This window comes from Talpa europaea (genome assembly GCF_964194135.1).
Source record: "Talpa europaea genome assembly, chromosome: 14".
In the NCBI taxonomy this organism is placed as follows: Eukaryota; Metazoa; Chordata; class Mammalia; order Eulipotyphla; family Talpidae; genus Talpa; species Talpa europaea.
Window position 1 is genome coordinate 91,934,000 of NC_140082.1, and position 136,977 is coordinate 92,070,976.

General features: G+C 62.6%; 3 protein-coding genes across 3 annotated transcripts; all 3 read left to right on the top strand.

The window, feature by feature from the left end:
• Positions 1-20,837: 20,837 nt before the first annotated feature.
• ZNF592 (zinc finger protein 592) lies at positions 20,838-33,651 on the top strand (the record flags this gene model as incomplete). Its single annotated transcript, XM_084253743.1, has 8 exons — positions 20,838-23,060; positions 26,739-26,917; positions 30,537-30,713; positions 30,973-31,132; positions 31,236-31,523; positions 31,663-31,775; positions 32,238-32,373; positions 33,154-33,651. 8 exons carry the CDS (start codon positions 20,838-20,840, stop codon positions 33,649-33,651), a joined length of 3,774 nt encoding a protein of 1,257 aa, XP_084109869.1.
• Positions 33,652-41,010: 7,359 nt separating this feature from the next.
• ALPK3 (alpha kinase 3) lies at positions 41,011-72,006 on the top strand (the record flags this gene model as incomplete). Its single annotated transcript, XM_084254112.1, has 16 exons — positions 41,011-41,144; positions 44,857-44,895; positions 46,836-46,957; positions 54,795-54,912; positions 55,405-56,186; positions 56,496-56,902; positions 57,446-57,628; positions 64,602-66,561; positions 66,944-67,091; positions 67,285-67,412; positions 67,495-67,530; positions 67,965-68,245; positions 68,700-68,788; positions 69,311-69,534; positions 71,237-71,285; positions 71,661-72,006. 16 exons carry the CDS (start codon positions 41,011-41,013, stop codon positions 72,004-72,006), a joined length of 5,046 nt encoding a protein of 1,681 aa, XP_084110238.1.
• A 10,175-nt stretch (positions 72,007-82,181) lies between these two features.
• SLC28A1 (solute carrier family 28 member 1) lies at positions 82,182-105,642 on the top strand (the record flags this gene model as incomplete). Its single annotated transcript, XM_084253744.1, has 17 exons — positions 82,182-82,473; positions 83,174-83,259; positions 84,081-84,172; positions 86,186-86,369; positions 89,854-89,995; positions 90,510-90,623; positions 91,608-91,685; positions 95,022-95,102; positions 96,587-96,667; positions 98,102-98,227; positions 101,593-101,723; positions 102,082-102,250; positions 102,349-102,546; positions 104,299-104,380; positions 105,033-105,131; positions 105,262-105,373; positions 105,570-105,642. Exons 1-17 carry the CDS (start codon positions 82,378-82,380, stop codon positions 105,640-105,642), a joined length of 1,944 nt encoding a protein of 647 aa, XP_084109870.1. The 5' UTR covers positions 82,182-82,377.
• Between the last annotated feature and the right edge of the window lie 31,335 nt (positions 105,643-136,977).

The following is a 136,977-nucleotide window of genomic DNA, read 5'->3' on the forward strand; positions in this document are numbered from 1 at the left end:
ATTTGGAGATTATGACCCTCGACCTTCATCCAGGTGGGTTTACTTGGGGCTCCGGGGTGCGCGGGGCGCAGTCCAGTGGGTGCTCAGGGCTCCTGCTGCCCGTGCTGTTCCTGTGCCTCTGCCCTGGACGTGGTACTGCTGTGTGGTCTGTCGTGTCAATGAGAGCAAGGACGCGCGTTCTGTTCCCACCCCAACCCCCAGGGCCTAACGGTTCCTGGCACCTGCTGGGGACTAAACAACTATTTGCTGAGGCCATGAAGTTTGCTGGGAAGTAGCGACACAGGGCGCCAGCCAACGGGGAGGAATTTTGCCAGCTCGGGACCAACTTACCAGGCCTCCCGTCGGCCTCTTCCAGAGCAGACTCCGTCCAGCGTTTCACCAAACAGTAAGACGTTCCCTCTCTGGCCCTCAAGCCGCCCCCCAGGAGCTCGGTCCTTCCTGAGTATGGGGCTCTGGTCTCCGCCCCGCCCCAGCTGCCTCCACAAGAGACTTTCCCGGGTTTTCCAGGCTCCGGCCGAATGCTTGGGCAGGGCTCACCTCAGACACCTGCTCAGTTCTGCCTCAGTTCCTCCAGGTCTACTCTCTGGCCTCCTTTAGAGGCCGGCCTTGATGGAGGGTGTCCTGTGGGCTCCCCTGCTTCCTCTGGGTTCAGCCAGTGGGGAGAACCGGGAGATTGGAGGACAGGAGACAGGGCAGGGCTGTACTGCTGAGCCCTCAGCCGCTGCTTTCACACGGTGTTGGGCCACGTCTGGCCTGAGGGTGACAGCGGCATCTTAGCAGATGCTGGCCCTGGGGGCTCTGCTATTCCCTTGTGGGTTCCCTGCAGCCACAGCTCCGCACAGCATTTCTGCAAGAACTCTCCGCAGCTCACCTCTTGGCAGGCCCTTGGTCCTGTCCGTACAAAAGCAAAAACAAGAAATTTTCTCAACCAAATGGTGACAGTTCATGGAATTCACAGTCAGAGGCCTTGGTCTCCTCTGAGGGAGCCCATTGTATCTTTTTTCACTTATATGTAATCAACTGTTTGGCAAGTTACCTTTGTGGTTGCTACCAGGACAGGAAGTAACTAACCTGAGAGTGAAGACTTAGTTACCATCCAGAACCACCCCTGCAGTGCAGACAGCCCTGGCAGTTCTTTCCCTGGAGGGTGACTTCTCCAGGAGAAATTTCCAGGAGTGGCATGGAGTCAAGTGAGTCAGGTTGTTCAGAAAGATGAATGTCAAGTTGTTTTTTCTTTTTAAGATTCATTTTTATTTATTTATGCATACAAGAACTGGGGTGCAGGACAGAGGTGGGGGGTGGTGAGAGGATTTCCCCAGCGACAGAACAGGGAGCAGAACAGGTGGATCTACTGAAATGCACGGTTGAGGGGAGCAGCCGGGAGACAGGAGAGGTCCGCTGCACCTTGTGGGTAGCTCCCTGGCCAAGGATCGGACTCAGGCTGCAGAGGCAATAGCATGATAGTGCTGAGACTTAACCCCTGTGCCACCAGGGAGGCCCTCAAGTCTCTTTTTGAAAGGACCACCCCACTCACGTTGCCTCAGCCTCTGTGGATGTCCCAGCTGTGCCACCGTGAGCACTGGGATGAGAAACACTGCTCCCATCTGGCGTGTGGGTCGGCTCCCTGGCCTGCCAGGGATTGAACTTTTGCTGCTCTACAGAGGCTGCAGATAGCTTCATAGTGCTGCGACAACCCCTTCTGCCACCAGGGAGGCCCCTCCCCAACATTCCTTCTCACACAGCCTCTTTATCCTGTTTACAGGTCAGTTTCCTCTACTTCTGCTGGCTTCTTCAAGTCCCCATCCCGAACATCAACAAGCATTCGTAGACTGTGAGTTGGGGGAGAAGCCTCCGGGCCTGTGCAGACCGGGGCGTGCCAGCCTGTGTGTTCATGGTGTCCTATTCCCTCTAAACAAACAGGCTGTGGACCAGTGAGTCCATCTTGGGGGTACCTGCCAGCGGGGAGGCGCCAACCAGGGTCGGTGGGGTGCAGCCCCAGCCCTGCCTCACTGCGCTGCAGGAGTGCAGCGTAGCGCAAAGTGACACAAACTGACGGGACATAGCGTGAAAAGTTGCTTCTCTGTAACGCCAGCCGTAGGTGGTGGCAGCATTAGCTAGAGCAGCTGGAAATTACTGTCAGACCAGATGTGGGAAGATCATTATAAAGGATTTTTCTCATTCCCTGAAGAAGGAGCCTCTGCTTCTATTGCCTTGTCAGAAGCGGTGAGTCCTCCATCCTCTTTAAAGACGTGTGTTAGAAAGCACCGAGGACAGCCATGGGTCGGGCCTGCCTGAGAGAGCCGCTCCAGGACGCTGGTCAGTGCTGCTGCGGGGGGGGGACAGGTCCGCCCTCACACAGGCGGGTCAGCAACTGGGCGTTTTGTACAGGTCTGAAGTTCAGATGAAGTGGTAAAGTGTATGTTTGCCTTTTTTTAAAAAAAAAAAGATTTATTTATTTATGCATACAAGAGCTGGGGCACAGGCCAGAGATGAGGGGGCGGGTGAGAAGACTCACCAGAGACAGAGCAGGGAGCAGAGCAGGCAGACTCATGAAATCCACTGCTGAGGGGAGCAGCGGGGAGACAGGAGAGGTCTGCTGCGCCATGTGGGTTGCTCCCTGGCTGGGGATTGAACTCGAGTTGCAGAGGCTGCTTCATAGTGCGGTGCTTAACCCCTTGCTCCACCAGGGAGGACCTAGTTTTCAACATCTTTTAAAACATGTTGGGAGCCTGTATTGGGTCATAAAAATTAATGTGGTAGGTCCTGAGCTGTATTTGAAAAGAAGTGAAAATAAAGTTGAAGTCTCAGCCTGTATTGCATAAAAGAAGGGTAATATTCTGAGGCCTTTGATTCAGCGGTGTGTGTATTTGTGCATACATGCGTGTTCTAGCTGGAGATGAGGACTATGTTTCTTATGGAGGGTCACAATCAAAGAAAGATTTACAAAGAACATTATTCAGTTATAAACGAGAAGAAAATCCTGCCATTAACAACAACATGAATGGACCCCGTGGGCATCGTGTTAAGGGAACTAAGTCAGAACAGAGAAAGAGAGGGCCTCCCTGGTGGTGCAGGCAGTGAAGCGCCGCACCGTGAAGCTGTCCACAGCCTCGTCAGCGCGGGCTCCTTCCCGGCCGGCTGTGGAGCTACCCACATGGCGCAGCAGACCTCTCCTGTCTCCCCGCTGCTCCCCTCAGCAGTGTGTTTCAGTCAATCTGCCTGTTGTGCTCCCCACTCTGTCTGTGGTGAGTCCTCTCACCCTCCCACGCATCTGGCCTGTACCCTGGTTCTTGTATAAATAAATAAATCTTTAAAAAAATAAAGCAAGAAAAAAAGAACAGAAATACTGTATGATCTCACTATCTGTAGGCTCTTAAAATGCCAAACTCAAAGAAAGTTGCAGGAAATATTTGCAAAGCCCCGGTTGATGGTGTCCATTTCTTTTTCTTTCACTTTCGACCTTTGCCACTTTGTTCTGACACTCTGCTGCGTTCAGAATGAATATTCTAGCAACTAATAAGCAGAGAAGCAAGGGCCAATTCTCACTCTGCTTACAGCTAGAAGGTAAAAACTGAGGCCTACCTCATTGCTCTGAGTCAACCAAGTGTCCAAGTCTCCCGAAGGAAGGGCTGAGACCTGGAGCCTCATGAAGAGGGAAACTTAGTCTGAAATGCACCCTTCAGGGGCTCTTCCTGGCCTGCGACTTACAAAGGGTTCAGCCTGGCCTTCGGGACCATTGTCCTGTCTTCTCTCTCCAGATGGGCTCAGCAGCCCTCTGGCCACAGGGGTGGTGCTCCTGGGAAACTCAGGCAGTGGCGCTCCCTCGCCTGGGCAGCCTCCCCACCTAGCCCCTCTGCTTGCCCAGGCCCCTCTGTCCCCCTGTTAGGGGGAAAAGGATGTCCCAAAGCAAATTCCATACAGGCTTTGTGGACTCCACCCCCACCCCAGGTCAAAGCCAAAGACACTGGGAACTCCAAATCCCATCACCACCCAAGGGAAGGTGGCTGGGACCTGAGGGTGGGGTGAAGCAGCCAGGTGGATACAAAAGGCAGACACGTGGGCTTTGGGGACCCCCCATTTTGGCTCTCGGCCAGCTCGCAGCCGTCCGGCCAGCTCTGAGAGTGACTTTGGGTTTCCAGATCGGCGGATCGGGTAGGACGCATGAAAGACTTTATTTTCCTATTTTCTCCCTGAGTTGTGCATTTTCCTTATTTCTTTTTCTCTTGTAAATAAACCTTTTATGAACCTTTTGCGTGTGTCTGTAGTGGAGTATTCATAAGTCCCTTTAAAGCGCGGGTGAGGACCCACAGCCAGGAACCCGTTTAACATCGGGGTTGCTCTATAACACCCCAAAGACCCATTTCCAGTCTCCCGATTCTCAACCTTTCTTTTGAATGCAATAAATATCTGCTTTAAAAAATACCTTCCTTAAAATCACTTTAAAATACCCCTTTCCTTGATCTCAAGGGAAATATTCATGTCCCGTAAAAATAAGAAAACACAGAGCTCACAGAAAGCAAGTTTTTGACGGACGCATGACGGCTACTCATGCACGTTTACGTGTTAAAAGCCGGTATTTCCTCATCCAATGATGCACTTTGTGATCACATGTATTTTCCAATGTTATTCACCCTCTGCATCATTATTCTTAATGATTACAAAACAACTCGTTTAATCACCCATCGCACTCGGCGTTCTGCTTGTTTTCCCACAGGGTTCGGGATTCGGGGGAGCAGAAGCGGGGTGGGGGCCGGGCCGGGGCCCCACTCCCGAGAGGGCACGACGCGCGCCTTCTGGGAGCAGGAACCGGGGCCGGAGACGACTGGGAGAAAAGTTGGGGCACCCGCGGCTCCGGGGGCGCTGAGGGGTGCGGGGCTTGGGCTTGGGCGGGCGCGCTCGCACTGGCTTAGAAGCGGGGCCCGGGGCAGGCGCGGGGCGCCGGCGGGGTCGGGGCGCCCGCCTCCCACCTCAGAGCCGGGCTCGGGCCGCGCGCGCTGCCACGAGGAAAGAAAAGCCCCCTGGGGCGCCCCGGACACCCCGAGGAGCGGCGCCCCTTGGAGCTCGCCTCCCGCCCCCGCGCTCCCCTGCGAGGCCGCGCCCCGCCACTGCCCCGCCGCCCCCCCGCGCCCCCCCGCGCCCGGCGTCCAGGTGGGTGGGCCGCGCCCCGGCTCCCGCCTCGCGGGGTCACGCGCCCGGGACGCCCCGCGGCTCCCCACCCGCCGCGCTGCCCCGCGCAGGCCCCGGCCCGGCCCCGCCGCGCCCGGGGATCCCCAAACCCCGCGCCCCGGGGCGCCCCGCGCCCGCCTCCTCCCGGGCGCCCCGGGCTCGCGCGCCGAGGGCCGGCTGGACGGGCGCGGGCGGGCGGGGCGGGCGGGCGCGCGGGGGCGGGGGCGGGGGTGCGCGGGGGCCGCCCCGGGCCGCCCAGGCCCCGCCGCCTTCCGCCGCCGCCGCCGCCCGCCCCGCCCCCGAGCCGGCCCCGCCCGCCGCCGCCGCCGCCATGTTGGGGCTCCCGCCGCCGGCGCTGGGGACGCGCGCGGCCCGGCCCAGGCCCCGCCGCCGCCGCCGCCAGGTAAGCGCCCCGCGGCCGGCCGGACCCCCGCGGGGCCGCCCCGCCCGCCCGCCCGGGCCCCCGGCCCGCGCCCCCGGCCCCCGCGCCCGCCCCGGCGCCGCCGGCCCCGCCGCCCCCCGCCCGCGCCCCCCGCGCGGCCGCCGCCCCCGCCCCGCCCGGCGCCGCCCCGCGCCCCGCGCCCGCCCCCCGCGCCCCGGATAACGGTGCCGCGCGCCCCGCCGCCCCGGGAGCCGGCGCCGGCCTGGGCGGACCCCGGCGCCCCGCGCGCCGCCCCCCGGGCCCTGCGGGCCGCCCGGGGTCGGGCCGGGGCCGGGGCCGGGCCCGCGGGCGCCCCCGCCGCCCCCCGCCGCCCCCGCCGCCCCCCGCCCCCCGCCGCCCCGGGTGGCCGCGGCCCGGGCCCGACCGGGGCCTCCGGCGCGCCGCGCGCACGTGGGGGAGGGGCCGGGCCGCGCCGCGGGCGCCCCGGAACCCCGAGGCGGAGGGGCCGCCCCCCGCTCCCAACTTTCTTCCTTTTTCTCGGGCGGCGGCCGCGCTGGCCCAGCCCCGCCGGGGGCGCCCCGGGGCCGTCGGGGACGGGCGGGAGCCGCCTCTGCTCCGCGGCTCGGGCCGGGCCGGGCGGGCCGGGGCTCGGGGCGGGGGCGCGGGCCGGCCGGGGGGCGGGGGCGGGGGCGCGCAGGTCCCCCCGCGGGCCGCGTCCGCTTCTCCCGCCGCTGGCGGCGCCGCGTCCCGGGCGAAGTTCTCCCGGGGGCCGGGGCCGGGGCGGGAAGGCGGCGCCCCCGACGGGCACGCGCGCCCGAGAGCCCGTGCGGCAGCGAACGCTGCAGCCGGGGCCGGCCGGGGTCCCCGAGCTCCCCGGGCAGCGCGCCCCGCGGACGGGAGCGGGAGGGGGCCCGGGCCGGGCCGGCGTCTCCTGAACCGGCGCTGAGGGGAGTGGGGGGCGCGTCGCTTCCAGCTGCCGAGCGCCGGGAGGGCCGGGGGACCCGCGCCCCCCGAGAGCCGAGGCCGGCCCGGGCCAGACCAGCGGGCGCCCGAGGAAGTGGGCGGCCCCCCGAGGGGAGCGGGCGGGGCGCGGGGGGCCCGCGCGGGTCCCCAAGGCCTCCCGGCCGTCTGGACTGTGCCCCGCGGCCCGTCCCGTCGGGACCGGGAGGCGGCCCTGCCGCGGAGGAGCCGGCGGCGTTGGCGTTTCCAGAGGCTCCGGCCTCGGGGATGGACTTTGAGATGAGCGGGTTGGGCCCCGCCGCTCCGAGGGGCCTAACCAGGGCCCTCGGCGGGCGGGTTAGCGCGGGGCGGGCGGGCGGCGGCCTTGGGGCCGGGCGGGCATCCCCGAGGCTCCCCGAGAGCAGCCGCGCCCCTTGGCCGCGCGGGAGCCCAGCGGGCAGGTGACTCCCACGCCCCGCGCCCCCGCGCCCGCCCCCGCGCCCCGCCTGGAGGCTCCGGGCTTCTCTGCCTCCCTTGCGCCTCGGTGTCCTGTTTGGAAGAGCCTCACCTGTCCCGGTGTCGGTGGAGACTGGAAAACACCTGCCGCCGGGTTCCCAGCTCCCCGCGCCCTCCTGCTCCCCGCCACGGGCGGTCATTTCGCGCGAGATGAAGTAGAAGATTTGATTCTTGAATTTTGTGAGCCTCTTTCCCGCGCCCGTGTCCGCCCAGCAGCCCGATGCCCCGGCCCGGAGGCGCGTCGCTCGCCCTGGTCCCCTCGTGAGGCTGCGCCGGGACTGGGTACGAAGCCGTGTGTCGGGGCGGGTGTCCAGGAGCCGGCGCTGCGTGTGCTTAGGCGCAGCTCGAGAAGTAAGAGCTAAATGCCTGGGGGGGTTCCTCAAGGGGGGACTTGGTTCCCTTTTTTTTTTTTTTTTTTTGTGGGACCCTCGCCGGCGGCCGGGATCGAACCGGCGCTGCAGAGGCTGCGGGCAGCTTCGCAGCCCAGCGCTCGACCGCTGCGCCCCGGGGAGGCCCAAGGAGGTGACTTTTGCACTGGGCTTTGGAGAAAGCACAGGAGTTGTCCCGGCGCCGGGCCTGAGCAGGGGATGCTCTAGCGGAGCCTGCGGGAAGGCTTGGGGTCCCGAGAGGCGCGGCCGTGGGGTGGAGGCTGGCAGGCCGAGCTGGAGCTCTGGAAGGCAGGTCAAGAAGCTGAGATCTTAGCCTGTAAGCCACAGGGAACTGTCGTGGTTGTCATCTCTTTTTTTAATATTACGTTCAGCATTGCTTCCCAGCACCATTTTAGGGGCCCGGGTTCACGCTTTTACCCCACCTCCCGGGATCAGACACGACGAATACCTCTCCTGGTGGGTGCGGCGCGGCGGGTCGAGTGGAGACAGATGTCGTCCTGCAGCACCGCCAGGCTTCAGGATCTGGCTCTGTGTCCCAGACCCCAGATTCAGTTCTTCTGCAGTGTGCTCAGGGCTGGTTGGGTTCAGGTAGCCACAGGCACTAAGCAGACTGGGGAGGGGCTGTGCCTGACCTCGGGATCCTAACTACTCCCCATGGGAGGTGAAAGTGCAGGATGACGGAACTACCTTCTCCCCCACCCCTTCCAGCCCTGTCTTCGTCCCCTCCCTGCTTAGAACTGGGACCAACCAGCGACTTGCTCCTCAATTCCTGTTTGTTTGGTTTTTTTTTTTAAGATTTATTTATTTATGCACACAAGAGCTGGGGCACAGGCCAGAGGTGCGGAGGGTGAGAGGATTCACCGGAGACAGAGCAGGGGACAGAACAGGCCGATGGACTGAAATCCACTGCTGAGGGGAGCAGCGGGGAGACAGGAGAGGTCTGCCGTGCCATGTGGGTACCTCCCTGGTGGGGGATTGAGCTGATGCTGCAGTGGCTGCTGGTAGCTTCACAGTGCTGAGACTTAATCCCTTGCGCCACGAGGGAGGCCCCAATTCCTGTTTGTTTTTCTGAGGCTTTGTGACAGAAAAGCCTCCTCCTTCCCTCCTTACTTTTAATAGTGTTTCCTCAAACTGTGCAGTGAGGTCAGCAGTGACTACTGATTGATAGAATGAGTTGTTCTTTGGGTGGGATTCTGTATTGGTGAAACCTAAGAAGAGAAATAATTTTCAGAAACAGGATATTGCAAAGGGGTGTTCCCGGAGCTGGGCTGCTGGAGAGGTTTGCAGATGGCAGAGGTCGGTGTGGGTCACTCTGTGGCTAAGGGGTGGTGTGAGTGGATCACTGGGCATTGTTCTGGGAGCAGAGAGCTGGGGAGCCGTGGTTGCACTTGAAGGAGAGAGGGTTGAGGATCTTGTCCTTCCTGCCCTCCGCAGACAGGAGAGAGACGATGTCCACCCTGCCTGCTGCTCTGCGGGACCTGGAGCTGCTGGGGTCTTGGGGAGGCCCAAGTCCCGTCTGCACTCTGCTCGTACAGTCCTGGGGAGGGGTGGACTCGCTCAAGTGTTTGAAGGAGTGATGCTCGCGTAGGTTAGCCTGGATGAACTGTGGGCTCACTATTTTCTTTTGAAAACTAACAAGAATTATACAAGCATGTTCATATAGAACATTCAGGAAACACAGACAAGGACACTGAGGAAACAGAGCTCGTGAGTCCCACAACCTAAAGTGACGTCTTGACTAGACCTGTATCGCCAGCTCTGTGCTGTGAGTTTGTTTCCTCTGCTTTCCTGGACACGGGGGAGCTGGGGGGAGCCGGGGAGAGCTGGGTGCAGCCCCAGGGGCTGCTCAGCTCGCTCTTGGGGCTGGTCAGCCTCCCCCTGCAGCTCTGGGCGGGCAGCCGGGCCAGCCACTAGCTGGCTGCCTCGCAGGAGTGTCCTCGGGGACTCCGCATCCCTTCAGCCGACCACATGCTGCTCGTTGACAGAGGGACACGTGTGAGAGTGCGGGTACGTGTGTGACACAGCCGATCCCTAGTGGGATTCCTCGCAAAGCGAGTGCTCACCCTTTGCGTTGAGGTGAACAGAGTCGCGGCCCCAGCAGCGTGGTGGGCTCCCCGCTGTGGACTCTGAGACTTTGGGTAAGTCCTTGACTGTCTCTGTTTTGGGTTCCTAAGGGGTCGTGTCTAATGAGGCCTGCGGGCCCCTCCTGCCGCCCAGGTGGGTCCGCTGAACGGACGAGCCCCTGGCTGCCTTGTGCTGGGGTGTGCGTGGGGCAGACTTGCTGGAGCCCCCCCCCCCCCAAGAAATGTTCGGGTAGTTTAGAGGTGACATTAAGGGTCTGTCTTAAAAGTAAACCCACACAGGCTCCGAGAAGCCAGGCTCCCCCTTGGGGCAGACGGCCCTCGGCGCTTCCCCAGGATTTCCTCCCCTTTGCCTGGGGGGGGGGGGGGTGCGGGGGCTTCTTTTGCCGTATCTTCCCCTGTCTTTAGAGTATCCTATAGGTTCATGTATCTGCTCTGCAAAAGCACACAGATAACAGGTAAATCTAGTTTCATTTTGGAGATAAGCATCCGCAGCCTAATGCGAGACCTCACACTGCCCGGAGCAGCCCTGTCACTCTGGGCACAGGCTGGTGTGGGAGCCGGCGGCCCCCCAGCTGCTCTTGGGGCCCTGCCACAGGTCAAGGCGACTGGACTCCCGGCTGGGCTGGGCCCTGGTCTGGAGCCCGGGCTGCACCCAGGGAGCCGATGGCGGCATGTGTCTGGTCTCTGGCTTCATGGCGGTACTTCATGGTGCGCTCCTCGGGCGTGGCCTGGCACAGCGCCCCTGTGTGCCCCCTCTGCCTCCCTGGGACTGTCCCCTTCCTGGGGGCCGGGGGCCTACTCCTTCCCCATGTTCACCTGGGCACGGGCGTGATCTGCCCTGGCAGCAGGGGCCGCGCTGACCCGGCGGATGGGCTTGGGCGCCACCTCCACCCCCAGTTTGCTGCAGCTCCCAGCTTTCTGCTCTTTTCTGCCAATTCCGTTTCTGAAGTTGGTGCTTTTCCTTCAGACGGCCCTGGGCAGAGGTGAACAGAGAGGCTCCGCAAGGTGCCCCAGGTAACTGAGTCTGCAGGGGCCGCCAGGGCCTACCCCAGTGGCTGCAGCCTCCGGCCTTTCCAGAGGAGGAGGGAGCCCAGGGTGGGCAGCGGGCCGGGCGGGAGGTGCTGCTGGGGCCTGGTCCAGCCGGGGCCCTGGTCCTTGTGGGCAGGGGCCGCTCTGCTTCAGCCTGTTGGACTCCAGACCAGAAGCAACTGGCTGCGGCAGGAGGCACGGCTTCCCCCTCACACCTCGGCGGCCTGCTGGCTGTCACCAGGGCCGGTCAGCCTGCCTGGCCGTCACCGCAACACTCCCCGCATGTCTGACCGTCTGTCAGCCGGGCAGTCTTTGATGAGCCCCCCACGGTTGCTGGGGAGAGGCCGCCCCTGTGCCCCACCCGGGTGGGTGCTCCGAGGGGCCAGAAGGGATCAGAGAGCTGAGCCTGGCCCTGAACAGGCCCCGTGAAAGCAATTAGGGAGCAGTTGCTTCCAGACCAGAAGTGTCTTGGGGCCTTTCTGGGGTGGCGGCTCCTTCACGCGGGTCACCCCTCTGAGGTGGCTGGGGTTACCTCTGGGGAGCATTCTCTGGTACCCGACCTGGATTGAATGGCCGTGTGGGAGGAGGGAGGGGTCTCATCTTTCACGGCTCTGCTGTCTCCCGCGCCCCGCCTGGAGGCTCCCGCAGCTTCCCTGGGAAGTGGCCGCCTGTCTCCAGTGGGCACCCGTGGCCTCGGTCCACCGCTGCCACGCCCGTCCTCGAGTCTGAGGCTTCCGCACTTGCACGTAGAGGCCCCTTCTACACTGTTCTCCCCCCGAGAGGCCGACTCCTGTTCATCACCAAGAGTAGCTTTAATTACCGGGCATTCATCAGGCCAAGCGGAAGGCTGGGACCCACAGGCGCTTGGGGGAAGGTGTCCGAAGGGTCCTCTCCTGCACGGGTGAGAGGGCGCCGCCCCTCCTCGCTGCCCGGGGCTGCCCTGTGGTCCTGCTGGCTGCAGCCAGGGGCGTCGCGGGTCAGGACTGGGCGAGGGGTCTTCGTGGCTGAGGTGGCATTTGAGCTGTGTCTTAAGTGGTTGGGAAGATTGTTCTTTGCTTCACTTAAAATATAATAGGGGGCCTCCCCGGGGCGCAGCGGGTTGAGCGCCGCGCTGTGAAGCTGTCCCAGCCTCTGCAGCCAGGGTTCGATTCCCGGCCGGCCGGCCGGGGATGAACCCAAGTGGCGCGCAGACTCTCCTGCCTCGCCCGCTGCTCCCCTCAGCAGTGTTTTCGGTCCGTCTGCCTGTTCTGCTCCCCGCTGTGTCTCTGGTGAATCCTCTCACCCTCCCGCGCCTCTGACCTGTACCCCAGTTCTTGTATGAATAAATAAAATCTTTAAAATATAATAAACAGTCAGTTTAGAAAGTGTTGGAACATTCAAGAGGAAAACAAGTCCCTCATGACAGGGCCGAAGTGTCTGGAGAGGGAAGTCCCCTCCAAGGGAGAGTCAGCCGAGCCTCTGCCCAGCCCTTCCACCTGCGAGGAGTCGGCCCCTATCTCCGGCAACCCCCTGCTCTGGCTTGGGCTTCTCGAATGCACCTTCCTGCTTCTGCACCTTCGTTGTGCAGAAGGACCTGCCACCCTTCTTCCCCACGCGCAGCAGGAGCTCTGGCTTTGGAAGGGGGATGCGCGCGCCCGCGCTCTGCTTCAGCTCAGGCCCTGCAGAAGGGCGGTGTGAGCCCGCGGGCTTGGGTCTGGCATCCCCTGGCGGGACCGTTGAGCTCCGTGGGGCAGGGCCTGGTCTGTTCGGGTCCGGTGGTGCCCATAGTGGCCAGTTCAGGCCTTGCACACAGCAGGCGCCCAGCTACTACTGCAGGGCGGTGGGCTTGTGCGTGTGGGCTGGGGAGGGACAGGGTGGTCAGAGGCCCCAGGGCAGGAGGGTGGACGAGGTGGGGAGGAGGGCGGGAGGCTCTCAGCAGGGGCGGGCCCTGGGCACATGGCTCAGGCTGCTCTGGCCTCCCCTCCCCGCAGTGCTGGTGCTTGGAAGCAGGGAAAGGGGCGGCTGTATCGGGACAGAAAATGTGCCGATTGCCCGGCCTGGAGCCCACGGCCTCTCCCTACCGTGGCGGGGGTGGGCACGAGGTGGCAGCTGGAGGCGCCCGGCACTCAGCGGTGAGTGGTGTGGCGAGGTGGTGTTGGGAGATGGGTCTCAGGTGACCATGTGGGGAGAGGTGGCGGCACCTCAGGAAGGGCACGCATGGGGGAGCAGAAGGGGTGTCAGTGGCTTCAAGTGAGCCTTGGAAGCGGGTCCAGGTAGGAGAAAGGGGAGGAAGGAGCCCCTGAGGCTTGTGGGGGGCCTGCCCTCCTCTGCGCCCGCCGGGTCAGCGTCCAGAAGCCGCATCATGCACCTTTCAGCTTCGTCTGTCCCCCCAGTCCATTTTATTTTATTTTTTTGTGCCCCCCAGTTTTATCTGTGGCTCGGTACAAACCGTCCGACTCACAAACCCATTTGGATTGGACGAGTTGACTGCAAATACTTATTTCTAAAAGGTTTCTGTTTCATTAAACTTCTAGCGTGTTTTTAAAAAGGCTTTGCCAAGATTAGATCAGCGGAGAAGCGATTCTGGTATAATCAGCTTCTTATGACTTCTTGGTACAGTTGGGTATTGAGGCTGGCGGTGCCGGCGTAGCCGTTAATTCCTAGAAAAATATTTGGGAGCCTGTGATGTGCCAACCACTGTTGGTACAGGGGACAAAATAAGCGGAGACCCCCCTCCATGGCTCACTCTCTAGCTGGTGGCCGCGGAGCAGGGGTAGGGGGGCTGGGGAGTGCCAGGCGGGAGAACGGGCGAGGCCTGGGGCGAGGGGTCCGGCGGGGAGGCCGACTTTCTCCTAAATGCAGAGCTCGAGACGGGAGCAGAGCCGGAAGGGGGGGCTGCGGCGCTGGGAGGGTCCAGCGGGGTAGGGCCGACGTCAGAGCCTCATGTTTCCAGGCGTCTGGGCTCCGGGCCCTGACAGCCCTGGTCTCGCGGCGGCTCGAGCAGGGTCTCCGCCAGGGCTCCCGGGCTCGTCTGAAAGCGCCTGTGGCTGCCCCTGACTTGTGTTGGGGCCTCCGACCCGGCGTGGGACCTGGCCCATCCCGCTCGGGGAGTGTGAGGAGTGGGCGCCGGAGGCAGGGCCCGGGCGGAGGCCTGGGCAGGGACGCTGCTGCTCGCTCTGTCCCCGAGGCCCGCAGAACTGGCACTGGCGTGGCCCTGACACCTGGGCCCGATGGAAGCCCCAGCCCGGGGCCCCGCGGCGTGGTCCTTGGGGACGGCGCGGTCTGCCCGTTGCGCCGCGCTGGAGGCGTGGAGGCGAGGAAGGGCTGCCGGAAGCAGTTCCCCTTCCTCCTGGGGGCCGGGCTGGGGGGCCCCTCCCTCCCCTTCCCTGCGTGCCCGCGCACGGGCTTCTCTGCCGAGCGCCCAGGCCAGATGCTGCTCCTCAGAGGCGGGACAGAGTGAGGTCCGAGGGGGCGGGCGAGGGTGAGCGAGAGGCGCGGGGCCCACACCCAGGCACGCCCCTGAGCGCGGGCGCTGGGGAGCCCGGGCCAGGCCTTCAGCAATTCCAGAGCGCCTGGGGTGGCGCTGGTGTCCTGCTGGGGCTCAGGACCCCCGCGCTCCAAACATGGGTCCTGCCACCTCCCCCGCCCCCCCCCCTCCTCTCCTGCCCCGCCCCGCCCGGGGCCTGCCCTTCCCTGCCTCTCCCCACCAGTGACTCTCCCCTGCTTGCCCGCCCTCGGCCCCTGGCCCCTGCCCGGGCCTCCTGGCACAGGGTGGGTGAGCAGTGGGCAGGGGTCACCGCCCTTCCACGCCTCGTCTCCGTCCGGGCCTCCACGCTGCCTGCCCTCGTGGGCTCAGCACTCCAGGGTGCTCTGGGCGCCCCCGGTGAGGCCTGGTAGCCGCGTGTGGGCACCTAAGGCAGGGTGGTAGGCGCGTCGCCGCCATCAGCTCAGGCCCATCACAGCCCCAGGCGCGGGGGAGCCCAGGCTTGGGTGCAGGTGCGGGAGGCTGCGGGGCGCTCTGACGCAGCAGACCTGGGGTGTGAGCGCAGCCTGCGGCGGGGGAGGGGGGGAGGCCCTGCTTTGACTCACCCGGGGATTGTTCTCGGGCTGGCCCACCCCGGCTGCTGCCATCATCGTCCTAACTCGCGCAGACCCGGTGACCTTGTCCGCTCTCTCTCCCCCAGGTGGTGTTTGGAGACTAGACCATGGGCCTGGGCAGCCGCCGCCTCCCGCACAGCCCTCCGCCCACAGCGGCTCGCCCCCCGCCCTTGTGCTGAGACCCTCCCTGAGGTAGGATGTCTGGGGGTCCCGCTGGTCCCGAAGAGCTGAGAGTTGGGGCACCACGAACTTCTTAATGTTCTCGATGGTAACTTGTGTTAGAAGATCCATAACAGGGGCCTCCCCGGTGGCGCAGCGGCTGAGCGCTGGGCTGCAAAGCTGCCCGCGGCCTCTGCGGCGCCGGTTCGATCCCCGGCTGCTCCCCGGCCACCGGAGGAGGGTCCCACATGGCGCTCAGACCTCTCCTGCCGCCCGCTGCTCCCCTCAGCAGTGTCCTTCGGTCCTTCTGCCTGCTCTGCTCCCCGCTCTGGCTCTATTGGGTTCTCTCACCCTCCCGCGCTTCTGACTGTGCCCAGCGCTTGTGTAAACAAACAAACAAATAAATAAATAAAAATGCATGCCTCTTTAAAAAAAAAAATTAGATGAGATTGAACTTAAAAAAACACCATAACAAAATTGTCCGTTTCAGCCATTTTTAAGCCCGCGTGGCTCGCTGCCGGCAGCACGTTCACAGTCGACGGCCACCCCGCCGCCCCCCTCGGGGCCTCTGCCTTCCCAGGCTGCCTCCCTGTCCCGGGAAAGGACAGCCCCAGCCCCAGCCGCCCACCCTGCGTGGCTCCGCCTCGGGGTCCCGCGGTGCGCGGGGTCAGACCGCTGTCCCTGCTTCGGGCGGCCCGGCGTGCTCGTCCATTCGCTCTCCCTGGTGGGCGCTTGGGGTGCTCCGCCTTGGGGGCGCACGCTGCTCGGGGCTCGCTGTCGGCTGTCCGCGTCCCCGCTTCACTGCCTGGGGTGCCCCTGAGTGGAGCTGCAGGGCGGTTGGCAGTTCTGTTGGGGTTTTGAGGAGCCCCTGTTCTCTGAGGTCCTCTCAGGGTGGGGTCCGGCCGCACGGCTCCCCTGGCTGTGGGCGCTGCGGTCTGGGGCGGGCGGCGCGGGGCTGTTCATCGACCGCTGCCCCCAAGGGCCGCGACGGGGAGCCCCAGGGTGACGCCCACGCCCCTGCTGGGCAGGTGGAGCTGCTCCTGCCCCTCCCCCGGTTCCCCCTGCTCCTCCTGCTCCTCCCGCGAGCTTGGCTCTGCTCTCACGTGCTGGTTTGGGGTGGCTTTGAGGCCACGTGCCGTGTTGACGGGAGCACGAGTGTCCACCGCGTGGGGCTGGGGGAGGTGGAGGCTTCTCCCCAGCCAGGGCCTCTGCGGGTCACTGACTCCCCGGGCAGTGGCATGCGAGGCCTCCTTTGCAGCTCGGGTTCTCCTCCAGTAGTGGTTTTTTTGCATGTGGGTGTGAAGTGGCGCCCCCTGTGGGCAGGGGCTGCCTTCCCGGCTCTGTTCGGAGCCCTCAGGTCCAGTCCAGGACTCGCCGGTGGTTGTAAACTCCGACAGTGACAAGCACAGGCGCCCACCTGTACATTCTCCCGAGTTTTGTGGAATTCAGCCTTTAATGGCTGTCTGGTGGGGTGTGGGGGCTCTTCGCTGGCTCGTCTGCCATGGCCAGGGAGCTGTTACCCTGCTGACCAGGCGTGAGGGCCCTTCCGATCGTGGTGTCCCTGCCCTCGCCCGGCTGGTGTGTGTTTAAGTGTTTGGCCAAGCATCTGGGCGACTAGAGTAAAAGATGGGCATTTATAGCCCCTTTTTCTGGTTCTCAGACCTTCTGCAAATAGAAGTTTACCCCTGCCATCCTGCGTGTGGTGGCCTGGCTGCCCTGCTCCCCTGGCAGGGAAACCAGACCGAGGCCACGGGCAGCCTTCTGCGTGCAGCCCAGGCTCTCCGGCCCTGGCCGAGCCCTCAGGCCGGTCTTGCACCTGCCCTGTGGGCTGCTGGGCCTCTGGGATTGGTCTTTGTGGACACGATGCAGGCCCAGGTGGGGGGCCGCTGTCTGGCTCCCCGGCCCAGCTGTGCCAGCTGCCTGCTGCAGGTTGCCGACACTGGGTTTTTATTTTGACGACACCTTTTATTTCAAGTTACTCTGCTGCTTTTCTAGCTGCTGTGTCCGTGGAGCGATGCCAAGGCTGCCGGGAGTTAGTGTGACTGATGCGCGGAGTCCTCTGTAAGAGGCGCCTCAGATTTCTTGGCCTGCCTAATTTCTTCTTTTGTACACTAAGAGTATAATTTAGCCCAATTATATAAACAACACAATTTGAAGTTAAGCACTTGAAAAGATGATTTGAAAATGCGGATAAACAAAATAAAATAATTTCAGCTGTTGAAGTATTTTTTAACATTTTAGAGTATTACTCTATCCTTTTTGGGTAAAACTATATATTCAGAACTTTTTCAATAAATTGTGCTGTATGTACACTTAAGTCTCCACTCTTCCTCGTTTTATATCAGGAGCATGTATCATAGCCTCAGGTGCTGACTTAGAACGCACCTCGTATTGAATCGTGTCGCTAGACCACTCATCTGTTGGTGGGACTTTATGTTGTGTCTCGGTTTTTTAATTACTAAATAATTGGCGGTAAATCCATGATGACTATCTTTGTCGCGCACCTCTCTCCCCCTGGGGTGCATTTCTGCAGGTGAAATTATGAGGCTGTTATGTATGCATTGCTAGGTCACTCTTTCAGTGGGCTCTATCAGTAAATGCTGCCTTTGAAATCTTACTTTGTCACATCTCTCTTTTTTTAAAGATTTATTTAGTTTTGCATACAAGAGCTAGGGTGTAAGCCGGAGGTGCGGGGGGGGGGGGGGTTGGTGAGAGACTCACCAGAGAGAGTGGGGAGCCGAACTGGTGGATCTGCTGTTAACACGCTGCTGAGGGGAGCCGCGGGGAGACGGGAGAGGCCTGCTGCGCCATGTGGGCCACCTCCCTGGCCGGGGATCGAACTAACGCTGCGGTGGCTGGCGATAGCTTGATAGCGCTGTCTTTAACCCCTGGGCCATCAGGGAGGCCCCTTGGCACATCTCTTTCAACAGTAGTGATTATTCTTTTTTGAAAACTGGCCACTTTGATAAGCCAAAAATGGTTTCTTGTTATTTTAGTTTGTATTTCTCTTTTGAGATTGCAACTGTTGAAAACATATTATCCTTTCGTGTTTCTTCTTTGTAATTGCCTGGCTAGTTACCTTTATTTGTTCCTCTATTGGGCCGATTACCTTTCCTTATGCCGGGGAAGGGCTCCGAGGGAGCATCCTCCCGGCAAGATCGGGCCTGTCCCGTCACACGTGCCTCTGTTTCCTCGTTTGCCTTTTAGTTTTGTTGCGGTGGATTTTGATGAATGCAACTTTTTTCTTGAAGGTCTTTTTCTTTACAGTTTCTTCTTGTGCTTTTCTAACGGTACATTTTGATTACTTTGTATTTTGTGCTGATACACTGTGAGATGCTTCCTTTAGAGCAAGGTTTAAAGAAACACACACGCGAGTCCTTCACTCACTGGTCACGCTCAGGCTGTTTTTATTTTACTTACCAGGATTGAATAGAAATCAGGGCTTGATCTTTGGCTTTTAAAATCCTCGACTTTGGCATTTAAACTCCCAAGGCTGTACGGGTCTTTGCTGCCATACCATTCCTTAGCTCTCTTTCTCCCAGCAGAGCTGTCTTGCCTTAACCCTGGCTGTCCTCAGCCAATCCCTGGGATTTCTGGGGCCTGGGGGGAGAACACGACTTCTGGCACCGTCTCATTCTGCTTCAGGCCCCTGGGACCCCAGCAGTGGCCCCTGCCCATCTTTGCGCGCGGCGCCCACTCCCTCGCCACACCTTCCCCCTCACTGAAGGGCCGGTCTCTTCTGCCCTGCTCCCCTAATCTTTTTTCTGCCTCTTAGACAGTGAAAAAAAAAGAAAAAAGTGGTGGCGGGGTGAGTAGGATAAACTCAGAGAGCAAACCCAGGTGTCTCCTCCTGGCAGGGACCCGTCTGCGCTCTTGCCTTGGTGTTGGGGGGCTCCGTGTGCTCTCTGCCACCTCGTGTAGCCCCTTCTCGGGGGCCCTGACACTTCCTATTCCAGGAGACAAGTGTTTGCTGTCCAGAAATTCCGCCTTATGTCCGGGGTGGGGGGGCAGCTGCCCCCCGCTCACCTGGTGACCCGCGGCTCGTGCGGTCACTGACCGCCATGCTGACACAGCTTCCCAGCGGCGGCTGTTTTTCATTTTCTGTAGTGGGCAGATGTGTTTGGCTGGGGTGCGGGGGGTGGGCAAGAAACCAAAGCTGCAAGCCTGTTGGCCCCGCGGGGTGTAACGGATACGCCTCTGCCACGCCACCCGCTCCCTCGCGGCTTGAAGTGGTTTTCCCTTTATGTGCTCTTTCAAAATGATAAAAACGGTCTGTCAACACTCGAGTTTTGGAAGACTAAGCCGCGAGTCCACCCCAGCACGCTGCGCGGGTCTGCTGCTTTCGGTCTCCAGCGCACGCGAGGCTCGCGTCACACCCCAGTCAGACGACGTTGTGTTCTTTTAAAAAAACAACTCAGCGCGGAAAGTAGCTTCTCGTGTTGCCGTGTGGCCGCCGGGAGAGGGAGAGGGAGAGGGAGAGGGAGAGGGCTTTCACGGCCGGCGGCACGCCCTGCTGTCGTTTACCCCCTCCCCGGCCGTGGACATTCAGAGTCCTTCTGTGTGGGTGTGGCTTGCTTTTGTGCTGTTTTATTCATGCCCCGTGTCCTTCTGTGTAGGTTTTGTCCTTTGGGTGTCTCTCTGGCTCCAGGGAGCCCCCTGGCCTGGTTCTGTGCCGCTGCTGCATCTCTGATGTCTGCGCTCAGAGAGGACCAGGGTCAGCGGAGCAAGGGCCGGGCTGGCCGGCTTTGCCTCCTTTGAGAAGCCCCTTTCTGGGTTTTCCCCCTGTCACACTGGTTCTATAGCTCTGCTTCTCCAGATCAGGGAGGAAACAGGTGCATTTTCTTTTCTTTGTGTATTGAGTTAAAATAACATTTAGGGCTTCCCCTAAATTAACCTTCAGAGTACTGCTTTTGCCAAAAGAGTAATGCTTTAAAGGTGAAAACTAAGGAATCAAATAGATGCTGGCTAGGGAAAACGTGCATGTCTCTCGAGTTTACTTATGAGGTAGTGAGCCTCTGTCCTGGTTGCAGCAAATCACTTTGGATTTGATTGAATTCCTGTAGTAAAGGAAGCAGTACAGAAAGTTAGTGATCGGGCCTCCCTGGTGGCGCAGGGGTTAGTTGGAGACAGCGCTGTCAAGCTACTGCCAGCCTCTGGAGCACGAGTTCAACTCCCGGCTGGCCAGGGAGCTACCCACATGGTGCAGCAGACCTCTCCTCACTCTCTGCTGCTCCCCGCAGCAGTGGATTTCAGTGGACCTGCCTGTTCTGTTCTCTGCTCTGTCTCTGGTGAGTCCTCTCACCCCCCCGCACCTCTGGCCTTTGTCCCAGTTCTTGTAGGCACAAATAAATATATCTTAAAAAAAAAAAAAAGAAAGTTAATGATTAATTACTAGGAGTAAATTACTGCAAGTTTCCACCATGAACTTGAAGTTTTCTTTTCTTTTTTCTTTTTAAGGATTTATTTATGCATACAAGAACTGGGGTGTAGACCAGAGGTGCGGCGGGTGGGACTCACCAGAGACAGAGCGGGGAGCAGAAAAGGCAGATCCACTGAAACACACTGCTGAGGGGAGCAGCGGGGAGACAGGAGAGGTCTGCTTTGCCCTGTGGGGAGCTCCCTGGCTGGGCATCGCAGTGGCTGGCGATAGCTTGAGAGCACTGTCTCTAACCCCTGTGCCACCAGGGAGGCCCCGAACCTGAAGTTTTCTAAAGGAAGGAGGAGCTGGGCCACACGTTCCTTCTTCTCTAGGGCCAGGTGGCTTGTAGCCATGTGCCCCGGGATGGCGTTCAGAGGTGCTGAGGTCTTGGAGCGAGTGCGCCTTCTCTCTGCTGTGCAGCCAGCATGAGTCTCTGGGTTCTGAGGCCCAGGGCCTGCGGGCACGCTCACCACATGAACTTCTCCCTCCACCCCTGCCCCGAAGCCCCCAGCATGGTGGAGACCAGTTGGGGTAAAACTTGGGCGCGTGCCTCCCCGCCGTGGGGGTGTCAGCGCCAGCACGCAGGCTGCCTGTGCCGGGGTGGGCCTGGGCTTCCGCGGGGCCGGCGTCTCTGACTCTCTTCCTTCTTTCTCTTCAGCCCTTGCCAGCGCCCAGCCATGGGGGATATGAAAACTCCAGATTTCGATGACCTTCTGGCTGCCTTTGACATCCCCGACCCCACCAGTCTAGATGCCAAGGAGGCCATCCAGGCCCCCAGTGAGGAGAACGAGGGCCCGCTCAAGCCCCCAGGCATGTGCGTGGACGAGGGCGTGTCCTTGTCCCACGCGGGCGCGGGCAGCGACGTGCCGGCCGTGAGCGTCATCGTCAAGAACACCAGCCGCCAGGAGCCGTTCGAGGCGGAGAAGGGCCACGTGTCTCCCAGCCTCCTCCACAATGGGTTCCGGGGCCCGGACCTGCCTCCGGAGCCTCACGGCCTCGGCCACGGCTGCGGCAAGGTGGACTCCGCCTTCATGAACGGGGACCGCGCCCGCAGCTTCCCCGGCAAGCTGGAGCCGCCCAGGGCCGCGCCGCTGCACACCTTCAGCCAGTTCAGCCCCATCTCCAGCCCCGAGTCCGAGGAGGCCATCAAGGACCATGGGTTTGGGGTGAAGCCCAAGCCCTCGGACAGTTACTTCTCCCCCCCTCCCGGGGGGGGCTCCGTGCTGGAAGCGCTGGCCAAGTTCCCGGAGCTGCACATGTTCGATCACTTCTGCAAGCGAGAGCCCAAGCCAGAGCCCGGGCTGCGGGGGAGCCCCCCAGAGCGCGAGCAGGCCCGGCAGAAGGTGGCCGAGCCCCCCGAGGAGCTGGATGCCAGTCGGTTCTTCGGAGACGCTTTGGAGTTCGGCAGCCACCCCGGCAATAGTGTCGGGGAGCCCCGGGGGCCGGCCCCGGAGCTCGCTTCCTGCTCGGCGGTGCCCCCCAGGCAGCGGCTCAAGCCAGCTCACTCCAGACTGTCCTCTTGTGTGGCGGCCTTGGTGGCCCTGCAGGCCAAGAGAGTGGCCGGTGTCACTAAGGAGGAGCAGCCTGGCCACACCAAGGACCCCTCGGGGCCCCCGAAAGAGGGCTCCAAGGGCAGCCCCAAAACGCCTAAGTCACCAAAGAGTCCCCGGAGCCCTCTGGAGGCCACGAGGAAGAGTACCAAGCCACCGGACAGCCCCCGGAGCGTCTGCAGCGACAGCAGCAGCAGGGGCTCCCCCTCCGTGGCCGCCAGCTCCCCGCCAGCCATTCCCAAAGTCAGAATCAAAACCATTAAGACATCGTCAGGGGAAATCAAACGGACCGTCACCCGGATCCTGCCGGACCCCGATGACCCCAGCAGGTCCCCCGTCGGGTCTCCTCTGGGGAGCACTGCTGCCGAGGCCCCCAGCGAGGGGCCAGGGGACGAGCCCCCCGCCCCACCCGTGGCTGAGCCGGCTCCTGAGGCGGCCACACACTCAGGGAGCCCCCAGGGCGACAGGAGGGCCGACGAGAGGGCCAAGAAAGCCTGCGAGGTGGCCTCCTCGCCCGGCGGGGGTGCTGGGGGGCAGGGCTCCCGGGGGGCCGGCCCGGGGGCCCAGGCAGGCAAGAAGCCGCCCCCGGGCCCACAGGCGTCCCCCCTGGCCCCTGCCAACCTGCTGCCCAAGGCCGTGCACCTGGCCAACCTGAACCTCGTGCCCCACAGTGTCGCCGCCTCGGTCACGGCCAAGTCCTCCGCGCAGAGGCGGGGCCAGCCGCCGCCCCCGCAGATGTCCGTGCCCCTGGTGCACCAGGTGAAGAAGGCCGCGCCCCCGGCTGTGGAGGTCTTCCACAAGGTCCTGCACAGCTCCAACCCTGTGCCCCGCTACGCCCCCAACCTCAGCCCGCCCGCCGACAGCAGCATCCGCGTGCCGGCCAGCGGCTACTGCTGCATGGAGTGCGGCGACGCCTTCGCGCTGGAGAAGAGCCTCAGCCAGCACTACGGCCGGCGCAGCGTCCACATCGAGGTGCTGTGCACGCTCTGCGCCCAGACGCTGCTCTTCTTCAACAAGTGCAGCCTGCTGCGCCACGCCCGCGACCACAAGAGCCGCGGCCTGGCCATGCAGTGCTCCCAGCTGCTGGTCAAGCCCATCTCCGCCGACCAGATGTTCGCGGCGGCCCCCGCCGGCTCCCCCACCCCGGCGCCCCCCGCCGCCCCCTCCCCACCCCAGCAGAGCCTCCCCGCGGGCAGCGCCAGCCTCCCTCTGCCGGCCCTGCCGCTCTACCCTGACCCCGTCAGGCTCATCCGGCACGGGGTCAAGTGTCTGGAGTGTCACAGGCAGATGCGCGACTACGTGGCCATGGCGGCGCACTTCCAGAGGACCGCGGAGGACACGGAGGGGCTGGTGAGTGGGCGTCCCTGGGGGTGTTGGGCGCCCTGACCTGGTGATGGGGGAGCCTGGAGAGAAGCTCGTCTCGGGACCGTGGTGGCAGCTGGGAGCCGGAGCCCCGGGGCTGCGCGCTGGTCTGTGCCCACCTGGGCTCGCGGTGCTGCCCCACGAGGGTGCCTGCCTCAGCTCCTGCCCACCACTACCCTGGCTGTCGGGGCCTCGCGGCCAGGCCTGGCCAGCTCTTGGGGTGCTGCCCTGGGGCCGTGGCTGCCCACAGCCCGCCACATGCCGCAGAACTCTGGGCACAGGTGGGGAGTCGCCACCTGCATGTGCTCCGTGCCCCGAGAAGCACGCCGTGCAGAGCTGTGCCGGCCTGCGTGGCTGAGCAGGGCCCCCGGGCTGCGGGAGGAAGGGTGCGCCCGTGTGAGCCCCACGTCCTCGCCCCTGCAGGAAAGCTGCTCCACCTGCCGCTGGCCAGACTGGCTCGTGCCCCATGGAGCTGGTGGTAGCTGTTCTTTAAAGGCTTCGCGTGTGGACAGGGCCCCTGGCGGAGGCTACTGGGCCATGGCCCTCGGGCCCCGGGGCTCTCCCTCCTCCCCAGGTGGTGCCGGAGACTTGGCCAGGCCCGTCCCGCTCTGAGCAGCCCGCGCCACGCCCGGTGGCAGCAGGTCCCGGTCCCCATTAGTGGCTGACGGGCTTTGCTCCTGGGCCCCTCACCCCACTGTGCATGGGGGTGCATGGAGGCCCCCAGGCGCGGCAGCCCCCAAGCACAGGGCTGGCCACCTAAGAGCGGCCTTGGGAGGAGAGGGGGTGGCTCAGAGGGCTCTGCGGCTCTCTGTGAGGCCGGGGTGGAGGACGCTGCATGGACTGGGCAGCTCAGGTGTCCAGGCAAGGGCAAGTTTGGGGAGGGGAGAACGGAGGAGCAGGGCTGCCGAGTGGGGCCGGCCTCAGGCGTGTTGGTGATGGGCCGGCCTGTGGGGCTTTTGCAGCCCTCAGAGGGTGCCAGGGGAGCGCGGCTTCTCCTCCCCACTGGTTGTGGTCCAGGAGTCCGGTGGAGGGTGGCCGCTGGGCCTGACCTGGGGGCTTAGGTGTCCCTTCTAGCCAGCACCCTCCTGGTCCTGCTGTGGGCCTGGCGGCCATCCCGCTGCACTGCCCTGGCTGTGCTCTCCCAAGGCTGAGCGGGCGGAACCTGGTGGCGTCCTGCTCAGACTGTGTCTTCTCTGCTGGGAGCTCGCAGATGAGGGCTCCCCTGAGTCCCGGGACAGAGAGGCCGGAGCCTGGGCCCTGCCGCTGGCCCAGGCCACGCGGGGACGGTATGGGTGGGTGGGGTGCAGTGGCCCCCCAGAAAGCCTCTCCCTCCGGGAGTGCTTCCCGGGACAGGTCTCCCTCGGGCCTCCCCTTTGATGTGAAGTTGCCCCTTTGGGGCATGGTGTCTGCCCAGAGACCGATTTTTCTCGTTTTTAGCTTTCTTTCAACTCAGACGGCGTGGCCACGCCCAGTACTGTCATGCCAAAGCCTGGGTCCTGCCCGGCACGAGCCACGCCAGGCTTTGCCACCCAGCAGCTGTCTGCAGCGGGGCTTGCTGAGCGGGGTCCGGGAAGCCTCCCACCAGCTGGGGCCACACCTTTTCCCTGTCTCTCTGGGGCCAGTGTCCTGGGTTTCCTCGGCGGTTCTGGCCGCGCCAGCCACCACCTTGTGCCGCTCACTCGCTGCAGGGCTGCTGTCCGAGGCGGCCGAGGGGGTGGGGGGGGGTAGGCGCCGGGATCCCCAACCCCAGGGCGCAGGAGCGCAGCATTCTCGTGGCCAGGCTTGGCCGGTTCCGACGATGCTGTGAGGGGTGCGTGCCGCCTGCGCTCGCCTGAGGATGGGTGTGCCCGCAGCCGCGCGCTTTCTTGCGTGGCTTCTCCACTCACCAGCCCTAGTTCTCAGGAGGCGCCCCCCTCCTCTGGCGAACCCCTCGCTTGCCCTGAAACACTTTCTCTTGAACACGGGGCGACCGCTCGTCCCCTTCAGCCGCGGTTTTCACGGCGGTGAGTCAGTGTCTTCGTGACCATAGCTCGTGCCCCACCCCGGCAGCCCATTCCCGCCTCTGCGCAGCCCGCGGCTCGGGCACCCGGGGCACGGTCCAGCCAGCCCGACCTGCCTCCAGCATCCTCGTGGCCGCGGCGCAGGGGACAGGCTGCTGCGGGCACACGCTCGACTGCCCCCCCGCCCCGGCGGACACTGGGCGCGCCTGCCTCTGGGGGAGCCATTCTGTGCCCTTGTGGCTCACGGCTCCGTGCCACTGTGTTTGCAGGCGTGTGCGTGCGCACGCGAGCATGTGTCATGAGCGCACGTGTGAGTGTGTATGGGGTATGTGTGTGGCCTCTTCCCCCATTGCTCCCCCAGAAGAAGGCAGCAGCTTGTTTACTGTCCTGCACCTGATGTGATGCTTTGGGGCCTCCCTGGCCGCACAGGGGTGAAGCCTCAGCACTGTGAAGCCGTCCGTCCCCAGCCACTGCGGCCTGAGTTTGAGTTTGATTCCCCGCCAGGGAGCTACCCGCAGGGCGCAGCAGGCCTCTCCCGCCTCCCCTCCCCTCAGCAGTGCATTTCAGTGGATCCACCTGCTCTGCTCCCCACTCTGTCTCTGAATCCTCTCACTCCCACACCTGGCTGCGCCCCAGCTCTTGTATGCATAAATAAATGACATAAATCTTAAAAATAATTGAAAGCCCGCTCTCTGCGTGGCGCCCCAAGCGCACATGGGCAGGCAGGGCAGCGCGTGTCTGGGGCGGGCACCGCCGCAGCCCGGCTGTGCTTTCTTCCTGTTTCGTGCATTTCCTCACCCCCTCCCCCCGCCCCGCCATGGCTTAAATCCCAGCCCAGCACGTCCCAGGGGCTCAGAGGTGTTTCCTCAGAGAGCAGACAGAGTCTCTCGACACCGCGCCGCCCGCGTGGCTTCGTGCTGCGGGTCTGCCTGGCTTGCCCCGCGTCTCTGCTCCGTCTCTGACCGGCCCACCTTTCCACACCCGGCGCGCTGGTGGGCCCTCGTGGGCGGCCTCGCTTCAGTCTCTGCCGGCCTTTAAGTTTCCGTCCCTCTCTTGTGTTTTATTTGCGGTTTATTTGTTGTTTGCCCCGGAGGTGCCGCACCGCTGGGGGTTGCTGATTAAAGCAGAGGCCTTCCTTGTCCCCCAGGCCGGGGCCCCTCAGTACGTGGCACAGTCGCGCCCTTTTTATTAAGAAGGGCCTGACCAGGCACCCGGACTCAGGCTGCCATGGGGCCTGTTTGGGCTCTGCCCGAGGCCTCTGTCTGGCCCCGTAGGACTCGTTTCTCCCCGTTCTCTCCAGGCCTGGGCACAGGGAGCCATTGCACTGTCTCCTGTGGGTGTATTTAGTCACCTGTGGCTCAGGGCACCCCGGCAGAGGGCGTGGAAACTGGCCAGGCCCCTCGGTTGGTCCAGGGACTTCTGAGTAGCAGTGAGGGGAGCTCAGGCTGCAACTGTGCCAGGGCGGGCAGAGGCCAGCAGGCGTGGCATGCAGCGAGGCCCGACAGTGGAGACAGTCGTGCCTCAGGTTCCCAAGAGGGACGCTGACCCCCGGCCGGGGGTCCTGGCGCGGGTCTGAGCGGCGTGGCTCCGTGGAGCCTGCTGGGGCTGGGGTGCCCAGGAGAGCCGGGCCGGCGTGCGTGACCTGCTCTCTGGTGTTCTCTCCCAGACTTGCCAGGTGTGCCAGATGCTGCTGCCCAACCAGTGCAGTTTCTGTGCCCACCAACGGATCCACGCCCACAAGTCCCCCTACTGCTGCCCAGAGTGTGGGGTCCTCTGTCGCTCTGCCTACTTCCAGACCCACGTCAAGGAGAACTGCCTACACTACGCCCGCAAGGTGGGCTACAGGTGGGTGCTCTGCCCGCACAGCGGGCTGCGCTGCAGGAGGCTGCCGCCCGGCTGGCTGGAGCTCGCCCGGCAGCCAGGCCTTTCCTGAGCCAGGACTTGCTTCAGACCAAGCTGCGTCTTAAGAGGCCTCCAGCCCAACAGGGCAAGGATGTCCCTGCGGACCCGTAGCTGCTTTGTAGTGAACAGCAAGAGCCGAGGACAGAGAGTTAGGCGTTGGAGACAAATCAGACGGTGGGAACAGCCCAGAGGGAGGGTTGTGGAGGCCGGGGCGTCCGTCGTCTGTGGCCCTGTTGGGCGTCCGTGTTGCCACTCGTCCAGACGCCCTCGCCCTCGCCGGCAACAAGGCTGCAGGGGCTCCACGGCGACTGACCCGTCAGTTTGTGAGAATGGCAAGACCTGAGGCGGGAAGGGGCCGGCCGCCAAGACCAGGAAACTCTCCTGCAGGCTGAGTCTCCCCGTGTCAGACGCACACGCACAAGAGCTTGTTTAAAGGGAAAAGATCGAATTGGGGCAGAAAACGCCCCCAAGATGCGCCGGCCCTTCCCCCTCTCCATTTGGGAGTTTCTGCATCTTCTGGTAGTTTCCCTTCTTGTGCTTCTGGAAATTATCATCGCCCCAATCTAGCAAGGTGTTTTTCTCTGTGGTTTCCTAAAGATGTCCTGCCTTAGTTCCTCTGGTGACTGGAGCCCTCGCCATGGCTGGCAGGTCTGTGCCCGGTGCCACAGGAGGAGGGGAGGCCTGGCATGTGCCGACAGCGATCAGTGTCCGGGTGGCCAGCCCCAGGGCGAGGCGGGCAGCAGCACGCCCGAGGAGATGCCGGGAGGCAGGGCTGGTGGCCACAGGCAGGGGCCAGCACAGCAGGGCTGGGAGTGGGGCGGTGAGGGCAGGCAGGGCCAGGTGGCCGGTCCCCGAGCTCCATGGCAGGCGCGGGGACACTGTGGGGACCGTGGGAGCAGCAGAGGTGAGCGTCGGGGGTGCTGTTTGTCCGGCTGGGAGGGGGCCAGTTGCTGGGGAAGCTGTGTGGGGCCAGGTCGCGCTGAGCGAGGGCAGAAGTGGCGTTGTAGGGTCAGGAGGCTGCCGTGGGGGTGAGGAGGGGGTCGTGTAACCCCCAGGTTCCGACCAGGGACAGCGCTCCCGAGACTCCAGCGTGAGACTCAGGCCAGACCCGGCATCACGGCCGCGCCGGCAGGCTGCGAGAGGACACTGCCTGGCGGGGCCCTGCTGTGCTTCTAAATTAAATACTTAGATGAGTTTCTGCAACACTTGATCCAGTGCCGTCAGAACCTGCCTTCGTAACTTTGCTGCTTGTACCGAGATCGAATCCAACCCAGGGGCAGCTCGAGCCACGTTAACTTGGCATTGTCTGTCTTTAATCCAAGAAGATGTCGGGAGTACAGGGGGATTGATGGCGGCTTTCTCTTTTTAAAAATAGTTTACTCTCTTCTGTAAGAGCGAAAAGCTGAGCGTCTCCAAAGCCATTCAGTTTATCAGGCCTTTTTCTAAGAATGTCAGACAGGGTTCAACCAGGGCGACCCCCCGAGCTCCAGGTCTGTGCTGGACTCAGCCCCCACTCTGCCGTCCGGCCCTCATCGCGCCGCGGCTGCAGCTGCTGGTGCCTCTCACAGGTCCAGCGCGGCCTCGGGGTCAGCGCCTACAGCTCAGCTGTTCTCAGCTGTGCGCCGGTTGCCATGGCAACCTCGGGCTGCTTCGTGGCAGTGCGGCCCCCCTCTGTCTGTTTACTCTCTGTCTCCCAGACGCACCTCTTTGAACCTTTCACAGACATGAACCTTTCACACAGGTGTGTGTTCTTGGCGTGGGTCCTCGGGAGTCGCCGCGCGATGGCCATCAGCCTCTCGTCCCTTCCCAGGCCTGAGGGTGCCCTGCAGCTGGCACATCCCTTCAGGTGGACATTGGGGTGTTGCCATCTCTTGACTGGTGCATAGTGCTGCTAAGGAGCGTGCACATGGGAGCAGCATGTGGCCACCTCTGCCCCGGAGGCCCAGCCCTTTCCGAGAGCCCCGCCTGGCCTGTGCCCGTGTGGAGCCGTGTGCCTGCAGCACGCCCGGCTGGCTGGGTCCATGAGCCCGTGCGGGTGTGAAGTGGCGCCTCCACCGGGTCTGATGTTCCCGGGCGGCCGGGGGCAGGGTCTGCGCATGTGCGCTCGCCAGCCCCGGCTCTTCCTGAGGGAACGTCCGTTCAGGTGCTTCATTTGTCTTTAGTTATTTTATCGTATTTGCTGGTTTTTTTTTTTATAACATCGTCTGGCAACACTATATGATTTAGGGGGACAGGCTCAGCCCTCAGGTGTCTACGGGGGGAGAGAATGGGCTCCGGCTGGACGCTTGGGCGGCCCCGGGCTCTGGGCGCGGCGAGGGCCAACTGGGACGCGGCGGTCTTTCGCATCCAGGCGCAGGGCCTCTCTGGGTGAGTCTGGAGGTGTGTGGGGTTCATCTCAGTGCCTCGTGGTGTGGAAATGCTTCTGTGCCCCTGAGCTGGCCGCTCTTGTTCAGGAGGGGAAGGCGCCTGTGACGGGCGTGAGACGTGTGGACGCTGTGTGGTTAGTGTCGGTGCCCAGTGACGGTCACTGCGGACAGTTCTCTGGATTTCTCTTGGCTCTGCCCCTGGTTGCTAATGAAGTTTGCAGAGGCCGTTCTCCACTCTACCCCAGCACGCACCCCAGGATCGTGTGGACAGTGGGTGGGGGCTGGTGACTGAAGGCGTCGGATCCCGAGCGCAGGTGTCTGTCCCTCTGCGCCGCCTCACGGTCATGGGGTGGGAGGAGGAGGGAGGTCAGGGTTGCCTGGAGGAGCAGCTGGGAGCAGGGGAGGGGAGGGCAGAGCCAGGGAGACCGTGTGTAGACGGGGTGGCTCTGGCCGGGGGGAGCATCTTTCCCTGGACCCAGAGAAGAGGAATCCGTGTTTACAGAGATGTGGATTGGACAAGAGCCCAGCCTGAGCTCCGGTTCAGAAAAACGGCGTAAGATAGCGTGTTACCTCCTTTATTAGCACCTCATGAGGAGATACAGTCACCAAGCAGAACTCAGAGAGCAGATGGGTGGGGAGAAAAGGAAAAAAGCCCCCGGTCACACCAAGAGGGCTAGGCCTCAGAGCTCAGCCCAGAGGGCGCGGCCTGCGCCAGGCCACCTCGACCCCTGTGGGCCAGCCTGCGCCGCTGAGCTCGGCTCCTGGCCTCTTCCCGCCCAGCTCTGAGTGTCTGCCTGGGCCCTGGGGCTCCTGGTGTCCTGGGAGTGGAGTGCTTGCTCGCCAGGCTTTGTCTGCTGAGTGCCCCCCACTCCTCCCTGCCCCTCCCGAGTTGCCTCCCACCTGGCAGTCACCCCGGTGGAACTGTGTTTGCCCGAGCCTCCCTGCCTGCCCACCCACTGGCCGCTCAGCTGGGCGCGCTCCGGTTTGCAGAACATCCTACCAGTGAGGGGTGGGTGGGGCTTCTCCCTGTCTGCTGGGTGTAGCCTTGGACTGGGCGTCGGGGGGCCAGTGTGCTGGACGGCGGCAGTGGGCAGTGAGAATGTGGGGGGGGGGGTTTCCTGAGATGGCAGGTGCCTGCCTCCCTCCCTTCTCGGCACCACCTCTGGGACTGAGCCCCGCCCCCGCCCCCCCCCCAGGTGCATCCACTGCGGTGTTGTCCACCTGACCTTGGCCTTGCTGAAAGGCCACATCCAGGAGCGACATTGCCAGGTTTTCCACAAATGTGCATTCTGCCCCATGGCCTTCAAGACTGCCAGCAGCACCGCAGACCACAGCTCTGCCCAGCACCCCGCCCAGCCCCACCGGCCCTCACAGTGAGTGCGGGGCGCTGTGGGGTGGAATGGAGAGACGTGGGGGCCGGAGGGCTGAACCGGGGAGCAGACGCCTGGAGTCACAGACGGCCTCCTAAGGCAGGGAGCGTCCCCCCGGCTCTGTGCAGCCTCCCATGCAGGCCCGAGGCCCCCGCTGAGGAGCACAGGCTGGATGTGCTCTGGTTTTACGGGGAAAGCAGAAGTGGGGAGGCGGGCGGCTCAGCGGGGGCCCTTGTCCTTCAGCTGCAGGCTTGTCTCGCAGGCTCATTTACAAGTGCTCCTGCGAGATGGTCTTCAACAAGAAGAGGCACATCCAGCAGCACTTTTACCAGAATGCCAGCAAGGCGCAGGTGGGCGTCTTCAAGTGCCCCGAGTGCCCACTGCTGTTCCTGCAGAAGCCAGAGCTGATGCAGCACGTCAAGGTGGGCTGCCTGGGGGAGGAGGCAGAAGGGCCGCCCGCCTCAGGCCCGGCTCTGACTGTGCCTCTCTCCCCTGCCCGCTAGTAACCGCTCTCCCCATCCCCAGAACACCCACGGGGTTCCTCGGAACGTGGATGAGCTGTCGAGCCTCCAGTCTCCAGGGGACCCGTGCTCCAGCCGCCCCGGCTCGCGTGTGCCCACAGAGCCCCCCGTGCCCAGCGTGGCGTCCCGGGGCAGCTCCCTGCCCTCCAGCCGCTGGGGCAGGGCCGAGGCCCACCGCCGGGCAGAGGCCAGGCCCCGGCTGAGGAGCACGGGCTGGACGTGCCAGGAGTGCCAGGAGTGGGTTCCTGACCGGGAGAGCTACGTGTCCCACATGAAGAAGAGCCATGGGCGGGTACGTGAGGGGCCTGGCCTGGGCGGGGCTGGCCCAGCCGCCTGTGCTCCGGGCAGGTTGGGGGCTCCAGGTCCCAGGTGGGGGCGGGGGGTGTGCAGAGGCCCGGAGCCGCCTGGTTGTGACCCGTGATCTCCTGCAGGCGCTGAAGCGGTACCCGTGCCGGCAGTGCGAGCTGTCCTTCCACACCCCCAACAGCCTGCGCAAGCACATCCGCAACAACCACGATACCGCCAAGCGGGTGTACACCTGCGGGTGAGTGTGGAGGGCACCCGAGGCAGGGCCCGGCTCTGTTGGGGGCAGGGCCACAGGCCTGTCTGTGCCGGGGGCAGGTGGGGTGGGGCAAGTTGGACCAGCTTCCAGCCCCACCTGCTACTAGCGCCTCCCCCACTGCCCCACCGTGCGTGGGTGAAGGGTCGTCAGAGAGACGGGTTGCTGGGGTGACTGGGCTCCAGGGCCCCGAGGCTTCAGCACCATCTGGCATTCGCTGGGGAGCGCAGGCCTCTTTGGTGCCCACCTCAAGGCCAGCCGGGGCTCTGGGCGGTGGTGGCGGGGAGCTTAGACAGCCGGCTCAGGCTGGTGCAGACTCCTAGGCTGGCTTCCTGCGTGGCTTGCTCTGGGGAGCCCTAGGCACCCTAGAACCGGAGCAGCCTTTGCCTCAGCCTGCCCGGCTCCGGGCCCGAGCCTGTCGCCTCACCTGTAGCTGTGCCCCGGCAGGTACTGCACGGAGGACAGCCCCAGCTTCCCACGGCCCTCCCTCCTGGAGAGCCACATCAGCCTTATGCACGGCATCAGAAACCCTGACCTGAGCCAGACGTCCAAGGTCACACCTCCGGGTGGACACTCCCCTCAGGTGAGCGTGGCCCCTGCTCCTGCGCTGCCAGCCAGAGGCCGCGGTCACGGGCCAGCGGGGTGGCCCCAGCGGGCAAGTGGACGCTCCAGCCCTGTGGCTCTGGGGGGTTGGGGACGGGGACAGCGCCCAGTGGCCTCTTGTTCCCGCTGCTGCCCGTCCCGTGACCCCACTGTAGTGCTGGGGACAGGGCGGCGTCCGAGCCCTGCTTGCAGTCCTGGGGCGTTCTTGGCTGCCAGGGGTGGGGTGTCGTTGGCATCTTGGTGACACTTGTCTGCGATTAAAGGGCACCTGGTGCTCTCCCCCTCTGTGCACACGCTGTGATCCGGGGTCTCTGTCAGATGCCTTTGACCTGGGCTTGGGGAAGAGGGTTGCAGGACATCTGCAGAGCTCAGATCGGACGCGCACTGGGCACTCCCTGAGGCTCGCTTGTCCCCCGATGACCAGTGCGCGGCCTTGGGAGGAGGGCGTCGGTGCTCTGGTGGGGAGGCGCCCCCTGTGGGTGAGAATAGAGAAGGGGCGTCCTTGTGCGGAAGCTGGCACTTCTGTGCAGTGAGCACCGCCCCCCGGCCCTGCCCGGTGTTCCCGACCCTCCCCACATCTCTGGGAGGCTGACGTGTGTCCGCTGACACGCCTCACCCTAAAAGAAACAAATGGGAGCAAAGAGAAGGCCCCAAAGGAAGGCGGCCTGCCCAGTGCGCGAGCTGGGCCCGGCCGGGCGGGCACGGGCTCCCTGGCCACGCGGGTGCCCTGCTCACGCGGACGCGCTCTCTCCTGCGCCAGGTGAACCATCTGAAAAGACCGGGCAGCGGAGCGGAGGACGCTCCGGGCACCAGCAACGGCGCAGCCGCCTCGGCCACCAAGAGGCACAAGCCCCTCTTCCAGTGCGCCAAGTGCAGCTTCGCCTCGGACTCGGGGCTCGCGTTCCAGAGCCACATACCTCAGCACCAGGCCGACAGCTCCACGGCCCAGTGCCCGCTCTGCGGCCTGTGCTACACCTCCGCCGGCTCCCTCGGCCGCCACCTCTTCATCGTCCACAAGGTGCGGGACCAGGAGGAGGAGGCGGGGGCGGCGCCGCCCGGGCAGGGCTCCCCGGAGGAGCTGCTCCTGCAGACCCAGGAGAACGGGCTGGAAGACTGTGCCAGCGAGCCCTCGCTGGGCGACCCCGAGGCCCGGCGACCCCCCAGCCCGGCCGCCGACGAGGACAGCGCCCCTGAAGCCCCGAGTCCAGCACAGGCTTCTCAGGACCAGGACAGCCGCGCCCCGTCCCCGCAGGTGTGACCGGAGGTGGGGCCGTGCGTGGCCGGTGGCGCCTGGACGGCGGGAGAAGAGGGCCCGTTCCCAGGGGTGTGGCCAGCTGGGCCCTGGAACCTGCTGCCCAGGAGGCGGGTCGCCTGGATTCCTCACGGCTCAGAATCTGCTTCTGTTATTTATGGCTTTGTGCTGCTTCTGGTCCCCGACGCTGGCCTTTGTCCTTCCGGCCCCAGGCTGTTGAGTGGCCCGGCCCCACAGCTGTCACCTCGGCTTGAACCCCCTTCTCAACCGTGTGCTCCCGGGAGGCTCCGCCTGTGCTCCAGCCAGGCCTCTCCCAGGCGCTCAGGGCCCCATCTGGGCCCAGCAGCCGGGGGACGGGGCACGGGCTGGCCCCTCTGGGGGCCACTGCCCGCCCGGCCTGGCTAGAGCCCTTGGTCATCTTGCCCCGCCTTCCTGTCTTCTCCGCCTCTTCCCCCCAAGCAGCCCTGGCTTGTCCCGTCTGTGTGGGGGACGCCCCTGTCGCTCTTTGCTCTTTGGAGCCTGGGAAGCAGGCGCCGCAGGGAGGCCGCAGAGGGCAGCCCCCGGGGAGCGGCGTGCCCGGTGCCGCTGTCCCTGCCTGTCCTGCGGGCGGGCCTCGGTGGGACGTGTGTCCTCCCGCTCCTGTGGCCCTGGAGCGGCTGCCCCGCCAGCCCTCCTCCTCGGCCGCACCCATGTTGCTCAGACTCTTTCCAATAAAAAACCTTCTTACCGTGCAGGTAGGCTCTTGTGTTCCTCTCCAGTGAGCCTGGCCCTGCTCCCCGGGGCGCCCTCCGCGCCCACTCGGGAAGGGCGAGGCCCCTGCCGTCCGGGCCTCTCTGCATCCGGAGCGCGAGGTCAGGAGGCCGTGAACCTGGGTCTCCAGAGACAGCCGAGGAGCAACAGGAGGGTCTCGGGGGTGGTCCCGCCAGTGGCACCTGCTCTAGGGCACGCTGGAATTTTCTGGGCACTTCTGTCTTTACCACAAGTGGATTTTTCCCTGCGTGGGTGAGGGGGCTCGGGAGCGGGAGGGGCCGTGGCTTTCTCGCTGTTGCCCCCAGAGCCGGTGTGGCAGCCCCGGGTTAGATGGGACAGGCCGTGGAGGTGACTCTGACCTCTGACCCAAGCGGCAGCAGCCAGGTGGGAGCCGGTGTCCCCCAGGAAAGTGGGCGCTGACCAGTTCTCAGAGGCGATCTCGAGGGAGGCTCCATACCCGCTGCACGTTACTAGGCCTGACCTTCCCTCAATTGGGGAAACAAAAACAAAATGGTTTTTCTTCCTCTGTCATCATGCCAGCTTGCTGGTGGAAATGCCGAGGCAGGGGCACAGGCTACTTTCGGGGCAACTCTGTTTAATGAGGCCGCGCCTGGCCAGGCTGCTGGCCCCTCCCAGGCAGGCGGGGGCGCTGGGCCTGGAGCCTGCAGGGCCAGAGCCGCCCAGCTTAGCCGCGTCCTGCTCCGACTCCAGGCTGCTGGCGCTGGCGTTGCGGTGGCAGGAGCAGAGGGTGCTGGAGGCGCCGGAGTGGAAGGGCCCGGGGTCTCCCTGCCGGGACCCGTGGGTGCTGGGGGGTACAGAGGAAGAGGCAGCCCAGGCTCCTCTCCCCCTGGACCCTGGGGCCGTCTCGCTCCCGAGTGGCCTCCGCAGCCTCAGGCCACTGCCAGGTTGCTCGCCAGGAAACGCGGGTCACAGCCCGGCCCTCTCGCCCACGCCCCACCCCCGGAAAACACACCCGCTCGTGACTCCGCGGGCCCCGTGGGGTGAGCAGGCGGCGTTTTCTCGCTGGCAGACACCACTTTAGAGGAGGGGAGTGTGGCCAGGTCGCTGTTGCGTGGGGTTGGGCGTAGGGGCTCCCCGAGAGTGGGGGACAGTGCTCGCAGCCCTGCCCAGGGCCCGGCGTGCCTGTGTTCACAGGGAAAGCTGAGGCCCAGGGGGTGGGAAACTTGCTGCCCCCTCAAGTGCTGTGCTGAGTCTCGGCTGTCTGGCCCCAGGTCCGAGGCGCCAGCCTCTCTGGCTGGAGGCCGGCTGCTTGGGCAGAATGCCCCGTCAGCACTTTGCAGCCTCCAGACACCCACTGCTTTCCTACCTCCCCTGCACTTGGGGTGCCCCTGAGTGCCAGGCTCTCTGGAGTCCGCCTGTGCCTTGTCACCGAGGAGGGTGGGTGACGTGTCTGGGTGGCCTTCTGGTCTGGGGGGATTCATCTGGCTGCTGGAAGACCCACCCCTTTGGGGGACCATCCCAGAAAGGTCACCCGCCCGTCGTGGGGAGCACGACTCCCTGGGCCAGTATCTCCTGGTGTTTTTAAAGATCTTTTTAGTGGCTCCGCCGCTGGCCTCAGAGCACCTTGCTCTAGCGAGCTCTCGGCCACCGCCCACGCCTCTCCCGCAGGCCCCGCGGCGAGACCCCCGCCCCCCCGAGACAGTGCAGTTCAGCACCGAGAGGCCCGACGAGCCGAGTGTTTCTTCTCTGGCTGCTCTATCTTGTAAAACAGTGCGCTGAGGTACTGGAAGCCACTTGGCGCGGGGGAGCGTTCCCTTCACCTATGTAAACAGTCTGCTTGGCCGGAACGTCACACGTGTGGCTCGGCAAGGTCAGCCGAGCAAGCCCCCTTTTCTGGTCACCGGGCACACTCGCTTTCACTTGTTTTTAAATTGAAAGAAAAATTTTTTTTAAAAATGAATGCGTATACATGGTAAGACATGCAAAACCGTACGCGAGTACGTCAGAAAGTAGGCCTCGCTCTGGCGGTCAGCCCTGCCTGTCCCCTCTCCGGAGTTAATAACTGTTATCGGTATCTTGTGTATTCTCTCTGAGCAATTCTATGCATTTATGAGTTTATAAATATGTATATTTATATATCTATTTTTAATACAAATGGTAGCATTCTATCCGCAGTTTCGAAGCCTGCTTTTTTCACTTCCGCTGGAGGTTGTGCCAGGTTTGTTCCGTGGGTCAGCCCCATTCTCCTGGAACTCCCAGCACAGTCCGTGCGTGCAATGGCAGTGCACAGAGTGGGTGTGCACAGAGTGGGTGTGCACAGAGTGGGTGTGTGCAGAGTGGGTGTGCGCAGAGTAGGTGTGCGGAATGGTGTGCACAGAGTGAGTGTGCAGAATGGGTGTGCACAGAGAGCGTGTGTGGTGTGAGTGCACGTGTGAATGAGTAAATCCCTTCTCTCAGGGTCTGGTCTGAGCAAGAGAGAAGCTTCTAGATTCTAGAACGTCCCCTGTCCTTTCCAAGATTCAGCCCGCTGTCCACATTCTGCACCGCAGATGCACAGCAGCTGCAGCCCCGGGCGCGGGGAGCCTGGGGTCCTCTGGGGGGGATGAGCAGACTAAGACCCAGGTCCCAGATATGGGGCTGGGGGCTCCCTATTTAGAATACTTTCTTATTGGAAAATTTATATAAGATTATTAGAAAAAATTAAAAACATGCATATTTATAATCCAGTCTTACCTTTGCTGCTGTTTTCATTTTTGCATGTCATTTTTCAACCCAGCTCGGCGCCTTCCTAGCTGAGTTGATGGTGCGATTATGGTGATGACCGTGGTCAGCGTGGAACATTTCTAGATGACACACTGTTCTCGTTCATCCTCTTGTTAAACTTCCTAACAGCCCCCCGAGCAGACGTGACCATCGTGCCTTTGGAGGTTCAGTGTGGCCAAGGAATCCCCTACTCCAGAGAGCGGTGTAGGCAGGGCTGGGATGAGCAGGTGGCCCTGCTCCCCTCTGCTCACCCACTTTTCCCTACTGGTCTTGGGGCCCCGGCACTTTCTGGTTGAAATCATCATTTTTCCGGAGCTGTAACCACTTTCAAACCAACACGATTCGTTTACCCGCTTCCTGTTTGACATCTAACTCTGCCGCGCCCCGCGCGCTGGGCGTATGGTTGCTGCTTCTGCAGGAGTCTCCGCGGGACTTTGTCCCTGTGGCTCTGGCTGGTCTCGCCAGCGGTGTGAGGGGCTGGAGAGAGCCGGTGGCGGTCCCCGCCTCCTGGCCTCGTGCACAGCGCTCAGCTGGCATGTGGGGGTGCCTCTGGGGGTCTTGAGCCTGCCTGCGCTTCACCTTCTCGCTGCTCTGTTTGTGTCAGAATGGTGGAGGCCTTCCCAGAGCAAGAACTGCTGCCGGGTTTCTTTTTTATTCACTGGCTGTTGGCCTAGATGCGTGGAGACGTGGGAAGGCCTCTCCTCGGCCCTTCCTCCAAGCACTGTCACCTTTGTCTGCATTTATTGATGCTACGGTCTGTATCTGTCACGCCCTGTCGGAGTTCTCGCTTTCTGAGGACCTGCTGCTTTTGTTTCTGGTCAAGCCTTTCCCAGTGCAGTTGCTCACTGGATGATTTCCCAGCAGCTTCAAGTCCTGCTACCCAGAATTCTTTTCTTTTGGGACCCAGGTCCAGAAGGATCTTGAGCGAGTTCATCCTGTCCTGCACTCGCCTTTTAAAAATACTCTTATTTTTCAATAATAGTTTTTATTACTTGCAAATTGAAATTTAATTTTAACACAAGGATGCTAAAACCCCCCACCAAACAGCAACAAATATGGTAAAGCCACGTAATCAGTGCTCCCTGGGAATACCCCTCTCGGCCTGCCCAGGGACAGGGGAGGCCGTGGCATCCTCAGAGCCACGGTCCACAGAACCTAGAACCCACTGGGCCTGACTTCAAAACCCTGATCCCACAGCCTTTGCTCCCACTGTCGGGCACCTCCTTCTTGGCTGCCTGGCACACAGCTCCCATCTCCCTGGGGTTTTGCAGCCTGTACACCTCTTAGCTGCCGCCCTGCCCCAGACCCCTTGGGTCTGATGGGACTGGAGTCTGAGGGGGCGGGAAGGCAGGTCCTGCTCTCCAAGAAGCTCTTCTAAGGAGGCGCTTCCCGTTCCTTTTTTTTTTTTTTTAAGAAATTTTTGTATTTTTTTTTTTTTTTAATAGAGGCATGTTTTCTTTCTTTCTTTCTTTCTTTCTTTTTTTTTTTTAAGCTTCTGGCTGTGGGGCCTGGACTCCCGGGGTGGTGAGAAGGGGAGATTCCCACCTCCTGATGCACAGCTGTGTTGGAGGAACAGGCACCTCTACTCTCCCCGGGTGTCGGGCTAGGAGGGCGCAGGGCAGGACAGGGTCTGCGCGCCCCAGCGAGTATGGGGTGTTCTTTGTTTGTTTGTTTGTTTGTTTGTTTTGTTTATACATGCACTGGGTACAGTCAGAAGCGCGGGAGGGTGAGAGGATTCACCAGAGCCAGAGCGGGGAGCAGAACAGGCAGAAGGACTGAAGCACACTGCTGAGGGGAGCAGCGGGCGGCAGGAGAGGTCTGCGTGCCATGTGGGACCCTCCTCTGGTGGCCGGGGAGCAGCCGGGGATCGAACCGGCGCCACAGAGGCCGCGGGCAGCTTCGCAACCCAGCACTCAACCACTGCGCCACCGGGGAGGCCCGAAATTTTTGTATTTTTAAAAAAGATATATTTATTATACAAGAACTGGGGTACAGTCCAGATGTGTGTGGGGGGGTGAGAAGATTCACCAGAGACAGAGTGGGGAGCAGAACAGGCAGACTGACTGAAATCCACTGCTGAGGGGAGCAGCGGGGAGACAGGAGGGGTCTGCAGCACCATGTGGGTTTCTCCCTGGCTGGCTGGGGATCGAACTGGTGCTGCAGAGGCTGTGGATAGCTTCATAGGCTGCGTCTTAACCCCTTACACCACCAGGGAGGCCCCGCTTTCCGTTTCTGCCTCAGGCTGGCCCTGAGGCGGGCTCTGGGTGTGAGTTCAAACACCGAAAAGGAGACCAGGGGAGGGTCCTCAGGTAGGGGAGGGGAGGAGAGCGAACCGGGAGCGGGTTAGATCCCGACACCGCATCCGATTTTTTAGGCCTGGCGATAGGGTCTTGGGGGCTGTGGGGAGACCCTTCTCCCCGGGGAGGGCAGGGCCCCTGGACGCCAGGGCTTGTCGACCGAGGCTCAGGGCTTGCGCGGGTGGAAGGCGGGCCTGTGCGGGTCGATTCCGTGCCCCCTGCGTGGGGACGGGCCCTGGTCTGCTGCTCCAAGGCCGGGATGTAGCTGCTATGCTACCTAGGGAAGTTCTTGCTGACCTCTGACCTCCATCCCCGCACCACAGCGTGTGCAGACGCACCCTCAGGCACTGGAGCAAAACCCCATCTCGAAGTCCTGCTGCCGGCGCGGGTTACGCAGCGGCCTCTACCCTGGGAGCACCTGGGGTCCCCCCCCCCACCAAGCCACCAAGGCGGGCCAGGGTGCAGGCGGGGGCGCCAGCCGGCATTCTGCCCCCACACACAGGCCGGCGCGGGGTTGGGTTGTGTCAGGGCAGGAGGCTCAAGCCGTTTTCATGAACATGGCACCGGAAGCAGAGGGAGGCCTGCCCGCAGCAGCCGAAGCCACAGTGAGAGCGTCACAGGCCAGGAGAGCGGCGCTGAAAGGCGTCCACAGTCACCAAGAGAGGAGCTCGCCCGCCGCTCCTCCCGAGGCCGACGCTGGGCTCTGCTGAGGCCTGACCCCCCTCCTCCTGGTGGGGACCCTCCGGAGCCAGAGCCCAAGGTGGGCAGGGTCAGGCTGTTGCCATGGGAACCACCAAGTTAGAGTGGGGGAAGAGTCCTTTCCTAAAAGATGGGGGCATGTGGGTGCAGTTTCTAGAACTTTCTAATGCTTCTAGCCGCCCAGCACCAGGTACCTCCTGGATGCTCTTGGGGGTGTAGGAGAAGCAAGATGGATAAACAGACTGAGGTCACTCCCCATATTTAGAACCATGCTGAGAACCTTGCTCTCAGAAACTGTTGAATGGACTGACTAGTTTCTGGGGGTGTTGGGGCTCAGCTCATCCCCTTCAGGTGCTGGGGAACAGGGGCTGAGGGGTGGAGACGCAGGTCCAGTTACTGTAGGGTGTTTACTGAGCCCGAGTCCATGCTAGATCCCGGAGAGGGCCACAGACAGCCATCCAGAGGAGTTCTGGCTGCCGAGGGCCCCGGTGGCCATGGAAGTGTGTGGGTGAAGCTGGCCAGGGCCAGGGCCAGTGAGGCTGCAGGGATGGGTGCGTCCTCCTGCTCTCCCACTGGAACCCACCCGAGTGTCCACCCGCCTCAGGGCCCCCTTTCTTCTGGCCTCACAGGCTTTCGGGACTGCTCCCCGGCTCCTTTGCTCTTTCTCTTTGGCGAAGTTTCTGGAAGGCTGGTGAGCTGTCTGCCACGGGTGGGGAGCCAGGCGGGCAGGTGCAGGAGGCTTTCAGGCCACGAGAGGGGCGAGGCCTGCATGGAGGGGGCGGTGCGGGCCGCGGGGCCCGGGGCGGGCCAGCGGGGGAGGGACAGCAGCAGGTGACCGGCAGCCCGGCTATAAATAGGGGGAGAGGCTGGCGGCGGGTTGGCAGGGTGCGGCAGCATGGGGTCGCGGAAGGGGCCCCGCAGCTGGGCGGCCAGGGCTGGGTCGGGGGGCGACGGAGAGGATGAGGGGCCGGTGTGGACTCCTAGCCCAGCCAGCCGAAGCTACCTGCTCAGCGTGCGGCCCGAGACCAGGTGAGGCCCGGGATGGACTGTGAGACACTGGCCCCAGGCCAAGGGCAGGGCCTGGACCCGTGGGCCGCAGGCCTCTGGCTAGGGAGGCTCGGCAGAGGAGAATGACCCTCCTTTGGGTGGCTTCACAGGGTCTGAAGCTGGCTGCCACCCCCCCCCCCCATCAGCTTCCACAGCCCCAGCTACTCCCTGCTTCCTCGGATTCCATAGTGAGCAACAAGGAGGCCAGAGGGACTGGAATTCCTCCCTGGCTGGGAGGAGGGGAGCATTCACCGGGCGGGGGTGCTGGGGAAGGTCGCCCTGGTGAGGCTGCTTAGCTGGGAGAAGGGCCCAGGATTTACCAGAAGTGAGCCTGTGCCAGTTAAGTTCTCCTTCGTCCCAGGACTGGTCCCCCAGGGTCTCTTGGGGTGCTGGTGAGGGGCTGCTTGGCCCTGTCTGAAGATCCCCAGCTTGAGGCGCGAGAGGGCCAACTGCCCTGGCCTGTGGGGAGAGGGACGCCAGGCGAGGGTGGACGTGAGGGCCGGCACTTCTCTCCCCGAGAGGTAGAGGGGCTTGGAAGCTTGTTGAGGAGCCAGGCTGCCCCCAGACGGCGAGGCAGAGACCACAGAGGAGGCCCCGGGCACAGGCGCTGGCCCACGCATCCCCATGGCGACGGCCCATCCCGCTCGCTCCGGCAGCCCGGTGTTCCTCCAGCAGGAAATGTGACGCTGGGAGAGGTTGTGCCCCAGAAGCCGTGGCGGGTTACCCCGAAAGCAGCCACGCCTCTGGGAAGCCGCCTGGAGACTCGCCTGCGTCCCAGAGCAGCACTAAACAGGCACCAAGGACGTTCAGGAAAAGTCCCAGGCGCTTCCCCGCGGACTGGCTGAGCTCTTGACCTTGGAGCTGGAAAAGTTCGAATGTAACCGGAACCGGTTTCTGCCTAAAACTCGTCAAATGGTGTCACATGTCTGGGGAGAGCTGAGGGCTGTGTTGGTGCTTGAGTCAGTTGCACAGCCGGGTTGCCAGGGAGCAGGCCCTTCCTCCCACCACCGGCTCTGGGAACCTGGAACAAAACTCGGGTGTTTGCTCAGGCCTTGGTGAGGCTGCCGCGGCCAGCCGGCGGGAGCCTCACGCTGTCGCGCCGTCACGGGCTTGTCAGGGCTGTGCCTCCGCGTCTGGCCTTTGTCAGCCCCAGCAGACATGTCAGAGGGACGCGGCCTGCTGAGAGGGCCTGGGCAGCAAACCAGACAGAACAGGGAGGCCAGGGATCAGCACGGAGGCGGGGGACGCCACATCCACCCTCCAGCCGTGTCCACCCCCGTCGTGTCCACCCCCACTGGGCGGTCCGGCGGCAGGAAAGTGTGAACTGAGTGGCACACGTTGCTGGAGCACGGCGGGTGCCTGCGAGGAGCCCGCAGGCCAGACTCAGGCACTTCCTCCCCGCGTGTGGAGAGCCGGCGGGGGCGGGCTTTCTAGACTGGGCTTGCTCCTGCCAGCTGGCCACAGACCCCCAGGTCCTAAGGGACACAGAGGCCAGGCATTTCTGGCCTCCAGGAGAGCTCTGGGCAGAGGCAGAAGGAGGCCATGAGTGGAGGGGGCGGGGACAGGGGAGGGGACAGGCCCGGTTATCCCGTGAGGCCAGCCACTCCTTGGGAGCAGGTACCCCCACAACCTGCCTGTAGGGGTGGGAGAGGCCCAGGAGGTGGAGACAGGGTTCCCGGAGGCCGCTCCTGGCCGCTTGCAGCCCCTCTGCTCGGTGGGGCCAGACGGCGTCCCTGGCGTGCAGGAGGCGGGCATCAGGCCAGGGCTTCTGGGGCCTTTTATGCCCCAGAATATCTGAAGCAGGAGAGATGAGAGGCCCCAGCCTCCAGGCCAGCCCCCAACCCCTTCTCTCCCTTCTGGGCCCTGATTCCCGCTCCGTAGAATGCAGGTGTCACGAAGGACTCTCAGGTTTTCAGCCCCACACTTGGTGCCCCTGGTTCTGCCCCCTGAAGGTCGGTCAGCGGGGGCCAGGCAGGTCTTCCGCCTTCCACCTGACCTGGCCGCTGGCCGCCGGCAGAGGTTGCCTAGAGAAAGCAGGCCGGGGGCCTGGCCCAGCCCCCTTGCAGCCCCTGGGTTCCCGCCTGAGTCAAGGGGCTGAGTCTCCCCCTCCTTCCCAGGGAGGTATCCAGACCCAAGGGAGGGGCGGAGATGCCTCAGGCAGGGGCTTCTGGCAGCTTCCAGGGGCTTTGAACCCCGGAGAGGCCGCTGCACTCTCCGCTCCTCCCCATCCTTCCAGGAACAGCAGCTCCCGGGCGCAAGGCTGTCCTGCTGGAAGGTGCGCGCCCTGCCCGCCCTCCTCCGCCCTGTTCTCTTTCTCCCTGGAGCAGGTGGAGCGCCCATGCCAGCGCCCTGAGCTGGGGCCCAGAGGCTCTGGAGAGCCTGGTGGAGCCCAGAGGGCAGGACTGGGTGGAGCAGAAGGAAGGAGGAGCACGTTGCTAGCGGGAGGACCAGGGCTGGCTCTGAGGCCGGGAAGGGGCGTGGCCCTAGTGGGAGAGTCGGGCCTGTCAGAGTGGATGCCCCCCCCGGGGGGGCCAGAGCGGTGGCGGGCGTGGGCGAGGGGCCTCGACGGCCAGTCGACGCTGTCGGTGAGACAGGAGGGGTGAGGGTCGGGCCCGGAGCCCCGTAGCAGGGGCGCGGGGAGAGGGAGGAAGAAGGGCCAGCAGCTGCGGCTGGACTCTGGGCTAGAGGGTGCAGGGGAGTCCGAAATGGCGGCCTTGAGCTTGGGGGAGAGCTGGTGCGGCCCGTGCACCCAGGAGCGGGGCGGCGGAGGAGACGGGCCTGAAGAGCCCGCTTGGCGGGAGGCTCCTTGCGCGGAGGCGCTGAGGGAGCGTGGAGCAGGCCAGCGGCTGTTGGAGCGGGAGAGCCCTTCCCCTGGGGGCAGTGTGGACGGGGTGGCTCGTGGGGGTCGTGGGGGCAGTGGGGGCCTCATCATCGATCCCCCTGAGGCACCTCTCGGGAAAGACAGAGGCGAGGGGGTGTGACTCCTGCCTGGTGGGCCGGGTCTCCACGAAGGGTCTGCGGTGGGGCCTCGCGCGGCGGGGGCCTCTGCAGGCCCTGGCGGTGCCCACGGTCAGCTGCCCCGGGCAGGAGGGGTCAGGGCCACGGGCACAGGCCTGGCGCGGCTGGTCTGACGGAGCCGGGAACGACCCGGCTCCTGCTGAATTAACTGCTTTGTTTTCTCCTGTCTTCACCCCTAGCTGGTTTGCCTTGCGCGGCTCTTTAACCTGACGTTAACACATTAATGGGCCTCCTCCAAGCCACCGGGCTCCTTCCCATCTGCTAGGGGATTTCCAGGAATGGGGACTCCGCTCCCCAAGGCCCACGGTGGAAGCAGGAGCTGCCCCCAGGCTGGCTGGCCTGGGCTGGGGAAACGGGCCAGGCAGCGGTAAGCCCCATCTGGGGGACTGTGCCCCCGTGCCCGGGGCACCCCTTCTCCGAGCGCAGCCCCGAGGGGCCTCCTTCCCGCCTAACCACCTTCCTGGATCTGCTGCGTTTAACGAGCTCTTGGTTTCAGATGCGCTGGCGTCCGGTGCAGAGGCCACTTGCTCCCGGCGGCCGGCGGGCCGGCTGGGCCCCCTCACTAGCGCGGCCTCCGGGCCCGAGGGCGGCCCGCTGCCGCTCCGCACGCTGGCCACTCCCACGTCCTCTCTCCTCGCTTTTCGGCCTAATGATTCCATTTGCTGTTTTTGCTTAGCTTACCGAGCAGCCGGCTGCCGCCCCCCGGCTCTGGAAGGTAAAGGCGAACATTCTGTTTCTCGGACTGCTTTTCTCTGGGCCTGGGTGCTGAGGGGCCTCTGGGTGGTGGCTGGTGCACGAGCCAGGCTGCATGGGGCGAGGGGTGGCGGGGGGAGCCCGGGCTGCATGGGCTGTTTGAAAGAGGGCAGAGACCCAGGGACAGGCGGGGTCCCCGAGGTGCCTGCCTGGGAACAGGCCGCAGGACCAGCCCACGGTGTCCCCCGCCCTGGACCCGGGGTTTCTGTGCCCGCACACCCAGATCTGGTCCTATCTTCTGACCACGGTGGCAGCCCCTACAGCCTCTTTTCCTTTGGCCCCGGAGTTCTTTTTCCAGCTCTTTCGGCCACAGCAGACCGGGGCGGGGGGTGGTGGTGGTGGTCTCACTGGGCCTGTGGGCCTTGCCGCTGAGTGAAGAAGGTCCTTTTGCTCCCCTGCTGGGGCCTGCCCTGTACCCCAGGCTGAGCTGATTGTGGTGACCTCAGTGGGGACATTTCCTGACCCCTCAAGCCTCACCCAGACACTGATAGAGCTGGGGAGCTGGCTGCAGCCCCTCGCCACAGAGAAAGATCTCGAAGAGCTGATCACGTCCACGGGGCGGTGGCACCACCCTGTCTGTGGGTGTTTGATGGGGGCACGCTGAGGAATCTTTGTCCCGCGGGGCTCATGGCAGAGACAGGGCTTCACAGCGAATCCAAGGTGGGGTCCAGGAGGAGAGTGTGGTGGCTGGAGGGGTGGCGAGGCGCCAGGCCAGGGCTGGCCCCGGAGAGCCCAGAGAAGCTGCTGCTTCCGGTGTTCTCTTGAGCCCCGTGACCAGGCCAAGGTCCCCTGAAGTTACAGGCTTGGAGGGACTTGGAGGTGGGGGGGCAGACTTTTCTGCACGGGGGTGTCCTTGCGGGCAGGGGCTTGGAGTCCCTCCCATGCCCCAGGGGCTTAGAGGGCGGGATGGGGCCCAGAGGCAAAGGTGCTGCAGGCAGGGGCTGGCCCGGTCGGCCGAGGCTCGGAGAAGGCAGCCCCGTGGATGGGTCCTCTGCTCTCCACCCTGCCCTGCATGCACCCCGCTGCTCCGTGGGGGAGAGATGGCAGTGGGCTGGGCACGGCTTGTCACTGGCTTCGTGGCCTAGCTTCACGCCGGGCACCTGTCCCTGCTGTCTGTGGAGGGTGGCCTGCTCACGGCCAGGAGAGAGCACCCCAGGCACTGAGCACCATGGCCGAGGGGTGGGCAGATCAGGACCTGGGTGGCGGGCACGTGGGCACGACACCCTGGCTTTGCAGGCCGGTCTGCTTGTGGTTGGTGGCCGGGTGGGTCCTGGAGCCGCAGCCAGACCCAGGACGAGTGCCGTCCAGGACAAATGGGGTGGAGCCATGCCCATTGCAGATGCCGCCCTGCTCAGGGCAGAATTCATGGGAGCCTCCTGTGTGATCCCCTAGGAAGAGAGCACCTTTGGGTGTAGACCTGGCCTCGGCTGGCTTCTTTGTCTATAGGAGCCTGTGCTGACAGCTGAGGGGCTTTAGGAGAGGCCCCTGAGCCCCTGGCCCCAAATGTCCTTGGGGTTGCCCCCTCACCTGAGATGAGGCTCCACCATGCTGGGGTCTCCATCTTGGAGGCTGGGCCTGTTCAAAGTGTCTCCCCTGCACGTGCTTCCCGGAGATCGGGGTGGAGGGTGACGCACAGCCCCCAGGACAGGATGGGGATGGGGTTGGCAGTCTGGGCTGTGCAGGTGCCACCCCCGCCTCTTGTGATGGGTCTGGGTCCCCACTCAGTCCTGGGGAACTGGCCCCGCCCCTGCCCTGGCCCCGAGCCCAGGCTCCGGCACAAGGATTGCTCTGGTGCTGGTGCGCGGCCTCGGGAAGAGGCTGGGCGGGCAGGGGGCGGCTGCCCAGGCGGTGCCGGGGTGGCATGGGGAGAGGGCTGCTCTGAATGGCCCGTTGCCTTTCCAGGAGCACCTTCTGCTCCATCATCGCTCAGCTCACAGAGGAGACCCAGCCGATATTTGAGACCACGCTCAAGTCCCGGGCTGTGTCTGAGGACAGCGACGTCAAGTTCACCTGCGTTGTTACAGGTAACGAGTCCGCCGGTTCCTCCCTAGCAGCAGGCCCCAGGGGTCTGGAGGAGCGGAGGGGGTGTCTGTGTGCCCCCAGGGGTGCTCTGCATGGGTGGTACATCTCGCAGGTGGTGGCTCTGGCACGCACGGTGCTCCATGTTCCAAGGGGAGCAGCTCTCCAAAGTGAGAGCTCCCAGCTCCTCCCCAGGTGGCCCCAAGTTGTGACCACGTGGTTTGGGGCCTGAGGGGAAGGCCACTCCAGTGCAGTGGGTGCCAAGGGGCGCTGGGCCTGGGCGCCGGAGTGTTAAGCAGGTGATGTCACCTCTCGGCGGCTTGTCTGTCAAGGATGTGACAGCGGCGCAGTAGTGAGACGGAGACAAGGATGTGCAAAGGGCGGTCCTGCCAGGTTAGGTGCCGAGGGCCACGGGAAGGGGGACTATTAGGTCCCCACGGCGCTCAGCTCCATGCGGGGGCTTCAGGCTGGAGGAATAAGAAGTGCAGGTTCTCCTGGGAAGGGCGAGGACGCTGGGAAGGTGCCCCAGTCTCTGAATGCCCACCCGACCTGCTTCAGGGCCTGCAGGGCCCTCAGCTGGGGACCTGTGCTAGCAGCAGGTGCAGGGGCCCAGGCAATCCCCTCTCTGGGGGGCGCCTTGGCCTCTAGGTGACCAGCTGCTGCTGCTGGGCCTGACTGTGGCCCTGCTCCTGCTCAGGGACGGCTCCCATGCGCGATTCTGGAGCCGCTGTTCTAGACCGCTGCGCTCCAGCCTAAGAACACGGCTGTTCAGGGCCAGGCCCCAGCCTGCCCAGCCTGTGCGTGATGCCGTGTGTGCGGTGCCCCCGACAGTATTACTGGATTCTTGCACAACACTGTGAAACAAGTGCTATTATCAGTTGGGTTTTACAGAGACTGGAGCCCATGTGGCGCTCGCCAGTCTGCAGCAGCAAGGGGAGCTGCCTGCTTCCTGCCGGGTCTGTGGTGCCCGCTGTGCCCGCATCTCCAGGGTTACTGTGGCTCTGAGGACTTTTTAGAAAATCTGGACTTGCTCATGACTCTGCTATTTCCTCTATAAATTCCTGAATTCTCCTTTTTAAAGAAAAGTAATTTTTATTTCAGCAAGTTAACACACGCATGTAGTTCAAGACTTCAGCTGGTACTTTGCAGGCATATGTCAAAATACAGTTGTGGCTTTGCCAGTTTGTCATCCCAGAAGCAAGTGCTTTGGGCTGTGTCAGCTGTTTCTTCCAGCATGTGGCGTTTCTGTGGCTGCTGCTGGCTCTTGAGTCTTCAAGTTCAGGTGCCCCCCAGTCCTGCAGGGTAGGCAGGAGATTAGCGCTCGTTACCAGCATTTTCACCCCCGCCCCTCACTTCTCAATATTTCATAATTTTTGCTCAAATCAGTGTTTACTGTTTCCCTTACTGTGCTTATGCGATACTCGTAACCGAACATTGTCACCACCATGATTTTATTTCTTATTTCTGTTTTCCCTAAAGTTAGTACTTTCCTTGTTTCTTTGCTTAGTCAGCTTTTGAGCCTCCACTGCTACCTTTTCTTATACTTTCTATGAACCTTTTAGGACAGTTGCTCTCCTTGGAGTCACGCCTTGGAGATCTCACCTCTTCTGCCTGAACTGCGGCCTTGGAGGCACAACTGGTGTCCCGGCCCTTTACTTTGCCTGTCTCGGGGATTTGACCCATCTCCTGAACCCTGTGTCTTCCTTCTTGGTTCACTCTCTGGCTTTTACTGAACTCCAGTATCCGCCAATGATTTCTTCAGGTCCTAAAGATGCGCAGGAGCAGCTATGGGGACCAGTTCTCGACCTGCCCCTCCTTTGAGTCATTCTGTCCCTTGTGACTCAGTTGCCCTCTGTCTTGGGGACAGAGGTCATCCTGGGGACTCTTCACCTTCATCCCATGGGTCCCCTTTACCTTGGGCCTGTGATGAATTTTTATAGTCCACATTTTTTTCTCTCTCGGTTTAAATTCTTGTTTTTTAGCTGTCCAAAAACATTAGAAAAATGCCTTTTTTTCCCCTTCTTTACTCTTGATGGGGTGTTTAGCTGGGTATAGAACTCTGAGTTTTCTTTCTGTATTTTGAAGACACTGCTCCATTGTCTTCCTGCTTCCCATTGCTGTCCAGAGCAGGATGGCAGTTGGAGTCCTGATTCATGAGCCTGGTTTCTGTATCTGGAAGCTCGTAACAGTGTCTGACCTGTTACAACCAAGGATGCCTCTCAAAGTGGTCTCATATCCTAGCATCTTGCACTCCTTCACTCTACAAGCTCTTTGTCCTAGGGCACCCGAGATGGCTGATGCTGACTCCTTCTGTCCTTTTCCTCTGCTCTTTCTGGAAGCCTGTCATGTATTATCTGCTCCCTTTGTTTTGTTCTTTTATTTTCTTATCCTTTCTTCCCCTTTCATGTAGTTGTCTTTTTGTTCTATTTTCTGGGAGATTTCCTCAGTGTTACCTTTCAACCTTTCTATTGAAATTTTCATTTCTTTTTTAAAATTGAGGTATGGGGCCTACCCTGATGATGCAGGTGGTTGAGCACAGTGCTGTGTGAAGCTGTCTACAGCCTCTGCAGCATGGGTTTGATCCCGGCCTGCTGGCGAGAATCCCACATGGCGCAGCAGACCTCTCCTGTCTTGCCTGCTGCTCCCCTCAGCAGTGTATTTCAGTAGATCTGCCTGTCCTGCTCCCCGCTGTGTCTCTGATGAATCTTCTCACCCTCCCGCGCATCTGGCCTGTACCCTGGTTCTTGTATGTATGCATGAATAAATAAATCTTAAAAAAAAATTGAGGTATGACTGACACATAACATGAGTTTCAGCCTACAACCTAATGACTTAATATTTGTTTCTATTGGGAATGTTTTATTTTTTTTTTTATTTATTTTTTTTTTTTATAGAGGCATGTTTTATTTATTTATTTGTTTGTTTGTTTGTTTTTTTGTTTATACATGCACTGGGTACAGTCAGAAGCGCGGGAGGGTGAAAGAACTCACCAGAGCCAGAGCAGGGAGCAGAGCAGGCAGAAGGACCGAAGGACACTGCTGAGGGGAGCAGCGGGCGGCAGGAGAGGTCTGCGCGCCATGTGGGACCCTCCTCTGGTGGCTGGGGAGCAGCCGGGGATCGAACTGGCAACGCAGAGGCCGCGGGCAGCTTCGCAACCCAGCGCTCAACCGCTGCGCCACCGGGGAGGCCCACTATTGGGAATGTTTTAATTAACACGCACCACCACACATAGCTACACATTTTTCTCCTCCTGATAAGAACTTTTATGATCTATTTTCTTAGCAACTTTCAAATATGCAATACAGTATTGTTAACTGTAGTTGCCATTCTATACTTTATTATCATATCCCCAGCATTTATTTCTGTTATTATTGCAAGCTTCTACTTCGGACTCTGTTAAGGTTGCATCTGAGTGTGCTTCTAAAATCCTTTTCTGTAGCATCCAGTTCTTTTCATGAATGTAATCTCTTCTCTTAGCTCCCTGAGACTAAATGTGCCTTCTCCCTGCACAGCCCATGTTTCTTCCAATCACCTTCTTTCTAGTTAATTGTTTTGGTGCTTAATCTTTTCTTCACAGGCTTTCCTCAGCTACCTAGGGATCTTGGACTGTCAGATAAGGGTTAATGTGAGAGACCAAGCAGCCAAGTGGAAGTTCTGGTGAGGCGGAGGGCTCAGAACTCAGATGTCTGCTGTGGGGTGACTGGGTGACACTGTCGGCAGAGAGAGTTTTTCCGTCCCTTCCTCCAGGACTCACTCCCCTCCCTTGTGGGTGCTCTTCCAGGCCTTGACTGGAGGGAAAGGCTTTCTGGGATTGATGTGGATTGGGGGGCTGGATGGGCTCTCAGCATAAAGCACTTGTTGGGGGCAGATGGTATCACCCAATTCTGAGCGTTTAGACAGAACCAAGTTGCTGAAGAAATCAAATGTAATGACCGCTGGAGGCAGACACATCCGCACTGGTTCTGAACCCCCAGTGAGAGGAGCGCTGACAGACGGGTAAGGAAGCCAGGGCCTTGTTAGATAGGTGCCAGCTCGTGAGCCTGGGTGAACCACCTCGTCACTCCCTTTCCGTCGGTGTGAAGTGGGGACCAAATGCCAGCTCGCCTGTTTCCTGGAAGAGAGGGGTGGGCGCCTGGGTCCTCCACTTACCAGCTGATGGCTTTGGGCTGATTTCCTCTTCCATAATTGGGGTTCTTAACAGCACCCTCCCCGGGGGATTTTTCGTGAGGATTAGATGAGACAATACATGAAAATGCTGGGTTTCACACCGGCTCTTGTGTGAGTCTTCAGGGAAGCTCAGCAGTTGTTTTACAGGCCTGTCAGACTCGCCAGAGGGAGGCTCTCTTTAGACGGTTTCTGAGACCGCTGGACACGCACTCGTCACTGCCTTTGTCTGGGCTTCTCCGGCCTGGGGTGGGGGTCGGGGGTGAAGCTGCAGTTCTCCGAGCTGGTCCCACTCGGGTCTGCTTCCGTGTGTGAAGGAAGAGGCAAGGTCTTGGGCTCCAGGACCACATGAACCACGTGGTTCTCCGGCCACGGCCACGTGCACACGTGTGTGCTCACGAGCTCCCCGCCGCCGCCAGGCACTCCTGGGCGAGCACGTCTGCTACCCGCACAGGGCAATGAAACAGAGTTTGCACTGCCCGGGGGCCAGGACACATCTCCTCCACGAGCAGCGGCTTCAACACCTGCTGTTGCCTCGGAGCCCTCAGCTGCGAGCGGGGCCCCCACTCCTGAGGAGGCATGGAGGCTGGGCCCAGCCACGTGGGGGGTCCCCTCGTGTCCTCCTCCTTGCCCTGCCCCCTTCCACTCAGCCTCGTGGACTCAGATGCCCCGGAGGCGAGGCCCTTGGGGGCAGGCCCTGGACCGGCCTCCGAGGGGGCCCGCGCAGAGATGAGCTCATCGCCCGGGACAGTGAGGACGCCTGTGCCGCCGCCGGCCACGCGCGCTGATGTAACCAGGGCCTTTAGCTCACAGTGGAAACATGGGCTCACTTTACAGTGGGGGCTGCCCAGAGTTTGTTCCCGGCCCACCAGCTGCAGCCTCGCCTCCCGCTCCTCCCCGCCCCGCTGTTATTCCCACCCACCTCTTGTTGGCGTCTCCCTCCTTCCCTTCCTCCCTCACCCATGGGCGCAGCCAGCAGATTCTCACCGAGTCATCCTGTGGGCCCGCCCCTCGCAGGCAGCAGGGACCAGGCAGGTGGCAGGGGTGAAGCTGCAGGGGAGGGACGGCTCCTGCCTGTGTAGAGCAAGGGTCGGGGGAGCAGACCACCAGCCAGTTGTGGGGTCAGGAGGGGCAAGGAGGTGCAGGCGGGGAGCCCACGTGTCTGGAAATCCTGCCCAGCCTCCAGGGCCATTCAGATGCCCAGAGGTGCTTCCCGCCCCTGCACCCCCATCCAGGCTGCCCTCCCTCACTGCTGTGGGGAGCTTCGTGCATGTGAACTTGGCCTAGGCACATGGTTCTTGAGCCAGGCCCAGGGTGCAGCCCCGCGGCCTTGGAGGGATGCCTGCGTGACACCACATGCGTGTGCAGGAAAGCGCGCGGGGGCAGGACCAAGAGGAGGGTGCTGTTCACTGTGGGGCAGTAGGGAGGCTGCCCGGAGGATGCTCAGCAGATGCCCTGGCTGAGCCCGAGGCAGCGAGGGCCGTGTGGCTGGGAGCAGTGAGCAAGGTGGAGGCCGAGGAGATAAAGTGGGGTGCCAGGGCTCAGACCCTGAGGCCTCAGCACGGAGGGGCTATTGGGGTTTTTGGAGCTAAGGAGCACCCTTCCTGCCCCCATTTTCTAAGGCCCTCTGGCTGCTGTTCTGAGAAAGGGCCGCAGAGCAGCCGACGGCAGCCACTGCGAGGAGGTCGCGGGGCTCCGAAGGAGACCCGCCAGGGAGGTGGTGGGAATGGCAGGAAGTGGCCAGCCTCCCAGTGTCCTGTGCAGGGAGGGTCTGCGGGGCTGGCTGACTGGGTGGACGAGAGGAAAGAGAGGAACGCGGGGCCGCCTTGCGTGTCTGGCAGTTGCTGGTGCTGGGATCCGCGGGAACCAGTGTGGAGAGGGATGGAGTTTGACTCGGGTCGTGGTCGCCTCGATGCCACTGGACCTGCAGGCGCCACTGTCAGGGGTGCCCTCGAATGACAACAGGGAGGGGAATCATGAGCACACGCATATTTGGAGGTGCAGGGTTAGCCCCCTTTGTGTGGCGAGAGAATGCAAAATGGTTCTGCCTGAGGCGGGGCACCTAATATCCAGACCTCAGTGGAGAGTGGCCAGCCGAGAGGGGCCAGGGCAAGGGGTGAGGGTGCAGGGAGCGCGGAGGAAGGAGTGGCGTGCAGGAGCGAGGAGGGCCAGGCTTTGGGAAGTGGGTAGGTGCGGCCAGATTGGGTGGATGGGGTGTGAGAATGACCAGGGTCTGCCGGTGCCAGGCAGGCGGTGTAGACCAGAGCAGTTCGGAGCCATGGTGGGCAGGAGGCCCGCTGGCAGAGAGGGAGTGGAGCCGGGGTGGGAGGGGAGGCCCAACAGCTCTTTTGAAGCCTTTTTCTGTGAAGGAGGCAGCGGAGCGTGAGGGCGGGAGCTGGAGGAAGATGCGATCCCCATCCCTGGAAGGGCGGTGGCAGAGCACCCGCGAGAGGGGGTGGGCTATGCGGCTCTGCGGAGGTGGGGGGCTCGGGAGGCTTGTTTGCTTCTGCCTGTAGACAGCAGGGCCTGGGCCAGGTGGCGCCTGCCTGTGAGGGGCCTATGTCCTCATTCCTGCTGCACACCCGCCCCGGAAGCAGAAACCCAGTCTGTGGAGCCTCTCGAGGGACAACACCCTCGGCTGGCAGGTCAGCAGACGCCGGGTCCTCCAGGGCGAGCGTGTTAGGAATCTTTGATTTCTAATAAATACTGCGCATCAGTTGGTCTCAGCTTAAGACATCTGCTGGAGAGGCCAGCTGGCTGTTGGTGGACCTGACCACTACTGCAGCCCCAGCGAGGGGTGGAGCAGCCTTGGGGCGCGCGTCCTTCTCCTGCCCCTTGTTCTGTCGTGAGCACCAGCTTTGCCTTCCCCACTCACTGCGGGCCAGGGCTGTCTGCACGCGGCAGGGCATGGCCACTCCTCTGGCCCCTCACAGTTCCACAGCCAGTCACAGGGCAGGCCTAGTCCCCAAATTCTGGGTGAGAGAATTGAATTGGATGAGGTGGTTTGGGTGTCCCTGGCTGGACAGGCCAGCTGCGGCCAGGGAAGCAAGGAGACGCGACTCTCCACAGCTGGTGCCCGCATTATGGGCAGGGCTGGCAGACCCCGAGCCGGGCTGGGCAGACACACTTGATGGGAAGGTGGATGCGGATGGGGGTGCACAGATGGATGGGGGTACCTGGATGATGGATGGGGGTACAGGGATGATGGATGGGGTGCACGGATGGCTAGATGGGTGATGGGTGGATGAACGGATGTTAGTTGTATCGTGAAATGACAGAACAACCAGAAACATGGGGCAAAAGGAGGGCTCTGGTAGTGGAGGTGGAGCGTGTGGGCGGGAGGACACAGCTGTCACCAGAGTGAGGACAGAGAACCGGCCACTGAAAAAAAGCAGCATTTCACTCCCATCCGAGGCTTGCTAGGAGCTCCTCGCTTCTCGCCAGGAGGCTAGGAAGTGTCTCTTCCATCTTTACCTTCCAGCTGCTGGAAAGGGAGTTTTGGCCAGACGGGGCTGACTTCTAGAAGGAGGCTGGGCCCTTTGGCGTGTCTGCCCAGCCCCGACTCCGTCACGGAGCCGTCCAGTGTCCCCAGTGGCCTGGGGAGGCCCTGGCATCTGGTCTCACCCCCCACTGGTGTGGAAATGGCCTCCCCACAGCCCAGTCCCTCTTCCTTCCTAGGGTACCCGGAGCCAGAGGTGACCTGGTACAAGGATGACAAGGAGCTGGACCGGTACTGCGGCCTGCCGAAGTACCAGATCACCCACCAGGGCAACCGCCACAGCCTGCAGCTCTACAGGTGAGGGGCCGCCTGCCGGCCAGCCCACCCCAGGGCAGCACAGCCAGACACGCAGCCCGGCCTGGAGCTCAGGGGCTGTGCCGCTGAGCTGACCACCTGGTGAACCGCAGCTGCCCGTGTCTGGGGCACGAGGGGCGGCGGAGGGAGCACTCTTGACAGCCAGACAGCTGATGGTGACCAGAGAGGGCCTGACCCAGAGAAGCATTTTCCATGAGGTCAGCTGCCAGAAACAGCTCCCGTGTCATCCTTATTTCAGCAGGGGCCGTGCGGTCACCTGCTTCTGCCGAGAGCGCTCCTGGGCCAAGTCTAATCCCTCCTGGGACAGCCCGACCTTGGTGGCTGCCCCAGCCTCAGTTTCCTCTGCTGTCATGGGGGGTGCTCAGGTGGTGACATCGTCAGCCGGAAAGCGGCAGGGTTGGGGCGGGGAGGCGTGTCCTGTCCCGAGGCTTGGGCTGTGGGCCGAGGGGAGCGCTCTCACGCCCCTGCCTCTAGGTGTCAAGAAGAAGACGCCGCCATCTACCAGGCCTCTGCCCGCAACATCAAGGGCATCGTGTCCTGCTCGGGGGTGCTGGAGGTGGGGACCATGACCGAGTACAAGATCCACCAGCGCTGGTTTGCCGAGCTGAAGACGAAGGCCACGGCCAAGTTACGCGAGCTGGAGCAGGGCTGGACGCAGGGCCGGGAGGCCGTGGGCGAGGCCGACTCGCTGCGCAAGCTGAGTCCTGACCGCCTGCAGCGCAAGCGGCGGCTGAGCGGGGCGGCCGCGCCAGGGCCCCCCGGCCCCAGGGAGCCCGATGCAGGACCCCCCGCGGCCCGGCAGGAGGGAGAGACAGAGCCTGGCCAGCTTCCAGGACTGGGCCTGGTCAACAGCTTTGCCTCCGGAGGGGTGACCACCAACGGGGAGACCACCCCTGAGAATGGGGAGGCTGCGGACGGGGGCCTATTGACGTACCTCTGTGAGACCATGGAGCGGGGTCCTCAGGGAGCCCCCCAAAAGGAGTCCGGGGCCAAGAAGAAAAAGAAGGTTGAGCAGCCTGAGCGAGGTCTGCGGAAGGCAGAGGCGGAGCAGACAGCGCGAAGCCGCCCTTCTGAAAACTGTGTCCCTGGTTCAGACAAGCCTGTCTCCGCCGGGCCTCAGGGGCCCCGGGACATGGGGCAACTTCAGACGCAGCCCAGAGGCAGGGCCGCACAGGGCCCCGGGGCCGCTGAAACAGAGAGGGCCAGGAAGCCAGGCCCTGCTGCGGGCGCTCAAGACCAGGCCCAGAATGGCCCTGTCCCTGCTCGGGCCCCCGCCCCTGCCCACCTCCCTGCTCCTGCCCCTGCCCCAGGGCCTGCCCCTGCTCAGGCCCTTGCCCTAGCCCCTACCCCTGCCATAGCCCCAGCCCCTGTCCCTGCCCGAGTCCCTGCCCCTGTCCCTGCTGCCCAAGTCCCTGCCCCAGTCTCTGCCCCCACCCCTGTCCCTGCCCGAGTCCCTGCTCCTGCCCCTGCCCCTGCCCCTACCCAAGTCCCTGCCCCAGCCCCAGTCCCAGCCCCAGTCCCAGCCCCAGTCCCAGCCCCTGGCCCTACTCAAGCCCCTGCTCTAGCCCCTGGCCCTGGCCAGGACATGTATTTCTCCCTGAAGGACTTGTATGTGGAAAGCACCCGAGGAGCCAGGCCTCAGGATCAGGAGGGGCCCTCGGGGAAGGTATCCAGTGAGGCCAGACATGGCGGGGGGCCTGCTGCCCCTGGACAGCCCACACCTGCCGCACCCCCCCCACCGATTCGGCCTTTCAACAGGAAGAGATTTGCTCCCCCCAAGCCCAAAGGGGAGCCGGGCACCACCAGCCAGCCCAGTGCGCCTCCAAGTCATGCTCCAGAGCCTGGGGCCCAGAGCTTCGGGAGGGCCCCCCCTCAGGCCTCTGCCGTCGTGCCCACCGCCCCCACCCGACGGAGACACGGCCCTCCAGACAGCCCCCAGCAGGGGCCAGCAGGCCGCAGGACCCCAAGAGAGGTACGTGTGGGTGCTGGGGTCCTGGAGGCCGCCGGGGAGCTGCCCTCGTGGGGATTCTCGCAGCCAGTGAGCAGCAGGCTACTTAGAGGAGGCTGGGGGGGTGGGTGCGAGGGAAGGTGGTGGTGGCCTGGAGCAGGGACCAGGCCTGCTCCCCCGGCTCCACATACCAGGTATGGGCGGCAGCCTGCTGTCCCGCTGGGGGGCCAGAGGAGAGTTTTCCGTGACTTCCCTGCAGCAGCGGGGCGTGAGGGCTGTGGATCGGGGAGAGCTGTGGTGGCGGCGGGTCTCGGTTAGAAGGTTTCACAGATAGCAAGTGTCTGCGGGCGGAAGTCTGGGTCAATCTGGGTTTCATCTAAAATTTTGGAGTCAGGTGCACCCCTCCTGCAGCCCCCCCAACCCTGGGGGCTGGGGCAGGAGGTGCAACCACGGGCCAGGGCGGAGCTGGGGTGCTGAGCACAGGTGGGGCCTGCCAGGGACCAAGTCACCAGCGGCAGGGGCCAGGGGTCCCCCTGATGTGAAGAGGCAGCTGCCTCGCTGGGGCAGGAGGCGCTGGGTACCAGGGCCAACAGAGGGCACGGGGCCATGGGTACCCCGCTTCGAGAGGGGCGCGTGGGTGACGGTGTCGAGCAGCTAGGAGGACCACGTGGAGGAGCACTTCCTGTGCCGGGGGGCAGAGTGACCGCCGTGGGCCCCAGCGAGGACGTCGGCGTGTTTCGGGAGGCGAGGGTGAGACCCTGGGGTGTGCTGGGGTAGGAAGTGGCTGCGGATCCAAATTCCCACTGCCCTGGGGTCCTGTGTTTCCTGTGGCCAGAAGGGGCCGCCCGGGCGGCACGGCCGTGGCTCGCGGGGGATGACACTGTTTCCTGGGCTGGAGAGAGCAGGGGCCTGGGTCCCTGGACGCGGGAGAAAGGGCAGGGGGGCGAGACGGCGTGGATGGGATGGCCGGCCCCTCGGGACACGCGGGGACATGCAGGGCAGGGAGGGGCCAGGAGGGACGGGTGACTGCGGGGTGACTGCGGGGCCTACGGCAGCGGGGAGGAGCAGAGGAGGGGCTCTGTGGGGAGCCCTGTGGGGCAGCGTACGGGGGTGCGGACGTGGTTTTTTCAGTGGGTGTTGGAACTAATCTGGGGGGCAGCAGTGCAGGGGCTCTGGCGTGGGGTGCTCCTCCGGCCAGGCTCTCGAGTCTGTGGGTGACCAGCCCCTCCTGCTTGGCCTTGGACTTTGGGCTGCTGGGGTGGTGAGACCCTGGCTCGGCTGGCAGGACACTGGCCGGCCGCGGGGCCTCGTGCGGGGACGGCCTCCTGGGCCCGGGGAGCGCGTCCGCAAGCCCAGGCTGGCCACCAAGGGGAGAGGATCCGGCTCTGGGCCTCGGGGGATCACCCTCCCCGTCCCGGGGTCCACCTGGTTCCTGCCTCTGCAGGTTTCTTTTTTTTTTTTTTTTTTAAATGTAGATTGAATGATTGACTTTATTGTTTTATTTATTTATTTGTTTTGTTTATACAAGCACTGGGTACAGTCAGAAGCGTGGGAGGGTGAGAGAATTCACCAGCGCCAGAGCGGGGAGCAGAGCAGGCAGAAGGACCGAAGGACACTGCTGAGGGGAGCAGCGGGCGGCAGGAGAGGTCTGCGCGCCATGCGGGATCCTTCTCCGGTGGCCGGGGAGCAGCTGGGTATTGAACCGTTGCTGCAGAGGCCGCAGGCAGCTTCGCAACCCAGCGCTCAACCACTGCGCCACCGGGGAGGCCCAGGTTTCTTTTTTTGTACTTAAACTTGTGAAGTGCTTCCTGGGAAAGAGGCAGCCCCCTAACTTCTGTGCTTATTTTGCAACTGTTGCTTTTTAGTAACAGCTAAGTTTAATTGGTTCTTCATATTTTCATTCTACCAAAAGTTCTTTAAAAACCCACGTGTTTTTCTGGTTCTGAAAGAAGCAGTGTGGTGGGGGGCACGTGGGGAACCTGGACATTCAAAGGGGAGAGAACAAACCCGCCTCAAAGCCACGTCCCGAGGCGCCTGCGCGGGCTCGCCTCTCGCTCACACGGGTGTGCGGGTCTCAGCGCTCACCTGAGTCGCTGGGACTCGGCTCTGCCTTCCGCTTCCTTCACCTCTCAGCCCTGCCTGAGCTTTCCCCACGGCTTCTGAAAATTCTCTGAAAACCTCATCTTCTGGGGGCCTCCCTGGTGGTGCAGGCAATTGAGTGCAGCGCTGTGGAGCCGTTCGCAGCCTCTGCAGTGCCGGTTTGATCCCCGCCAGCCGGGGAGAATCCCACATGGCGCAGCAGACCTCTCCTGTCTCGCCCACTGCTCCCCCCAGCAGGGTATTTCAGTCATTCTGTCTGTTCTGCTCCCCACTCTGTCTCTGGTGAATCCTCTCATCCTCCCGCGCCTCTGGCCTGTACCCCGGTTCTTGTATAAATAAAATAAATCTTTAAAAAAAAATAACTTCATCTTCTGGTTGTAAAAAGTGCCATAATATGCATGTTTTCGCCATTTCGGCTGTAGTATCTTTATTTCCCTTCCTGTTCTAAGGTTTAGGATTAATCTGTATGGTTTAAATAATTTCTGTGTTTGAATTCTCATTTGATGACTTTTAAATTCACCTGTGTGTGTGGTGTAGCATTCCTCGCCTCCATTTTTATTACTAAGTAGGCAGTTCCCCAAGGTCATTCGTGGGATGTTCAACCCTTGTCTACTAATTTAGGGTTCTTTTGTGTGTGTGTGTAAAAGAACTGGGGTGCAGGCCAGAGGTACAGAGCGGGAGGTGAGAGGACTCACCAGAGACAGAGTGGGGAGCAGAACAGGCAGATCTACTGAAACCCACTGCTGAGGGGCGCAGCGGGGAGACAGGAGGGGTCTGCTGCGCCCTGTGGGTAGCTCCCTGGCTGGGGATCGAACTAGGCCGCAGTGGTGATAGTGCTGAGACTCAGCCCCTAGGCCGCTAGGGAGGCTCTGGGTGATTCTTTATATACTAACTTTTACCAAAGTGCACTTCCAGGCGGGGGGGGGGGGGGGGGGGGTGGTGTTAGGGTAGGACCTGGGGAGAGGCCAGACTGGTTGGCAGTGTGGGTAAGATTTATTACTGGACGTACCATAGTAGGGAAAGTAGAAATAGCATTTTTTTCAATACGAAAGGAAGTCTGTAACAAAAACTATAGATTCAAAAAGGTAACAAGACGGGATTAAAAATTCCAGCAGAGAACTGGAAGCTATAAAAAATGCTAAGACTTGAAAGTGAACCAACTGGGAATCGGGAGCTGAAAACGCAGGAGCGGACGTGGTCAGTCACTATGACTAAGCAGCGCCATCCTGCACCCGCCATCAAAGGCCGCTGGAAACATAGCAACAGGCACGGGGTGGCTTCCATAAGCGGAGAGCAGCAGACAGCTGTGCAGGATCCAGAGGCCTCTGAACTGGCAGTGGCCACCATCAACAGCCGCCTGCAGTGGCCCCGGTCTGGACTGAACACAGGAAGAGCGGCGTGACCATCAGTCGGGGAGGGGGCTCGGGAGGCCCCTGAGTTCAGGTGTGAGGGCCAGGAAACAGCTCTCTTGAGTGAGCGGGTGGAGGCCACAGGAATCTGAGCCCTCGAGGACCTGTGGCCCCAACGAGGGACTTCTGTTACCCTCTTGCTCTCCTCGGAAAGAAATCTCCACCTTGGGGGCCTCGCCTGGTGGCGCAGCTGGTTGAGCGCAGCGCTGCGAAGCTGTCTGCAGCCGGTTCGATTTCCGGCAGGCCAGGGAGAATCCCACAGGGTGCACCAGACCTTTCCTGTCGCGCCAGCTGCTCCCCTCAGCAGTGGATTTCGGTCTGTTCGCCCTGTCTCTCTGGTGGATCCTCTCACTGTCCCACGCCTCTGGCCTGTACCCCAGCTCTTGTATAAAAATAAAGATAAATCTTTAAAAAAAAAAGTCTCCACCTTGCCCTAGCACACGGTCCTCGCCTCTGACGGTCTTGGCAGAGAGGGGCATGTGGCCCGAAGTCTGAGAAAGAGCCCCGGGGAGCAGGAAGTCAGGGGCTCTGGAGAGGGAGGAGGCCGGAGGCAAGGGTCCTCCGAGCTGTTCAGCCGCCTGGTCCTGCACAGCCCACCCCAGACTTTAAGAGGCTCCGAATGGACGGAGAGCTCACTCTGACCTGGTGACCCAAACCTGCGTCTGAGATCTGCCCATCCAAGTGCCAGCTGACCAGGGGTGGCACACACAGGACAGGCCTGGGGAAAAGACACCTTTGAAAACGGACTCGCCATCCAGATGACTGCCGCGGGGGGCTGAGGATCGCGCACCCTGACCACGACCACGGGGGCAAAGCCAGGAGCACCAACCCCTCGTGGGGTTACTTACGGACTGGAGTCTCCTGAGAGTCATGATGTCCAGGATTCAAAAGAAATGACTTGGAATGTGGAACATCAGGGAAAATCCAGACTCACTGGGGGACGGCTGAGGAGCGCCGGCGTCGAGGTGACACGGGTGTTGCACCTGCCTGACCCGGAAGCAGCTCCCGCAGCGACGTGATGAGTAGGGGGTACGTCTGGAAATAAGTGAAAGGTAGAAAGTCTTGGCAAAGAAATACAAGATATAAAGAACCGGACATTAACTTTAGAACTGAGAAATGCAGTAACTGAAATAGCCCTGCTGGCCGGCGTGATGACCCTAAAGGCACCGGGGAGAGTCCATGGCCTGAGGCCAGGCTGCCAGGAATTACTCACTCTGAATAGCAGAGAGGGGCCCCCAGCGCCAGCCTCCTGAGATGGGGCGGTGGGGGGGGGGTGGTGCCGCAGAAAATATCACTGCTGCAGGCATCAGACGTGTCTCCAATTTGGCAAAAGACACCAACTCAGCAAACTCCAAATAAATCCCTTCCCGCCCAGTTCCGCATCGAGAACCATCACAATCAAGTTGCTGAAAACGAAAGACAAAAGTCTCCAAAGTAGTGAGCGAAACCAGGCAGGTTACGTGTAGTGACGCTCACACAACCGCAGATTTCTTGTCAGAAACCGTGGCGTGAAAGCGCAACGATGGCCCAACCGTCGAGAGAGAGAGTCTCTAGGTCTACACTGAGCAAAAACATCATTCGGATTGACGGGGAAATGCATCCCCTAGGAAGGGCGAGCCGGGGGCTGCTCGGGGGCTGCTCGGGGGCTGCTCTGGAGCTGCTCAGGGGCTGCTCGGGGGCTGCTCGCCAGCAGGCCTGCGCTTGAGCAAGCGGGGCCTCCCCTCCCCTCCCCTCCCCTCCCCTCCCGTCCCCGCGGCCCTCGGGCAGCTCCGCAGGCCTCCCGGGGCCGCTCTCCTCTCCGCTCATGCACAGGCGGATCACGTATTTTGTGCTTTCCCCACGAAGCTTGCACGCTCCATTTTTTATTTTGTGTTTTGCTTTCATGGGCGGCCTTTACTTTATTCCTTGGGAGCCGGGGGGCCGCGTGGCATAGGTGGAGCTGGGGTGATTGCAGCCTGTTGCCCTTGCGAACTACGCTGCCATGAATGTCCCTGCATGCAAGTCCATTTGCTTGTGAAAGTTTGTTTGTAGGATGAATTCCTGGGAGTGGAATCATTGGGTCACAGAGATGAAGTATTTTTAGCTCCAGCAGCTGAGTCCAAGGTGCTATCTGCCGAGGCGGCGCCAGGGCTGTTTCCCCATACCTTGACCGGGGGAGAATGTGTGTAGACGTTTTGTTCTGTCAGCGAGGGCTTTTAGCCTTATCCCCTGAGTGCTGATAAGCCACTGAAAGGTTTCTAAGCAGGGGCGTGTCGCAGGCAGAGGTGTTTTGGAAAGGCTGCTGGCTGCAGCGGGCTGGTCAGCAGAGGCGGGGCCGGCGTCGTGGGCACCGGTTAGGATTCTTGGCGACAGGCGTGATGCAGCTGTTGGCAGCTGGGCTCAGGGAGCCGGCAGTGGGGACAGAGATGGGCGCTGAGACTCTGAGACAGTGGGTTCCCGGGGACCCGGGGCTGAGCAGCCTGGGTGGCAGGGGCTGGAAACAGCTTTAGCTAAAGCTCTGTTTTCATCAGGCGCCCGTGCAGAGTCAGCATTTTCTGCGTAAGTGTGCCCATCTTATGCTGGCATTAAGAGCTCCTCGCGCTGGGAAGTCAGGCGCTAACAGAAGGTTCTTGGCTTCCTGGCGTCAAAGCACTTTGATTGTCAGTGTCTTCCCGGCCGTCAAAGTCGGAGGGGAACGTGATAGTCACCAAACTATTTCTTCCCTTTCCAAGAAACTTTATTTTGACTACAAATTCTTTACTCTGCTGAGGTGAGGTTGACTTTTCTGCTGGCCCGCAGGCGGGAGCGTGGGGTCAGAGTTTATGCCGACTGAGGAAGAGCAAAGAGCAAACTGAGATGTTGAATGGGTCGTTCGCTCCTGGCGCGGTGACCAAAATCTTCAGTGACCCACTGAAGGCTGCGTTATTTTTACTATTTTGTGATGCAATATGAGCCCACACTCCTGTTACGGAAACAGATCCGAAATAGCTCATGACGGCAAACTCAACTATAAGTTTATGGGAAATACGAGTGGCGCGGGGCACATGAAACCGTAACACGCAGATGGAGACTTCTACAAGGTGACCGGATGGTCGCCAAGAAGACTGCAAGGGTGACGAAGGACGGAGACGCTTGTGGACCAAGGTGACCTGGCTGGACACATTGGCCAGACGGGATGAATGTGGACTTTATCTGCTTCCTGACTTAGGACGCCAACTATTTAAAACAGGAAATAGTGAGGGAAATTTAAATGCTGATTGAATATTTTTTTTTTTAAAGATTTATTTTATTTATTTATGCACACAAGCTGGGGTGCAGGCCAGAGGTGCGGGAGGGTGAGAGGACTCACCAGAGACAGAGTGGGGAGCAGAACAGGCGGATCTACCAAAATACACTGCTGAGGGGCGCAGCGGGCGAGACAGGAGAGGTCTGCCGCGCCATGTGGGTAGCTCCCTGGCTGGCCGGGGATCAAACTCATGCTGCAGAGGCTGTGGCCAGCTTCACAGTGCTGGGCTTAACCCCTTGTGCCACCAGGGAGGCCCCCAAACTGGCCCTTTAATTGTACCTAAGTGATAGGAGAGCAAAGAGTGTGGGATTTGAAACCAAACACACCTGCTTCCAAACCCTGAACTTAATTTCTATCTGACACCGGATGAATCACATGGCGGGTTTATCTCTGCAGTGGGGACAGCGCTAACATGGCACATTGTTAGTTGTGAGGCAGGAGCCCCATTTGGGGCAGCACAGCACTGGGGAAACAGTGGCTCAAAGAGCGGCCTCACAGGGCTTGCTGGCCTGTGGGTGTCATGTGCAGCTGCTCTCCCTTCTGGACGCACCGTGCTGTCCCCCACAGTGGCCAGGCAGGGGACCCCATTCACTCTGCCCTGGCAGTGATGCCCGCGTGGGCCCCTGTCCCATGCCCTCACGCATGCTCCTGCCCCACCCATGGTCCAGCCGCATGCTTAGCCGGGGGATTGTCCAGAAGCCTGTGGAGCAGACGCACTCCCTAGATGCAGGGTCAGAGGTTACATGACACCTGGGCAGGGTCTTTCAGGAAAGGCAGGATGTTTTCAAGGGCTTAGGGTGGCTGGGTGGGGGGCTGAGGGGCTTGGCCTGGGAAAGCAGGCGGTGGGATTCCCATCGAGAGTTCTGGACGAGGCCGGGCCAGTTGGCTGCAGTCGCACGGGGCCCTTGGCTCACGCCGCTAGACTCTTGCTTCTGTTCTGTGTTCATAGGTCCAGGAGTCCCAGGTGCCTGCGGCCTCTGCCTCACCTACCGGCAGCTGCGGCCCCGAGTCCATGGAGACAGAGTCTGAGGTGGATGGGCCAACACCTGCCGACCAGGGGCCCAGAGGCCAGGGGACCACAGGGATGGATGGGAAGAAGCAGGCGGATGGGAGGACACAGGGTGACAGAGCACGGACAGTCCAGAGGACCCCGGCAGACAGGAAGAAGCAAGTGGACATTGTGACACGAGAGAATGAGCAGCCAGAGCCAGACAGGAGGTCCCCGGAGGGTGCGCTGATGTGGGAAATGGCGGGGACACAGGCCGAGGAGAGGACGAGGGAGGACAGGAGGACACAGGCCGAGGAGAGGACGAGGGAGGACAGGAGGACACAGGCCGAGGACAGCATACCCACAGCCGTAAACAGTCAGCTGGAGGAGGAGTCGGGGTGCAGACCCAGCCTGCAGCCCAGAGCCCCTGAGCTCCCACCTGCAGAGGACCCCAAGACCCCTTGGATGGTTGACTGTTGTGAACGGACCCCGGAAGGGTCGTCTGACCCAGAAAAACCGGGATTCACGCTCAGATGTGCCGAGGTGGCTGTGGCTGCCTCCGGGAACCCTGAGGAGACCGCGCTGGGTCCCCTGGCTGGGAGCCTCGTGCTCCCGGGGCAGCGGCCCCCCGAGGCGGACGTGGAGCAGCCTGGTCGAGAGCCCGTGAGGCCAGCCCAGGCCAAGGACAGGCCAGAAGACGGCCTGTCGCAGCTGCCCCGGGAGGAGGCACAGCGGGCCGAGGCGCTGTCTGAGGCCCGGGGCGGCTCTCCCCCAGCCGGTCTGCAGCCAGGGGTGCCCGCTCTGCCCCCTTTTCCTGGAGTTGGCCGGGCCAGTCGCTCCCAGGAGGGACTGTCCAGCACCCCGGCTTCTCTGCCCTCTGGGGACCAGGCCTTGCTGAGTTCTGCCCCCTCACTGCACCTGGGCCCGGGGGGCCCCCTTCAGAGTTGCCCCACAGAGACTGTGGTGGCCGGGAGCCAGGGGGCCCGGGCCCCGGGACCAGACAGCCGCCCCCCGCGCCCCCTGAGCTGCGACCCCGGCCTCATAGATTCCCTGAAGAACTACTTGCTCCTGCTGCTGAAGCTGTCCAGCACCGAGGCCGGCGGAGGGGGCCCAGACCCAGAGTGCCCGGGGGGAGCTGCGCCCGGGGCCCTGGCCCCTGCGATGGAGGTGGCCGGGCTGAGTCCCCGCACCTCGAGGCGCATCCTGGAGCGTGTGGAGAACAACCACTTGGTGCAGAGTGCGCAGACCCTGCTGCTCAGCCCCTGCACCTCCCGCCGCCTCACCGGCCTCCTGGACCAGGAGGTGCAGGCCGGCCGCCAGGCGCTGGGTGCTGCCCGCGGCCCCGGGCCCCGCACCCTCGCCGTCCCCGCCATCGTGGTGGGGGAGGGGAGCCCCAGCCTGACTGGGGAGGGGTCCGGTGGGGAGGGGGCCGTGGTCTTCTCCAAGGGGCCCGGGTCCCTGGGCACCTCCCCAGAGAGCAGCAGTGGGGGGCCGCCCGGGGTGGCGGGGGTGCCGGGACCCCTCCCAGCAGCCAGCGGAGCCCAAGAGCCCCCCCGTGAGGAGGCGCTGACTGGCCTCCCCGCAGCCACACCCCAGGAGCTAGCTCTGGGGGCCCGGAGGAAGAGATTTCTCCCTCAGGTCAGAGCCACAGGAGATGGGGAGACAGCCAAGCCTGAAGAAAGGGAGAGCCCCACTGTCTCCCCCCGGGGGTCCAAGAAGGGCCTGGCGCCTGGGTCCCCGGGGCCCCCGGGGCGGGAGAAGCGCTCCCCGACCCAAGGCCGGAAGGCGGACACGCTGCAGGTGCCGAGGGCCGAGGAGGAGCCAGCCGCAGACCCGGGCGCCAGCCCCCCAGCTGCAGACCCGGATGCAGAGCTGGCCCCAGAGGAGACCAAGCCCAAGAAAGCCCAGGACCTGCTGAAAGGTACGCAGTGGGGGCAGGGCTGCACCCCCCAACCCCGGCATACACCCTGGGTCTGTCACAGCCCCTTCATGAAGGTTGTGCGAGCCTCCCTGGCCTGGGCGCCGGGGGCCGGGGCGGGGGGTTGGCGCTGCTGCATGTCCTGCCCTGCCCCTTGGGCCAGTGACCGAGCTGCTCTTGCCATGGGGGTGCCCTGGGCCAGCCACCCCTGCCTCACCCCAGCCCCTCTGCAGGCAGAAGCGGGGCCTGGAATGCGGCAAATGCAGACCTGGTCCCCCGGCTTCCAGGCTCCCGGCCGAGACCGGTGCTGTGGGGGCCAGGGCCCGCCCTGGACAGGCCCTGCCCGGGTCTCTGCACGCCCCTCCTCAGCGGTCCGCACTCTTAGCCCCGCAGGTGATCCGGAAGATCCGGGTGGAGCAGTTTCCTGACGCCTCTGGCAGCCTGAAGCTCTGGTGCCAGTTTTTCAACGTCCTCAGTGACTCTGTCCTGACCTGGGCCAAAGACCAACACCCAGTGGGCGAGGTGGGCAGGAGGTAAGCCCAGGCCCCGCCCGCCGTGGTCCTGCCTGCTCTGGACCCGCCGCTCACTTAACCCTCCCTGTGGGCCTCATGGGCCGGCGGCTCCATGGCACAGGGGACATGAGCCAGAGGCCCCGTCCTTGGCCCAGGCCCCGCCGCTGCCCGGCTGCAGGGCCAGGCGCCTCACGGGAAGGGTCTCCTCCGACAGTGCAGGGGACGAGGGGCCGGCCGCCCTGGCCATCGTGCAGGCGTCCGAGGTGGACTGTGGCCTGTACCGCTGCACCATCCGCAACCAGCACGGCGAGGCCTCCACGGACTTCCACCTCGGCCCCGAGGGTGAGCGCCCCTCCGCCCTGGGGGCTGGCCTGTGTGGATGGGCCTCGGCAGAGTGGCGCTCAGCCCCCTCTCTCTCCCTCAGTGCTGTCCAGGTTCGTTTCCAGAGAAGAAGGCGAAGGTACGTGCCCTGGGGGGGCAGGGCCCCCCCACCTCCTGGGAGGCCTGGCCCGGTCCCACTACACTCCCCTGGCCCCGCGAGGCCTGCGGCCCCTGTCCACAAGCCTCGGGCAAGCTGGTGAAATGGCCCTTCCTCCAGGGCTCGTTCAGGCTGCTCCCTTTGCAGCGAGGGCCAGGGCAGGAGGGATGAGGGACCCCAGAGCACAGCCTCCCCGACGCCCACCCAACCCCCAGAGTGGCTCTTGGTGGCCCGTGTGGAGCTGTGTGGGGAACCGGCCGCAGACACCCTCAGGCCCTCTCCGGGGAGACTGAGCAGCAGCGCGTGCTCAGCAGGCTCCCTGGTGGTGGTGGCGCAGACCTTGGTCAGCAGGGGTCAGACGGGGTGGCAGGGGCAGCCAGGAGCTCCGAGTCTCCCACCTCTCCCTGTCCCCCCAGTTGGAGAAGAGATCGAGATGACCCCCATGGTGTTTGCTAAGGGCCTGGCTGACTCCGGCTGCTGGGGGGACAAGCTCTTCGGGCGCCTGGTGACCGAGGAGCTTCGCGGGTGCGAGCGCGGGGCCGGCCTGCAGAAGGCCTCCCGGGCCCAGGTCATCTACGGGCTGGAACCCGTCTTCGCGTCGGGCCGCACGTGCGTCATCAAGGTGTCCAGCCTGCTGGTGTTCGGGCCCAGCAGCGAGACCTCGCTCGTGGGCAGAAACTATGACGTCACCATCCAGGTACCCCACTCCGCCCGCCTCCCCCAGCCAGCAAAGGCCATGGGGAGCCTGGCGGGCGGGGCCCCCTCTGGCTCAGCAGGCTGGACCCCAGAGGCGACATGGGGCTCTGGGAACTGCAGCTTCAGCGCCATTTGGGGTCAGTTTCCAAATCACGTTTCTGCAGCAGAAACCTCTCGTGTGGCCCTGGCATGGCACCCTAACATGGGGCCACGAAGGGTGACTGGGGGGTTGCCCCACCCTTCCAGGGGCCCTCCTCTCCGAGTGGCCCTGGTACTCTCATTGGGCCTCTGGGGAAACTGCTGGAAACATGTCCAAAGCCTCTTGTTTGTAAACGAGGAAAATGAGGTGCAGAGTAGGGGACATGAAGGGGGGAGCCCCGGCACCTGGCCCTCCCTTGGAGTGGGCACCACAAGGGCCGGGCCTCCCTCTGACCCATGCCCGCTGCTGCCTGCAGAGCTGCAAGACACAGAACATGAGTCGGGAGTACTGCAAGATCTTCGCGGCGGAAGCCCACGCTGTGCCCGGCTTCGGGGAGGTGCCCGAGTGAGTGCCAGCATGGGGCCTGCCCAAGGGCCACAGGCGCACCTGGAGCTCTGCGCGGGCAGGGCCCTGAGTGCCGCTGTGTGCAGACGGGCCACAGCCCGGCCAGGCTGGGCCCAGAAAGAGGCCCCCCTAGTCTGGGGGCTCAGGATGCCAGGCCCAGCGCCAGGAATGCTCTGCCTCCTCCCATCCACCTTCCTCCCCGCCCCTGCCGAGTCTGCTGGGTGCAGCTGGGCCTTGCTGAAGGAGGTGGGGGAGTGGGTTGGAATTTGAACACTGACTTTTGAGTACTGGGGTCCAGCTGGCACTGAGCCTCCGTCTGAGGGAATCCTCCCGAGCACAGTCTCCCGGGGCCCCGGGGGGGTCCATCCTGCTGACCTCAGGGCCCTCTCCCGACCTGGACTCGGCGTGGAGTGCTCACTTTGCTCCTCTGGGTCTGAGCCCCCGCCCCAGGGCCCACGTCTAGTTCCGAGCAGGGGTCCGGGTTGGGGCCTCCTCTCTGCTCACTGGGCTGGCCTCCTGCAGGATCATCCCCCTGTACCTGATCTACCGGCCCGCCAACATAATCCCCTACGCCACCCTGGAGGAGGACCTGGGCGGGCCTCTGGAGACCTTCTGCTCCCGGGAGTGGAGCAGCGCTATGGCCCCGGCGGTGGCTGATGGCTCCGAGGCCCGGCAGAAGTGCCAGACCTTCCAGCACTGGCTGTATCAGTGGACGAACGGCAGCTTCCTCGTCACCGACTTGGCAGGTAGGGGGTAGGGACCCCGCAGGCGCCCAAGCCCTGGCCCAGGGGCACCCTCCCACTGGCCTCCTTTGCGTTCACGTGACCCGGTGGAGCCTGGACCTTAGGCTGGATGTGGAGATGTGCCAGCCGCACCCACCTGGCGCCACGCGGGCCGCAGCAGCTGCAGTGCAGGCCCCGCTCAACTGTAAAGGCTTCCGTTTCAAAGAACATTGCAGGGGCCCTGTTGGAAACCCTCCACATCGCTCTGGAGTTCTTCCTGCCTGCCCTGCGGCTCCGCGCAGGCTTCCTCAGCAAGCGTCTTCCACCAGCCCACGGCTTTCTGTCTCCTCCTCCTCAGGCGTTTTTGTCTTTATCGTAAACACTGGTTTACAACACCGTGTGTGACTGAGGGGAACAGGGTGACACCTCCTCAGATGTGCATTGCCACCCCACCCACACCATCCGAGCACCCACAGTCCTGAACCCCTCCGCCCTTTGTTGCCCCTGCTCCCACGCGAGCAGCCTCAGTCTGGCAGTCCTATTTCTAGGAGTTAATTTGGTTTGGTTTTGTCAGTTCTTTTTTCTTTTTCTGCACATTCCACGTGAGTGATACCATCTGGTGTGTGTCTTTCTCCTTCTGGCTCATTTCACATGGTGCAGTCCCCCCATTTCCATCCCTGTTGGCATAAATCACCTTTTTCATAGCTGTGTAGTATTCCATGCAGTATATATACCACATAATCTTGATCTATACATCCGCCGAGGACCATTTCGTTTGTCTCCACAGCTTGGCTATTGTAAAGAGTGCTACAATGGATATAGGAGGAATCTTTTCCTTCAGATTCCTGCTTTGTGTTCTTATTTATTTATTTGCATAAAAGAACTGTGGTATAAGCCAGAGGTGCAGGGTGGGTGAGAGAGGATTCACCAGAGACAAGCGGGGAACAGAATAGGCGGATCTACTGAAACACACTGCGGAGCAGGCGGTCAGGAGACAGGAGAGGTCTGCTGCGCCCTGTGGGTCCGCTCCCTGGCCAGGGATCAAACTCGTGCCTTGGCAGTTATAGCGCTGAGACTCAACCCCTAGGCCACCAGGGGAGGCCCCCTGTTTCTGTATTCTTTGGGTGGAGACCTAGGAGTGGAATAGCTGGAGCATGTGGTAGATCTATTTTTAGCATTTTGAGGAGCCTCCATGCTGTCTTCCCTAGAGGCTGGACCCGTGTATCCTCCCCCCAGCAGCACATTGGGGTGCCATTCCCCACCCCCCAGTTTGTTTCTGGCTGTGCAGATCTGGGCACAGGTGTGCTCTTCACATCATTAGACCTGGGCTTTAGCTCAAACCTGTCCTGATAGGGTGGTGGAGGCCTGGACCGCTCCTGGGAGGCCCCATTTGCTTTTTACTCCTGTGGATTTAATAAAAAGTTCACCAGTTCAAAGAAAACAACATCCAGTTGAGGCAGAGAGCCCGGGGGAGTGTGGCGGAGGAGGGAGAAGGGGGCTGCCTCAGCACCCCCTGGGCGTGGCCCTGCCCCGTCTCTGCATGGGGGACGAGCAGTGTTTCCCAACAGCCCTCTCCTCGCCTGCCCGTGGGAGCAGCGTGGATGCTTCAATGTGGAGACACCCACATGCTCCAGAGGGTGCCCGAGTCGCCCCTCTAAGGTGACAGGCCTCCGGGGACATGCAGACCCTGTCCAGCCCCCACTCATCTCCTAACCTCTCTTGGCAGGCGTGGACTGGAAGATGACTGACGTCCAGATCGCTGCCAAGCTGCGGGGGTGAGTGCTCCCTGGGGCGGGAGTCCTCGGGGCTCCAAGGGGCTAGCCGGGGCCACTGGTCTCCTCCTGCCTGGCCCACAGCAGGGTCACCCGCCACCCTGGGTGCCCAGGGCCCCTCCCCTTTCACACGTGCGTGCAGGGCCTGCCAAGAGGGCGGCCCGAGTCTACCCTCGTGGCTCTTAGATACCCAGACCATGCTCACGAGGAGGCCTGTGCCAGGTACACGACACCTGGGCATGGAATTAGGGTTGGCATTCCCCAGGGGTAGAGTGCGCCCTGGACACAACCCCTAGCCTCGGCCACCCTGAGTTGGCCCCTCGGGACTCTGGCTCAGGGGCCGTGGGGGACCCCGCTCAGTGCTTGCTGTTTGTGCAGATACCAAGGCCTCAAGGAGAGCTGTTTCCCAGCCCTGCTGGACCAGTTTGTCTCCTCCCACAAGTGCAACACCTTCTGTGACATGCTGGGGCTGAAGCCCCTCAAGAGCCCTGAGGTCACGCACCCGCAAGCCAAGGCCAAAGGCTCCAAGAGTCCATCTGCTGGCAGGAAGGGCCCCCAGCTGAGTCCTCAGCCCCAGAGGAGGGGCTTCCCCAGCCCCCAGGGCAGCCGGAGGAATGCCCCAAGTCCCAAGACCACCCCTCAGGCCCTGGAGGCCATGGCCGCCGGAGCATCTGGACAGCCTCCCGCCCATGAGGGGGGCTCCAAGGCCCAGGGCACACGGTAGTCCGATGGGAGGCTGGGGGCCTCCACTGGGCAGCAGACAACAAGGAAGCAGCTCGAACCGGTGGAGACTTTCCTGCTGTGGAACTAAGCGGAGGCGGCCCTGCCGGCGCCCGGGGCCCTGGAGCGGCCCCTCCCAGCCAGCTTCCTATCGGGTGTTGGTGCAGGGCCCCCGCCCAGGGCACCCAGGACTCCCTACTCCCCATGCCCAGCGCCTGCCCTCCTGAAGTTTACAGGGGTCCCCACAAGGCCTGTGCCCAGTGTGGGTGGCCCGCTCCCCTACTGGCCCGTTGGGCCCCTTTGGGGCTGCAGGCCTCTCCTGTCTGGTCTGCTGACTCTCAGGCTGCTGCCCACCTGGCCTGCTGTCCCTGCGCCCTCCAGGGCCCTCCCGAGCCCACCCTGGCCTGCGCGCCACGGTGGCTCTCCTCCTTCGCGCAGACACTCGCAGGCGCCCCAGGCCCAGTTGCTGCCTTTGCCGAAACTGCTTGTCCCCTGCTGGGGCTCTCCACCGCCCTCACGCCCAGTGAGGCTGCGGTGCTCCCCCTCTGCCTCGGCCTCTGCCACCCGCTGCCTGTGGGGAGCCGGCACGAGGCTGGGCGGTGCTGAGGGTCCCACTCTCCATGCTGAACTGCACCCCCTCTCCACCTCTGGGGGGAGTGCGCTGGGGCCCCAGGGGGGTGTAACCTCTCCCTGCCCTGAGCCTGGAGTTAGGGCCCTGCCTCCACCCCTCGCTCTCGCTCCTGGGGCTCCAGCTCTGGCGCCCCCCCCCGCCCCCCGTCTGTGGGCCCCAGGAATTGCTGTGCTTGGCCCAGTACCCTGGGTCCTTCCTTAGCACCCCTCCTTCAGGCCTGAGGTGGGGACGCTGACACCAGCCTGCCCCCCTTGGAATGCAATAAAGGCAGCAACTGTGTCTCCTGCTGGCCCTCGTCTGGTGTGGTTGGGTGCGCCGGGGTCAGGGAGCCTCTCCAGGCGGGTTCTCAGGCGCCCCAGGGACAAGTGGAAGCACGTTTGGCTGCTGCACTGATGTCCAGCGTCAGGCTCCCGTGGCCACGGCTAATGTCTGGGCCCCTCGTCCGTCTAGCGGGGCTCGGCCCCAGGCAGGGTGTCTGGGCGGGAGTGACGCCCACTTCAGACGTGATCAGTGCAACCGGGACTTGGGTTCCCCTGGCGCCCTGGGGTCCGCCTGCCCGCACCCACCACTGTTGACCGACAGCTGCACACAGCCAGAGCTGGCAGCCTGCGCCCTTCCTCCCTGGGGTGTCCCCTCGATAGTTCCCAGACAAGTGGACACAGGCCCCTTTGGGGAGACGGTGGGGGGCTCATGCGATGCCTCAGTGTTAATGTGAGGCTTCCCTTCAGGTGTGTGCCCTCCCTGCGTCTGGAATGGAGGGTGGGGCTTCCAGCTCCCCCACAGCGGCCTGGGACTCCCGCCCCCAGGCTCAGCATGGAGGTGCCTGGGGGCCTGGGGGCTCACTTCCACAGCAGCAATTCCCACCATCAGTGCAGCCTGGGGGGTTAGCCGGGCGCCTCCGAGCCAGGAGGAGCAGGGAGCTGGATCTTGACGGGCGGAGGGAGGGTGCAGGTGGGGGTGCTGGGCCCCAATAAAGCCTCGTCTCCCAAAACCTTTGCGTTCCGGCCTGTCTTGGGTGTTTGATCTTTAATATAATTTAGCAAGAGCCAACCTCGGGGCCAGGTTTGTATTATCTGACCCCCCCCCCCACCCAAATGGTAAGAGCTGTGTCTGGCCCTGGGCTTCTCCCCCAAAGGCAGCCTCTCCAGTGAATGGACAGCTTGGCACATGCAGCCTGAACCAAAGCTACTGGGTCACCGCCCTGAAGCTTCTAAGTTGGCCTTGCTTTGGGGGCATGTGTTAGCGGGTCAGGGGCCTGCCTGGCTCTTGCTTGGAGCGAGTGTGGGTGCAGGTCCTGGGGTCAGAGTGGGATGAGGGTCAGGCCAGGGGACCCTGCCTCAGGCGCTTGACTCGGGAGAAAATGGAGTCACAGCAAAACCTACCTCTCAGAAATGCAGCCATCTTGGGCCTTCCTGGTGGCGCAGGAGGTTGAGCCGGGGCTGTGAAGCTGTCCGCAGCCTCTGAGCACGGGTTCGATCCCGGCCAGCTGACTGGCAAGAATCCCACATGGCGCAGCAGACCTCTCCTGCCTTGCCCGTTGCTCCCCTCCCTCAGCAGTGCTTTCCGTCCGTCTGCCTGTTCTGTTTCCCGCTCTGTCTCTGGTGAATCCTCTCACACTCCTTGCACATCTGGCCTGTACCCCTGTTCTTGTATAAATAAATACATCTTTAAAAAGAAAGAAAGGAAGAAAGGCAGCCATCTGGGAGGGGATGCTCCGCTCCTTCTGAAGGGAAAGGCCAGGGCCACTGACCAGAGCTGTCGTCCAGGCTGCACTCCCATGAGTCTGAGCCCCGGCCCACTCCCTGGCCTGGGCGCTGGCGGCTCAGCCCTCTGCATTGCTTTGATTTCCCTTTTAAACAAGAAGCGTATTTTCACTTGGAGAGAAACTGTCTAGGACTCATTTCTTGTCATTTATCCCCCTTGAAAGACAGTTTGCCTGCACATAACCTCTGCGTGTAAAACGTTATAAAGCTGTCCTTGGTGTTACAGTGATGAACGCACAACATTTTTGGTGGAACAAGGTGTGCAAGGATTTTTATGTTGTTCCTTATTATTATTATTATAATTTTTGGTGAAGCATTGAGAGCAAAGTAACTGGGATGTGAAGACACGAGCTGAAGGAGACGAGTGGAGAGGGGTTTTCGCGGCGGCACCCCCCGCCCCCTCCATGTGAGGCCCATCAGGGCACACCATCGGCCATTTAGTGCTTAAAAAGTGCAATTGCTTGTGCGCATGCGCCAGCTCCCCGCGCGAGGAAGGGCGGCGTGGCCCGTGGAAGAGCAGGCGGGCGGCCTGGAGGTCAGCAGGGCGGGAACTGGTGGGGGCTGCTGGCGGAGGGCTTCTCAGGCGGGCAGGCTGGGGAGCACGGTGGCAGTGCCCCCTGAGCAGAGCCCTGGAGGCCGAGGGCAGGGGAAGCCAGGCCTCCTCCGGGCCGACCTGGCCAGGTGTGTCTCCTTCAGAGGAGACTCAGGTCTGATCGGCGTGGCCGGGAGGCCTCGCCCCTCTGCAGGCTGCCGCCTCTCAGAGGCACCTCAGGGCCACCTGCACCCCCGCCCCGCCCCAGCGCAAACGCTCGGATGGCTGTCCTCAGCCTGACCCCCTTGGGCTTCCCATGGGCCTGGGCCGCAAGGCCACGTCCAGAGGCACCTGCGCGGGCTCGCCTCGCGCTCACACAGGTGTGCGGGTCTCAGCGCTCACCTGAGTCGCCGGGACTCGGCTCTGCCTTCCGCTTCCTTCACCTCTCAGCCCTGCCTGAGCTTTCCCCACGGCTTCTGAAAATTCTCTGAAAACCTCATCTCTGGTTGTAAAAGTGCCACAGTATGCATGTTTTCGCCATCTTGGCTGTCGTGTCTTTATTCCCCTTCCTGGTCTAAGGTTTAGGATGAATCTATGTATTTTTAAATAATTTCTGTGTTGGAATTCTTTCATCTGATGACTTTCAAATTCACCTGTGTGCGGTGCAGCATTCGCCTCCTGCTCCATCTTCATTTCTAAGCAGGCAGTTCCCCAAGGTCATTCCCCGGGAAAGCTGCAGCAGGGCCTGGGCCCGGGTTAGACTGGGGATGTCAGGCGCCTTTTCGGTGTGATGGGTGCGCTGAGGGCTCAAGGATCTTGGTCAGAGGATGCGGACGGGGCGGCGGAGACAGCCGTGGGGGAGGGAAGCTGGGGGTGGTGGGCAGCGGAAGGCTCAGGGAGGCCTGGCAGGGGCCGGGACGTCCGCGTGACGACGAGCAGGGAGGCCCAGGGACAGCTGATGGAGAGGACAAGCCCTCCGGTGACATTCCTGGGCACCACGAAGCTGCGTCTTCCTCAGGAAGAAATCTGCAGGCAGCAGGAGGCCTGGCGTGGGGCTGGGCGGCCGTCCGGGGCTGTCGGGTGCCGGAGGCAGCTCCAGGCCGCCAGCGGAAGCAGGAGTGAGGGCCGACTCAGTGCGACGTCACCGGAGGCGAACCCCAGCGGTCATGTGACAGCTAAGGCCTCGCTGCACAGAGTGGAGTCAGGAGATGGCGTCTAGGCTTGGAAACGAAAAGTGGGAGCCTTGGATGTGTCCACCCGCCCACCTGCCGCCTGTTTTCATTTATAGAGGTCACTACCCCCAGCGGAAGCAACACGGCCTGCTGGACACAAGGGTCTCCCTGGCCCTCTCCTTTACACACCCCCTGACCGGCACTTATTTGGACCTTATGTGAAACAGAAAGGCCTTCGGAGGATCCCAGGCCCCTCCGTTTCAAGATCTACCTCTCGTCCATTGGACCAGTAAGAAATCCCTCAAGCGGGAAGCCGCGTGCCATGGTGGTGCCAGTGGCAGACACGAGCTGGATGAAGCCCAGAGGGGCAGGAGCATCCGCAGCAGCCCGGGACAGGGCACTCCCTTACCCTAGAGCCCCTGTGCTTCCGAGGGTGCAGGGGGCAGCCATTACCACCCCAGCCTCAGGGGACACAGCTCAGAGGACGCAGGACCTTCCCCTGGCCCTGAGGTGCCCACTTGACTGTCCAGCTGCGGGGGGTTAGCGCCCTGCACCCTGCTGAGGAGTTGCTCTGAGGCTGGGGCAGCCCCCCTTCAGGGAGCAGGCCCCACCCCTTCCCCAGCCCTTGGGCCTTGACGGATGGCCGCATGGGGGGACTCACGTAGGGGCATCTGTGCTGCAGAGGGCCGGCGGGTCACACTCAGGCAGACTCCAGGGGGCCCCCAGACCTGCTCTCGCGCCTGAGCCCTGCCCGTCCGTGCCGCTCCTCTCTCCCCTCCCCCAGGGCCGAGGACTCTGCCTGGACGCCCAGGCACGGGCAGTGTCTGCCCTCCTCCCAGGGCACGGCGTCTGCTCCTGGAGGGTGAGGGCTGGCTGCCCAGCCACCCCGCCCCAGCAGAGCCAGCCCGGGTCACGCTGGAGTCATCCCAAGAAACGGGGTCCCTGGTTCTGTGGCGTCTGGCCAGAGGGCCCAAGTCGTGGCGGGGTCTAGCTGTGCGCCCAGCATCCCCCGGTCCTCCGACTCAGCTGTGTGGCGGCTGGGGGCAGACCGACGCCACCTCACTGGGCGGTGGGGCTGGCTGAGGTAACGCGGCCAGCCGGCCAGCCCTCGGGCAGGGCGCTCTCTGGTGTCGCCTCCTGGCGCCGCCGGCCCCGGGCTCTCCTCTTGTGCAGACTGGGTGCCAGCTCCTTCCCTTGCCTGGAGGTGGGGCAGAGACCTCTGACAGTGCCCGCCGCAGAGGGGACCATGCCAGTCTGGTCCGCCCCACCAGCGCCCGCTAGGCCTGTGGGGTCACAGAGCTGAAGGGGACTGGACTGACCTTTGGAAGCAGAAGCTTCTGGGGGTGAGTCACAGGGCCTGGGTGACAGGCTGGGGAGGGGGGACAGGAGGTGAGGCCGGGACAGGTCGGCCCTCCTGGGGGGGGGAGGGGAAAGATGGGGGATTGTTTTCCCTGGATAATTGATTAGCCGGTGCATCGACTGCGCCTGGGCCAGAGACGCACATGGATGCTTCCCCGGCACCTCCTCTGGGGGCTGAACCCGCAAAAGCCAGGATCGTGTCCTTGAGCCCCACAGGGCGACGTGACCGAGTCTGCAGCCTGCAAGGGGAAAGGAAACACCGCGGCGCTGCTGCATGAAGAGCTAACGGGACCCTCACAACGCAGAGGAATGGCGGGGCGCTGCGGGGGCTGGTGCGTGGCGCCGCCGGGCAGGGAGGAGCCTGGGCGTGGACAGCAGCCACCCCTTCCAGGGAACGCAAAGCAGGTAGGCGGACGGCTGGGGGCGGCCCGCGCCGGAGGGGGCTGGGCTTGGGGGGCCGTGAGCGCCAGCGGGGGCCTTCTCGCTGTTGGGGGGTGTCTGCCCGGAGGCGAGAGGGTGCTTCTGCCGGCGACTGCTGGACACCCGCGGGGACTGACGCCTGGACACGAGTGGTGCGGCCCGGGGGATTATTTCCAGGGTAGGGGACAGGCAGCTGCTCCCCAGCCGGGGGCAAGGAAGCCGCGTCCCGGGCCCAGAGGCAGGTTGCAGAACCAAGCCACGTCCAGCGAGGCAGACGGCCTCATCCCCGGCCCCCGCGGGGCACCCGAGGGGCGGGAAGAGCCCCACCTGCCAAGAGCCGCAAAGGGCGGCGGGCAAAGTCCTGAGACCGAGGGAAGGGGCGGCGGGCTGCGGGCAGGTCGAGGCTCTCCCTCACCATTGAAGGTGCCCCCTCCACCTGTGCTGGGCCCTTCGATCAGGCTCAGACCCGGGCGCCCCCGAGACGGAGGGGCCGAGAAGGACAGGCGGCCAAGGAGCGCGCCGCCTCGCAGAAGGGCAGGAGGGCAGGGGAGCCCCGCGCTCTCAGCCCCTCCGGGGGCAGCCAGTTGGCTGGGAAAGGACGCCGGGCCTGTCCCTGCCTCCCTCTCTGCCCAGAGCCCGGCGGGTGGCCGCCCCAGGTCACCTCGGGAGCGGGCTGCGGGGAGCAGCGCCGCAAGGTCCCTTGGCTCGGGGCCTCCCCCTGGGGCTCTGCCCACTCAGCCCACCCGGCCAGGGCTCTTGCCGGGTACCCCCAGAATAAGCACTGGGCTCCGCCCGGTCCACCGTGGGCCTCCCCTGCTGGAGGAGGGGAGCGGGCCCACGGCCTCCCGACTGCGGTGGGAGGCACCCGCCAGCCTGGGGGCGCCGCCTCCGCAGCAGCCTGCCTGCACGGGCACGGCTCCGTCACCCCAGAACCCTGACCAAGGCGCAGGACCCGGGAGCAGGTGAGCTGTGGGTGAGGACTGCACCTAGACCTTTGTGCGCCAAGCTCAGGGTTCGCCCATGACTCACGGCTGGTCCTGTCCGTGGTTCAGACTCCAGGCCCAGGAAGGCGACGTCAAAGTCATGAGCAACAGCGCAGGGAGGAGAGAGGGGAGGGCAGGGGAGGGGTGCGGAGGGGAGGGGAGGGCGGGAAGGCCTGGACACCCAGAAGCCCACGTGCTCCCCCGTCCTGTGGGTGCGGCTGGCAGGGTGGCAGCCCTGGCACCGGGAGGCAGGTGTCCTGCTCGGGTGAGCGCGGTGGTGCTGGATGCCGCCCGCCCACTGGAGGCCACGCGCGGCACCCGGAACGAGTGGGGCAGGGGGCGCTCCCGCCCTGAAGAGCAGATTGCCCCAAAGTGGGCCTGGTGCAGCCACATTAGTGGGTGAGGGGCGCCCCGCGGGGGGAGCCGGGGCCCAGGAGCAGCTTCCCTGAGTTTGTCCCCAGAGCCTGGGATTAATCATTGAGGAGGCGCCGTCACTCCCCAGGAGAAGCTTAATGATTACTTTGTGGCTGACACGGGAGGGCGTCTGTGCCCTGACTGCGCACACGCTCGCTCGCTGGTGCTTCAAAAACCAGTACAACGAAAGGGGAAATTGTGTGATTTTGTTTTGTTTCCTTGACTCGTGGTGCTTAGACCGGAGCCATCGCTGGGATTCGTGGTGGCTTCCCTCACTCTCCAGTGGGGAAAGAGGCTGCTGCTGTAACGACCAGTGCAGCAGGGGAGGAGGCTGGGCGAGACTGGAATGAAAAGAGAATGTGCCATCCAACAACCCAGCGGGCACCGACGGCTGGTGGAAAGCGGCTCGGGAGGGGATGTAGGCAGGGAGAATGATCCAAGCGGGCTTCCTGGATGAGGACGGCTTCTCCTGTGGGGAAGGTGGCTCCAGGTGGGGCTCCTGGGTCAGGCCTCTGGGGGAGCCCTCTTGCCCTGCTTCTATCTTTCCCTGGAAGAGGTTGGGGTCCCCGCCCTGACCGTGGCCCTGGGCTCTGGAGAGATGACTGCGCAGAGCGGGGAGGCCCAGCCTCCTCCAACCCTGGACTCTGCCCTGAAACTCCCATCACACCAAGGAGCCGGCCACCGCGCAGCAGGTTGGCTCCAGCCTGTGCCCGCGGATCCCGCGTCCATCTGTTCCCGAGGGCGACTCGTTCCCACGAACGTGAGTAGAAGAGGCCCCGGCCTCCCTGTGCAGCGTCTCCGCTTTGTTGGGGAGAACAACTTCTCTGCGCTCCCTGGTTCTTTGCTGAGGCAGCCCTGTAAATACAGGACAGATTAACAGGAGGAAAAATCCAGCAATCTGATTTGTACAGGCAGGAGCTTCTCAGAGAGGTTCAAAGAGCTGACGAAGGGCGGGCTGCCCCCTAAATCTAGGAGAACTGACAGCACAAAGACGTTCTAGTGCTGGTCTCTAGCTCACTGGGCTAGGGAAGAGGAATCTCACAGGAGAAGCGGCCCCACACACCTCAGCCCTTCCCTGCCGCAGGAGGACACCCTCACCCAGCGTCCAGTTGCAGCTTCTAGGAGACAGGGCGGGCCAGAGTCTCACGCTCCTCGAAGCCTCAGAGCAGCCCGATCTGGAATAACCGTGTGTCGCCTTGGCACATGGGGCTGCCTATCCTGGGCCCAACCCTGCCCAGGGAGCTGGGCCTGCTCGGGCTCTGCTCGTGTGTGTGCACACACGTGTGTGTGCGCGCGCGCGTGTGTGCATCTGAGTGTCTATGTTTATATATTTGTGGGGCTGGGCGTACGTGTGTGTGTATGTGTGCATGTATCTGTGTGTGTCTTTGTCTATGTAGGTGTGTGAGTTTGTATCTCTACGTGTGTGTGTGTATGTGTGCGTGGGTGTGTGTAAGTGCACACCTGGGTTTGTCAACCTAACCAGGCTGATATTTTGATCGAGTCGGGAGAGGGGAAGGAGGGAACAGGAGCGGGGAGCCAGGAGTGTTACTCAGGGACCTTTTTTCAGGTGAGTGAAGCCTGTGAGCTGAACACCAGCGGCACAAGCACTGTACGTACTGGCCCTTGTAGTCAGAAAGCCCAAAGGCAGGGCCAGCTTCGGTAGAGCTGGATGCCGCAGCCGGAATGATGCGTCAGAATGTTGCGTCTCCGTCTTTAGAGGCGGGACGGAGAATACAAGGAAGGTGTGACTTTGTTTAAATTTGATGTCTTTGTTGAGAGAGGTCACACCGCATGTAATTCATCCATTGAAAGTACACACTTCAGTGTTCTTAGCTACTCACAGATAGCCGCGCCAGCACCGCAGTCCGTTTTAATTTTTTTAAAGACTTATTTATTTATTTATGCAAGCACTGGGCACAGTCAGAAGCCCGGGAGGCCGAGAGAATTCACCAGAGCCAGAGCGGGGAACAGAACAGGCGGACTGACGAAGTACACTGCTGAGGGGAGCAGTGGGCGCGGCAGGAGAGGTCTGCGCGCCATGTGGGACCCTCGCTGGCTGCCGGGGACCGAACCGGCGCAGCAGAGGCTGCGGGCAGCTTCACAGCTCAGCGCTCAACCGTGGTGCCACCAGGGGAGGCCCAGCAATCCACTTTAGAGCATTTCGTCACCCAGATAGACGCCCCATAAGCTTTAATAATAGCTCCTCTACCCCCTTGTCCCCACCTGCCTAGCCCTAAGCAATCAGGGACCTACTTTCTGTTTCTATGGCTTTTCCTGTTCTGAGATTTCCTAAGAACAGAGTCATAATCGATGGTCTATTGCGACTGACGTCTTTCAGTTAGCATCATGCTTTCAAGGTTTCCCCGCGCGCAGCACCGGGATGTTATTTGAGGCCAAATAATCTTCCTCCATGCAGGTGCACTGCATTTGACCTGCTCATGTGTTACTTGGTGGGCATTTCGGTTGTTTCCACTTTTTGCTTATTGCGAGTCAGTGCCGCGGGGGGTGTTCTTGTGCCGGTTTCCGTGCAGACACGTTTTCTGTTCTCCTGGAGAGACAGGAGTCGAGTTGCCGGGTCCCACAGCCTGGGTCTCTGGGTCTGCATTCATTCTGGTTGACAAGCTGCCAGGCCGTTTTCCAAAGCAGCGTCAGCACTTTCCAGTGAGGGTTCCCATCACCCCACTTCCTCGTGGACACTTTTTATCGCTGAGCCTGTTGACGTAGCCACGCCGGTGGGTGAGCGGTGGTGTCTCGTGCTTTAATGGCGCGGGGACCTCCTAAGCCCGATGGTTCTAAACTGCTGTGGGGCGTGACGACCTCTGGGGTGTCTCTCCCCAAAAAAGCCCCTTTCGGACCCATGTGTGTGCTGGGCCCGAGTCCGTCCCTCCTTCCCCGCTCTGCCTGCCCTCCGGGGGCTCGGGAGTGAGCGCAGGAAGGACCGCCTCCCTCTGTCTGGCCGCGGAGCGCGGTACGGGGGTGTCAGCAGCTCCAGGCAGGGCTGCCATCCCCGCCGCGTCCCTTGCTGTCCTCTTGGCTTCTCCAGGCCCCTGGCCTGGTCCCGCCTGACTTGGGGCCCTGGCTGTCCCAGCAGAGAGCTGCCCATGGAGGACGACGCATCCAGCCGAAGAGAGGCCATCTCGCTCTCCTCCGTGGCCAACGGTCTTGAGAACATGGGCGCTGAGTTCCTGGAGAGCATGGTCTGTCCCTCACCTGCTCCCGCCCCCTGCCCTGGAGGGAGGGCCTGCCTTGTTTTCTCCCTCCACCCCCCACCTCTGCCCCCCTTCACCTCTTTGCTGGAACTAGGAGCCCTGGGGTGGCGCCTCGCATGCGGCAGCCCGGCTCTGTCCTCACGAGGGCCTCGCTGAGGGCTGCTCTGCCCGGACAGCCCGCCTGGTGTGAAAGGCGGGAGGCCTCAACGGGGCCAGCACTGAGCTGGGACCTGAGGATGAGGAGAGCCAGCCTGTGCGCACGGGGTCCCCCCTGGGCAGCCTCAGCTTTGAGGGGCCTGAGCCTTGTCTTTCACTGGGACAGCCAGACCTCCCAGAGACACCCCTTCCCACCAGCCTCCCCACACCCCTCCCCAATGCATGACCCCAGGTGCTTCTGTCACCTGCCGGGGACCGTGTCGAAGGCTGGCCTGCTTGGCACTGCCCGACCAGCCACGGCAGGTCTGAGCGCAGACCCTGGGTTCCCTGAGGGCAGCACGTGTCCAGCACCAAGCCCAGCACACAGTCAGCGCTTAACCTGCGCTGGTGGCATTCACTAAGCTGCCCTCTGACGACATCCTGTGCAAACATCCAGCCCCCTCCTAGCCCTCCCGAGCTGCCCGTGGGCCTCCCCGCGCCGGGCCTCCAGCCTGGGGCTCACGGAGGAGCCCACCTGATGGCTCTACCCTAGGAGGAAGGCCGGAGCCCCCACAGCGACCGGAGCCCTGCAGAGGGCGGAGGCAGCCGGAGCCAGGCCAGCCCGGAACCCGCAGGATGGTGAGGGGCTGGATGGTCTGGGTGCCCAGGGGGGCACACCAAACCTTGGTTGAAGAGAGGAGCACAGGAGATTTAGCCGAGGGACGCCGCCATCAGGGACCCCAGCTCTACTGTGGGGCTGGTCTGGTTGAAGTTGGCTCTGGGTCCTGAAGCAGCCCAACATCCCTGCCCCCCCACTGAGCTCTGGGGCACCCGGAGGCACCTCCAGCCTCAGCTTGGAAAGCCCTAAACTGGTCTGCCCCCCCCCTTTTTCACGTGGAGACAAAGCCCCAGAGGGAAAGGGACCGGCCAGCCTGCCAAGGCCCCTGACCCCCAGACCCCTGGGGGCCCTCCCGGCCAGACCCTGCTGGAGGAGGCAGGAGGTGGGTGTGGGGGGAGACAGCTGGGGCAGCTCCCGTGCTGGCCTGAGGGCCCTGAGGAGGCAGCCTTTCCTCCAGGCGGACAGTGGCCACATACCCGGCCAGACGCGGCTTTTGCACTGGGCAGCGGGCATGTGACATAGAAGTCCAGGCCCTGGGGGTGAGCACAGGGCTGGGCCCGAGCAAGCAGCCTGCTCAGGTTTCTGTGTGTTGGGGTCTCCTTCCTGTCTCAGCCAGGGAGGCAGGGGCACCCCTTGGGTGGAGGGGCAGAGGCAGGTGGGCGCAGAGGCCTTGGCCGTTCTCCCTTTGCCTGGGGCTGGGGTTGGCCCTGCACCCGGTTACCCCACGCTGCCACTTTTTGGGGGATATGACTGCATGGCCTCGTGCTGGAGATGGAGGAGTCCCAAGGGGGTGGGGCGGTAGGAACTGGGGTGCCTGCTCTGGAGCCTGCCTTCCCCCCAGGAGGAAGTTGCAGCCAGCCCTGAGAGCCAGGCACCTCTGCCGGGAGCATGCGCAGCTGTTTCGATGGATCCGCACGGGCCTGCTGTGCACTGGTGAGTGGGGCCAGCCCCCCACCCCTGCACAGCCCCCCAACACCCCTGGCCGCTCAGTCCAGGCCCGGGACTCCCCCAGGACGCTCCCTGGCAGTGAGGAGGGGAGCACAGATTTCCACATGTCCCAGGAGCCGCAGGGAGGGGTGCCCGGGGAGGGCTGACGAGGAGGTGAGGGAAGGATGATAAAAGGTGAGAAGTTGCCCCGAGGGAGGACCTCAGGAGTGAAGGCGTAGCAGGCCAGGCGTGGCAGGGCTGATAAGGCCTCACTGGGAGGGTAAAGTTCTAGGCGGTGGCATCGGGAGCCCTCCGCTGTGTGGGAGGAGCGGGCGTGGCTGGTAGAGTCCTCCTTAGGAGGCTGCCCTCCGCAGCGGGCACCCGTGGGGGAAGGGTGGGCAGAGGCAGGATGCTCCCTGCCGTTGCGGGTGGCGTGGAGAAAGAAAGGAGACACCGGTCAAGGACAGTGGCCGGGCACCAGCCACGCGGGAGTTGGCGGGGGGGCCCTGGAAAGCCGAGACGGGGTAGAGAGCAGACGGGAGCAGGAACAGGGGTGCCCAGGAGGAACGCTGGGTGGTGTGGGTGCAGCGAAGGGCAGGGGGACAGGCGGAGTGCAGGTGAGGCCGAGGATGGTGCTGCCCGGAGGACGCGGGCAGAGCTGGGCTGCGGTGGGGGTGAGGCAGACACTAGGGCAGGCGCCCTGCAGACAAAGCTACTGAGAGCTGTTGGGTGTTCGCCAGGTGACAGTGTGGAGAAGGGGCGCGTGTCTGTGGGGAGGGGCTACGTAGCGGCTGGCAGAAGTTTCTAGAAAGAGGGCGAAGGACCAGGAGGAGCCAGTTCTGCTGTGCACAGGGCAGCCCTGGGCCAGGCAAAGGCAGGTCTGCACAGGGGGAGGCCCTCCTGGTGGGGGAGGGGAGGCGAGTACAGAAGATGCAGAGACCCCCGGAGCTGGCTGGACAGAGGGCAGCAGGACAGGCCGGGCAGAGGGCAGTGGGCCGCGGGCAGCCCCTCTGGCTCCTCACAGCTGCCTCTGGAAGGCCTGTCCGGGCTGGGGCTTCCCCTGGCAGGGCCTCCTGGGCGCCCCCTCACCTAACCCAGCTTTGCTTCTCTCTCTCTTTTTTTAAAGATTTATTTATGCATATAAGACCTGGGGTGCAGCCCAGAGGTGCAGGGGCTATCTCTGTCCAGAGACAGAGTGGGGAGCAGAACAGGTGGATCCACTGAAATCCTCTGCTGAGGGGAGCAGCGGGGAGACAGGAGAGGTCTGCTGCGCCCTGTGGGGAGCTCCCTGGCCGGGGGTGGAACTCGTGCTGCAGAGGCTGTGGACGGCTTCATAGTGCTGAGACTTGACTCCTTGTGCCACCAGGGAGGCCCTTGAAGAACCCGTAGGGCTCTCCCCGCTGCCACCTGGCCGGGCCGCAGGAGCCTGGTCTTCAGCTAATGATGGCGGTGGGGCCTCTCTCAGCCCGCGTCGGGGCAACATGTATCAGCCCCAGCTCTTTGCTGTCCTCACTGTCCCCTTGTCCGGCCTCGCTGCACTTGGTCTGCTGGGCCCCGAGCCCCTCTTCTCAGCCTCAGGCCTCCTTGCTGGGCGCTTCCTCCTCTGGTGCAGCTGACCGCCTGGGGTCTCGGAGGAAGGGGGTGCCTTGCCGGGGTTCTGGCCAGAGTCCTGAGGGCTTTCCGGAGGCGGCGCTCAGGCCTGTGTGGCCGCTCGAAGGGGAAAAAGCAAAGGGAAGGCAGCAGCGGGGAGAGCGGTCCCTGTGGCCTCAGCCCTGTCAGCTCAGCCTCGCCCTCCCCGGCCCGCGGGGGGCAGTGGCTCTTGGGGCCACCCCGTGGGCAGCGATCTTCAGGCCTCTGTCCTGCTCACACGGCACTAGAAGTCCTGCCTGATGGCTCCATCGCCGCCACCCCCCCTTGGGGTGACGTCCTGCCCTCCAGGCCTGGGGGCGTCGGCAGGAGCGGGGGCAGCCGCAGGGTCTGAGAGCCGGTGACCGGGTCCCTCTGCTCCCACCGCTGCAGCCTGGGCCGCCTTCCTGCTGGTCGCTTGCCTCCTGGACTTCCAGCGGGCCCTGGCGCTGTTCGTCCTCTCCTGCGTGGTCCTGGCCTTCCTGGCCCACAGCCTGCTGAAGCAGCTGCTGGGGCCAAAGCTGCGGCGCTGGGCCAGGCCTCTGGGGAGCTCCCGCCTGCGCCTCTGGCTTAAGAGGTGAGTGTGCTCGCGCCAGCCATGGGGTGGGCGGGCTCTGAGTCAGCTGGGGGGCCACAGCCTGGGTGGGGAGAGCGGGATCAGCCTTATCCCATCCCTGCGCCTGGCAGGCACGCCCCACCCTCCAGCCTCCAGGGCCCGAAGAGCTTGCCGGGTGGCCTCGAGGACGCTGTCTCTTGGTGCCTGGCACCCAGTTCCCTAGGGTCTCTGTGTGGTGACCCCCAGCTAAGGACAGGACCCAGGAGGGCCGAGGTTCAGAGCTGCCCGCCCACTGCACGGGGAGGGCCTGGTGGCGCCTCCTATCTGCTCCTCAGGCGCAAGTGAGGCGGGGGGGGGGGGGGGGGGGGGCGGGGACCACCCTGGAGGCTGACTCAGCAGGTGGGGGGGAGAGGGGGGTCGCTGAGGGTATTTCTAGGTTACCCCAGGGGATTCAGGTGTGGTGAGTCACGTGCCTGGACAACAGTTTGGGCTCCGCTGGGTTTTAAAGGGGTTCTCTAGAGCCTGGAAAAGCAGGTGGCAGGGAAGGGGCCCCAGATTCCCTGAGCTGGGGAAACAGACCGGGGAATCCAGGGAAGCAAAGGCTGGAGTTCCCACTGCGAAGGCCCAGGAAGGAGGAGCAGAGCCGAGGGAGGCCTCCAGGGTGCTCCCTGAGTCTGACCAGACTCCCAGCCCCAGAAAGAGGGAATAGCCCCCCCAATCCCACACGGGGCCGGGGGTGTTTATTCTCAGTGGCCACAGCAGGGAGGGCATGGCCAGCGAGCCAGGAAAGGCCTAGGTCAGCAGGGGGAAGAGTGAAGCTGGACCAAGGCTGCTTGGGCCCCGGACAAGCCTGCAGGCAGAACTGGACGGGCGTGGGACGGGTGCGCTCCCCATGGCGCGCCTGTCAGCGGGCGCGGGCACACGTGCTGGCCAGTGCCGAGGGGAGGCCGAGCAGAAAAAACCCGTGAAGACAGAGTGTCCGAAAATCTCACATTTGAAGACAATAAGCCCAAAGCTCTGAGCAGTGCAGACTCAGCACGAGAAGCGTGAGGAGACGCGAGCCGCGGGGCGCCCAGCCGCAGCCCGGGCAGAAGAGAAAACCTTAAAGCCCGAGGAACAAGGATGTGGGGGAGAGCACGCCTGGTCCCCAGAACACCGTCGAGCGAACAGTGGGACGGTGGAAACCACAAGCCCTTCGATCTGGAATTCTTCACCTGCCTCCAGTAAAGGAGAACCGGGGGTTTCTCAGACTGGGCTCGCAGCCTGCGTGGCAGGAGACGGGAGAGGAGACTCCTGGGGAGCTGGGGCCGCCGAGGAGCAGGAGCTGAGGGAGCGGCAAGGCCATCGGGACGAGCACTACGCCCGTCTTCTCCCAAGCGCTCCAACATGCAGCCCGCTGAGGCAGCAAGAGTGATAATGCGGTGGCGTGAGGCTATGTTCCCCACAGAGGGGCCTCACACGGGCTGCGGGGGAGCCTGCGCGAGCCTTCCTGAGGTTTCCCCACCACAGGCGCAGAGGCCTGCGGTCAAGGGAGCCAGGGCGGGCCGAGGGAGGGATGGAAGCGTCCGCGCTAAGCAACCACTGAAAGAATACGGCCAAGCAGCCCAGCAAGCCGGGCTTTCAAAAGGACAATCACTTGCAAAGAGTTAATCTGCAAGAAGGGAGAAAAACAGGAACAAAGGGAACAAGAGCAGATGGGACCGATAGGAAATAAGGTGAAAGGTGATAGAGCTAACCCCTCCTCCCGTGTCAATAACCACACCAAGTGGACAGACCAAACCCCTCCTGAACAAAGATGTATAAGTCATTAAGAAAATTTTAGAAGACCAGATGCAACAAGGTGTAAAAAGGACAACAGGCCACGAACCAGCGATGTGCATCGCAGGGCTAGGAGAAAACGCCTAAGATTCACCAGCAGGGGATGGATGGGCCGACGCACGGCCACTCCACGGAATATTACTCTGCACTGAAGAAGAATGCATGATGGATGCGTGCAAAAACATGGATGGCTCTCCAAATAGTTACACTGACTGAAAGAAGTCGGATAGGAAAGAAGGTGCGCTGTCATTTCACGTACAGAAAATTCTAGAAAATGCAAACTAATTGAGTGACAGAAAAGAGATCATTTGTTGCCTGGGAGCAGGAGGGGTCAGGCAAGAGCTACAGAGGGGCATGAAGGAAACCTGGGGGGCGAGGGTGCACTCGCTGACTGGACCGTGGGATGGTTTCCAGGTGTGCAGGTACGTCAACCCTTAGCCTATTGTACACTTACAAGTTTTTATTATGTGCCCCTCATGTCGCTACTAACGCTATTAAAAACAGACGTGCTTTTGAATTTTGATAAAGCGACTTCACCAAGAAAAAGAGCGAGTAGGGGCCTCCCCGGTGGCGCAGCGGTTGAGCGCTGGGTTGCGAAACTGCGCGCGGCCTCTGCGGCGCCGGTTCGATCCCCGGCTGCTCCCCGGCCACCGGAGGAGGGTCCCACATGGCGCGCAGACCTCTCCTGCCGCCCGCTGCTCCCCTCAGCAGTGTCCTTCGGTCCTTCTGCCTGCTCTGCTCCCCGCTCTGGCTCTGGTGAATTCTCTCACCCTCCCGCACTTCTGACTGAACCCAGTGCTTGTATAAACAAAACAAACAAACAAAACCAGCAAAACAAATAAATAAAGCATGCCTCTATAAAAAAAAAAAAAAAAAAAGAAGAGCGAGTAAAGAGACACACACGTGGTACAAGACACGGGAGAAATGGTCAGCCCGGAGCTGGGATGCTAGAGACTCGGGAGACACAGACAGAAATGGAAGGTTCTGGAGCCAGCCTGCTGAGTCGGGGTCCTGGGAGGGCCTCTCCCCAGGCGGTGATGAGTGTAGAATCTGCACGGCCGAGACAGAGGACCTGGGCTAACCTCAGTTCTGCTGCTTTCTAAACTGGAGGCCGTTCAACGGGCACGTCGCCGGCTGCAGCGCCTTCCTCTCTGGCGTGAGGGTGGCCTGCGGGTCTGTCAACGCCGGGCGCGGCTCCCGGCACACGACACGAGCTGTGGTGCCCAGTGCCCCAGTGGGGCTCTCAGACGCAGGCTGCCCCGGCCAGGCAGGGCTCGTCCCGCGAGGGGACACTGCTGTGAGCTCACACCCGGGGCTTGCTCTCGTGTGTCTGCTCCACAGTCCAGACTGACAGGAGCAGACTCTGGGGAGCAGGACTGTGGGGAGCACCGGGCCCAGCTCGGCTGGCAAGGCCAGAGGCAGGGCTGAGCCAGCCCCAAGGCAGCGCGACATCTCCTGCCCCAGGCGGAGCCCAGCCCCAGGCCCCTCACTAAATGTGTCCTCTCGTTTCACCCCCTGCGGCCCTGAGAAGCGGGGTCTTAGGCTTCATTCTCCCAAGCAGGAGACGAGGCTCTGGGAGGCTTGGAGGTCTGCCCGGGGGCTCCCCGCTCTCTCCTCCTACTGCCTTGAGCACCCAGCCCTCAAGGGGGAGACGCTGAGGGCTCACCTTCTGGTCTCTCTCCCGCAGGGGTCTGGCCCTCGCGGCCCTGCTGGGCCTGGTCCTGTGGCTCGCTCTGGACACCGCCCAGCGGCCCGAGCAGCTGGTCTCCTTTGCTGGCATCTGCGTGCTCCTCGGCCTCCTATTCGCCGGCTCGAAGCACCACCGCCAGGTGAGAGCAGGCCCTGGACCAGAGTGGCCTCTGAACCCCCTCCTCAGCCCCCTGCCCCCATGTTGTCAGCACCCTCCATCAGTGTGGCCACACCTGCCCCAGGCTCCCAAGCTGCTGGGGCTCTGGCTCTGGGGTCACCGTTTGGGATCCTCACATGCAGAGGCGGCCAGGCTTAGGGATCCAGCTCCCCTCTGGAGGGCGGGGGAGCACAGAGCAGTGGGGGGCAGCTGGGAGCCCCGCTGGATGGGGAGGGTCCAGCCACAACTCCGGCTCTGCCCAGGCCCCAGGCCCGTGAGCCGGCCCTGTCCTACACGGGGCTGTGGGGAGGCCTCACCCCGGCATACCCAGACTCCGGGGGCGGGGGGCACAGCCCAGACCGGCCGGCCCCATCCTCCAGACAGGCCGAGGCTTGCAGAGGCCGCTCCCCCAGCAGCCCTGCCCTCGCCCTCCCCTGGCCCCGAGGGTCTCCAAGGACTCAGCGCCCCGCTCCCCCCGGCCTTGTCTGCGGGAGCAGGTGTCCTGGCGGGCCGTGTTCTGGGGCCTCGGGCTGCAGTTCGCACTGGGACTCTTCGTCATCAGGACGGAGCCGGGATTCGTCGCATTCCAGTGGCTGGGCGACCAGATCCAGGTGTGTCCGCCGGGGCCTCTGGGGGGGCACCGGACCCCAGGCCGGGCGCTCGGCTGGCGTCCCCTCCCCAAAGCTGGCCTTCCTGGGCAGGGGCTGCGCGGGAGTCCGGGCGGGGAGGCTCCCGGTACCAGGCCCGCGCGGGCGCCCCTCGGCAGGGGGCCGACACGCTTGAAAGTGTGGAAAGCCTGGGTGATGGCCTGCGTGTGACAGAACGTTCACTTGGCTGAAGTCACACTTTCTCAATTCCATTTTTAAACTTGTGGTAAATGCATATGACACCAATTTTACTTTTTATTTTTTACCATTTTTCGGCATCGATAGAGTCACTCAGATGCCGGGTAACCATCGCAATTTCCTTTGTAAAATGTAATGAGGACGACGCAGGTCAGGGGTATCCACCTCCCTCCCGCCGTCCAGGGCTCCAGTGCCTCGGGGAGCGGGCGGGGGAGAAGGCGGGTGTGCCTGACCCCGCCCCCTACTCTATAGTGGGGAGCCCTGAGGCTGGGGCCGGCAGTGACTCCTTCCGGAGCTGCAGCCATGTCTCCTGCAGAAGGGGTGGCGGAGGGCATCAAGGCCGTGAACGGGACGGGGGGCTGTGGGTGGGAGCAAGCAGCACAGAACCACCCCGGCTCCGTGCACCTCGCTTTCCTGTTTCCTCCGTTGTCGCTTCTCTATTGTCCGAGCAACTCTCCTGTCTTTAGAGTGTACTGAAAAGGCGTCTCCTGGGGGGTGCGTGCAGAGGGCCAAGGCCTGTGAATGTGACTTTGGCACTTTGCCAGGGAGCAAGGCCTGGGATTGGGGCCCTGGGGCTGGGGGGCTGGGCCTAGGGGGCCAGCATCTGGGCCAACCTGCCTGAGCCAGGAGGGCCGGGGTGTCTCTGGGACTCTGTGCCCCAGGTCCCCTCCAGCTCCCTCAGTTGGTTCTCAGTGCAGGTTCTCCCCCGCCCCCCTCCCGGCCTCACCAGAGTCTGCGTCTTCTCTGCAGGTCTTCCTGAGCTACACTGAGGCCGGCTCCAGCTTCGTGTTTGGGGAGACCCTGGTCAAGGAGGTCTTTGCCTTTCAGGTCAGCTTCACTCTCGGCCCATGGGGCCTTCAGAAGCCACTGCCCAGTTAGTGGGGTCTCAATAACCGGGCCTGGGCACAGGGCCTGTGGGTACTGCAAGCAAATGAAGCTTCGGTCTTGGGTCCTGAGGGACCGGGCAGCGTGTCCACCCCATGGTGCATTTCACTGCACATGTTCTAGAAAGACAGACAGGGAGGCCCGACCACCACCCAGGTCCGTGGGAGCTGGGGAAGCCTGGAGGGGAGGTGGTTTAAACAGGGAAGTGAGGCAGCCGCCTGGGGAGGTGGCTCTTGATGTGGACCTTCAGGACAGGACGGACAGGGACGGTGGACACAGGCGGACACATGGGCAGGACAGAAGAGGCTGGAGTGTGGAGCACATAGGGTGTGGGCGGCCAGGGCAAGGCTGCCCGATGGGCCTACAGGCGCTGGGGCCACATGTGGGCTGGGGGACAAGGCACCCGCCGAGGGGGGCTGCATCTTGGCAGCATCATCAATGCTGGTTTTGTTTCCAAGAAATGGGGCTACTGAAGATTCTGGAGCAGGAAGGGGCTTGACTGGGCTTGGGCAGGGCGAGGCTGGAACCGGTCCTTGGTCGTCCCATCAACCGACACCAGCGCCACCGTCTCCCTCCCAAATACCAAAGCTCCTGCCTGACCACGATAATGACCTCCGCACATGCGAGCTGGCTGAGGCTGAGGTTGAGGCTGAGGCTGAGGCTGGGGCTGAGGCTGAGGCTGCCAGTGCATCCTCACGCAGCCTGGCGCTTCCCGGTGCAACGCCTGCTGCACCAACTCCTCCTGACCGTGGGCCAGACAGGGCTGGAGACGCAGGCTACCGGCACCGAGATCCTTTCTCAGAACATGCGCTCCTCTCCAAGACCCTTCACACCCTCCCTCCCTGCATCACAGAAGGAACATGCATGCACGCACATGTGTGCTCACACACGCACACACACCACACACGCAACACACTCGCACAATACACACGTGCACACAGCATGACACACATATGCACACTGCAGTATACTCGCACGCACGCACGTGTGCACAGCATGACACACACATGAACATGCATGAACTGTTGCCAGGCTCAGGGCTTGTCCTCAAGGTGGGGGGGGCCTGCTGGTGCCGGGTGGAAGGGAGGACCTGGTGCTTCCTGCTCTCCCTTCCCGTGAATCACGGCCCCAGTCCCAGATCTTTGGCCTGAGTCAGCCCTGGGAACTCCCCTGAGCTTGCTCAGATTTGCAGGCTCCAAGCTGCTCCTGGGTGGAGTCCCACCCACCCTGCCGCAGCTGCGGCCCTGCGGCCCCTCAGCTCCCCTCCCCAGCCGAGCGCAGCTACGTGGCGGTCCTCCCGGCAGTGTCGTCCTGATGAGTCACCCACCTTGGCTCCAGCTCCGTCTGGAAACTTTCCGCCCACAGCGCCGCACCCCAGCTCCGCATCCCCACTCGTGGGCTGGGTGGGGCTGCTCCGCCCACTCCCTGGGGAGCCCCTGGGGAGAAGGGATGCCTTTTCCATCTCCCAGGGTCTCTGGGTGTCTGCCTGATGCAGCCTCTGGGCGCCAGGACTAAATTTTTTTGGGGAAAGCTGAAATAGGGAATGATGGGAAGGTGGCCTTGGATTTATTTTTGGTTTTGTTTAGTTTTTTTTTTAAAGATTTATTTATTTATGCATACAAGAGCTGGGGCACAGGCCAGAGGCTTTGGGGGTGAGCAGATTCACCAGAGACAGAGCGGGGAGCAGAACAGGCAGATTGACGGAAGTACACTGCTGAGGGGAGCAGCGGGCGGCAGGAGAGGTCTCTGCGCCATGTGGGTAGCTCCCTGGCCAGCCGGAATTGAACTCTTGCTGCAGAGGCTGTGGATTGCTTCATAGGTTGCATTTTAACCCTTGCACCACCAGGGAGGCCCTGGCCTTGGATTTAGAATCTCACAATTAAGGGGTCACCAGTACCTTGATGAGCATGACCTCAGGGCGGGCACGGGGAGTGAGGGGAGACTGGGCGTGTGCTGAACGGAGGGGCCCGTGGGCGGTTCCCCTCATGACCAGTGAGGCTGTGACCCTCCCACAAGGGCCCGGTGACTGGGAAGCGTTGGGCGGCAGGCGCTCCGGAGGCATGTCGGGGGTGTTGGTCTTCATCTCTTCGGCTTATCTGTGATTTTGGGGGATCACGGCAGCGGGCACTTGTGAAGATCTTCCAGCTTGGGGTTTTGGGGTTTGTCGTGGCCTGGTGGTGACAGGCTCTGTCTGTGGAACTTGGGGGCCAGGGACGTGATTGGAGCTCAGCCTCTGGGGGAGAGGTGGCGGCAGGGCCCTGTCCTGGCCTCTGGCCTGCCTGCGGGCCGGTTCCCACTGGAAAGGGCCTTGCCTGGGGGGTGGCTGTCTCTGTGGTGTCCACACGGCCCCAGGAGTGTCTGGAGAGGCTGAATTCTCAGGCCCAGCCAGACCTGCTGCGCCGGAGCCCTAGGGGGCCCTGGCTGTGCCTGTCGGACAAAGCCTGGGTGTGTGGCTAGTCGGGAGCCAACGGTGAGAGGCACTGGCGGGGCACTGGAAGCCCCTCTCCGCTGAGCTGTGGGTGAGCTGCGTGCCCAGAGGAAGCGGCCCTGGGCCCTACTGGGGCTGCACTGCGCTCAGGCGCTGCCCTGGAGCGCGGGTGCTGTCCTGGCACTGCGTGCCCACTGCACAGGCAGGGAAGCAGCTGGGCAGGAGGCCAGGCGCTACCCAGCACAGGCCTCAGGTGTGGGGAGGGAGAGCACGGCAGCCTTGGAGGGGACGGGGGCTGCGGGCAGAGGTGCCCCAGGGGAACCCCTGTGGCTTCATGCACTTCAGAGCCAGTGCGTCCTGGCCCTCCTGGGCTCTCCCGGGCCCTGCCCTGCCCCCGGGCCCCCTGCGCTAGCCCCGCCCCTGCGCTAGCCCCGCCCCCTGTGCTAGCTCCGCCCCTTGATTGCCCGTTCTAGCCCAGCCCCTGCTGTAGCCCCGTCCCTTGCTCACCCCGCCCCCTGCTCTAGCCCCGCCCCTGCTCTAACCCCGCCCCTTGACTGCCCTGCCCCCCTCTAGCCCCGCCCCTGTTCTAGCCCCACCCCTGATTTAGCCCCGCCTCTGTCTTAGCCACGCCCCTCTCCCCGCCCCCTGTGCTAGCTCCACCCCTTGATTGCCCCATTCTAGCCCCGCCCCTGCTGTAGCTCCACCCCTGTGCTCGCCCCGCCCCCGCTCCAGCCCCGCCCCCCGCTCCAGCCCCGCCCCGCTCCAGCCCCGCCCTGCTCCAGCCCCGCCCCGCCCCAGCCCCGCCCCGCCCCAGCCCCGCCCCGCTCCAGCCCCGCCTGCGCTGCCCCCAGGTGCTGCCCATCATCGTCTTCTTCAGCTGCGTCATGTCGGTTCTCTACTACGTGGGCCTCATGCAGTGGGTCATCCTCAAGGTGAGTCCTGGCCGCCCCCGCGGGACCCGCCGGGCCTCCCCTCCCGACGGGCCGCCCGGACAGCCCAGCCGCCGGCGCTCGGGCTCGACCCCGGGGACACGCGCGGCGCCCCCTGGGCTGCGGGGCGGGCGCTGCAGAGCTGAGGCGCCTTGAGCAGCGGCCGGGCGGGCAGCCAGGCGGGCAGCCAGGGCGGGGGGCTCAGGCGGGGGGCTCAGGCGGGGGGCTCAGGGTGGGGGGGCTCAGGGCGGGGGGCTCAGGCGGGGGGCTCAGGGCGGGGGGCTCAGGCGGGGGGCTCAGGCGGGGGGCTCAGGGCGGGCAGCCAGGGCGGGGGGCTCAGGCGGGGGGCTCAGGGTAGGCAGCCAGGGCGGGGGGCTCAGGGCGGGCAGCCAGGCGGGGAGCCAGGGCGGGGGGCTCAGGCGGGGGGCTCAGGGCGGGGGGCTCAGGCGGGGGGCTCAGGCGGGGGGCTCAGGGCGGGGGGCTCAGGCGGGGGCTCAGGGCGGGCAGCCGGGCGGGGGGCTCAGGCGGGGGGCTCAGGCGGGGGGCTCAGGGCGGGCAGCCGGGCGGGGGGCTCAGGCGGGGGGCTCAGGGCGGGGGGGCTCAGGCGGGGGGCTCAGGGCGGGGGGCTCAGGCGGGGGGCTCAGGGCGGGCAGCCAGGGCGGGGGGCGCACACCCAGAGGCTTGCGGCCTGGGCAGGGCCTCCAGGCCAGACGCAGCGGGGGCGATGCCCGGTGTGTGCCCGGTGTGTGCCCGGTGCGTGCGTCAGGCCTGCGGCCTAGCCGGGCAGGAGGAGGCGCCGGCCTGGGGCGAGGCCGGGCCTCAGCGCCGAGAGTGGAGTCCAGCGCGGGGCTCCAGGAATGCAAACCCACCTCCCCCGCGGGGTACCAGGCTGGTGACCGCTGCGGCCCGGGCCGGGCCCTGGGCTGAGGTGGCAGCGCCAGGCCACGACTCCCGCTCCCCAGAAGGGCAGGAGGGAGCAGGCCCAGGCCTGGGGAGGGGCGGGGTGTGTGCTGGGGCAGCCACTGGGGGGCAGGACGAGGGACAGGGCCCTGGGCGCTGCGCCGGGGAGGTTCCGGGGAAGCCGTCCATCGTCCATCGTGCCTGGAGGGCCAACTTCCCCGCCTTCCCGCAGGGCCGGGCCGCTGGGCATCTCCTCAGCGCGGGTGGGGAGGGACCCGCGGGCGGCCCCGGGAGCCAGGCGAGACCCCGGGCTCAGCGGGCGAGTGCGCCGGTCACGTCCCAGTGGACAGTGACTCCAGTGCGTTGACCAGGTCTCCGCGGGGACGGGAGCAGGATCAGGGCGCTGCTCTCGGAGGTGGGGGCTCAGGCAGGGCGCGCCCCGCTGAGGGAGGTGCGGCGGGGAGGCTGGGTGGACCCAGGAGATGCGGGGGTCCTGCTCGGGCTGGGAGCCCAGAGGAAGGTGCTGAGGTCCCGGGGCCGCTCCCTTCCTCCCTGACGGGGCGTCCGCGCACCCCTCTTCCTCCCAGATCGCCTGGCTGATGCAGGTGACCATGGGCACCACGGCCACAGAGACGCTGAGTGTGGCTGGAAACATCTTCGTGAGCCAGGTGGGTGCCGCGCCGCCGCAGGTGGGCGCCCTGGGTCCCTCCCCTCAGACTCAACTGGCAGCGGAGTCTTTGAAACCTCTGCCCAGAGTTGCCAAGGTCGCCGCCCGGGGGGCGCGCCGTGTGCGGTGGCTGCTGCCAGGCGCGCTGTCCTGCGGCTCGGCCGCTCTTGCCTCACGCTCTTCAAGGGCCGCGCGTGCTGTAGGAAGCCCTGCTTTCTCCTCTGCTGCCGGCGGAAACGGGGGCTCACCGCGGGGGGACTTGGCTGCTGTCCCCCAAGAAAAGCCAGGCATTCTGTGCCCCCCTTTCCGAGGATGCATTCTCCCCGGCAGACACGTCTTGAGTGAGTGTCAGTCCTGACCTCACAGAGGCGCTGGGACTCGGGGGATGGACGGGTCCGTCCCCCCGGCCCATCTGCCCCACATCCGGGTCAGTGAGAGACACCGGAGAAGACCCTTCGACGGGACCTTCCGGAAACCTTGGGTCTTTTTGCCGTGACGCCGATGTGTTCGTGTCACGCTGGGGGTTTGCTCTGTGTTTTGCTTAGCCAATTAGACAGGTGTGCCGTCACACCTGCCGTCAGGCCCGGCGTCCACCGTGGTCAGGACGGTCAAGCCGAGGCCGTGGGAAAGTGCCGAAGGACGAGTTGGACCATGTGCCCCATGGTTTTCACTGAGAAAACAGGCCCCAGGCCTCGGCCTCCTGCTCCGCTCACCTCCCGTCTCCTGCCTGCAGCCCCGCCCCCACCGCTCCGCCCTCCACCCCCTCCGGGTTCCCCTCCCGCCCCTGCTTGGGGGTCCTCCCCTTCCTAGCTTAGATCTGCGGGGTCCTTGGGGCAGGGTGGGGCCCCCAGACCACAGAGTGGGCTCTCAGCTCCAGGGCCCCTCTGCCGAGGCCTCGCCAGCCACTCAGTTTCCAACGCCCCCAACTGCCAGCGGCTGCCCCTCGGCCTCCCGTCACCCAGTCACCACTGTCTGCAGTTACACGTTCCCTGGGCTCCTTGCCATGCCCCTCCCCTGCCCCGCCCCAGGCCTTCAGCTCCTCGAGGGCGGGGGCTTCTCCCACTTGCCCCTGGAGCCCCGTTCTGCAGAGCAGCCTGGGACAGGGGGCACCCACTAACTGCCGAGTGACCCACCCCTGCCCAGGCCCCGCAGGGCCCCCGGCCCCAGGGCTGCAGCAACTCCACTTCCCGCCCCCTGGCGTGGACAGAAGGAATCCCTCCCACCCACGGCCCTCCAGAACCTGGACGGAGGAGCTGTGACCTCTGGCTTGGTGGGCGAGTGGCCGCAGGAGGCCAGGCCACACGCTGGCTGAGGGGGAGGGCTGGGTCTAGCCCACGCTCACCGCACCCGCTGACCTCCTGCCCAGGGTCCCCAGCCGCCCCTGACCTGCCCGCCCTGGGGGCGCCGCCGACCAAAGGCCTTGGTTCCCCTGCAGACCGAGGCCCCCCTGCTGATCCGGCCCTACCTGGCAGACATGACGCTGTCCGAAATCCACGTGGTCATGACCGGAGGCTACTCCACCATCGCCGGCAGCCTGCTGGGCGCCTACATCTCCTTTGGGGTATGTCACCCCCTGTTGAAAACTGAGAACTTGAGGCTCACCTGTGGTAGCCCCCCCACCCTGGCTCCCCGCAGGAGCAACCCAAGGGCCCCTCATCCTGAGCCCAATGCTGGGTGTGGGAGGCGGCGGCACCAGGCCAGGCAGGCAGCAGCTGGACCATTCGTCTCCTCGCATGGCTGGGGGGCAGCGGTTCCCGTCTGCCAAGAGGCCGCCCAGGCAGAGTGGCAGGTGCTTGAATAGCCCATTTACAGGTGAGGAAACTGAGGTTCAGGGAGGAAATGGGATCCCCGAGGCAGGAGTTGCGCCCCAAGCTTGGGGCCCCCTGAGATGTGTCCTGTTCTTGCCCCCCCCGCCCGCCCTGGGGAGAAGGGCCTGCAGCGAGTGGACGCCTCAGTCGGCCCTGCAGTGACCACTCCCCTCCCGCGCCGCCCTGGGCTTCTTTGTGCCGTCACCTGAGACCGTTGGACCCTCTTAGTTTTTTTAAAGTCGTCAAAGAAATTCATGCTTCTTGCAAAAGTGAATGAAGTGAAAAAGCAAAACCACCTCCACTCCTTCTGCCGGGGAAACGGCGTCTGGCTGTGTGGAATGGGCTCTTCCAGCCCAGCCTCACCTGGGACTTGGGAAAGGGGAAATTCTTGCGCCCCACTCTGACCTGCTGAACCCAAAACTCAGGGCAGGGGCCCAGAGCACACCGTGTCCAGCCTTCCAGATGCTTCCTTTGCCCACTCAATTTGGGAGCCACTGACATGTGTCACCTCAGATCTTCCCCTAAGTACCTGAACCTGCAGACACACACACCGGCTTCACTGCTCATGAGGTCATTCCAGCCACATATTTCTGCAACTTGCCCTTGTAGAATTCTGGAGGTGACATAAGGTCCAGAAGGACAAAGAGAAAGTCCCACAGAGCTGATGGGCTCGAGGGAGCCCTGTGTGAGGCAGCTGTGGTTGTAAAACGTGTAAATGGCCCATCAGCAGGGAACAGGGAACCACCCATAAAAAGAGCAACAGTCCCGAGTGCTGCTTCGGCTCAGGTGATCGCCCCGCCCCCAGCGGAGCTCACCCTCGCTTTCCTGTCACCTCTTGGGAAAACATCGGCCAGTCACCTTCCAAATACCCCTTCCCTCTGGTCCCATCAGGAAGAGCCTGAGACACAGGTATTCTCACAAAAGGCCTCCAAGGGCAAATTCCAGCCGGAGCGGTCATCGTAAAGCAGCCGCCTGGAGGGAGGTGGACAGGCCGGCCAAGTCCAGGCCCACGCCCGGCTCCCCTCCCAGCCTGGGAGCCCGGAGTGGCTTTGGGCTGAACACAGAAGGACCCCGCCCCCTCTCCATGTCTGCCAAATGCTCAGCCCCCTCCCCTGCCCTGGCCGGAGCTGCCCTGGCCAGTCCGGCCGCTGGCCGGGGCCTCCAGCCCCAGGGCCCCCGCACCCACGCCCTTTGGCTCTGCAGAGGCCGCCAGGGTCAGCCTGGCCTCAAGCTGGGCTCCTTCCTCGGAGCCCCAGATGAAGAGCACCTCCCAGGCCTCCCTCCCGCCCCGCCTCCCTCCTCCCGGGTCCTTCCCTCCGCCCCAGCCCTGGGGACCGGCCTCTGGCTCCAGAGAAGCTCCCTTCTGCCCCCACCTGGCCCTGGGCAGCCCTGCAGCAGCCCGGGCTCACCCTGCTCCTCCCCTCCCACCCCGCCCCCCCTTCCTCCAGGCAGCCCCTCCCGGTGTTCTCAGCCCTGCCCTCAGCAGCGACACATTTTCCCAGGACATTTGTGCCGGTGCCGTGGGTGGAAAGATGATATTTTGGATAGATTGGGTTAAACCAAATGCCTTATTAAAATTTAACCTTTTTGCTTTAACTCTGTAATCGGCTGCCGGAAACTGCACAGGCGCAGGCCTGGCTCTCCCCGCGTTGGCCGGGAACCCGCCACGGAGACCGGCCCCTGGTGTCTGGGCTCCCCGCGACGGGATCTCTCCCTGGGTGCCCCGTAGACGTCTGCCTTTCCACCCGCCTCCCAAACGCGCGCCAGCGCTCTCCGCCCAGCCCTGCCCTCCCGGCCCTGCTCTGGCTCAGGGGCTCTGTGAGAGGCCGGATCGGGTCTGTGGGGCCCTGTGCAGGCCGTGGGGCGGGGGTCGTCCTCTGCTCGGTCTCCCTGTCTGGGATGCAGGCAGGACAGCCGACCCCTTCCCCGCAGGCTCAGGGTCAAGGGCAGCACCCACAGCAAGCACTCAGCGCAGGCGCCAGTGGCAGCTCCTTCCGGCCTGGAGCGCGTCCTTGTCACATGGGGCTGGCCTGTGCTGTGCGGTGGGTGGCGGGGACTTCGTTTCTTCCTCAGAGAGGCGCCTTTGAGAAGGCAAGCGGCGGTCGCTGACCCCCTCCCTCTCCGCCCGAGACACTGTTGGGCAGAGGCCAGAGGGCATTGTGGGGCCAGAGTGGTCCCTGAAGCACAAAGGCTAGTGCAGGCCTCCTGGCGGCAGGGCTGAGAGCAGCAGCGGGGCGGGAGGGCAGGGGTGAGGCTGTGGACATCCCCAGGCCACCCGGATGGCCAGGAAGGCGGCCCAGCAGGGTGTGTGCTGCTGGGCCTCCCGTTCACAGTCACCTCCATGGGGGAGGGAGGGGAAGTCCTGGTGGCCGGAGGAGAAATCCCAAGATGCCAGCTGTGGCAGGGTCCCCCAGAACGAGGCCAGGCAGGTCCCACGAGGAGCTGGGCCAGTGTTCAGGGCTGCTGGCCGTGTCTGAGGGGCCTCCGCTGAGCTCTGAAAAGAAGCATGTGGGGGCTGAGAACAGAAGAGGGACAGCAGGCGGGTCTCAGAGTCCTGGAGCTTCTAGAGCGCGGCTGGGGGGCACGGCCCAGGTGTTGGGAGGCCGCTTCTCCTGAGGTGTCTGGCTTGCCTGGCCATGGTGAGTGCCCCCATAGTGAGGATACAAGGAGGCACCCCCCCCCCCCAGAGGGAGGGCCTTCCTGCCCAGCGGGGCTGTGAGCTTTGTCACAAGCCCTCGGAGCCAGCACTGGGGTCGGAGGCCCAAGGCAGGGGGTTCAGGAGAAGGGAAGACCTTGAACTTGGGGCCCAGATGCCACAGGTCTAGTCCTCCTCCTCTGTCTCGGGCAGGTCCTAGGTGAAGCCTTTGGGCCTCGGTCTGCTCGCCTGTGGAGCGGACGGTTTGCCCCAGGTATTGCTCCGGCCACTCACCCCGGCTGTTGCCCTGGCTACTTGCACAAGTTCCAAAGGGAACGTGTGGTCTGTGCCCGCAGCCGGTGACTCTGCACACGAGGGCCTTCTTGTTACAGATAGTGACACCGATGACAGTGACCCGCGGGGCAGGCACACCGGCCCCAGCTTCCCTCCACCATCTCCCCCGACCGCATTCTCGCTCTGCAGATCGACGCGGCCTCCCTGATCGCAGCGTCTGTGATGGCCGCCCCCTGCGCCCTGGCCCTCTCCAAGCTGGTCTACCCGGAGGTGGAGGCGTCCAGGTTCAAGAGCGAGGAAGGAGTGAAACTCTCCTACGGGTGAGCAGCGCCGGGCGCTGGGGCGGGACTCCCAGGGGTCCTGTTCCTGTAGACACGTTGAAAGGCAGCACTTTGGACCCACGTGCTTGGGAATCCAAGGGCCCCCAGCCTCAGCAATGTGAAGGCCGCCCTGGGGAGCGGGTGTCAACCGCAGGGCCACTGGAGATGCTCTAGAGTCACTTTTTAAAAATAAAAAATAACCAGGTGACTTTAGGAAAAGATCTTATTTGGCACAATATACCCCAAATATTATCATTTCAACTCGTAGTCAATATGAAAAATTATCCAAGAGTATCTCGCACCCTCTTGTTTGTGCCGAGTCACGAGAGTCCTAACAATCCCTTGGCTCCGACAACAGAGAGGCTCAGAACCTCCTGGAAGCAGCCAGCAGTGGGGCCGCCATCTCTGTGAAGGTCGTTGCCAACATCGCGGCCAACCTGATCGCCTTCCTGGCCGTGCTGGCCTTCATCAACGCCGCCCTCGCCTGGCTGGGCAACATGGTGGACATCCAGGGGCTCAGCTTCCAGGTCTGGGGCCAGGCCCACGGGGCTAGGAGGGGCCGGGGCCTGGTGGGGTTCCCAGCCTGGGCAGCTCCGGTGCCAGCAGCCCTCTCACCTGGTGCCAGCTCCTCTGCTCCTACATCCTGCGGCCTGTGGCCTTTCTGATGGGCGTGGCCTGGGAGGACTGCCCAGTGGTGGCCGAGCTGCTGGGCATCAAGCTCTTCCTGAACGAGTTCGTGGCCTATCAGGAGCTCTCCCAGTACAAGCAGCGCCGGCTGGCGGGAGCCGAGGAGTGGCTGGGTGGAAAGAAGCAGTGGATCTCCGTGAGTGTGCCCATCCCCGCCCTGCGGCAGCCACGCCCGAGACACCAGGGCGATGCGCGCCCTCTCCCTGGCAGGCCGGGTGGTCCTGGCTTCGCTGCTTTCTGGGGGGCTCAGGGAAGGCAAGTGGGAGGGAGCTTGGTTCAGGACAGGGAGCCGGACACCAGCTGCCATCCGGCGTGGCCTTGGGGACCACACTCGTCTCTCCTGGTGAAGAACTGGGGTGGCGCCTGCGTGACTCTCTCCAGAGGTAGATGCGGGGTTCAATGAGGCGGGGAGCTGGAGAGAGAGAGAGTGGGAGAGAAAGAGCCACGGAGAGCGAGGGAGGGAGAGTTGGCATTCACGAACAGGGTGCTGGACTCTGTCTGGATTGGCTCTTTCTGTTAAAATTTCCTTCAAAGAGCTACAAAGGCCCAGAAGATGCATTTTCCGGAAAGAATCAAAGCCGTCACGTTGGAGCCGGGTCTCCTGGCGGGCTGGTGGAGGGGGTGGCCTGCTCCGGTCTCAGGACGCGTTGTCTGGCTGGGGTCCTGGGTGCAGGCCCTGAGTGGCTGCCGACCCATCCTGGGCCGGACCCGAAGGCGCGGGGCTGAGCACAGGGGCCCAGTCGGCCGGACCCCCTAGACGCGCCCACCACAGCCCCCGTGGGGCATGGAAACCAGTGAGGAACTACAGACACTCTAGAAACGAAATGGAGCGAGGCCCCGCCCTCACGCCATGAGTCAGAAAGCGGCGGTCAGGCCCGAGTTTGCAGCCCCGACAGAGTCACCGCCGTCTTTATCTTGTCTTTATTCAAACACGCAGCAGCCTGTTGTCCAGCACAGCAAGGTGGCCAGTGTCCACTTACTCATGGAAACTCTCGAAACTAAATTCAGTTTTTTATTTCTTTAGAAAATGTAAACTGTCCATGTAACATTGCTGAGAACGAGCCCACCACCCGTCTTCCCACCGCCCTAAAACAGCAGCTCCGCGCTGCCCGAGTCCTTTAATTCTCCCTGAAGGAGCCGTGTCATGGGCTCTGCAGGCGACACTGACCACAGGAAGCGGCCTTGGCCGTGGTGACCCGCCCCCCCGCGGGCTGTTAACCCCATTATTCTCTCTCCCACCAGTGGGCGGGCTTCCCCCAGCGCCCAGCGGCCCAGCATCCCAGATTCGGGCTGAGTCATAGGCAGGAGGCCCCGGGGGCCAGGAGCTTCCCCAGGGGGCTGCCTCTGAGGAGACAGAGTCTCCCGACTTCTCACGCTCCTGGTCTCAGCGAGCATGTCCTGGGTTACTGGGAGCGTCTCGTGGAATATTTTCTCTCGTCTGAGTTGCAAAGGCGCCTTGGCTGCAGGGGGGCACGTGCCCCAGCCCAGGGTGGGCTCCGTGCTGCTCCCCCCTGAAGGCCCACTCCTGCCCCCACCTGGCCGCACACCCCGAGGTGCTCTCCACAGTAAACAGAAGCAGAGACCATGTCGGAGGGAGGGTGTTTGCCGGAGCGCTCCGGGATCAGAGCGCAGGAGGGTCCACGAGGCCCGGGCGGGAGGGGCCCCCGCTGGCCATCAGGACAAGGGGCCTGAAGGTGGATGAGGGGCTGCAGTGGGGGGTGAGGCGGCCGGTGCTCGAGGGGGGTCTCCTGCAGGCCTGCGGAGGGGCCGCAGCCTGTGTGAAGAGGCCAAAGGCGCGTGGGAGTGGGAAGCATCAAGGCCGGGGTGCTGGTGTGGGGCCCCGCGGGTAGCCCCTGCGGGAAGCCCCTCTTCCCGTCCTGTCTTTCAGGTCAGAGCAGAAACCCTCACGACCTTTGCCCTCTGTGGATTTGCCAACTTCAGCTCCATCGGCATCATGCTGGGAGGCCTGAGTGAGTCCCGTGGGGCCGTCCCAGGGTCCTGGTGTCGGGGCTCGGGCTCTGGGCCTGATGCTGAGCCCCTGCAGGGGCCCAGCTGTGCAGTCGGCCTGGTGAGGCCTGATGAGATGGCCGAGGCACCTCCAGCCTGGGAGTCCGGGTTTTCTCTGTTGCTGGGTGGCTCGGAGGGGGGCGGGGGGTGGACCTCGGCTGTGTGGGCTCAGAGGTCTGGGCTGGGGGGTGACAGACAGTATTGGCCTGGCCCTGGAGGCTGCGTGGCCAGTTTCCACACTCCCAGGCAGGCGGCCCTGGAAGGGAGCCTCTGCTCTCAGCTCCTCGCCACCAAAGCTCCACCTGCAGTCCTGCCTGCCAGCTTCCTCGCCCCCTAACCGGGAGAGCAGCGGGGTCTTGGAGAAGTGGCAGGAGGGCCAGGCCACTCAGCTAGCAAGCGTCTGGCCCGGCCTGCCTGACCCCACACGCTCCTTTCCTACATCTGCCACCTGGGGGCGTGTGGGGTGCACCCCAGGGCCTGGGCCAGGCCCAGGAGGACTCCCATCTCAGCAAGCAGCCCGGAGCACACAGGCCCGCTGACCGCCCACGGAGGGTGGGGAGTCCCTGATGCAGCCAGGGGTGCCAGCTTCCCAGCCCAAGCCCTCTGTCCCTGCAGTCTCCATGGCCCCCCAACGGAAGGGTGACTTCTCCCGGATCGTGCTCCGGGCACTCCTCACGGGTGCCTGTGTGTCCCTGGCGAACGCTTGTGTCGCAGGTGAGTGCAGGCCGGGGAGCCCAGGCCGCCCCTCATCCCGCCCCCGTCTTCCAGCTACCCGTACCCAGGCCAGGTGCTGGGTCCCGGAGGGCTCTGGGGTGCCCTGCCTGCCAGCTGCTTCCCTGCACAGGCATCCTCTACGTTCCGCGGGGCCCCGAGGTGGACTGCGCCTCCCTCCTCAACCAGACCCTGAGCAGCAGCAGCTTCGAGGTGTACCAGTGCTGCCGCCAGCTCTTCCAGAGGTGAGCGGGCCGATGCTGCGCCACGCGGGGGCTGGGGGTACAGCTCCAGTGACGTGGCCAGGGAGGAGGACGTGGGGTTGGCAGACCCCCCTGGGGAAGGAAGGTTGCACCAGAGACACGGAGCGACTCCCAGGCTGCACAGCCTTGAGAGGCGGGGGCAGGCCCGGTGCGCGACGGCCGCTGTGTTTCTTTCCAGCCCCAGCCCTGAGCTCACCCCAGTGGCCCTGGACAACTGCTGTCGGTTCTACAATCACACAGTCTGTCCGTAGTCAGGCCCGCGGCTGCCTTCCCCAGGACGAGGCCGCCTGCCCTCCCGCTCCGGACGTCTAAGGCTCGGCACACCCCGTCACCAGCCGGGGTGGTGGGTGAATGGACAGAGCGAGTGGGCGCTCCGTGAGAGACACCCCTCGCCTGCTCCCCATTCCTGCCTCCTCAGATGTGAATCCTCAGGGGCCCCTTTGCCGCCGCCTCTCTCCGCTTATCCCAACAGCAGCCCAGTCTTCTGTCCCTCCCGCCCTTGGTTCTGCCCCTGCACCCTGTGCTTCTGGGCCCAGCCACCTCGTCTGGGCGCTGGAAGTTTGCTGGTGCTTTTGCCCATGGATGCCCCCAACTACTCACGGACCCCCACCCCTGCCTTCCCACAGCACTTCTCAGACAGGAACTCGGAGCCCCCCCCACTCGTCGGGGGCAGAGGTCTCAGCGTCAGCGGCTTGGGAAAGCCGGGCCTGGTTGGCCAGATGGGGCTGCCGTTTCTGACTGTGAACTGCTGGATGGGCTTGCAGGGGTTACATAAATCAGGCTTCTTGAAATGGGTGGATTCTGGCCCTTCGGTGTTTAGTGTAATAACTACACACAAGATTTATTATTTTAACTTAAGCCCTGGGGGGGGGTGGGAGTCCGGTGAGGAGCCCCTTTCAGTCACGTGATTGCGAAGGACGGGCCCGTGTGGAGAAGGCAGCACAGGCTACCCGGGAGCGTGTCGGACGCAGGCCCCGCCCTCCCCTGCTCCTGCCGGGCCAAGGGAGTGGACTGGGCCCCGGCGTGGAAAGGCCTGGACACACAGAGCAGGGGGCGGTGCCTCTCCCGGACAGATGGGCTGAGCACAGACAGGAGGAGCCCCCAGAGTGCTGCCCGGGGGAGGCGGGAAGGTGCGCTCCGCAGGCAGAGGTCACGGCCGTGAGCCCTGGGCCTGAGACCCTGATAGCAGCCCTGGCCGGGTCCAAGCCTCTCTTTCTCCTCCCGCCTGCCGCACGGATGAGGAGGCCCCAGAACACCACACATGTGTGCCCCACATGGGGGTCCATGCTGTTGAACCCCTTTCCCCGACCCGTCCCAAACCACGTTTGTGCATAAGACAATAGAAGCGAGTTGCAGGGGAAGGGAAGGCATCATCATGACAAGGGCCTATGGCCCCCTCAGGACAGTTGGGCAACTGGCCCTCCCGAGGGGCTGGGGATTCCTGGGAACCGAAGGCCGTGAAGCCTGGCGCGGTGGGACCTGCGTCCTCCAACAGGTATATCCACACCACCCCAGCGCCCAGGGGTGCGGCCTTCTCTGGCAGGCCTGAGAGAGACTAGGGTAAGGATGTGGCAGCGAGTGTGGCAGCAAGTGTAGCAGCACCAGGTGGGTCCTGAGCCCCATGACCCCGATGCTACCAAAGGACAGGCAGGCGGACACCCACAGGCGCAGGACGGCTGCGCAAGGAGGGGTGTGCCTGGGGCGTCGGCTGGCTCTTGGCCCATGGCGCCACCGCAGTCCCCACAGTCGCGGGGCTGGAGGGAGGCTCCCGGGAGCGTGTCCTAGGGTGTGTGGGCCTCTGGCTCCAGGGCGGTAAGGGGGGCACCGACCACCGGAGTGGCGGGCACTGGTCAGCAGCTGCCCCAGGCGCTGGAGGGATGGGCCCGGAGCAACGGGCTCGGGGAAGCAGGACATTCGGGCAAAGGTAGCGGGAGTCAAACAAAGCCTGGAGCTTAGGCGAGAGCGTGGGCGTCGGTTCATCCGCCCAGCAGCGCCCACAGTGGTGTGGACTTTAACACCAGGGCAAACTGGGAGTTCTGTGCTATCTGTGTGGCCTTTCTTAGCATTTCAAGAGTACGGAAAAGGCCCGCGCTACCCAGGCGGGCCGTGACATGACACGGCCCTGCGGCTCTGTCCTAAAACTGCGGGAACCCCGGGAGGCGGCCTGTGAGGCCTGTGAGTTACCCAGCGGCCACCTCTACTTGCTGCTTCCCCCCACGGCCTTCCCGCCTGCCCTCTGCCGGCCCCTCACTTCATCCAAGCCCTCACTTTAGCTGATCTCGAATCCATCCTGGTCTCTTTAACCACGTGAAGAACATCATCTGCTGGAAATTACTCTTCACTCAGAACTGGTGCGCCTGAGCTGGGCCACAGCCCAAGACGTCGTGGCCAGGGTGTCTGCCCCTCCCAGCTTTTCTGAGAATTTCTGCACCACCGTGTGGACGGCTCCAGCTCCGTGCCTTTCTGTTTGCAACCCCAGACTCCACCCCACGGCCCCGCCGACTGCACCCAACGCAGAGAAGCCAGGCCCTCGGGCTCGCCATTGGCCTTTTAGAAAAGAGCCTGACCTTAGGGCCCCAGGAACAGAACCGTAGGGAGCTGCCATGGGGGTCAGCTGGGGCTCAGTGCCTCCCTGCCTTGCTCCCACTTGCTCGGCATGTCCTGGTTCCGCGGAGGCTGCTTTCCTTCCAGAAACCTCCTCTAACCTGAGCGAATGTGATCACTTTGTGGAGCCAGAGACCCACACACCGTAGGACACGCACCCAGGAGCCTCCTTCCAGCCCTGCGACTGTGGGGCCTCCGATGGCGCCATGGGCCAAGGGCCAGCTGACACCCCAGTCTGCCTCCGGGCACACCCCTCGCGCAGCTGTCCTGCGCCTGTGGGTGTCCGCCTGCCTGTCCTCTGGCAGCGTCGGGGTCATGGGGCTCAGGTCCCACCTGGTGCTGAACCAAGCCGGGGCAGCAGAAGAGGCAGCCACCACTTTGTGAGACTCCCCGGTCCACCTAGGACACCCCACGCTTGACCACCCAGTGAGAATAACCCCCCCTCTCCTCCCCGCCCAGAGACCCATCTCGCGTTGGATGGTTCCACTTCCCAGAGGGGTCTGTAATTTTCCATTGAAAAGCCTCCCCCGTCAGCCCCCATGTGCCATGCTGGGCCATTCGGAAAGTCCCATCTCGTGTGCCTGTCTTTGTTGTTCCTTTTTATTTACCAAAGAATCCTTGCTCATTATTTCTAAAAAGTCAGGTCTTATAGGAACTTCACAGGAAGGTTCTGCCCTTCTCGCCACCGTTTGAAGGCGGGGACCGTCCAGGCTGGCCTCCCCTTTGCGTGCTCCCATTTGATAGGTTCCAACGTGGCCCCAGACCTGGTTCGCGGCCGTTCTGAGGATGTGAGTCACGAGCAAGGCCAGGCTTGCAGCCAGAACACAGGGCGTGCGCGTGATCTCATGGGTGTAACCAAATGATGTGATGAGACTGGAGCTTGGACGTGACCTTGGGGTGGCACTCGCTGGGCGCAGACCTCGAGGGAAGGAGGGCAAAGGAGGACTGCGCGGCTTCGGGGTGCTGGGCGGGGAGACTCGCCTGCGGAGGTGAGATGGGAGGAGGAGCTGACCCGGGCGAGGGCAGGAGGCCCTCCTGGCTCAGGTCACAGAGGGCCGGGGGAGGACACGCAGGGAAGGCCGAGTGGACCTCGTCCACCGGGACATCGCTGGGGCCCCTTGGCCTCCACGGGAGGCACATGAACACAAGTCCTTCCCCGGAGGGCAGGGACGTCTGCTCTGGACCAGGCGTGACGGGGCGTGGACGGCGCCCGCGAAGCCCCGGGGTCAGCAGGCCGTGGCTGGAAGCGACGAGGAGACTGACACACCGGACACTTACTACCACTCGAAGGCCGCTTCAGGAAGGAGCCCCCGAGAGAACAGTCAGCCTTGCCCGGAGCTGTGGCTCTGCAGCCGTCAGGTCCCCACGCTGGAGACAAGGCGGAGGCGACCGAGACATCCACCTGTTGGGCCTGAAGATCAGGACCCTGCTTATCGGCGCAGGGCTGAGAGTAACAGGCCGGAGGCCGCGCGGCCCAGCGCGGCCCGTGCTGTGTGCCCGCCGAGGGCCCGTCCCCTCAGTGATAACCTACAGTCTAGCTGGCCAATGGGCACCTCCCATAAAGACTACAGCTCCCAGCCTGCCTTGCAGCAGGAATGGCCACATGACCGAGGTCTGACCAATGGCGTGTGAGCAGAAGCCCAGCCTCAGGACCACCCCTGAGAGGAGGGGTCGGTGTGCTTTTTCTTAAAGGGCCAGACAGTAAATATTTCAGGTTTTGTGGGTCTTGTTCCCTCTGCTGCAACTGCTCGCCTCTGCTCTTGTGGCTCGAAAGCAACCGCTGCACAACTACACAGCCACGCAAAGGAAGGCCATGCTGGCTGGGACCCAGGGCCTCCCCAGGCTCCTCCTCCCTTCCTTTTTTCCTTTCCACTCAAACCAGGGCTCGGTAGACGTGATTTTAAAAGTCAAGCAGGCCAGGGTTTCAGCCGCGACGCAGACCCCAGCGGCCCCGCCTCGCCCTCTCCGGCCGCAAGTCTCCCCTTGGTTCTTTCTGTCACCTCTGATCTCACCAGCGTAGTTCCAAACAACGGACTCTGGCTGCTTGTTGAACATTGCTGACTGCAGGTGCCCTTTTAGCTCCCATCACGGAAGAGGAGGCGACAGCTCTTCTGCACCAGCCCCGTCCCGCTTCCTTCAGCTCCCAACCTGGCGGCATCACAATTTGTGGTCCAAGCCTCCGTCCCCTGGTGCTTGTTCAGCCGTGACGGTCCCGTGTGCATTCAGGAGCCACGTGGCACAGAACTGTTTCCTTCCTGCACCTCTTTTTAACCTTCTAGAATCATCACCCCGATTCTTCTAGGATTGCTGTGGCTGCATGAGCATCACCTATGGCGGGTGAATACCAGTTGTCGGCTTTCTCTCAACCCCTTAGTATCATTTTGGGTTTATATTGTGGAAATGAGATGAAGCAAAGACGAAGCACAGTTTTAAACGAGGATTTTGGACCTGGAGGGCCGGCCGCTAGGGGTGGGCTGTCAGGTCAGGGAAGCCTTCCAGGCTCCATCCCCTTGAGCAGAGCTGGCCTGGGACCCAGAGGAGGAGCAAGCCGCTTGGGTCTCCCTCCTGAGGACATTCACTCTTCTGAACTCCCAAGGGAACAGATGGGACATGCCAGATTCTGGGCACTACTGTCGCTGCAGGCACCGTGTCCTTCCCCCTCCCACGGGGAACTTGGCAGCTGGAGAAGCTCAGCTTGAGAGCGTTCCCTCAGCTGCCTACGTTCCCTCAGCGTAGGCAGGGAGGAAATGAACTTTGGGGAACTTGTGGGGTTCACGAAGGAGCCCCTGTCCTGGACTTTCCCACAGTCGTGGGCCTGTCTTTGTGGATTTTCTGCCCTTGGGGACCCGTTCCCTGTTCCATCTTCTGTGCTTGAGCCACGCCAAGCTGGTCGTGGCCGTGCCACGTTAGGGGCTGGGTGTCGTGTGCACGTATGCATCATGAGGACACAGCTACGGGGAGACCCCGGGCGCCGTGCTGTGCCCAGATTAGCACCAGCCCACAACTAGCTTGTTTTAAAATTCCCGACAAACACTCATTTTTTATTTCAACCCGTTACCATGTGTTCCTAGAATGTGTGTTTTCAGCAGAGAGATGATTCCATATGCATGAAGAGTCTCAACCTATTCTAAAACTGTTGTCAGTTTTGCTCTGTGAGAAAACTTCTCCACTGAAGTTAACACCTTAGACGCCTCCCCAGTGACTCCGGACTTTCTCTGAATGGTTTTATGAATTGATTTCTCATATTTTTCTGCCTGAACTGAGTCCTTCAAATGAGCTCACTGGTCGCCCGTTCCCTAGCGAGCCTCATTGATGAGACTAGAGCGGTCAGGAGCCTCCCAGCAGGCTTCGGCCAGCCTTTGCTCCTCTCCAGTCCCCGGCCACTGACATGGGACAGGCACCTGCCGCCCACGCCCCTGACGGTCGTGAACGCCCCGTCGGTGACCCTGTGGACAAGGGGAAGCCGCTCTCTTTGGGAATACGGTGGGGGCTCCGGTTTCTCACAGGCACAGTCGGGCGGGCAGGTGCCATGACCCCTGAAGAAACTGACTGGGCCTCACTGGTCCACTCTGTTTCCTCTGTCTCCCGTGGGTCCCTGTCTGGTGCCAGCCTGCATGCTGCTCACTGAAGGGATCTGTCCGGGCCTGGGGAAGGACACGCAGGCTCAGATGAGGACTCTGCCAGGGCGGCATCCGGGCGAGGGGCTTGGGACACACGGGACGGCAGCCCCTGTGCGCGCACGGGCCTCCTGTGGGGCCCGGGCCCAGGCCCAGCCCCGGGCAGTGTCGGAGCAAATCCAGCCTCTGAGATGGAGAGCAGGACGTTTGGGTTTGTGCTGATTTCTCTTCTCGCCGCGTGCCTCGGGGTTCTGAGCACTCACCTGGGGGCTTCTGTGGAGCTTGGTGTGCTGTTTTTTCAAACATCTTGAAAATCCAGAGAACTGGGCTCACGTGATTCCCCTGCTGACTTCAGAAAACTCGGACTTTCAAAATAACCGTCTAGGTTCTGGATCTAAGTGAGTAAGCCCCAGCGTGTGTGCTGCGGGGGGACGTGTGCCTGGTGCTTACGGGGCTTACGGTGAGGGAAAAGTTCCAGTCACGAAGTGCCTCTGATGAAAAGGAAGAAAGTGGCCAAGAAGGCGGGCGGCGGGTGGTGGGAGCGGGGGTGGAGGAAGGGCTGCGTTGGCGGGGCACGCTCCGGGGCTTAGGCCTGCTCGTCCTTGTCTCTCACTAGGTAGGTGACCTTGGGCAAGTCACCTCTGACACTTTGTTTCCTTATCTGTGAAATGATGATGACAACAGTCATTTCACAGCGTGCAGGAATTTAGTAAGATAATAAGAATTCAGCATCTCCCAGCGTCTGGCTGGAGTCGGCCACCAGCCCCGTCACCCGTCACCCGCTGCTCCGCCATGGACGCTTGTCCTTCAGGTGACCTTGTCTCTAGACAGCTCTCCTTGGCGCTCTGCACCCCTCCTCACAGCAGAGGGAAGCGGGGCACACCTCTTTGCATCTCCCCGGTGGCCGAGCCCCTGCCCTCCTGGCGGATGGCACCTGCTTACTTGCCTGCGCTTCCTAACTGGACTTCCGGGCGAGGGAGATTTGGGGGCACCGTTCCCTTCAAAGCCTAGCCCCGTGCTCTGGACATCCCGGCTCAGCCCACCGCTGACAGTCCCTGTGCCCGGGAGGGGCGCCCCATGGGGAACAAGGCTCTCCTGTCCCAGCACCGCAACCAGAGCTGTGGGGTTCGGGAGGAGGGCTCTGGGCGCCAACGCGCCGAATATCCCTGATGCAGGAGTGTCCACGTTACTTTTCATAAAGATGCACGTTTCTAGCAAGTTCCCTATTACAGCTTTGCCTCATTTCCACTTTGTTGCATGATGATAACATGCGTTCTTGATGACACAGCTACATGGGGTGTCTGACTGCCAGCGCATACAGGTGTGGCCCTCAAGACACGTGACCTGCAGGGCGAGACAGGCGGATGGGGCAGGCATGCCCACTCCTCATTGAGCGTCCTCCTAGGGGCGTCGGCCCAACAGAGCGAAACAGAAAGCCGGAGGGACGGAGGTAGCACCTGCCCAGAGCGAGGGTGGCCGGGCGCAGTTAGAGCCACGTGTCCCCCTGGTTCACAGAAGACCCTTCCGCAGGTAGAGTAGATCTGGGGGTCCTGAGGTCTTTGAACCGAACTCTGGAGACTCAAGTCGGGTTCAAGCCCACCTTCTATCCGCCTGCCATGCCCACCGCACAGTAAATTGGGACCTGACTCCCCACCCTCGCGCCGTGGTGTGGGCAAGAGCCCGGCTGAACGTGCTATTTGGTTTCTGACACTGGGTGAGCAACGAAGGGGGTGCAGAGAGCAAGGCTGGTGGCCTTGCTCAGCCCTCCACGTGGCGCAGGCGAGGCATGCAGAGCCGCTGTCTTCTTCCGCGGGCCTGCATTTGTCCACTCAACAGCGTTGAGCTGAGCGATGTCTTGGGCAGTTTTCTCTGTCCTTGTCATCGTTACCTGCCCCACCCTCCACCCACCCTGGTGTTGCTTAAAATTCCCCATTCCCTCTCCCTCTTTGGAGGGCACGAGGCCTGAACGCTATGCAAAATATTTGATTTTTCTTTTCCTGTCGGCCTCCCCACGCAAGCAAGCAAGAGCAAGCCCCTGACTGTACAGGCCTCACGGCCTAGCGCAAGAGGCCGGCCGGCTCAGCCTCTGCTCGGCGCACAAGCCTCCTCCACGCCAGGGTTACCAGCGCCCACGTCAGCAGCTCTTCCCGCTGCAGGTCTTTCTGGTCCCAGACTCGCCAGGACGGTAATAGGGACCTCGGAGCCTCCCGCTGGCTGTGAAGAGTAGACTTGCTCAGGCCTGGCACCGCCCAGGAAGCAGAGGACAGCGTGTCCAGGGCTGTCGGGGTGGGGGGGCGCTCATGGAGGGGCGCGGTTGGAGGAGGGCCCGATTCTGCACCCAGGCTGTGGGGAGCCTGGAGCCTCCCCCACCTTGAAGATGACTTTGGGTCTTTGCAGCCGCTGTTCCCTCCAGAGCAGTACATTGTACTTAACATCTTTTTTTTTTTTTTTTTAAAGATTTATCCATTTATGCGTACCAGAACTAGGGTGCAGGCCAGGGGTGTGGGGGGGTGAGAGGACCCACCAGAGACAGAGCGGGGAACAGAACAGGCAGATCAACTAAAACCCACTGCTGAGGGGAGCAGCAGGCAAGCCAGGAGAGGTCAGCTGCCCCGTGTGGGTGGCTCCCTGGCCAGGGGTTGAACTCGTGCTGCAGTGGCTGTGGACGGCTCCATAGGCTGCATCTCAACCATCTTGATGAGGCCTCCATGGCCCCAGCCAAAGGGCGGGAGGGGTCCTCGCCAGCTAGGTTAAGGCTGGGCCAAGTTCCATTTCGGTGGAGAAGAGGAGGAAGGAAGTTCTTCTTCTGAAAAACAAACTGCTGTGAGATTCGGCCGTCCCGGGCCCTCCCGGGCCCTCCCGCGCAGTGACCGCGGCGAGGCTGTTGCTCTTGCCCGTGGGCTAGGTCGGCTCCTGGCTTAGCCTGCAGTAGCCTCTTGTCGTTCACAGTGAAGCAAATCGGTGAACAGAGAGGAAGCGCCGCTCCTCTCCCACACCCACACTGTGTGCACTGGGGGCAGGGACCCCTGTCTTGAGCACCCCGGACCCAGGCCCTCTGCTCAGGCCCACACGGGATGATGGCAGGCCGGGCCGGGCCAGGTGGATACGCAGTCAGTGGGCCTGTGGCCAGGGTTTCCCTCTGGCCCCCTCACCCCTGTGGGGGACTAGGAAGGCACCAGCAGAGCCGAGCAACCCAGCCCTGAGGAGAGGCCCCTGTCAGGCCCCACCTCTGCCACTTCCCGCTGCCTCACTGGGGAATAATAAAGCCCACTTCTGGGTGTCCAGGGTGGACACAAACCCTCGCCCCCAAGGCACGGGAGCGGCTGCGAGGCCACCCTGCTGGGGACCCTGCCAGCCTGCATCGAGATTTCTGTCAGAGCTGTATCCTTCGTGGCCTGGTGCGCTCTCTACTCCCTGGAGGCTCTCAGGCAGTGGGCCGCGTCCCTCCACTCCCCGCCTCTCCCCGCAGCCTCTCTGTGCTGGGCACAGGCGGTGATTTCTGCGGGACCCGGTGGCCCCCCCAGCCAGCCATGTGTCATGTCCATGTCGATGCCACCTGCCCCTGAGTGCAGCAGGTGGGGTCCCTGGGGTTTCCTGGGGGTGGTGCCACAGGCCTCCAGCTGCTGAACGAACCCTGAGCCCTGGGGCCCTGGGTCCTGAGCAGCCCTGGGACAGAAGCAGCCCTGGAGTGTATCCCAGGCCCCTGCACTCCCACCAACGTCCTTGCGAATCCGGTCCCCACCCATGGCTGCGTGGATCCCCAGCACGGGGCGGGGGGTCGGCCCCTGGGGCTTGGGGGGGTGGAGCACGGGGAAAGCGGGAAGGGGCAAGTGTTGGCAGGACACCTTGTCCGAGGATGATGCCGAGGGGGAACTGCCCCCGTCAGCTCCCACAGGCCCTGGGCAGTCGGGCGTGAAGGCCGCGCTGCCTTCTGGACGGCTGTTTCGTCATGACTTGCTGCTTTTGATTCCAGGTGACTCCAGTCCGGAACGGAAACCTCATCTGTGAGAACTATTCCCTCCAGACTCACAAGTCCGTGGCCAGTCTGATGACATTCTCAGGAGCCCAGGCGAGCCCTTGCCTCTGCCGGCCTCCACCCGCCACGGCGGCCCTCCAGACACACAGAGCAAGTCCGGCACCACCTGTCCGCCGGGGTGGGGCCGGCAGACCTCCCCGGCTGGTCTCTAGCTGGGTTTGGTGCTAGAAAGACAACACGCCCACCTCTGGGGCTGGGAAAACCCCGCGAAAGTGAGTATGAAGGACTGCAGCGCAGTGGCCAGCACCTGACAAGGCCGTGGCTCCCGATCAGCCCCTGCTCCTCCTCTTTCAGGGCCTCGTCCTCTGCACTTTCTCTCACCTTGGCCTGAAATGTTCTTTCCTGTATTTTTTTTTTTTTATTTAACAGATTCTTTTTTTTTTTTTAAAGATTTATTTATGTATCTATACAAGCACTGGGCACAGTCAGAAGCGCGGGAGGGTGAGAGAATTCACCAGAGCCAGAGCGGGGAGCAGAGCAGGCAGAAGGACCGAAGGACACTGCTGAGGGGAGCAGCAGGCGGCAGGAGAGGTCTGCGCGCCATGTGGGACCCTCCTCCGGTGGCCAGGGAGCAGCCGGGGATCGAACCGGCGCTGCAGAGGCTGCGGAACCGCTGCGCCACCAGGAAGACCCATCTTTCCTGTATTTTTATCTCATTACTTCTGACTCATTTTCCTGATCCACTTTGGGCTGCAAGAGGTCAAACACCAGACTCAGAGAGGTTTGAGCTAAAGCAGAAATTGTTGGTTGATAAGCCCAAAGAGTCCAAGCAGCGGTCTGACTTCAGGTTCGGCTTGATCAGGGACTCCACGGGTGACGTCAACGGCATTACCCCTGGGCTGGCTGATGTGCCCTCCTCTAACTTCTGTGGCCGGGGAAGCAGTTGCCCATTCTTGTCTTGGCTCTGGACACATCCCCTGGGGCTGACTCTCCCCTACTGGAGATGGTGTCGTCTCCCACTATAATGTGCACTGAGCTCCCGACTGTCAGCCTGTACTTATACCCTGTGAGCTTGGGTGCCTCCCACCTCCTGCCCATTTTACGGACCCTGTGGGGCACAGCTTTTTTTGTCACCAGGGCCTCGGGTGGGCCCAGGTCCTACCGGATGCCCACCAGAGGCCAGACAGGAAAGGGTGCCCCTGGGACCTGGCTGGGACCCCAGTCAGCCTGTCACCTTGACTTCTGCCACCTGCAAAAGTCCTTTAGACCAGAACCCCCCTCTCCATCCCACCCCACTCCGAAAGTCTCCTCTCCCCCACAGGCAGGTATGGGGATTGTCACCAGGACACACCTCCCCAGGAAGAGACCGGCAGTCCCAGGGGCCTGTGAGGCCAAGCCTAGCACGGTGGGCGGGGAATCAGGACAGCAGAAGGGCCTCCATGAAGCAGAAGGGGAGCCTGGGAAAGGATCTTGCTTTGGAAGAAGAATTTGAAGGGACTCTCGACCTCGACCCCATGGCTGGCACTGAAAGGCGCAGCACCCCAGGATCTGGCATGTCCTATTGCTCTTTCTGCTCCACTTTGGTCCTGGGGATGGAGGGAGTAGCCCTGGGGGCTTCCCATTGCTCAGGCCTCTGTGACATTTGGCTCCTCAGTTCCCGTGGGCCTCATGGCCGCAGTGCAGGCTGGGCACTGGGCCACCCGGTCCCCCCACCTGCTGTGGGCCCAGGAGACATGAGTCAGCCTCTGAGCACCCAGTTCCTCTCCCGTCAGACACCAGCCCTGTGTAAGGTAAGTGAAAAAGTATCAGGCTTTCTGCCCTCCCACCATTAGGATGGATGATGGATCCCTGCGGTCCTGAATGCATGCCTGATGGCGGCACCTGGAGTAGCGTGTGGGCATATGTAGATGGGATTCACCTGGGCTGAGATTGGGCTTATAAGAACAGAGAAGCAGAGAGAACGAGGGCGAAAGAGAAGAGACCACCAGAGAGCCCAGATAGAGTGAAGACTTGCTGGGGGCTGGGAGCCTGCCAGCCTCCCGGCCCCCCAGCATCCCTGCCTGCCATGGGCCTGGCAAATCCCAATAAAAGCCTGAAAAGCCACCGAGGGCTCCAGGACTCCTATACCCTGTCTGCTCGGGTCATAGAGAACCTGCTCCTTGTCCTCCTGCCCCTTACATTTGGCATAAGTCGGCAGGATGATCCGAAGCAGATGGGTGGGGAGCCCTCTGAAGACCTCAGGGAGGGACTGAGGAGGACCAGACTGAGCCTGTGACAACGCTGGAGGCGCCAGGGCAGCACAGGAGGTGGACAAGGTCCGGGAGCTGCGGGACGAAACCTCGCCTGGAGGAGGAGATGCCCGAGAGGACCAGCCCAGGACCCCTGAGGCAGCAGAATTGTCGGGGAAGAAGGACCACAATATGGAGCTCGCCAGTGCTGACCAGGGAAACTGGTGGACTTGGACTAATGGACTGACAATCTCGCCAGAAGGCAGAGGACCTTGGCGGGTTGATATGTTTTGGGGACCCTGGGGGTGGATGGTATCGTTTGTAAACCCCAGGAGATAAAAATCAAGGCATGGCCCTTGGGCCTTGGTATAAGAGCCCACAGTTGGCTGAGGGAGGAAGCCCTCGCCAAGTTCTCTGCAGCCAGGCAGAGAAAAAGCCAACTTAGAAAGGCAAAAGCTGGTGCTGAGATTGGGAAGCCCTGAGTGGCTGTTAAGCGGCTTGAATATGTTGAAGAAGTCCGGGTAGTCTCGTAAAATCACCTGTGGGTGATGCCCTGCTCATTGTCCAGTGAGGCTGAGGAGCTGAGGAACTGTCCTTGGGGAACGGGTGGGGAACGTGGCTTGTGGTGGAGCCTGCAGCTGAAGAGGGGACCCAGAGAGGCCGCATGTGGAGCTTGTATCCACGGATCCTGACCCATGTGCGTGTGCAGTGGGCTGGCCTGAGCGCAGGGTCTGCATGTCGCATTGGTGACTGTGAAAGCCGAGTGTTGGAGCGACCGCAGGCAGAAACCCTGAGGGTTGGGCGATGACCCCCAACAGTATAGAATTGCCAGTCCAAGAGTGAGCGCATCCTGGGGGTGGATGCGGTGTGTGGCCTGTAGCCGAGACTACAGCCAGAGAAGGGCAGGGAGCCTGACGGCTCCTGGCGTGTGATGGCAGATGCCCGAGTGGTTCCCTCCCTCGTGTGAGCAGTGCCTTCGGCAGCAGATTTGTTGGATCATCTGCTGGTGCCAATAATCGTCTTTTGCCACTAGGTTGGTGTCCTGCCTGGACTTATGTGTATTCTGTTGTATTTTGTTATGTATTTCATTTGCTTTTCTGGCCCGTGGCTGCAGTGTTCATATTGCCAAGAGAAACGTGTATATAACTTGAATATCGACTGTCTGGCAGAAAACCCTGAGGGGTGGATTGTAGGGTAAGTGAAAAAGTATCAGGCTTTTCTGCCCTTCCGCCATTAGGATGGATGACGGAACCCTGCGGTCCTGAATGCATGCCTCATGGCGGGCACCTGGAGTAGGGTGTGGGCATATGTAGATGGGATTCATCTGGGCTAAGACTGGGCTTCTAAGAGCAGAGAAGCAGAGAGAACCAGAGAATGCCAGAGAGCCCAGAAAGAGTGAAGACTTGCTGGGGGCTGGGAGGTACCCCTGCCTGCCGTGTGCCTGGTAAATCCCAATAAAAGCTTGCAAAAGCCACCGAGGGCTCCAGGACTCCTTTTACCCTGTCTGCTTGGGTCACAGAGAACCTGCTCTGGCCTATCCTGCTGCTACACCCTGAAAGACACAGGACCCAGCCGTGTGACTAGGGCGCCAGTGGCAAAGGAGGTGTAGGGAGACCCACCACGGGGCCTCTAGACATGGGGCCTTGAGTTAGAAGCTGGGAGCGTCTTGGACAAACCTAGGTGTGCCGGTCACCCACAGTGTGCCTTTTGTCCATGTGCCGGGCCCAGAGGGACCGTGCACGCCAGGCCTTGGCCGCCACAGCCCCGAGACCTCTTCCAGATCACCCCCTAGAGCTCCCGGAGTGACTAGTGCAGCTCTAGGTTAGAGGCCTGCGTTCAAGAGAAGGCCTCTGACCTAGAGCTGCACCAGTCACTCTGGGATCTCCGGGGGCAGCTCGATTCGTCCTCCTCTTGAACACAGGCCTCTGACCTAGAGCTGTACCAGTCACTCCGGGAGCTCTGGGGACAGTCTGGAAGAGGTCTCGGGGATGTGGTGGCCAAATGACACAGAAACATTAATTCCAAAGGGCACCTGCACCCCTATGTTTATAGCAGCACTGTTGACAATAGCTAAGCTATGGAAACAACCCAAATGCCCAAAAATAGATGACTGGATCAGGAAGATGGGGTCCATATACACCATGGAATATTACTCAGCATTCAAAAAGATAAACTCATGCCATTTGCAGCAACATGGATGGCGCTGGAAGGGATCATGCTCAGCGAAACAAGCCAGAAAGAAAAAGAAAAATACTGGATGGTCTCAGCAGAAATTTAGAAAACCTAAATAAGGGACCAGGAAAAAGACTAATCAATACAAAGTAAAAATCAAAATCGACAAGCAACTATAAGCCAGAGACACACTACGGGGGTGGGGGGAGGTTGGTGACAGGAAGGATTAGGGTCAAAATAAGGGGGGTGCAATGTATGGGAAATATAACCAAAATGAAAATGCATACAGTGTGCAAAAATGAAAAATGATGTAAGAATTATATAAAATAAAATATTAAAAAAAAACAAGAGGATGAGCTGGGAAAATGTGGGTATGGCCATGGCGGGGAAACTGGCTTCCTTATGGAGCCAGCCCATGCCAGGGCCCGCCCTTGGTGTGGCGTTTGTCACTGTCTGGTCTGCTTGGCCATCGCTAGCGTACAGGAGCCACAGCTGGCGGCTGCTGCCGCTACTGCTTTTTTTTTTTTGCTGTGAATTTGGCCACTTTGGAGAAATCTTTCATCTTAATAACACTCAAGTTGATTCAAGCATCTTGGACATAAAGTCATGTCACCTGCTGCTAATGATAACTTTCATTCAGCCCCAGGGCCCCAGTCCCGGCCTCTCCGTTCTCATCAAGTCTCTGCCTGCTCCGGACACCCAGGCATGAAAGGGGGAGCGGCCCTTGCTTTACCCTGGCTGACCTGCCCCGGTCAGTGGCCTCGGTCTCGGGACGCTCTGTAGGAGACCGGCCAAGCCGCGGCCTGGGGGTCTTCCAGAGCGCTGCTGTTCAACGCCCCACCGGTGGTTCACGGAAGTACAAGCGCCTGTGCGGGCGGGTGGGGCCTCCCGTTTACAGCCAGACACAGTGTGAGGGGAGACTTCCTCCAGCAGGTGGGCGAGGGCGTGACCGGCTTGCGGGCAGGCCTAGGTAGAGCCCCTTGTGGGTGGGAGGAGTCGGAGGCCACAGGCTTAATAAGACCTCCTGGCGGAGGAGAGTCCACACTGGGGTGTCCACCCTGGCTTTGGGGGAGCCACAAGTTCTGAGCCGGATGGAGACCAGGCCCAGCCTGAACTCTGGAGGCGAGGCAGTGCTGGGGGCCAGCCTCCCCCTGGCCTCGAGGCGCTCCCGCCTCACAGCTCTGGTCTCAGATGGTCACTCAGTCCTCCCTATCTGAAGAAGACTGGAACATTCCAAACACACTCTATGAAAGGCTTAGGAACACCGTGAGACGTGAAGGAAGGGGGCCCAGGAAGATGCAGGTCAGCAGAGGCCCCACATCAGCAGCTGGCTGTACCCCCTCCTCCAGGGACAGTGGGGTCCCGAGAGCCCCTTCTCCGCCGCGTGTGCTGTTCGCGTTTCCCCTTGTAGCGCAAGTGAAAAACCATCAGGCTTCTCCGCGCTCCCTCCATTAGCACTGATGGTGGATGCCTGCGGGCCTGCATGCACGCCTGCTGGGGGGCCCCTGCGGCGGGGTGTGGGCGTGCATAGGTGGGCACACCTGGGCTGACGCTGGGCTTTAAGGGCGGCGTCACAGGCCGGAACAAGGAGAGGAGAGCAGCGGCACGCGAGCAGGACCAGCAGCGCAGCAGAGACCACGAGAGAGCGCAGAGAGCCCAGAGGAGCCAAGACTTGCACCCAGCGCCCCCCGACCCCCCACCGGGCGCCCCTGCCTGCCGTGAGCCTGGGAAACTCCATGAAGCCGGAAAAATCCACCAAGGGCTCCAGGACTCTCCTCTACCCGTCTGCTCGGAGAGTAGAAAACCTGCACTGTGGCTTCCCGCCGCTACACCCCTCATCCCTTCTGGAGCGCTGGGGCGGGGGTACCGGGCTTTTGACCAAGAAATTCCATTTTTGGAGTCCATGCTGCAGAGATACTCAGTCTGTACCAGCTGGGGAGGGGGGTGCGGGTGACGCATTTAACTCAGAGACCTGACCATGCGGTCCCGGCTGCGGACGGCAGGACTCTGCAGAGGAAGGACAGGGAGGCGCCCCTTTACCTCTGCACACTGTCCACACTTCTGCTCAGCTTGATTTCTTGGACTCTTTTCCAGCACACGCGCCGTGTAAATGACAGAATGTTTAATTTGGAAGTCACTGAAACACCACATTTTGCAAAGTTTTGCAAATGAGAGAGATGGCCCTGATTTCACTTCCTCTGGAGGTTTCCAGCAGCCTGGGGTAGGACGGGAGGAAGGTGGAGGTGAGTGACCCAGAGGGGGCAGGGCTCGGCGGTTCCTGCGGGCATCTGACGTCAGAGAGCTCAGCGGATCCCTGAGGCAGATGCCCTTAATCCTGGATTTGCTTGGGCGGGGACTGGAGGGCGGGAGGCCTGCAGGTGCCCTCTGCCAGTGCTGCTCCCAGCCCAGCTCGCTGGGCCAGCAGCCCTGTGCGGGGCGGTGCGGTGCGGGGCAGCCTCTGAGTGGCCAGGCTCCCGGTGCAGGAGGGAGCCGGGAGGGAGAACCGGCTCACAAAGGCTCTGCTTCAGTGGAAGGGGTGTGGAGACAGTGGTTCTGGGCTGCAGGTGAACAAGCTGTGCGGGGCCCTGATGATCTGGGCAGTGACTGTGAGGACGAGGACAGGGAAGTCCCCGGGGCTTGGACTGCGGGAGGGGGCTGGGCCCTGGAAGGCGGCGTCTGCCCCCACCCCTAACACGCACCTCGCAGGGCCTGAGCCCCAGCAGTAAGGACTCGACCCCAGCTCCCACCGGAGCAGGGTAGGGGCCAAGCTGTCCTGCGTGGGGCCCCTCCCCGGGCCCTGGACGGGGTGGCGATGCGCCGTGTTCCTTGGGCACCACAGAACTCAGCAGTGTCCACGCGGCGGGCGGGGTGCCCTCTCCTCCGCCAGGTCCGGGATTGTCCTGGGCATCCTGCAAGAGCCAGTGGGTGGCACACGCCAGGGAGGTTTGGTTCCTTCTGCCAACGAGACCCCTTTGGTGCCCACGGTCACTGAGGCCAGTGGAGCCGGGTGGGGGGAGGAGGCGGAGCAGGCAGGGCTGAGGCGGAGAGAGGGGCCTGTGATTTCCTGGCGCACCCCAGGCTGAGGTCCTGGGCATGGAAGCTGGTGGGGTCCGCTCTGACACCCCCTTCCCCAAGCAGCGCTCCCCACGCTCGGCGGCAGAGCGACCTCGTCTCCGTCACCTCCTGCCTCCCCGGGTCCGGATCTCCGCGGGGCGGAGCCGGGTCAGGGCGAGGAAGTGACCGGCTCGGTTCGGGTTCGGGTTCGGCAGCTCGGCAGGACCCCCAGCCCGGGACCAGCGCGGAGCTAAAGCGATTCCGAGCCCGCGAGGCCCTGCGGGGCGGCGCGTCCCAGCGGAGGCCGGGCCAGGCGGGCGAGGGGCCGAGGGCGCGAGGACCGCCCCCCGCGGGCTCACGGCCTCCGGGACGCGCTCCCGGCTTCACGCGGGCCCCGAGCCGGCTGGAGGCCGCGCGCCCGGCCGGGGAGCTCGCGGGGCCGCGGGCCGGGGCGCGTGCGCTGGGCCTGGGCGGGCCCGGGGACGCGCAGCCTCGGGGCCCCACCGCCCGGGGCCCCGTCCTCCCGCGGAGGGCGCCCCGAGGCTCAGACACGCGGGCCGGCCGCGCCCCGCCGCGCCCCAGCCCCGGCGGGACTCGAACCCGGCGCCCGGCGGCCCGTCCCCCGGCCGCTGCCGGCCGCGCCCGCCGAGGGGCGGCGCCTGCGCAGTGGGGCGGCGCGCGGGCGGCCGCAAGACCCGGCGCGGCCCCGGAGCGGGACCCCGCCCCCCCCCCCCGCGGGCGCCGCCCCTCAGGGCCCGGCCGGGCTTCCCGCGGCGGCCCCCGGCGCCCGCCCCGCCGCCCCGGAAGCGCGGCCCCCGCCCCCGGCCCCCGCCCCCCGCCCCCCCGGGCCTGTCCAGGGGCGGCCGCGGCGCCGCCCGGCGCTCCCCGCCCCCGCGGCTTAAAAGGGGCGGCCGCGCCCGCCCGCAGCCCGCCGCCCGCCGGGAGGACTCGCCCCGCGCCCCGACGCCGCGGCCGGCCTGAGGCGGCGCCGAGCGGGCATGGGCTGCGCCCGCAGCGCGCCCTTCCCCGGGAGCCGGGCGGCGCGGCGCGGCGGCGAGGACGGGGGGGCCGCGCCCGGGGACGGCGGCGCCGGCCGGACGGTGAGCGCGGGGGGCCGGGGCGGGGGTCGGGGCGTCGGGGCCGGGGCGTCGGGGTGTCGGGGCCGGGGCGTCGGGGTGTCGGGGCCGGGGGCCGGGGCGGGGGTCGGGGCCGGGGCGGGGGTCGGGGCCGGGGCGGGGGTCGGGGCCGGGGCGGGGGTCGGGGCGTCGGCGCCGGGGCGTCGGGGTGTCGGGGCCGGGGCGTCGGGGCCGGGGCGTCGGGGTGTCGGGGCCGGGGTGTCGGGGTTCGGGGCCTCGGGGCGCGGCCGGGACGCCGCGGGGCCTGGGCCGGGTCGCGTCGCGTCGCTGAGCCGCGGACGGGGCGGCCTCGGCGCCGCGTGTCCTCCCGAACGGGCCGGGCCGGGCCGGGACAGGCCCCGAGGGGAGCGGGACCGGGCCGGGGCGCGGGGCGGACGAGAGTGGAAAGTGTCCCCGGGGCTGCGGGCGCACGCGCTCCCCGCCCGCGCGTGGGGAGCCGCCGGTACCCCGGGGCGGAACCCCTCCCTGCGCCCCCGGACACCCGCGGGGTCTGGGCTGCGCCCCGGGATTGGAAGTGGGCCTCGGGCTCCGGGCTCCTGCCCTGCCCCTGCGGGCCGGGCCCCCTGTCCACGCCGGAGTCCCGCCGCCGGGGGCTCTTCGCGGGGGTGGGGTGTCCCCGAGGGGGGGGCTGGGCAGCTTCCAGGCCGCCTGGGGCGCTGCCTTTCGGGGCTCCCACCCCCGCGCCACACGCCTGTCTGGAGTTGGGGCTCGCCGCCGTGCTCATGGACGGTGGGGTCCCCCGGGCGCAGCGCACACGTTTGGGGTACCCGTTATTGTTCGGACGGGCTGCGGGGGGTTACCGCGGACTCGGGGAAGCGTGTGGGGCCCGGCCCGGCCCGGCCCAGCCGGGGGACAGAGCCGCCGCCCCCCTCGGGAGCCGCGCGTGCGGCCGCGTCTCGGTGGACGCTGGGCGTGCGGGGTGGCGCGGGGCTGAGGTCAGTTCTGGACTTTTCGGGGGAGTGTTTTTTAAGGGAGTCTCTGTTTCGGTGCCTCCACATGTGCCGTCTGTGGGTTTGCGCCAGCTGCTCTTCGTGGTGAGGCGCCTCCGGCGCAGTGGACAGCGAGGGGGTAGAGACTCTTTTAAAGTTAAGATAGTGAAAGTGCCTCGGAAATTTGAAAGTACGTGTTTAAATAACACGAATGTCTAGCAATTTGGTAAAATCAAATTATAGACTTGAGTTTGTGTATGTAGATGTCAAGATCCAGTTTCAGTTAATTAAAAATCCCTCTGCTTAGAAACGTGCGGACTCAGCTTCTCACTGAGCTTTCCTTCTGCAGGATTCGTCAGAAAACTTAATTTCCTGGAACAAGCCGTGACTGCAGGGGCTCAGCCTGCTTGATGAGAGTGTGTTTATTGAGGCCACACATTCGGCCCCTGTATTCCCCCCCCCACCCCTGCATTCAAATATTCCTTTAAAAAAATTTTTTTTTTTAAAGATTGATTTATTTATCCAAGCCCTGGGGTACAGGCCAGAGATGTGGGGGGCGAGAGGACTCCCCAGAGCCAGAGCGGGGAGCAGAGCAGGCAGACCCACCGAAGACACTGCCGCGGGGAGCAGCGGGCGAGGCCGGAGGGGTCTGCGCCGTGCGGGGATCTCCCTGGCCGGCCGGGCATCGAACCCGCGCTGCAGAGGCCGCGGGCAGCTTCACAGGCTGCGCTCAATCGGCTGCCCCACCAGGGAGGCCAAGAAATATTCTTAACGGCAAAGCCCAGTGGCCGGGATTTCTTCTTAATGACGCCAGAGCAGCGGAGGGTGCAGAGGGTGCAGAGGGTGCCGGGCATCGCTACGAACGCGTGTTTCTCGGACACCGCTTGTTCCTCTCCTGACCGGCAGGCCCCGGCTGTCAGACCGTGGGGTCATGGCCAGCCTGGTTTCCTCTTGGGGCCAGTCCGGCCAGTTTAAACTGTAACGTTTCAGTATTTTCTCGTCAGCCCTGGACTTCACTCCTTTGCGGTGCCTTTATTAGCCAGCACTTGAGCTGCCCTTGACAGACCCCATGTGGGGGCCGGAATGTCAGAGCAGACCCCGCCCCCCCGGACTTGTCCCCCCCACTGTGATGACTGATGTCCCCTCCCCCAGCTCTCTGAGGGGGACGGTCCTGGCTGCTTTGTTCCCTGCTGTGTCCCCCCCCCACCCCGCTGGCCTCCACAAGCCACTTGACTTATGTGCAGCAGACTGTGGAGAAGAGGGAAGGCCACCCAGCCCTGTCGGGAAGGAGTGGAGCCTGCTTTCACCTCGCGGGAGACTAGGATTTGGATCTGGTTGTGCAGAATCCCAGGTTTTTGCTCTTTCCGAGCTTCTGCACCAGGCGATAATGGTGGGCGGTGTGGGTCTCCCCCAGGCCCCTGGCTGAGTGCAGCCGCTGGGCAGCGCACCCGGGAGCCAGGCCTGGCCACCTGCATGCCAGCCTCCGCCCGGGCGCCCTCAGACCCGCTCCGCTCTATTCTTGGTCTTTGTTTCTGCCATTCCCTGCTCCCCCACCCAGTCCCCTCCTGCTTCCCACCACCTGCCCCTTCCCCTTCTCCGGCTGCCTCCTGGCTTGACCCTGCAGGCCCCCGTCCTCCACAGAACTGGCCCAGCCAGCCATGTGGTCAACCCCAGTTCACCGGCTTCTTCTGCTCCTTGTTGCCTGCTCATAACTTGTTGAGTGCGTCAGTCACATTCTCATGCCCCCCCCAGGTCAGTCACATTCTCATGCCCCCCCCCAGGTCAGTCACATTCTCAGGGCCCCCCCCCCCCGCCCCGGTCAGTCTCATGCTCCCCCACCGCCCCGGGTGTCGCTGCCCCTCAGCAGATTATGTGAGCGACTGAAAGTTTTCCCCTGGAGTGCGGAGGACAAAATAGGTCCAGCTTTCTGTTGCTGAAATAAGTGACTGTATTTTCTCTCCGGAGCACAGGGGCGGCGAGTTCTCTCCTCTTTGTGTTCTTAGGACTTGCCTGGCCAGGCCCAGCGCCTGGGAAGATGCTGCCGCTTCCGTGTTCTTGACGGCCTTGCGTCGTGCCCTCTCCCAAGCAGTGTGCGGGCAGGCAGAGTGACAGTGGCCTGCCCGAGGCGGCCTTGACGCTCTCTTGGCAGCGAGGGCCAGGGTAGGGCCGCGGCTTCTCCTGGCACAAGTGCTCCCTGTGAAGTGGCTCATGACGCAGGTTTCCCCTTGGACGGCGCGCCCTCTGGAACTGGGTGTTTAGTCGGGGAGGGTTCGTGATGCGAGGCCACAGGGTGAGGCAGCTCAGAATAACCTAAAGTGCCTTGAGGGACAGAATGTATATATTTTTAAGATTAGTTAACTTATTTTTGCATACAAGAACTGGGGTGCAGGCCAGAGGTGCAGGCGAGTGAGAGGATCCACCAGAGACAGAGTGGGGAGCAGAACCGGTGTCTACAGACGTGCACTGCTGAGGGGAGCGCGGGCGAGAGGAGAGGTCTGCTGCGCCCTGTGGGTAGCTCCCCGGTGAGGGGTTGAACTGAGTTTGCCCCGAGGGGGAGGGCCGTAGAGGTGGTAGCGATGAGACTTAACTCTTAGGCCACCAGGGAGGCCTGACAGAATATCCTTTTAATGGGGAAAAATCAAAGGACAGAAGGAGAACTTGCTGAGAACACAGTGAGCCCTTCGTCCCGTCCAAGGTCACAGGCTTCGGCCTGGTTTCTCAGGACAGCGAGGGGAGGAGGCGTGGGCCCCGCGAGCCTAGAGCGCGGGCCGCGGTGGCGCTGACAGCCGCCGTCTCTTAGCCGCCGCCTGCCGCCCCACCGAGGGGACCCAGGGAGTCCTTGCCTCCCTGAGAGCCGGCTGCTGTCTCTCCTTTTCTCATAGACGCCGAGGTTAGAGACCACCCAGGGCCTCCCCGCCCTCTCGCTGGCTCCCAGCTCTGCTAACCGCCGGCTATGGCTCCAGCTCCCGCCTCCGGCCTTCACGCGGCCTCCGCCAGGTGTTCAGCAGGTGTCCCGAGTCTCTTATCTGGACTCTGTTAAAGCCCATAAACCTTATGGGGAAGTGGGTTCCAGCCGGGCCGGTGTTCGCGGGGCCGCAGCCGTGTCCGCCCCGTCCCGTGCGTGCCAGCAGGCCCTCTGCTCTGCCCTCTTCGTTTTCTGTAGCGAGTTGGCAAGCATCCCTGGGGATTCCCTGCTGCTCCCTTCCTGCTGCTCAGGCTCAGGCCCGGAGCTCCCAGGAGCGGCTCTTCCTGTCCACCTTCGCCGAGATGCCCCCCCGCCCCCCCCCATGTCCTTTCCCTCTGGTTCCTCGAGGTCCAGCTGACATATTTCTCGTGCTCGCTTTTCTCTGCCCTTGGGACCTTCCCTGCAGCCATGTCGGCCAGGAGTGCTGTCCTGAGCTGCCTGCTGGATCACAGGCGCCGCGGCCGGGGCTGCACCCTGGTTTCCCGGCAGACCACGGCGGTCGGCCCGCGAGGTCAGGTGGCAGCAGCGCGTCCGTCTCGCAGGCGACGGGCTTTGATTCACGTCTCGTGGGTCTGTCTCCTTGTTTAATGTTGACAAAAATTGTTGGAGTGCGTTGAATGTATTTGAACAAAAACCCAAAATACCCTGCAGCCAGTGACTCATCTGTGGGGTGACTCGTGAAGCTCTTGCCTCTAATTTTGGCCGTGTCAGTGTTGGGCCACCGCCCTCGGCCCCTCCTTCTCCTCTGCTTCTGTCTGTCCCCGAGAGGAGCGAGGCATATCCTGTCAGAGCTGTTTTGACAAGTTTGCTGTTGCTGTTTCCGAACCCGCTTTGCGGCTTTGCGCTGGCCCGTCCATGCGGCCGGGCAGGGTAGGGACGGAGGGTGGGCTCCGAGAGCAGGGAGGGGCTGCCTGGGGCTTTATCCCTGAGGGCTGGAATACAGGTCGGGGCTGTTCATTTATGCCCCTGGGTGTCTCCCTGTCCCACCCTGCTGCCTCCCCACTTTCAGGCCAGCCTCAGGGGCCGGTGCTCGATGGCGCCTCCCAGCGAGGTGTGCACGCGAACACGGGCAGCACTGGCCTGGATGGTTCCTTGAGGCCCAGCTCAGCCCGGAGCGGACTGTGACATTGTCAAGTGCTGACCGCCGGTGTCCTCAGACACAAAGTGGGTGTCGGGCCGGGGCTGGCTGCGGGGCCCATCCACTGGAAGGTACCCTGGGAACCCCACTCCTGTCACCTGGAGCCACGGATGAGTCCTCTCAACCGCCTCACAGCAGACCGTGCTCAGCTCTCTGCTCGTTTTTCTGAGCAAATCTCTCTCTTCCTTTTAAAAATCATCATACTTTATTGTCAACAATTTCAGACGTACAGCAAAGCTGCCGCCGCCCCCACCCGAGTGCCTGCCCGGGACCCCGAGGCGCTCTGTCCTCTGCGCCCACCTGGCCTCCGGCCGCCCACCAGGCCATCCCGCTTCCGCTCACAGCAGGGCCCCAGCTGGGCCTTCCGTGCCGCGGAGCTGCAGGCCTGCTGTGACAGTGGCTGGGCCCCCCCCACCCCCGAGACCACTGTTCCGGGTTTTTCCTTCATATCTTTTTCTCGGCTGACTCTGGGCTGGGTGTAAACAGAGCGCTGACGAACAGGCTCCTGCCCGAAGACTTCTCTCCCTCAGCGCCTGGCGTGCCGGGTTGCTTAAGCAAATGCTATTATAGTTTGCTCTTTTCTCTCGCGGAGTAGCGTCCGCAGCTCATCTGTCCGCTCTCTTGTCCATGGGTCGTGGGGCTCTTTCTAATTTTTCAGCCATGAGGAGCGAAGCGGCGGGGACGCGGCTGGCACGAGCCATCTGGCGCTTCTCGCGGGCAGACACCGCAAGTAGAATGGTGTCTGCTTGCATAGCTCCACGTCAGGTGCCTTCTTCAGGCTGCTTGGCTTCGCCCTGCTGGCCACGCGGCCACACCCCTGCCGCAGCTTGGTGAGGTGCCGCCGCCTCGGGCCCGGGGTGGCTGGGCCCCGCCTCGCTGGGGTGTCGCGGCCTCCTGTGTGGAGTTCATGTCTGTCTCCTTGGTGACTGATACTCTTGAGTGCTTTTCCACACGCTTATTAATCATGCAGGTAACTTAAAAGTCTTTATTTTAACACTTTATTTTATTTACTTTTTAAAGATTTATTTATTTACACAAGAACTGGAGTATAGTCAGAGGCACGAGAGGGTGAGAGGATTCACCAGAAAGAGAGCGGGGAGCAGAGCAGGCAGACTGACGGAATCCACTGCTGAGGGGAGCAGCGGGCGTGACAGGAGGGGTCGGCCACACCGTGTGGGGATCTCCCTGGCCGGCAGGGATCGAGTCGGTGCTGCGGAGGCTGCAGACAGCTTCACAGCACTGCGCTCAACCCGCTGCGCCACCGGGGAGGCCCCCTATTGTAACACTTTAATGAACGGGACGTGTGAGCATTGTCATGACGTGTGGGGAGAGACGTGTGGGGAGAGGCGCGTTTCTCAGTGAACAAGCCGCACGGGGCACTTCTTTCAAGGCAACGGCAGCCACAGTAACCCAGAGCCACCGAGGCAGTGAGGAGGAGGAAAGGCCGGAGCCAAGGTGCGCGGCCCCGGACGGCAGGCTGGAGAGGCCCCATGGCTGCTCCTCTGAGGGGGAGGCGGATTCAGACAGATGTCACCACAGAGAACCCTGGTGTGGAGATGCTCTCCCTTGGGGGGTGGGAATGGCTCTGAACACCCCCCTCGTCCACAACGTTGACATCGCTGGCGGTGCTCTGTGGTGCTCTGAGGAAGGTGCAACTTGGGGAAACCTTCATGTCCCCAAATGGCGGCGAACGTGCGAGGCCGGCTCACGCCTGGAACCCCTGAGATGCGTGACCTGGAGCCACGTCCGAGAAGGTTCAGGAGCTGTGTTGCTTTTCACGGGGGACCTCCTGACGAGGCCCAGTCATGCCGCGACGGAGATGTACGGGGAGCACCGCTGCAGGTGTCGCCGGGGCCAGTCTCAAAAGCTTAGTGTTGACAGAAGTGACAGGGAACTTACAAGCAGGGGCGCGTCTCACGTGCGGCTCCCCAGCGGAGGCTGCGTAGAGACGTAGTACCGCGCACGCAGGTGTCAAGCTCCCAAGAAAGCCAAAGACGCAGTTACCCCAGATGGTGGAGGACGGTCTGTTGGAGGGACAGCGATGACAGTGGGTTTGTGGAGACCCTGGCGCAGAGGGCGGGGGAGGCGATCCCAGCCTGGCCCTCTGGGCGCAGGTCATCCCGGCTGGAAGGGTGAGGGGCCTGGAAGCTGAGAGCACCTGAGGGTGCAGTGGGTGTTCAGAGACATGAGGAGGGGAAGCTGAGGAGGGGGGAGCGCCAGCGCGGGGAGTGCGTGGGGCCGCCAGGGCCGCAGGGCAGGCCTGAAAGCCAGGGTGACGTCCACCCCTGAACCTGGAGAACGTCCAGAGGTTTTCATTCTCAGCATGCGAGGACAGACATTTTGTGAAGAAGTTTCGGGAGGAAATTGCTGAGGGTGGGGTGAGGAAAAGCTCCAGGCGGGGCTCTCCCCAGGGGGCTAGGGCTGTGGTTCCGGCCCAGGGTCTGACCCGTCCAGCTGGCCGGTGTGGTGGCTCTGGGTGGGAGGGAGAGAGATGAGGGAAGCGGGGCTGACTCAGGCCGGGGCTTCCCAGCCTGGGAGACTGTGATGACCCCGCGCCCCGTACCTGCTGGCGGGTGGGCGAGGGCCGCTTTCCGCCTCGTCCCCTTGGAGGTTCCCCAATGACGACCAGAAGCAGCAGAAATAGAAGCGAGTGCACAGCCGGCCTGAGCCTGCGGCGCCCACTCAGGGACACAGGGTCCTTGTCCAGCCCGGGGAGAGCCAGGAGCTGCTAAAGAGGCTTTCTTGTCTCTTGGTTCTGGATTCCTGTTTGGAAAGTAGGCTTTCACCACTCCTCATTATGAAAGTGATGTTTATTCCAGAAGACTTGAAAAACATGGCGAGGAGCAAGGATCCCATAAATTGCACGGTCACAAGCTGCAGCTGTCGGCCCGCGCTTCCACCCGCCCGCGCTCGCCACAGGCCTGGTCAGGACCATCTTCCTGTCGTCCCAGGAAACACTTAGCGGTTACTTCCTCGGCCGCTGGCTCCCGGCCATCTTCTCGTCATCCTCGGCAGCTCCCTGCAGAGCAGGGCGCCCACCACTCCACGCCCGTGCCCTCGCCCTGGCTCCCGGCTCCCCTGCTAGTCCTCAGGGTCCACGCCCCTGTCCAGCCGTCGGGGGTGAAATCGCAAAATTGTTGTCTTCACGGCTGATGCTTTGCTCTCTTCTTGACTGTGGCTCCTGTTTTTGGGCACAGGGTGTCCCCCACCTTTGGGTGGGTATTATTTATTTATTTTTTAAATTTATTTATACAAGCACTGGGCACAGTCAGAAGCACAGGCGGGTGAGAGAATTCACCAGAGCCAGAGCGGGGAGCAGAGCAGGCAGAAGGACCGAAGGACACTGCTGAGGGGAGCAGCGGGCGGCAGGAGAGGTCTGCGCGCCCTGTGGGACCCTCGCCGGTGGCCGGGGATTGAATCGGCGCTGCAGAGGCTGCGGGCAGCTTCGCAGCCCAGCGCTCAACCGCTGTGCCACCGGGGAGGCCCTGGGTGGGTGTTATTTATATACACGTCAAAGTCCTGTTCCCATCACTGTGTGCTTGCGGTGGAAACGCAGCCAGCAGAGCGTCCTTTCCAGTGTGTTTGCTGCAGGCATGTCAAGTAGGCGCTTCCCAGCGCTCCCGGGGCTGCCTCGGGGCTAGGCCTGATTCTCAGTACTTTCCACGGCACAGCCTCCTTGGAGGGAGGTCGCAGTGGCCCCTCAGCCCAGTTCCTGTTTCCATGGGACGTTGCGTCTGTCCGTCTGGTATCTCCTTTTCTGCTGTGCGTCTTAGAGTAATCGCAGATGTTGGTACGTGGCCCTGAGTGTGCCAGCGGGCGTGTTGTTAATTCAGGTGCAGTATTTGTTTAGAGTTTTTCTATTGAGGTAACATTTACATACAGTGAAACCGTCCAGATGTTGCTTGCACGTTTGCTGAGTTTTGACGAAGGCATGTGCACTCAGGTGACCCAGACCTCTCCCAAGGTATGAGCGGACCCTCACCCCAGAGAGGGGGACCTCAGGCACCTCCGCCGTCTCTCCTACGTGCACCCTCCCACGCCGGCCCCGCCCGTCCAGACCTGCGCGCCGTGGGGTGATCTGCTGTGCGCTCTTTGACGGAGGCGGTGCTCCCGTTCCTGAAGGCTCGCTGGCAGAGCCGTGGGCACCGGCCCGAGGGCCCGTGTGGGTAGTTATGCTGGCCCCCGTCGTGACCCCACGGCGGTGCCACCGGAGCAGGAGCGGGCCTGGTGTGCTTTGTCGTCTGCGCCAAGCACAGGGGTGTGCTTGGATTTGAAGTGATTTAATTTATTGCTTCTTATCCTCTCCTCCCCCCAAGTATGTCCGGGCACCCATGCTTCCCCTGCTGTGAAGTGTTTTGCGTGTTTGTTGCCAATTTCTCTGCTTGGGTTTTAGGGTTAAACTTCTTCTACTTCTGAGAGCTTTTTAATGTATTTGGTTGTAAAGTTTTGATTTCTCATGCTTATTGCAAATCTTTCGCTCTAGCCTTTTGGATATGTTATTTTTCAAATGGTTTTATGTTTTTAGGAAATCTCATCTGGTGCTCTTCCCGCTTATGTTTTTATTTTCATGTGCACTGTGCAGCAGGATCTTTTATTAGAGCAGTGCACGTGTTATAGAAAATCAGCAAATGCTGAAATGAAGTTTTCACTACCTAGAGATCACCTGGTAGAACATGTTTCCTTCCAGTTTTTACATATACACATATGTGTGTTTTTTCACTGATATTAGGTTACATAGGACATTGTTCCTCACAGCAGTGCAAAGTACACTGAATGTACACTGGCCATTTTAAGCATTTCTAACCCTACAGCTCTTATCTGCAGTCTGCATGTTGAAGTCTGCGGCCTGAAGTGCGTGCAGGTTGTCAGGGGCCATCCGTTCTCCACCTCCCCAGCCTTTCACCATCCCAGATGGACACTTCCCCCAAGCAGTCACTGGTGCCCCTACCAGCAGCAGACCCCATTCTGCTTTTGACCACTCTTGGCACCTCTTGTAAGTGGAATCATAGAGTCTTTGAGCTTTTGTGACCTGCTGCCCACCTACAAGAGCGGGAATTCATTTTGGTTTTGGTTTTGTTTAATTTAAAGATTTATTTATTGATACATACAAGAACTGGGGTGCAGGCCAGAGATGGGGGGGCTGGTGAAAGCACTCACCAGAGAGAGAGTGGGGAGAACAGGTGGATCTACTGAAATCCACTGCTGAGGGGAGCAGTGGGTAGACGAGAGAGGTCTGCTGCGCCATGTGGGTAGCTCCCTGGCCGGGGATGGAACTCGTGCTGCGGTGGCTGGCGGTAGCTTGATATATCGCCGTCTTTAACCGCTGCACCACCGGGGAGGTCCAAGTGGGGAGTTCATTTTGAAGGCAAGTGACACTCCGTTGCCTGCGCGAATGGCCCGTGTCACCCATAACAGGCGTGTGGGTTGCTTTGTTCGGTGAACAAGAACAACGTGTTGGGAACGTGGGTGCTCAGATCTCTTCTTGGGGTGTATGCGCACATACTTGGGGTGTTTTTGCAAGGGGCTTTCTGCAGCCAATAATCTGCACATTTCCAGCTCAGCGGTTTGTTTTGTCTTATTTGACGCCCCTACCATGTCGTGCCCAGTGCGCTGTGGTCCAAGAATGTTCTGTGCTTCGTTCTGCTTGTCATGACCCTTCCCTATCCTCTGGCCTGGTCTTCCCCAGCCTTACCACACTGACTCGGTAAAGAGGTCTGACTTTCCTGTAGCTCGACGCTGAAAATAAGATGCAGGCGACATGTCTTTGGTCGCAGGTGCCCAGCACACCCCCTGGTTCTCCTGGCTTCCCCTCCGGGGCCAGTGAGGCACTGGCCCTCCATGTGCTTGGTTCTCCGAGGACAGTCCACCTAAGCCTTTCTCCTCTTTTTTAGCATTAACTGATGAGCCTTATCTAAAAGAACAATTCCAAGTAGGATTAACAAATGTTTTCCGATGAGTCGTTGCTGTCCTTCTGCACGGTCAGCGCTTCCCGCAGCAGCCGGAGCTGGCTGACCGCTGTCCCGGGTACAGCACCCGTTGGAAAGGCAGGAAAAATGCTCAACTTTTCCCTTCATCCGTTTTAATAGTTAGGAGTTATTGCCGCAAATGGTAAAGAATATGTTGTTTTCCCCCTGAGTGTCGTTGTTTTCGAACACAGTTACGAATGCAGGGCGCCCATCAGCCGGTGTGCTGGAGTTTGTTTGAAGACCGAACTCTATCACCTTTGGCCCGTACGGGCGCCCTCAGACGGCCTCCAGGGTCCTTCCGCTTCCTTCTCCTGGTCTCAGCAGCACCGCCAGCCCTGACAGAGTTATGTATTCACTCAGAGGTTTTCAAGTTTATTTTCTTTATTTTTCAACATTTATTTTTCACATTTGTAATTATTTGGGGACTAGGGTGTGAGATAAGGAACTTAGCTCTTTGAGATGGTCCATCCAGCCACCTTCCATGCAGATAATGTCTTTTTATTCCCAACTGGTTTGTTCTTTCACCTTTATCACATCTTCGACTTGTCTGTTTTTGCTTATCTATTCTTTCTTGTACTGTGATTGCACTGATCTCATTTTATAGCTTTAGTGTATGATTTGATAGTGTCTGGTGAGCTAAATCCTTTTCCTCATTATGTTCCATTTAAAAAACTCTGTTAACCCATTCCTGTCTAGTCTGCCATGTCAATGTCAGAATTTTTTCCCTCACCAGCTTTTGCGGCATTTTGATGGTATTGGAATTTGGGAAGACTTGCTAGCTCTGTACTAGTCTTTCTGTCAGTGAAGGTGCTATTTATATTTATTAATACCATAGTATTTTCATTTTTTTTAAGGGTAGTTCTTTAAGTAATTACGTCAGTGGGATGAACGCAGCGCTGTGAAGCTGTCCGCAGCCTCTGCAGCGCTGGTTCGATTCCCGGCCAGCCAGGAATCTCCTGCCTCGCCCGCTGCTCCCCTCAGCAGTGTTTTCGGTCCATCTGCCTGTTCTGGTCCCCACTCTGTCTGGGGATCCTCTCACCCTCCTGTGCCTCTGGCCTGTACCCCCAGCTCTTGTATAAAAATAAATAAATCTTTAAAAAAAAAAATCCTACAAACTTTTCCAAAGTGAATGTGCCATTTAAAAAAAAAAAAGAATGTATCAATGTTCAGTTTTACTGAACATTCGTACAGTTCTTCCGTTGTCTGTTTTTATTGTGAAATACACAGATCTCACATGTAGTGTCTTGGGCTTTTGAAATAGGTGCTTATGTGATTAGCTGACTGATGGTTTGGGTTTCCTTTCCCAAAGCAATACATTTTGATCTCTGTTTCCTTATTGGATTGTCCGGAGTGGTGTCAATCCGTAATGGAGCTGGTGTGCGGCTTTGTGCTGTGGTTTAATGGGAATGCGTCCATCCGCCATCCTCCAGTACGGCACTGGCAGTTGGTCTTAAAACAGTGTGCTTTGATAGGTTTAGTCACATCAAGGAAATAGTTTTCCAGTCCCCGTGATGTGGTTTTTAAAATCACGAACGTCAAATTTTATTGAACCCCTCTGTTCTTTCGCATCTAAGGTAACTGCGTGCTTTTTCTTGGAATTATTGATGTGACGTGGCCTACTTTGATTTTTCATATTTAAGAAATGTGCATTCCTAGAATTCTGCTTGTCACAGATAACTTTACAAAATAGCCTTAAAAGATAGCACTGAGTTCAGCTTGTGTTATAATTGAAATAGTCATCTACAGACTCCTAGCCCAGCAACCACCCTTATTAACGTCTGCCACGCTAATGTGCACATAA